At 36.5% G+C, this 124,749-nt stretch overlaps 15 protein-coding genes, 1 non-coding gene and 1 pseudogene across 20 annotated transcripts; 10 read left to right on the forward strand and 7 right to left on the reverse strand.

The window, feature by feature from the left end:
• The first annotated feature begins 779 nt into the window (after nt 1–779).
• Nucleotides 780–3,169, forward strand: LOC137735068 (glutathione S-transferase DHAR2-like). 2 transcript variants are annotated; one of them, XM_068474437.1, is made up of 7 exons: nt 780–937; nt 1,043–1,133; nt 1,296–1,439; nt 1,913–2,030; nt 2,146–2,286; nt 2,942–3,059; nt 3,112–3,169. In XM_068474437.1, exons 1-6 carry the CDS (start codon nt 880–882, stop codon nt 3,029–3,031), a joined length of 642 nt encoding a protein of 213 aa, XP_068330538.1. In that variant the 5' UTR covers nt 780–879; the 3' UTR covers nt 3,032–3,059; nt 3,112–3,169. The 2 variants fall into 2 exon arrangements, with proteins under 2 accessions (XP_068330538.1, XP_068330537.1); XM_068474436.1 differs by having other exon boundaries at nt 2,942–3,169.
• A 5,151-nt stretch (nt 3,170–8,320) lies between these two features.
• Nucleotides 8,321–9,912, reverse strand: LOC137735403 (uncharacterized). 2 transcript variants are annotated; one of them, XR_011068644.1, is made up of 4 exons: nt 9,658–9,912; nt 9,427–9,532; nt 8,529–8,834; nt 8,321–8,433 (listed from the first exon to the last, which is right to left on the reverse strand). XR_011068644.1 is itself a non-coding variant. In XM_068474829.1 (3 exons), the coding sequence occupies exons 1-3, from the start codon at nt 9,691–9,693 to the stop codon at nt 8,692–8,694; spliced, it is 285 nt and encodes a 94-aa protein (XP_068330930.1). In that variant the 5' UTR covers nt 9,694–9,912; the 3' UTR covers nt 8,475–8,691. The 2 variants fall into 2 exon arrangements, 1 of the variants encoding a protein (XP_068330930.1); XM_068474829.1 differs by lacking the exon at nt 8,321–8,433 and having other exon boundaries at nt 8,475–8,834.
• A 13,650-nt stretch (nt 9,913–23,562) lies between these two features.
• Nucleotides 23,563–23,714, reverse strand: LOC137735777 (U12 minor spliceosomal RNA). Its single transcript, XR_011068687.1, has one exon. It is a non-coding gene; the product is annotated as a U12 minor spliceosomal RNA (small nuclear RNA).
• Nucleotides 23,715–24,150: 436 nt separating this feature from the next.
• Nucleotides 24,151–32,192, reverse strand: LOC137733767 (probable sulfate transporter 4.2). 2 transcript variants are annotated; one of them, XM_068472949.1, is made up of 17 exons: nt 31,742–32,192; nt 30,706–30,754; nt 30,391–30,592; nt 29,872–30,040; nt 28,898–28,963; nt 28,710–28,817; nt 27,998–28,105; nt 27,834–27,899; nt 27,512–27,572; nt 27,306–27,433; nt 27,066–27,107; nt 26,616–26,732; nt 26,149–26,200; nt 25,415–25,553; nt 25,196–25,284; nt 24,779–24,855; nt 24,151–24,676 (listed from the first exon to the last, which is right to left on the reverse strand). In XM_068472949.1, the coding sequence occupies exons 1-17, from the start codon at nt 32,042–32,044 to the stop codon at nt 24,377–24,379; spliced, it is 2,076 nt and encodes a 691-aa protein (XP_068329050.1). In that variant the 5' UTR covers nt 32,045–32,192; the 3' UTR covers nt 24,151–24,376. The 2 variants fall into 2 exon arrangements, with proteins under 2 accessions (XP_068329050.1, XP_068329049.1); XM_068472948.1 differs by having other exon boundaries at nt 30,391–30,596; nt 31,742–31,881.
• Nucleotides 32,193–38,961: 6,769 nt separating this feature from the next.
• Nucleotides 38,962–42,811, reverse strand: LOC137733949 (metal tolerance protein 11-like). Its single transcript, XM_068473168.1, has 6 exons — nt 42,463–42,811; nt 41,643–41,752; nt 41,316–41,561; nt 40,176–40,256; nt 39,815–40,048; nt 38,962–39,522 (listed from the first exon to the last, which is right to left on the reverse strand). The coding sequence occupies exons 1-6, from the start codon at nt 42,626–42,628 to the stop codon at nt 39,175–39,177; spliced, it is 1,185 nt and encodes a 394-aa protein (XP_068329269.1). The 5' UTR covers nt 42,629–42,811; the 3' UTR covers nt 38,962–39,174.
• Nucleotides 42,812–50,420: 7,609 nt separating this feature from the next.
• On the forward strand, nt 50,421–56,679 carry LOC137733874 (beta-hexosaminidase 1-like). The gene is made up of 15 exons (XM_068473076.1): nt 50,421–50,986; nt 51,086–51,169; nt 51,623–51,658; nt 52,471–52,582; nt 52,687–52,757; nt 52,858–52,988; nt 53,165–53,181; nt 53,342–53,390; nt 53,970–54,070; nt 54,188–54,247; nt 54,806–54,839; nt 55,102–55,200; nt 55,569–55,628; nt 55,719–55,969; nt 56,096–56,679. The coding sequence occupies exons 1-15, from the start codon at nt 50,651–50,653 to the stop codon at nt 56,269–56,271; spliced, it is 1,617 nt and encodes a 538-aa protein (XP_068329177.1). The 5' UTR covers nt 50,421–50,650; the 3' UTR covers nt 56,272–56,679.
• Nucleotides 56,680–58,311: 1,632 nt separating this feature from the next.
• Nucleotides 58,312–63,283, forward strand: LOC137734604 (protein-tyrosine-phosphatase MKP1-like). 2 transcript variants are annotated; one of them, XM_068473843.1, is made up of 4 exons: nt 58,312–58,520; nt 58,810–61,456; nt 62,111–62,298; nt 63,004–63,283. In XM_068473843.1, exons 2-3 carry the CDS (start codon nt 58,973–58,975, stop codon nt 62,165–62,167), a joined length of 2,541 nt encoding a protein of 846 aa, XP_068329944.1. In that variant the 5' UTR covers nt 58,312–58,520; nt 58,810–58,972; the 3' UTR covers nt 62,168–62,298; nt 63,004–63,283. The 2 variants fall into 2 exon arrangements, with proteins under 2 accessions (XP_068329944.1, XP_068329945.1); XM_068473844.1 differs by lacking the exon at nt 58,312–58,520 and having other exon boundaries at nt 58,531–61,456.
• Nucleotides 63,284–70,921: 7,638 nt separating this feature from the next.
• Nucleotides 70,922–71,539, forward strand: LOC137734424 (uncharacterized). The gene has a single exon (XM_068473698.1). The coding sequence runs from the start codon at nt 70,922–70,924 to the stop codon at nt 71,537–71,539; it is 618 nt and encodes a 205-aa protein (XP_068329799.1).
• Nucleotides 71,540–80,198: 8,659 nt separating this feature from the next.
• LOC137735233 (uncharacterized) lies at nt 80,199–82,446 on the forward strand. Its single transcript, XM_068474641.1, has 3 exons — nt 80,199–80,281; nt 80,837–81,481; nt 82,059–82,446. The coding sequence occupies exons 2-3, from the start codon at nt 80,873–80,875 to the stop codon at nt 82,134–82,136; spliced, it is 687 nt and encodes a 228-aa protein (XP_068330742.1). The 5' UTR covers nt 80,199–80,281; nt 80,837–80,872; the 3' UTR covers nt 82,137–82,446.
• A 964-nt stretch (nt 82,447–83,410) lies between these two features.
• Nucleotides 83,411–85,245, forward strand: LOC137733181 (large ribosomal subunit protein uL23z-like). The gene is made up of 4 exons (XM_068472340.1): nt 83,411–83,509; nt 83,748–83,793; nt 84,407–84,767; nt 84,994–85,245. Exons 2-4 carry the CDS (start codon nt 83,778–83,780, stop codon nt 85,076–85,078), a joined length of 462 nt encoding a protein of 153 aa, XP_068328441.1. The 5' UTR covers nt 83,411–83,509; nt 83,748–83,777; the 3' UTR covers nt 85,079–85,245.
• Nucleotides 85,246–85,411: 166 nt separating this feature from the next.
• LOC137733180 (psbP-like protein 1, chloroplastic) lies at nt 85,412–87,609 on the reverse strand. Its single transcript, XM_068472339.1, has 7 exons — nt 87,470–87,609; nt 87,245–87,344; nt 86,865–86,945; nt 86,586–86,668; nt 86,290–86,484; nt 85,851–85,947; nt 85,412–85,737 (listed from the first exon to the last, which is right to left on the reverse strand). The coding sequence occupies exons 1-7, from the start codon at nt 87,530–87,532 to the stop codon at nt 85,628–85,630; spliced, it is 729 nt and encodes a 242-aa protein (XP_068328440.1). The 5' UTR covers nt 87,533–87,609; the 3' UTR covers nt 85,412–85,627.
• Nucleotides 87,610–93,873: 6,264 nt separating this feature from the next.
• On the forward strand, nt 93,874–101,959 carry LOC137733469 (ABC transporter B family member 20-like). Its single transcript, XM_068472619.1, has 11 exons — nt 93,874–94,607; nt 95,702–95,756; nt 95,861–96,036; nt 96,186–96,386; nt 96,626–96,885; nt 96,980–97,290; nt 97,413–97,633; nt 97,746–98,086; nt 98,264–99,051; nt 99,143–99,384; nt 100,254–101,959. Exons 1-11 carry the CDS (start codon nt 94,230–94,232, stop codon nt 101,481–101,483), a joined length of 4,203 nt encoding a protein of 1,400 aa, XP_068328720.1. The 5' UTR covers nt 93,874–94,229; the 3' UTR covers nt 101,484–101,959.
• Nucleotides 101,960–101,992: 33 nt separating this feature from the next.
• LOC137733470 (photosynthetic NDH subunit of lumenal location 1, chloroplastic-like) lies at nt 101,993–103,984 on the reverse strand. The gene is made up of 8 exons (XM_068472620.1): nt 103,875–103,984; nt 103,697–103,787; nt 103,132–103,215; nt 102,982–103,055; nt 102,774–102,896; nt 102,605–102,676; nt 102,414–102,510; nt 101,993–102,242 (listed from the first exon to the last, which is right to left on the reverse strand). The coding sequence occupies exons 1-8, from the start codon at nt 103,932–103,934 to the stop codon at nt 102,139–102,141; spliced, it is 705 nt and encodes a 234-aa protein (XP_068328721.1). The 5' UTR covers nt 103,935–103,984; the 3' UTR covers nt 101,993–102,138.
• A 4,414-nt stretch (nt 103,985–108,398) lies between these two features.
• LOC137735528 (receptor-like protein kinase THESEUS 1) lies at nt 108,399–111,260 on the forward strand. Its single transcript, XM_068474956.1, has one exon. It carries the CDS (start codon nt 108,707–108,709, stop codon nt 111,257–111,259), a length of 2,553 nt encoding a protein of 850 aa, XP_068331057.1. The 5' UTR covers nt 108,399–108,706; the 3' UTR covers nt 111,260.
• Nucleotides 111,261–112,990: 1,730 nt separating this feature from the next.
• LOC137734425 (uncharacterized mitochondrial protein AtMg00810-like) lies at nt 112,991–113,908 on the forward strand. The gene has a single exon (XM_068473699.1). The coding sequence runs from the start codon at nt 112,991–112,993 to the stop codon at nt 113,906–113,908; it is 918 nt and encodes a 305-aa protein (XP_068329800.1).
• Nucleotides 113,909–114,588: 680 nt separating this feature from the next.
• Nucleotides 114,589–117,605, forward strand: LOC137735764 (aquaporin TIP1-2-like; annotated as a pseudogene).
• A 560-nt stretch (nt 117,606–118,165) lies between these two features.
• On the reverse strand, nt 118,166–120,105 carry LOC137735714 (F-box protein At2g39490-like). The gene is made up of 3 exons (XM_068475157.1): nt 119,125–120,105; nt 118,740–118,898; nt 118,166–118,502 (listed from the first exon to the last, which is right to left on the reverse strand). Exons 1-3 carry the CDS (start codon nt 119,944–119,946, stop codon nt 118,296–118,298), a joined length of 1,188 nt encoding a protein of 395 aa, XP_068331258.1. The 5' UTR covers nt 119,947–120,105; the 3' UTR covers nt 118,166–118,295.
• Between the last annotated feature and the right edge of the window lie 4,644 nt (nt 120,106–124,749).

The following is a 124,749-nucleotide window of genomic DNA, read 5'->3' on the forward strand; positions in this document are numbered from 1 at the left end:
TAATTTAAAAAAAAAACAAACCCGAAAAACTCATGGATTTGAATTAGAGTAATAAAAAAAATTGAGATTGTTTTATATCGTATGCTAGAGGTAAATAGATGTGTAATAACAAAAGTCTAAAATACACTTGAATTTTACAGTTCTTTAACAGAAAAGAGTGAAATGAGATCAAAATAGTTGAAAATGTCTGAAACAAAACCAGTTTAAAAAGGTAAATTCAAACTAAATGATAATTTCATAGGGCATTTCAATTAATAAGCCAAATAGTTAAATGATGTTAATATATGAATATATTTTTTTTTCTAGAAACTACAGGTATTTTCTAAGGAAATTGTTATTAACACTTTAAAAATCTCATTCTACACTCCAAACTTTCTATATTAAGAAAGGAAAATACACTCGTGAGGAAGAATGTAGAATGAGATTTTTGAAGTACCAATAATACTTCCCTTTTCTAATCCCTTCTATTATTTCTGACAGATAATGTACCAATTTTGGAGGCAGATTCTTTGCCCTCATACTTTCCGTGTCCTCATGTTTTGTGTGGTCACGATTAAATCACATTAACATTTTATATTATTTTTTTATAAAGATAATAAGACAAAAAAAATATTAATATAAAATATTAATATGATTTAACCGTAATCACATAAACAAAAAAACACTGAGAGCACGAGAAGTGGGAGGGCGAATGTGCCTCCACCAATTTTAAATGCAAAGTGTATTAAAGCTCAGGCCAGCGTACACCGACGTACACGTTAATATATTAAATCAAAGCTCATCAAGTCTCACTCCATCACCGTTAAAGCCCCATTACGCCATTACCTTTCAGTTTCAACTTCTACTCTTTCTCACTCTCTCGTTCTCCTCTGCTCTCAGATGGCTCTCGAGGTCGCTGTCAAGGCCGCCTTCGGCGGCCCTCATCTTCTCGGCGACTGTACGTTCACATTTCACATTTCTCTCTATTTCCCTCGATTTCCTTTCTGGGGTTTGATCAAATTTTGCTAATTTGGTAAAATTTTCCATCTTTCGTTTCTGACAGGCCCTTTCAGCCAAAGGGTTCTTCTGACCTTGGAGGAGAAGAAAGTGCCCTACAAATTGCACTTAATCAATCTCAGCGACAAACCCCAGTGGTATTTTTCTTTGTTTAGAATTTTTGAGCCCGAAAATACATGCAGGCATAGATGGAAATGTGTGATTTTTGAATTTTCAATGGATTTTGATGTGTTTTATTTATTTATTTATTTTTTTGTGTTTGAGGAATCCGATTTGTGGGTTTTGTTGGTGATTTGTAGGTTTACGGAAGTGAATCCAGAGGGGAAGGTGCCTGTGGTGAAGTTTGATGACAAATGGGTGGCTGATTCTGATGTCATTGTTGGGATCATTGAGGAAAAATACCCTGAGCCTTCTCTCAAAACTCCTGCTGAATTTGCTTCTGTGTATGATCTCTCTCTCTCATACACACACACACACACATTGTTGTTTGGAGTCCGTTTGGGAAACTGTTTATGTAGGAACACTTTTGCTAGAAGTGCTTTTATTATGAACAAGTTGAGAAACACTTGGAAGTGCTTCCCGAAGTTCTCCATAACCCAGAAGCACTTTCAAGTTGTTTCTGCAAAACATTGTCAACAGCGCTTTTACTCCTTGAAACAGTCCCAAGCAGGCCTTTATTTGTTCTTTTGTTACTGTAGGCTCCTTGATCCTTTTGTCTTAATTTGATTTGATTAATGTTTATTGACCTGGTAAACATCAGAGCGCTAACCTCTGCTTTATGTTTGAATTTCTTTCAGTTGTCAAGCTAATAACTTTAATTGATATGTCCTGTTGGATTGATGCTTTGCTAAACTTGAATTTGTGAGGATGTCTTTATTGCCGAATATTTCGGGATCTTTTTGTTGTGAATTTGCAGGGGATCAAAGATATTCGGATCATTTGTGACATTTCTGAAGAGCAAGGATCCCAATGACGGATCAGAACAGGCTTTGCTTACTGAACTGAAGGCATTCGATGAGCATCTTAAGGCACATGTATGTCCGTTTACGACATAAAGAAGAAAGAGTTAGGTTTTCTTTTAAAAAGTTGTGTTCTTTGTATTTTCTTTGAAACATGTTGTAACTTGTAATATGTTTCGAATGAAACCAGGGTCCTTACATTGCTGGGGAGAAGGTCACTGCTGCGGATCTGAGCTTGGCACCAAAACTGTACCATCTCAAGGTGGCTCTCGGTCATTTCAAGAAGTGGACTGTTCCAGCAGACTTGACCCATTACCATAAGTACACTGAGGTATGAGATTTTTATGCATGATGCTGCATACTGGAGCTTTATATTTTGCGTCTTCCACTAAACAATTGTTCAGTGTATATGTTTTTAAGTAGGAGATAATTTTTGTTCTAGTAAGTTTTTAGAGTGCGCTGAACGGTTGAAGTTCTGAAGCTCCTTTTACTTCTGTTCGTTATCTGTTGTGATTCGTGATGCAACACATAAGATGTGGTTCTGCATAGTGAGTTTTGTGGACTATTCTGTGGATTTTAACCCCCGTGCGATTAGGAGATTGCAATTCTCCTCTCCCTTCAAAACACCCCTGTGTGTGTTGTTCCTCTCTCTCCCTTTCTCCCCCAAGTTTTGGGAATGTTGGTTGATTTCCATGTGCATGTGCTTGTGCACTTTGATGCATTGAATCATTTTCAATGCAATTCTTCAATGTGTAAGAACTAGAGCGTACATAAGATTTCGGGAATCCCAATTCATCACAAATCCTAAATCCAAACAGTGAGCGTTACCTTTGTTGAGACGGAAAAGTATCCAGTACCGCAAATAAGATTATCGACGTTACTTGCATTTAGGCTGTTACCAGAATAACGGACACACAAAATGTGTCTCGCTCGATGATCTTGTTCTTCACTGTTGATTTCTCTCATTAAAATTACTGTTTATGCAGCTGCTTTTTTCAAGGGAATCTTTCGCGAAGACCGCTCCTGCTGAAGAGAAGTATGTGATTGCAGGATGGGAGCCGAAGGTGAATCCATGAAATGGTCCTAGATTATGAGCTCATCTGTTGAAGCTTAGTTGTGTAGGGTTAAGACTTATGCATGTCAGACTTGGAACCTAAACTTGACTCGATCGGGTTATTCCCGTGTCTAATAAATGTGTTTATTTAAGTCGTCTATTATTATTAGTATTAAGGCTATTACTTAGGAATGAGGATCCCGAATCTTGTTCATTCATCGTACATCGTGCAATTATATATTATTTTAAATTTTTTATTTAAAATTAAACATAAATAGTATTTAACGAAAATTGGTCATACAATTAACAATGAACGGATACGAGTAAAGGATTCTCTGAATCTTTACAAAGAGAACCTGAATAGGTGCTCATTTATTACTTGGTAACATCTATGCAGAGTATGTTGACTAACTACTGTTTTTTCACCCTCGGTAATGATTTTTACATTTTCGTTCCTTCTACGCTCATTTCATTGCAGAACCACCTTCCCCGTGCTTCTCTGATGATCACTTTTGGAAAGAAGCATGCTTCTCTATATAATCACTTAAAACGTGATTTTAGGGGAGAAACAAATGTGAGTAGTGATTATGGTCATTTATTATTCTCTTCCAAACGAGCCCCTTATGGTAAAACAGAAGCTGTTATTTGGTGCAGTATTCAGTAGTGCAACAGTAATTCTCGAGATAAATGCCTATTAGGCACGTGCTTTTCGAGATAGAGAGGAGACCCATATTAAGGTCCCGTTTGGTAATTTTCTTTCGACCAGAACTGCTTCACTTTTAAGATAAGCCTTAAAAAAATGTTTGATAAAAATAAAATATTTCCATATTTTAAAAATGAGCTCCACACAACAGATCTCTTTTAAACATTAAAAATTGTTTTAATAAAAAGTGAAGTTGAGCATATAAAGAATATTTTTAATTTTTTTTTTTTTTGTTAAACGATAGATTATATTAGATTAGCTAATGACGGAATTTGAACTCATGCCGTCATGCAAGGGCTCAACATCTCTCCATCATTATGATAAACGGCCACTTGCATATTTTTCATTCTTATAATACACGTATTATTTTAAAAAAAAATGACTTTATTTATCTTTCTAGATACATTTTATCTTTGATAATGTTCTAAAAAATGTTAGTCGCTAGTCGGACGGCAGCAAAGGCAAACAATCCCAGGCACCCAAGAGAAAGCAAACAATTAGAGGCACGACCATATTTGCAGAGCAATTAGATTCCTTTCTATCAAACCCATTCTTCAAAAAGCATAGAAAAAATGGAGGTAAGTAAAATTTCAGTTCTCACATATCACATCCCTTTTCATACCACACCAATCTCTGATCTCTGAAAATGGTGGAGTGGAAACCTGGGAGAGGGAATGAAAGAAGAATTTGAGAGAATAGCTGGGTGGCTGTGGGAGGTGGTTGGGAAATAGATAAACACTACATCTCCTTTTACACAAAAACTCCTTAGACCACAATCAGAAAAATACTATACCAAAAAAATTACAAAAACCCACAAAATGAGGCGCTGCAATACCTATGCCAATGAAAAATACAGAAAATGCAGACTAAATGAACACAATTGAAATGCAGAATATGGGCAAAATAGATAATAAAAAAAATGCATAAGTAATTTAAAAACTGTACATAAAAATAAAACTTTACCTGCTGCTGCAAGGTATTCCTCCCATTTGTTGTGGAGGATATCAAAGTGCTTATTCCGTCAATCATTGAAGTTCCATTTACCCAATTCGTTGTCAAGCCAACGGGGCGGCTCATCGTCTTGCATGGTTAGGTCTACCTGTGAGTCAGTGTTGTGAGTGGTTAGGGTCTCCTCCTCGTATCCTACTGGATTGTTCTTTGCCCTGAGTGAACTTTTGTACTGACTTGTCAAATGAATACTACTACCGTTTCCTTAAAAAATAAAAATAAATAAATAAAAAAAGGTATTCCTCCCATTTGTAGATCCGATTAAGCTATTTTTCCAGAGCTTCAACCACGGACCCAATCATGAATCCCTAAATTTACCCAATCTTAACAACATGAAGAATTTAGTACAAATATTTAACCGAGCAGGAAACTTCGAAAGCAAAAAGAGTTACGAAAAAAAAGATTAAGTTTCATTGACTACCAAATGAAAAGGACAGAAGACCACTCATGTATGAGAAGTTCCTGAAGGAATAAGCAAGTAGATTGCAGAATGTAACCATGAACATAGTAGGCGAAGCACGAATGGGAAGAGGCCATGAGGTTTTCTTTAGTCAAAAAAAGGGAGAACCTGCAAAACAAAGTTGGATTCTCAAGAGTCATGAAATGGCTTTCTTCAAAAGTGCTTGATAGAATCCAATCAGTATGTATATAGATGCATAATTTATGTTTGTGCTGGAGTCTAGTAACTGTTGGCAGCGTCGTAGCATGAATTGAAAACAAAAATTTACTCAAACCATTCGAAGTAGCAGGAACAACCAATGTTCTTCCCTCCTTCTCTAATGCTGGATTTGTGAATTACTCAATGTGGATTTGTGAGTTCTCGGGAGTTTTATTTATCTTTTTCGTCAGTTTGCGGCAGTTTACTCTCGAGTCCTCCACAACCAGGTTTCCTTTTTGCACTTCAATTTCTATCTTTTTTACTTTCTATTTTATCTCAGTTTGTGGCAGTTTAGTTCGAGTCCCTTAACGATCAGGTTATTTTGGTCTAATTATTTTTGGAGAAGTCTTGAGACACTAAAATTGATTGCTGACCTTCTAATATTAGAGATGTCAACTCTTAAGTGAATATCACGTAATAAAATTTTGAAGGTAGATAAAAGTTTCAACTGATATATTAATTCTATGTTGATTGCGTAGAGATTGTGTGCTGCCAATTTTCACATATGAGAAAATTTTATGTCAAATTATTTTTTTTAATTTTTTGTTATGCGGGTCCTAATAATGCACCTATCATAAATCTTGAAAATTAGTTTTGATTTATTTGTTTTGAAGAGTGGGTTTTACAAATATTAATTGAATAAGAAAAAAGCATATAGGTTGGAGCAAATAAAATTTAACGTTGCCACGTAAGCCTTCAAATTTGTATTTGACATTTTTCTTTTGAAAGTTGTACTCAAGAAGTGACAATGAATTAGGGAAACTAAATTTATAAACTAAATGACATGGAAGTTAATAATTAGATTATTACTTAACCATTGATTAATGTGTTTATTTTCTATTAATGACACATGATTTGATTTGTAAATTTAATCTCCCTAACATTACATTTTTTCAACCTGTAAGTGTTTGCATTAACCAATGACTATGAAAGATTTATTCTTATTCTTCTAAAACCACATGGGGCAGTCGAGATTTTTTCACAAAAAACTAAGATGGTGAAAAAACAAAGAAACAAACAACGAAAAGAAAGAAAAGGAAGTTATGTGATTACGACGACACCCAATGTTGGAGTCCCCGCATTATTTGCTTCACTATTATAGAATGAGGATCCTCTTCGGATCTTCTTTTGTAAGGATTTTGGTGATCTTTAAATCACGTTCGTTCATCGTATATCGTGTAACTAGTTTTCAGTAGTTTATATTCAATTTTAAATAATAAAAAATTATAATAATTTATGACTGCACGACGTATGATGAACGAACGTGATTGGAGGAATGAGGATCCGGTTCATTATTATACACCCTCCCCCTAAACAATTAACATCAATAATAAAGTTTATCCAACTTCTTTTTGTGACACTTCAATTATTATTTAGTTTTTGTTCAGCATATGTATTTGGTGCTTGTGGTAATGCTAAGGATATCACATTGTATTATTTCTCTAATAAAGTGGTGTCTATCGATATACAAGTAGGTTATGCTTGAATTAGAGAGGTGGTACAATGTGATCTCTCCTCTTGCATTGTAAATTACATTAATTGGAAAATCATGGCACGTTTGATAATCATTTGATTTTTTCAGATTCAGTTTTTATTTTTAAGTTAGAAATAAAGAAAGAGTAGTGTTATTCACACACCAATTTTTACTTCTAACACATCCTTGTTAATTTTTGTGTATTGATCTTCTTTTATTCATTCAATTCAACGGTCAGAATTGAGAGAGGTGTGTGAAGAGTAAAAAATGAGTGTGTGGATAACACCACTCATAAAGAATACAAGAAAGAAATGAAGGATGAATAAGGACGAAAAAGATTGAAAGTAAAGATGCGGAAGAAATCCACATTAATTCCAGGTTCATTTTCTCCCTCCTTCCTTCTACCACACTTATTTTGAAAGGTGTAGGGACAATCAATCTGTAGTGACGGGAATCTAAGAATGAATGGGATCCCTATCAATATAAAAATGAGGAATATAAGAGTTATATCATTAAATCTCATATTGCAAGAAATCCAAGAATTTCTAGGGGCACTAGCACGAGTAAAAAAGGTTGAAAAATCTACTATTTGAAAGAGAGTAAAACGGCCCAGACAACTTTCAATTTCCTGAAAAAGTAGGAAATTGTATTGATGCTAAATAAATAATAATTTAAAACAAAACAAATTTTAAGACTCACTAATTATAAGTTTACAAATGTCATCAAATAATAAGTAAAAAGAGCTATAAATATAACGTTCACTAAATAATAAAAAGCAGTTCAACCTTAAACAGCCAAACAAGAAGGAAAAAAAAACTTCAAAAACTCTAACTTTAAAGCTTTACTTGATATATAGCATTATTATATAATAAAATTTAAAAAAAAAAGTTGTTATCGACACTTCAATTTTTTTATATTTAGAAAAGACAAATTTACAATTTTGAGGATTGCACAACGAGATTTGCCACCAACAATTATGAGGATTGCACAACAAGATCTACCACCAACCCCACACCCCCCCCCCCCCCCGCGGGCGGGGGCCAAAAAAAAAAACAATGTTGTTAAATGTCTTAGACCAACTCCAATGGTAGGCTAAAAGCCAAATTACCCCTCAAAATTTTCCCCCAAACCCACTCCAACCCAAGGGGAAAATTTGGGCTAAATGCTAAATGCTAAACCAAAGCCAAATTTCCCCCAAAATTTAGCCCAGAAATCGGAGTGGATTTCACCCAATATTTATCGAAATTTAAATTTTTTTAGATTAAAATGTTCATAAAATTAATTTATGATAGTCTACATATTTATTTAAAAAAAATTAATTTAACAAAAAAATAGCCGAAGTTCATTCTTTAATAATCCCGGGCTAAAATTTTAGGCTAGAACGGTTGGAGTAGAAAAGCTGTTTCTGGGCTAAAAGCTAAATTTTCCATGCTAAAACATTTGGCTTTTAGCCCAACCATTGGAGATGGTCTTAAGGAGCCATTTTATAAATTTCGCACAGGATCTCTGAAATCTCAGAGATGACCCTGCTTATTCCTCATTCTTGATTTATATGTTCTTCCATCTACATTTTCTCTATATCTGAGAAAAATAAAAATAAAAATAGTTATCAAAACGAGCCCTAATTAAACGTGGTTTTATTATTATTTATTTTCATACAGAGAATAATACCATACATAAATATATGTATCTGTGCATGGGGTCGGATAATAAGACGATCATTCGATCTTATTGGCCATTGTAGTTTGGCTGCACATATCTGAGGCTACCAACCAGAAAGCAGACGCCAAGGTGAGATCGCTTTCGATCGACAAATCGATGGCATGAGTGCGTAAATAACTAGTCGTCGGAATCTTTGGAATCCGATATCATCTTTTGGATCAATTGGCTTGTCTCTTCCTCTGACATTCGATCTCCTTTGTTCTGAGACTCTTCATACGCCTCGAAGAACTCCTTGTTCACTTTCTCCAGTTCATTCCAAACTGCACCACAATCATTCATATATCAATGAATATGATCTTCACTACTTTATGATCCGTACTATAACTAAGATTTACGTCAAACAATCTACCAACTAGGTTAAGATCGTATATTTAATCACTGCTAGCTATCTACATATATACAACTTACCGTTTGGGAGACTGTTGAAGATGCATGGTACCATACTCGAATTTGGCTCAATTTATTTTTGAACAAAAGATATAGAGGGTGAGAATTTCGATTAATAATCTCTGACATACTGGGGTTAATTAGTACACTCTTAACCACTAGAGTAATTGCAAGCCTCCGACGGATTAATCTTATTTTAAAGCTGCCCGTATAATATGTTTAAGCCAAAGTTGTGCAGATGCCTTAATGTCACAGTTTTACTAGAAGAATCATTAGCTTTTGTGTTTGTCAATTTCAGAACAATAATTTTGACTCACGGATGATGATCAGCCTACAAACATGCATCCCTTGGTTACTCGCAGCCTCAAGAACTTATGTGGTGCACAGGTTTGGTGTTCGTTTGCTTGCATGCATGTTATGACAGTATGACTATATTGCAGAGAGAGAGAGAGAGAGAGTTATAACCAGTAGAAGTGATGACAGGTTGGATGTTTGCGTGTTTAGAAAGAGCTTCCATGCACTCCTCTTTGGTCATGTGGTAGATCAAACACTTCTCTATCAGGTGCTGCACCTACAGTATTTCAAATTAGGGCACAACCATCATCTCCTATATCATAACCAATTAAGCAAAACATAACATGAACACATGTAGCTTTTATATATGTATATATTTATACTCGAAGTTGAATAAGTTACCATGCGTATGTATGATGCTGATGAAGAATCTCCCATGATCTCTATTTCTATGATCTCAATTAGGTCGAACTCTATCTGCAACTTAACCACACAAACAAGAGAGAGTATAATATGATTGGGACTGAGGGATTTGTTTATGTAAGATATATATACATACAAAGCTTAGTTAGCAGGCTAGAGATCGCAGGGAGCTGAGAGACTGAGAGTCATATGATTGGGAGAGAGATGCAAAAAACATTGTTATTAAGAAAAATAAAAAGGGCAAAGGGGCCAGACTACAAAGCCGTAGTGGGTTGGGGAATGGAGGCGTCCCACGTGGGAGATAGATTATAATTGGTGGAGAGAGGATTAGAGGAGATTTGTAAATGACCATTTCTTTGTCTTCTAACCCTCTGTCCTGCAGTATTTTGTCCCAAGTCGCATTTAGGCAGCCCCTCCTCCACGTGATCAATGGGTCCCAACCCTAGTCAAATCTCTTCCAAACAGACAAACCATAAGGCATATTAGCAACTTTTTAGCAAAGATCAGTGATGAAGATGGCAATCATCTCTATCGACCTTCATTGGCTTGGCTTTGGCACCCCTAAACTACAAAAGAAAATTTCTCAAATTCTTTCAAGAGATCATGTATATGCATGAGGGTAATTGGTTTGCCTTGTGAATGTGGTGGTTGTTGAAGAGCACCCTATCTAAAACCTAACGCAATAAAAATCTTTTTTGAAGTTTTTTTTGTGATAGAACTTCACACTTACTTGACTAGTAACTAATTCAGCTTAAGTCAACAATTTGTTGCTTGACACATTAATAATAAATCAATGGACTCTCTATCTCTGAGATTTTGACAATTGTATATGCGTCCAGCTCTCATGATGATTTTTCTCTGCTTGCTATGCTACAAACTTTGCCCATACCAAGACATGGCATCCGCTGATTGTTGGATATATAGCAGTAGCACCATTATAAAATTAATGATTTGGTATCTGAAACTCCCAACCTTTTAGTTTCATTTTAAATTGGTCTCAACTTATTAAAACATTCCAAATAAGTATTCAACCTATTAAAAATGTCACATTCGTTAAGTCTCAGTTAATTTTTTCATTAAATGTGGATGTGGCAACAATGGATTTCACTTATTTGCTTACTTGGACAGTAAAATAATAATAAACATAACTTCAAAATAGACATGAAGATGAAAAAAGAATTCACAAATAAAATGGAAAACAAAAATGAAGATTTGGAAATCTCCTAACAAATAATAAGGTTAAAAATTCAGATATAATTTCAAGAAGCTGATTTCCTCATTCCCCAATTTTCGGCTAGTAATGCTTCCAGTTCATTTTTGTGGGCGGTGAAGGTGGTGGCCACATCATGGCAGTCCATACCATTTCAGTAACCTCCAGAACCTTCTTCTCGATGTTGATAGCTTAAGTTGTAGGATGAAGTTTGTGGTTGTGCATTGGGTTTTGAGGTGATGGCCTAAAGGGGATGGTGGTACAGTACTTGGTGAAGGTCATACTTCCATGACCTTTTATTGATGTTGGAGACAAATTAAGCCCTAGTTAATTTAACAAAAAATGAATTGGGGCTTAACAATGTGACATTTTCAACAGGTGTTTGGAATGTTTAAAAAGGTTAAGATCAATTTAGAATGACACTAAAAAGTTAGAGAGTAACTTAGGTACTTAAATCCTAAAATCAACACAGTATGATTCCTGTATAATATCCCAAGAGCTGATATGCCTACCAAGCAATTGTTCTATGGAGATATCCATGAGTGCTTCAGTACAGGTTTTGCAGAGGCAGAGGCAATACTGAAAGAGTGGGGGCAAATAGAAGACGGCGACGAGAGGCAAAACTGGATTGTGTGCTTAATATCATGGACGGAGCCAATGAAAGGCTCACTTGGGGCAAATGCTCCAATCAAGTAATTCGTTTGTTTAATTGCAAACTACAATTATATAACATATACGGGTTATATTTGACGAAAATATATGTATCTAATATTCAACATATATTCATTATACTCATACTTTATATCAAATATTATACGAGCAATAGTGCTCTTGTTTTGTCATTCAAACCGAGAAAACCCTCTTCCACCTATCATGTACTTATATTTTTCTCATCACTTTGCCACTTTTCACTATTATATTGAAATTTTTGTAATATTGGAATTGTGATACATCATCATTGGAAACCATCCGTAACATCATATTGCGTATAACCATACTATAATAAGGTTGCTCCCACTAGAAAAAATTTATGGCTCCGTTCCTTCTTAATATGAAGGTCATTTGGGAACAATAGTGAGAAAAAATAATGTTTTCACTTTTTAATTTGTAATAGTGGGTGAAAATAAAAAAAAAAAAAAGTGGACGGATAAATAGAAAATGTAGGTGTGTCTAGTAGTTCCTCTAATTTAGTGAGTGGTATTTTAATTTCGGACGAAGGATTTACCTTGCAACCGCACTAGAAAGCTAAATGCAAATAATGATGAACATGCGGTGATCAGCTCACTGTCTTGTCTTGCTTAATCTACAGAGAAAGAGCACAAAATTTATGGGGGTCACCAAAACAGTTATAGAATCTTAACTTTCGGGGGCTGTTTTGTTTATCTAATTTGACGATGCACATCTTTTAGTTCACTATATCATTTTGTTTTTTTTGCAAATATATAAATAAAATCAGATGAGTCTATGACTATATATATATATATATATATATATATATTAAGAGAACGCTTCTTATCAACTGTTTATCTTTTTTTCTTTTCTTTTTTCTATTTTATCCTCACTTTTGATATACAATACTTACATAATTAGAGCAAAATAGTAATTTTGTATATTTTGAGAAAATGACAATCATATCCCTATTTTTCCTATTTTACCCTCACTTTTGATACACAATATTTACATAATGAGAACAAAATAGTAATTATGTAATATTAAGAGAAATTGTCTCATCATCATTTTTTTCATACTTTTTTAAAAATTTTAAAACCTAATCACACTTCTTAATAAAATAAAATAAAATGAAATTGTTCACACACACAAAGTGTGTGCTCATCGGCTAGTATATATGGATTTGGATCTTCTCCTGAGCCAATAGAGAGGATCCTCCTGACCAACCATTGTGGGCCGTTGGATTTGTATCTAACGGCTACAAATAGGGGAATCCCTTTAAAGTTATAATAATTATAGCCGTTAGATGAAAATTCAACGGCCCACAATAATTGGTCAGGAAGATCCTCTTCATTGGCTCAGCAGAAGATTCAAATCCAGTATATATATATTGCAGCTCCCATTGACACAATGTATGAATTTTTAATAGCCATGCGTATTTCTTTTGCATGTGTATCTATCTATTATCTATTATTATATTATATTATATTTATATATAAAGAGAGAAGAAAAGGTAAATAGTGTTTTGGTGTCATCAAGCTTCAACAAAAAATAATTGGACAAAAATGATCCCAAAACAAAAAAATTTAAAGGCTTTCCAAAATAATGCATCAAATAAGGCAGGGTATTATCATCTTTTTAATGGTATTTTTTTTTAAATAATTAATTTGCGTGTGTGTGTGTGTTTTTTTTGTTTTTTTTTATTATTTTTATAATTAGTACCTCACAATAAGCTAGCAATAATGTGATTCAATTCTCTATTTTTAAGCACGTTCAAAAAGTCTTAAGAGGTGTGTAATGCCGGTTCTCAAAAAGGTCATTCGCATGCGGATAATAATGTGATTAAATTAGTTGTCGAACGATTGTTTTTTTTTTTTTAACAAACAATATTATCTACACTTAGGGGGAGGGGGTGGGCTTAGCCTTACAATGGGCTAGCAATAATGTGATTCAATCAGTTATTTATTAAATATTATTTTCTCCATTTTTAAACACGTTCAAAACATCTTAAGATAAGTGTAATGCTTGTTATAAAAAGCTCTTTCGCACGCAGATAAAAATGTGATTAAATTAGTTGTCAAATGATTTTTTTTGTTTAACAAACGATATTATCTACACTAAGATGGAGGGGGTGGGCTTAGCCTCATAATGGTCTAGCAATAATGTAATTCAATCAATTGCTTATTAAATGCTAGTTATAAGAAATGTCTTCTGCACGTGGATAATAATGTGATTAAATTAGTTGTCAAATGATTTTTTTTTAAACAAACGATATTATCTACACCAAGGGGAAGGGGTGGGCTTAGCCTCACAATAGGCTAATAATAATGTGATTCAGTCAATTGTTTATTAAATATTATTTTCTCTATTCTTAATGTAAATTCTATAAAGAACGATTTTATTATGTGAATTCAGTTGCTTTAATTGGTTTATGAGGGGTTTCTTCTAGCATGTTCTAAGATTATTCATTTACTTCAAATATTTGACTTTTCTTTTATCAATTTACGTATACAAATACATTTAAAACTTGTAAGTTGCGCTTAGCACGTCGTGATTCAAAAAAATATCTTCTGCATAATCGCAAGTGCATGCATGAAAGCTAGTGTGTGTGTATATATACACATGTAAGAGCACCAATAATTGAAACAGTTAAGAGTATAATGTTGTAGACTGCGTATTGGGCCGCAGAAAGTTCCTCCTTCCTTGCTGATCGAGATATGAGACAAATATTCATCATATCTATGTGAGAATAGTACTGAACTCGAAATTTGGATGCTTCTAGGCAGTAAAAATTCATGATTCGAACTTCGAAGGGTTTTTCCTCTATTTTTATTTTTTTTATTTTTATAAAAACACATAAGAAAGCCTTCAATTTAGAATTCGGATCCTCGTCAGATCATTTTTGTGAGAATTCTGAAGATCAGTTAATCGTGTGGTTACAAATTATTTTAAAGAAAAACTAATGAAAAGGGTTTGAAAACTTTGAGTTTTAATGACAAAAACAAAATAAAGGGTATAATGAATAGTATTACGATGAACTTTTAAATGTAAAAATGTGGTTTTTCGTTAAAGTAAACAGTACCGTGAGCTTTTCGTTAAAATTCCCTTATTTTAAATATTTTTATTTAAAATTAAACATTAACCATACTTGATAAAAATTAATTGCATCATGTACGCTAAACGAATATTTAAGATTCGGAGTGAATCCTGTTGGCTCAATTTATTTATCGGCTGGGCCCTACCCGCTCTCAATTATCCGATAACTATTACCTTCAGCCTTATCACTGTATTCCCATTCAACGAATTGTGCATTGTGATCATAAACTTCTGGCTATGAACTATCCAGTATCTAGCACTAGACTCTAAGCCCTAGCTATATGATCAACGGATTTATCCTTATCTTCTTGCCATCGTACAATAAATCAGTAGCTAGCTACTAGATTGAATTTTGGCGTTTAAATGACGTTTAGTATAATAGGTTAAAAACCGTTTTTAAGTTTTTAGGATATTTTCGACCATAAATAGACATCGAAAACTTTTAAGTATATTCACAGTAGAAACCTGCCTAACGCTACCTAGCTTGTCTGGGCAATGATTAGGGGTTTGAAAATCAAGAAACGACGCCTAAACTTTCTTAGGCGTCTATCTATTTCACCTAAACTCGCTAGGTCGTGACTTCCATTTAAACAGAAAATCAATAATTTTCATTTTATTTTTTATTTTTGTTCAGTAAATTATAAGAATCTTGTTAAATACTTGGATGAACACTCATTATATGTTTGTTCTCCATATTTTCAATATATTATAATACTTTAATCTATATGTTATTTTATTTTCCAATGTATATATCTCAATATAATTATGTATTTTTTTTTAAATATGGGTAGACACTTATTTATACAATATATAATAAATTTACTTAAATCCAAGTCCGCCTAGAATGTGATTGTTGATGATTGGATTATTACTAAAGTGTTGATTAATGTGCTTATTTCATATTGGTGGCACGTCATTAGGTTTGCAAATTTTATACTCGTATTACTCTTTGTTGAAGATTAGACTTGAATTGGAATGAATTTCTAAAAAACGCAACCCGCATTGCTACTAGCTAGTAATTTTAAAAAAAAAAACTTAACAAACAAACAGAAATTCGTAAAAATTGGAAAGAATAAAAATGGACATATATAGCATTTCAAGATCTCTCATTAATTTTAAACAACAGAAACCTACTTCAAATTAAACTTCTAGATCATTTAACCAAATTTTACAAATTTATACTCTTATGAAAAGAAATTCATAAAAATTGGAAAGTAAAAAAACAAATAGCATTTTGAACCCAATACCTTTTGGTTAATTTTAAACAGCATAAATCACCATTTATGGTTAAACTTATTGATCATTTGACCAAATTTTATAAATTTACTTTATGACTAGAAATTTGTAAAAATTGAAAAGTAAATAAACACACATAGCATTTTGAACCTGGGATCTCCTTGTTAATTTTAATTAAAGAGCAAAAACCACCAGTTCTAGTTAAACTTCTTGGTCATTTAACCAAATTTTATAAATTTATATTGTCACATCCCGGCTTGGGCCCCCACCACATCCCGTGCTCGACTCTACCGTAGCACAATATTATCCGCTTTGGGCCTCAACCACGCCCTCATGGTTTTGTTTCTGGAAACTCACACAAGGCCTTTTGGGAGCTCACTCGCTTCAGGTTCCATCGGAACTCCAAAGTTAAGCAAGTTCGGACGAAAGCAATCTCATGATGGGTGACCCACTAGGGGATTTGACATATACTCCTGTGAAAACATATATGAATAGACCACCCTAATAATTTTGGTACCTCCAATTTTTTTGGCCCTGAATAGTCGCCAGCGCTCACTCGACAAAGGTCAGCCCTGCCCTTTTGTTTACAATACTAATCACGTGAGCCCAATTAGTAAGCCCATGTTATAGGTAACACTTGCATGACAACGACAAGACCAAAAATATGGATATAAAACTATGCATGCCAAAATCCGTTACAAATTTGCGAAAAAAATTGCATCCTACTTAATGGATTAGTTAGAGTATCTACAAGAGAAGTTCTAAATTTTTATTAAACTAGTAAGTAAACAGTGTTAAAAAAATATTTCAGTTTAACTTTTCATCTCCAACAACTCTCTTTATTTTAAAAAAAACTTTAAATATTCTATTATTAACATTTTAAACTCAACTCATTTTCTAATAAAACTTTTTCTCTTTTTATTTTCTCCTTGCCTTGTAAATTTAAAAGGTAACTATTCATCTTGTTATAATAGAGAATATTTTACAAAGTCTGTAGGAGTCTTGGAGATGTATTTTTTTTTTTTTTAATTTGACTCTTTAAAATAGAGTTTTTATTGTTTTATGGCATCTCTTGGAGATGCTCTTAAATAATTTAGGTGTCAGCTGTGATCTTGTAAGATCGGGCTACTTTTTACATGAACTGTGCCCTTTTGTATGTTTTTTTTTTATTTTAACGAAAACTAATTAAAAGTACTTAACGAATTTTGAGTTTTAAAGATAAGGATAAAATAAAGGATAAAACGAATAGTACTAGGATTGACTTTGTAGTACAAAATTGTGGTTTTTCGTTAAAGTAAACAGTACAGAAATTTTTTTGTTAAAGTTCTTTTTTTTTAGGCCGTTGGACTTGGAACAAAAATGCAGATTTAGGAGAATTTTTTACGAATCTTATAAAGTTACAAATGGAGAAAATTCAAAAGACTAGAACAAATTTCAGAGTCACACCTTTCACCCATCTCAAAGATTCAAAGAACCATATCTCCATGTGTATCTCCATCCGGGATTCATGTGTACGCATTTTAATGAGTAGGGACACACTAGTGGGAGTGGCAGTCTTAACTCATCTGAGCTTTTGATTTCTTCCTATCTACCCCTTTAACCGAGAATAACTTTAACATAGTAACTACAGTATTACTTTGAAGCTTGTGGTGTGGACAAATGTCGTATAAATTGTCATTGTTTTTAATTTGTTTGGCTTGTTCATGTTAATCATCGGTCGTAATTGATATAAATAAAGCAAATATAATAGGAAAATGACTTTTATACTCATGCTTCTTTTCTTTTTCTATACATTTCCATTTAGTTATGTCTGTTGATTTATTTTTTATTTATCAATTTAACGGCGTAAATAAATAAAGATGTGCATGAAGCGATAAGAGATGTGAAAATCACTTCTTCAAATGATATTGCGTGATCTACGTTGTGGTGTCGTCGTAATCATATATGTGCTATTCTTGATTTTGTGTCTGCCATTTCTTTTTGCTTCCCCTTTTAATAACAAGAAAAAAGGGACGTGCGAAATGAATGGGAACTGAAAAAATCTGGCTGATGCAGTGCACACGTAGTAGTTTGGACTCTGGGATTTGTTTATAACATTTTTTGTATAATCAAAACATTTCACTGAATCAAGAAGATATTATAGCAGACAAAATGGAAGAAAATAACCATACAAAAGAGTTCTTCAATCCAAGTTGAAAACTCAGAACAAATGAGAGTATATGTTGTATAATAGCATGACCTAGCCCATTTCCACCTAAATAATTAGTAACACAAATGTTCTCTTCACATATAACATATCCACCATCAATCGTGAATCGCCAAATCCCGCTTGACGGAACGTTTATCGTCACCAGAATGTTCGGAGGAATATTCCGGTATCATGTTTTTTATCAGTTGGCTCGTCTCTTGCTTAGACATTGTATCTAGTTTGTTTTGTGATTGTGCGTAATAAGCCTCGAAGAATTCCTTGTTCTCTTTCTCTAATTCATTCCATACTGCAGCAAAAAGAAATCGTTGAACTTGAATATTTATGGTGACTAATAATTGAGCAACGCACTTGCGTGCATGGTATTGGACAGAGGGGGGTGTGCAAAAGGTGCAGTGGCACAGGACCTCGAATTTTTTAGGGGCCCCAAAAAAATCTACCCTCCTATATATTACATATGTATAAATTTCTAATAAAAAAGTTTTAAACTGAACAGAAAAATCATCATCATATGATTTAATCTATATTACAATTGATTAAGTGAAGCTTATATTTAATATATTAATTTTCTACTTTTCTCTAGCAATAAAAACTTGTGTATTACTTTCTTCCACCAATATAATCGTATTTTCATCTCTCTTTCAGTTATGCTCTATTTTTTCATAGATGAACCCTAAATCATGATTTTATGTTGGAGATTAGAACATCTCCAATGGAGACGTCAAATTCAAAATATCAAATTTCAATTTGATGGCTGACTTGGCAATTTGACATATTGTTTATATTTTTTTTCACCCGATATGCCAAAATTTATTACTTCATTTATCTTTTCTTTTTAAAACAAAAATAATAAAAGTTGGGTTGTTGTTGGTTTAAAAATAATAAGAGTGAGATTCTAATTTCAATTAATTTTGAATATTGGTTGTTGGGCTTTGTATGAATATATTGTCCAAAAAAATATTTTTTTTTAAATAAGGAGGGCCTTTTTATTAAATTCGCACAAGGCCCCCAAAATGTCAGAGACGGCCCTGAGTGTAGAACAAGATTATACCTATTTGGAAGCCCAATGGTTGCCAGAGATGGTGGGAAAACAGCTTGAAAGGTGACTGGTCCACCGGAAAACTGGAAAACTCGCCGAAAACTGTGTAAATTTTAAACATTCATAACTTCTTCAATACTCAACGAAATCGAGTGATTCAAAAACAAAAATCATACTCTTGACAAGATGAAGAGAATAGTACTTTTCTCAACAGCTAAATCTTCGTGGTTTTGCCGGAAAATGGCTCGAAAGTGGCTGTCTTGGTCTCGAGTTAGCCACTTTCTAGTTGTTTTCCGGCCAAACCACGATGAATTATTCGTCAAGAAAGGTACTATTCTCTTCATCTCATTGAGAAGTATGATTTTCATTTTTGAATCACTCGATTTCGTTAAGTATTGAAGAAGTTATAAATGTTTAAATTTTACCCAGTTTCTGGCGAGTTTTCCAGTTTTTCCCCGGACCAGTCACCTTTCAGGCTATTTTTCGATCATATCCGGCAACCATTGGGCTTCCAAATAGGTATAGTTTTGTTCTACACTTTCCTATCTTCATTTTGATATATTATGGGTCGAATTTTGGTTAAGAAACGATTGAGTTACGAAGCTTTGAAAATTGCCCAAACTTTCGGCCAAGAACTCCAGGACACTCATCAGAGTTTTTAACGAAATGACCAAAATAATGAATGATAGACAATCTCAGGGATCATTTCTATTGATTTTCAATCTCATGGACCAAAGTAATGTGTTATGCAAATCTCAGGGACTATTTTAGCTAAAAAGTTTTAATTAAATAATTAAACAATATATATATATATATATATATTAAAATATAAAAATTTCAAGGGGCTACGGGAGAGAAGGATTTACAAAGGTAATTATCGAGTCAGATGCTCAGGAGCTTCGTATGACTAATCGAAGAATGGTTATTGGTGGGCAACTGGAAGGTATTTTGCACAAGCACAATATATGGCACCTTGCAAGTGGTATGGAACATGTAGAGTTTGTGTTTTCTCATCGAGAAATTAACCCAGTAGTACACGCTGTTGCAACTTTTATGCAATCTGTAGGAGAAAACTTTTATTTGGGATTGTACTGGTCCAATTTTCTTTTTAATGTTCTTATTGAGGATGTGAATTTATCAATTAAACTTGATTAATTAAAATCTATCGTTTGACAATAAAATATATAAGAATTTCAAGGTTCTATAAATATATTATCTCAGTTACCATGTGTATGTATGATGCAGAAGAATCTCCATCTCTCTCTCTCTCTCTCCTCTCTCTCTAATTACCTGTTTCAGTTATGTATGGAGAGTTGCTACATCAGGATGGAGAATATATAAACATTGATGTGCAAAACAAAACAAAAATACCGACGTGCCACAATTTTTCATCATCATATATATTCCTAATAATTAACAATGTCACGTCAGAAAATGAGCTAATAGGGTCTACTTTTCAGAAAGAAATTTTCTTCGGATTCTTTTTTCTAATCTATCAAATCAAAAAATTGATGTTGTTAAAAATTGATTCAACGATTAAAATTATTATAATTTTTAAAGTGAACCTCTATTTGTAATCATTGAATTAAATTTCAACGATTCGAATCTTCTAATTTGATAGATTAGAAGGAATAAATCCGGAAATGATCCCTTTCCGACTTTTCACACTTAATTTCCGTGTTAAATTGGGCAAAGGATCAGCGGACAGTAGTGGTATAGGGGGGATGAGTCCACGTGGGAGCGATGGAGATTGTTAAGACTCGAGAATTCTAGAGGGAAAGGGAGGTTAGAGTAATGTAAGAGATTTATACATGACCACATAATCATATTCCAAATTTGTACGACTTTTCTAAATATGGTTGGTTTCTTCTTTGCGTACATGATGAGAGGGAGGGACCATAGAACTGATAAATTTGTGTACGTAACAAGCTAGGGGCATCTTTGTCTGAAACCACCTTAGCTATACAACTAATAAAGTACCGCCCAAAGTATATCTCAAAATCAAGACATCTTCAATGTTCGTCTCATATTCTTTAAGAAAAATTTATAAAAGACAGTCAATGACGGAGCTAGAAATATTTTTATGAGTGGGCTAGCTAAAAAAATAACTCTAAAATCAAATGATGTTTTTTTTGCTACATACATATTATAGGTAAAAATTTAAGTTTTAACTTCGGTATTTGTATACTTAAAATTTGATTGGTATGAACTAAATAAGCTTCGCATTTGCATACCACAAAAATTACAATGAATCATCAAATTTACATATATTTAGATGCAAACACAAGAAGAAGATAAAAAACTTGACATCTCAATTACAATCACACAACTAGCACAAAGCAAAACAATGAAAATAGATGTAAAGGCAATCTTAAAAAAAAAAAAATTGATTGAAACTAATATAAAGCCTACTGAATCAAAGCAGAATAATCTTGAACAAAATGGTATCACAATTTTCGTGATAATTTTTATATTTCTAGTTGTGGTAAATACTCGATAGGCTAGTTTCATTAAAAAATAATTCTTCTTGCTGGTTTTTTTTTTTTTTTTTTTTTTTTTGGTCGTCGTCTATTTTAATAGACTATGCAGTAAAATACATAGACATATTACCACAAACTTTCCCCAGATTACAGCTCACCGTAACTTTTGATGTGGCTACGCCATTGAAGACAGTTCTTGTCACATGACATGCAACGCATGACTGAATAATCTGATTAAAAGTTGACATCGTATGTTTAAAATTAGTCTTGCTTAACTTGCGGGGAAGGAGTGACCAACCAACATCTTAGAATGTTGACTTATGGTTGGTTGATCTTTCTCAATTTAATGGTGTAGAAGACTCAAAGCATTCGGTAGCATTCAAAATATACGGAGCAGATGACTCAAAGCATTCAGTAGCATTCACAAGTATTGTGTTTGTACCATACTCGATCAATCTCGAAATTACCAAGCACTGGTCAATTTCATACATTCAAGGATCCACTGAGGGGCTCATGCTGAGGCACCATTGCCAAAGCACAAGAGTTTCCCTCCAACCGTGAGGCCAATCACAGCACTACACATGTCAAATGTCAGAATAAAGTTCATAGAGTCCCACATCGACCACGAACAAAAGCTAGAGACTCTCCTCAACTATAAAAGAAGACTATTCTCCTATAGTTAATTACTAATGTCATTATTGTACTTAAACTAGTCATTAGTACCCACTAATGATGATTATGCTTGAACCTATGTATTTGTGTAAACCTTCACTATTAACGAGAACTCCTCTACTCCGTGGACGTAGCCAAACTTAGGGTGAACCACGTACATCTTGTGTTTGCTTCCCTATCTCTATCTCTTTACATATTATCCTCACTAGTGACCGGAGTAACCGAGCGAAGGTCACAAACTTGACACTTTACGTTGTTCCAAAGTCTTCATTGATTTTGTGCATCAATGGTGTTTCTTCAGTACAGACTACAAACACATGCTATTTTCTGTCTTTCGATTCTTCTTTAATTATCAAAAAGACAGAGAAACAAAGGCGTACGAGAAAGTAAAGAAGTATGGTGAAATCATTTTTCACCGTTCAAAAGGGCAGGACCAAGGTACTAGTTTTAGCTAGGACCAAAAGAGAAGGACCATAATTCCTTTACTGCATGCTCTAATCACAGAGGGCGAAAGCTAGTTCACAAGGAGCATGCATGGCTATCAGTTTTCAACATTGCCAAGTACGTACGTAGTAGATTGCTCCAAGATTCACTCTTCTTGTCAAATGTGGACGCATTCTTCACTTGAGAGCTCACCTGCCCATCGATCAAGTCAGTTGCCTCTCTAAGTTTCGTCTCAAATAACAAATAATAACTCAGCAGACTTCTGATGACGAAACAAAATCACTCTGCAGTTTAGCAGGATGCATGATTGGATGTTCCATCTTTGATCTCTAACGGCACATGATTTTTCTGCCATCTGAATTTCCATCCACGTGAGTTTTATGTTTAAGTAGGGTTAGCTACCAGTATCACCGACTCCAATAACATGGCTGACAGAATCCCATGAACTTTAAGAGAAGCTACTCACTACTCAAGATGTGGGGTTGAAAGCTTTGGCTGTTGCAAGACATTTGGACCAAAAGGAAATAAAATATTAATGATTTGGATTTGATAAACATCTGGAAAGGCTTCGTGGGAAAGGATTTAAGAGCATACAAAGATTTAAAGCATATATACATACGAGAAATGCTCTCAAAAATGACTTTCCATGAACTCTACCCCTTAATGTTTGTCATAATGTTTATAATATAAACATGAGAACTGACATTAAACTATTGTTGAGGTGACTTTAGTAATTAAAACATTTGTTGAGGTGATTTTAGTAATTAAAACAATTTTTGGGAGATTCTAGTAATTATAATATTTATGCAGACTAGGTTTGGTGAGGGTAATAGGGAGGCCCGCACGAGTGAGTTCTGCAAAGTAACAGCGTCAACACTCGGCCAGCCTATAACCCCTCCATAAATTCATGCGCATGTCAATGCTTTGCGCGGCGAGCGGCTCTCACCGCTCGCTTTGTTTTCCTTACTCATTAGTTTAAGGCAAGTTTCCTAAGCGCCACCCACCCTATATTTATAGAGCCCCGCTTGGAACTAGTTTCTGTCGACGGCCGATGTGGGATAGATAGTTTAGAGAAGAAATGTCCCTGTAAGCTTCCAAAACTAATTTTAAAGTTTTAGAGATTGTGTTCTGGGCGGTTTGCCTTCTGGATTCTTCGGTTTGTGTTCCTCGCAATTTGCTTCTCACTAGTTAAACCCGTGTGTCTGCATCTCTCATCACATGACACAAGAATGTACACACACGAGTGACATGCATGATCAAGCGAACAAAATAGTGTTGTCGTAAGCCAATTCAAACTCCATGATTTATAGAACTGCTGAACCAAATTGATTCTTGCATTACGAAACACAAATCAGAAGAGCACGTACGGGTGAAGTTACATCGATGGATTGAAGAATTAACGCGTCCACAACATCGAACATGGTGTAGAAATTTGTTTCTCTACATTTATTCGAACTACATTACTTACAATTTTCGGTTTTTTTTCTTTTGACAAGGAAGCTCATGTGTTACATTTTACAACAACAAAAAGCCTAATTACGTGAAATAATCAAAGGCCCTGAACAGCTGAAAGAATGGGATAGATGTGATTGAATACAAAGCTGCCTAGCAAAAATTTAGGCCTCATATATTACATGCCATCAATATCAAGAAGATTTTCGCGACAAAAGCGGCTCCAACTGAGGATTAATCTGGGTGCCAGACTCCAGTTCGGATACCGATGAATCCTCTGCCCGTTGCCTAAGCAATCTCTGGAAGGAACTCAGTCTCTCTTCAGACGAAGGGTCTGCTGCTTTAGGTGTCTCCTTTAAGCTCTGGACGCGCTGAAGGCATACTTGAACTGCATCGTGCACTCTCACAAAGTACCACTCCTTACCAATCAGGTCTACTACACCTGCGCTTGATAAGGTCTTCAGAACTTCTCCATTCAGATTGGAAATGGCTATCTGTACCACACGCCGGTGGTTTTCAACATGATGTTAATAACAATCTCCAGATTTTTTAACAGTTTATATAATGACCAGAAAAAAACTCCAAACGACACTCACCTGGATATCACGTAACTTGTACTCCTGATGCAAGTCTTTCAAAGCTTGGACAGCACTGGAGTCTATATATGTTACAGCTGCAACGATGATAATGACACACTTTAGAAAATCACTGGAACCTTATTTAGATCAACGTTATGAACAACCTCAGCAGGCATGATATAAAAGAGAGAAGTCCATGTAAGTTTTTGAGTGCTATAAACAACGATGGATGACTTCCTGAAATATTTCCATATATGAATCACTGATTTAAATGATCTTAACCGACAACATACAAATAATTGAAGAGTATCAACTTAAGATTATGCTGGGAAATGTAACATCCATGTGAATCAATATCTAGTCATTAAATGCTTCTTCATAACCCATGAGAAGAACAAATTCTAAAGAAAAAAGCACAAGATTAGCAACACTTACGTGCCATCTCTATGATCACAAAATAAATTCTTTCAACTTCTGGTCCGCGACTGGTAGACCTGTCAACCTCAACTTCATATTCCCGTAACCTGACAGGCAATTAAATTTACTTGAAAATGACTTCTTAACTGGGGAAAACTAACTCAACTGTAGAGACTCCCTAGGTAAATAAACAGTTAAATTCATAGAATATCAAAATGGCACAACCTGATACTGTACCTGTCTTTTATGTAACTAATGTTTGCAAAATAAATAGGTGCGTCAATTCGTACAATCACAATTCCATTGTATGTATATGCTTCTGGATACTGTTGAATATTTCTATATACGGTGGTGCCTGGAAGACGCCCCAAGACAGCTGCAACATAAAGGAAATTATAAGCAACTTCTGTATTGGCTTTTAGCTTTTACTGAAGAAATGCATCTTCATTCCAAAATCCAAATAGAACTACAAACATAAGAATTTTTGCTTTTAGCTTTTACCAGCAAACCCCAAAAAAGTTACATGGAGAAAAAAAATCTTATTTTGCCAGTGCTAATGGAATGGCCAAGGGTTTCATTATCATTAGATGCAACTAGCAAGGAAAACTTGGCATCTTCTTTAGGCTCCAAGAGGCCAAAGAAAATCCAGACAATAACAATGTCATTTCCGTTGGGCAAGGAATAAAAAATTCAGACTTTTAACAGAGATGATGATGATATTCAGTAAGGTAATCAGAGATGACGATGATATTCAAAAAGGTAATCAGGGATGACGATGATATTCAAAAAGGCAATCAAAGATGACGATGATGATGAATACAATAGAAAAGAATAAGACAACAGCTGGGCTTCATAACTAGAATCATTGAAAGTTGAAATATGAACCAATTAATAAATAATTCAAGAACTATGAACAAGCTGCATCTACTTATGTGCACAGAATTTTTATCATAAATTGAAATTGCAGTTACCAATATGCGGGTTTGCTGATTCATGGATGACAAATGCAAGCGAAACACCAACCTGCAATCATGCAAGCACATTAAGCCTATATGATTTGACAAAGGAAACACAGAGAGAGAGAGAGAGAGAGAGAGAGAGAGAGAGAGAGATCTTCTAGAACTTTAATGATCTGTATGAATTTTGCATGGTAATCTATTGCCACATTGAGCTAAAAAGAACACGACAAAGCTATACATGTCAAGTTAACGCAAACTAAACTTGAAAACTTGTCTTGCATGGATGTATAAAATTAACTGTCTTCTGAAATTGAGCTACTGAGGCAACATTGGATTCTTATCATGAAAAAAGTTGTATTTAACACAATACATGATAGTTCTTATGCCCTAATTAGCCTTTCTTGCATAAAAACGCGGATTCCTTAGGGTATAAAGTTCGAACAAGGTCTCCCAAAACTAACATTGCTTCAAGTACTCACCCCAATAAGGACGCCAATCTCAATGCCAAGGAACAATGTTGTAGTGGCTGTAATGGTCCAAAGAAGAAAATCTTTCTTATCTACACCCCATAGAAATATAGCCTCATCATAGTCCACCTGAATTTCAATAGAAAAGAGTTGTTGTCTAAGTAATGGTAGTAATCAGTTCAATTATCACGAAATATCAGAGCACACAGCACAGTCACAGAGCAGAATCCAGAAATCCACTTCGTCCCCATATAGTACATGCACATGTCAATGATAGCTATAATGTCATTTTCTTTGATATCCACTAGCCAGAATGAAACTTTTCTTTTCCATGAATATGCATTAACTCAGATTTCAGGTAATACAGATACATATTTTAAGGATATGATCATTAGAACTTTGACTGCATAAAAGCTAATAGATATCTTCTACAGCAACCAAACGAATTATAGAATTACCCACCAGGCCTATCACAGCAGAAATCACAATAGCCGCCAGAGCACACTGAGTTAAGAGAAAATAAATCCCATAGTTAGAACATAGAAAGTATACACTCAAATGGAAAGATAGAATAAAGATCATAAATTTAAAAGGCACACAATTTGAAATAATAGCAAAAATACCACAAAAGCCACCAATCATGAGCTGCATAAGATTACATTCCTAAATGAAAAAGACAAATGCGATAACATGGAAGTAAACCTGAGGTATATATTCAAACAGTGGAGTCATGAATAGGAGAGCACAAGCCATTACGATTCCCATAACAAGTCCAGATAAGCCAGTTTTTGCTCCACTTTCATGATTCACAGCTGACCTAGAAAAGGAACCTGCACAAAGCCGAAGTAAGATAAAAAATATAAATATTTAAACACAAACCCTGCCTGCGGCTCATAGAGGAATCTCACCTGTTGTGGGGTATGCAGAAAAAAATGAACCAAAAATATTGGCCACACCAAGACCAAACAACTGTTTAGAAACAAAAAGAAGATTCATTAGTATAAGCGTTCTTGTCTGAGTAACAGTAGTCAGCAGTTCAGTTTTCTCACAAATATCAGCACACATCACCAAATCATGTGTCAACAAGCAATACTGATGTAGAAAAATAGACAAGCATGCAGTCAACATTTGAGCTTTAACCAAAAGTGCTTAAACCTATATTTTGTTTTTATACATGAGCAAGAGGTAAGGTTATGTGCTTGTGCACTTCCAAATTTTCCAAAAACATACCTCTTGATTCGAATCCAACTCGTACCCATTTTTTGCAGCTAATGCTTTTGCAATGCCCACAGATTCCTAGAGTTCAAAATATATTACCACAGAACTGATAGTTATAATCAATTAAAGGGAGAAAGCAAAGCTACAAGTAAGAGGTTCCATGGAGCTCCTCTTACCAAAATAGCTACACCAGTAATAAGAAGCGCAGTGGGAATCAAAGATGTAGCATATCCAAAAGCTTTAGGAATAGAAAAGCTTGGAAGACCCTGAGGTATATCTCCTACCTAAACAACAGCCAAGAACCTTTGTTAACAACTATGGTAAAAGGTAACAACTATGGTAAAGGGATGTAGAATCCTGCTATTACAAAAGAAACATTCCGATGATAACAGGAAAAAAAATAATTGTTTTTTGCCTTGACATTAATGACTATTCAATTTTAAAACCGGCACCAGATTAGATTGCAACTATTCAGGAAACTCTCATCTTCAGTATCGCCTGAATTCCAACTGGCAAGTCCACATGCTTACCTTAACCATCCCATTATTCAAGCAAATGGCATACGAAAACAGGTGCTTGTCATCCTGAATACATACTCTGAAAAACTCTACAGCAGCTATTTTAACAAAGCGAGTAATTATCTAGTTGAACTATTTTTTTCTAAATTTTTTGGATGAGATTCATGAGTTTTCAAAGCCTAGGATTTTAGTACAAGTGCATAACTGCCGATTTCTGGTTGATAGAATGAAGACAAAAACAGAACATGTGATCTAAAATTTCTTAGTAAAGCAAATTTAAACAGAACATCCAGAAACTAGTATTGCAATCCCTACATTGTTAGATTAAATAATTTCCAATCAAAATGAGTCTAATTTACATCACTCTCACCAAAGATATGGAAGATGGATTAAATATTTTCACAAAAATTGTGCCCGAAAGGACAGCTGTGAGGGGGCCTGCAGCTCTCAAGAATCGCAAGTACTTCCTTGTTTTTCCCTGAATGGTTAAATTAGAAAGTTAAAATCAAAACTATGCTAAGAAATATATCCGACTAAGTGAATACAATAAGCTCATACCAAGTGCTTCATGGTCAAAAGAATTGCAAGAATGACGGATCCCATTACAAAAGGGGGCCACGAAAACTACAAAACAAAAAACCTGCTGTAGTTAGCAAAGAATTGATAAGAAAAACAGAAAGCTAGTCACAGTTAACAGTAGATGAAGCAAATAAATGCATATCTGGTTCAAGTATTAGAAGAAGGATGGGGCACATATATGTAAATAAGGTTAAGTGAATTCTTAGGTATGGAATAATCAGTTATTAAAGGGCATAATGGAAGTTAAAAGCATGGTTGCTGTGCAGATTGTTACTGGCAAAGCAATGGTGCCAAAAAATCATCAAGCATAGTGTACAAAATAATCTATAAGGGATCCAACAGCATTTCTTCCAGTTTCCTACTTATTGGTTTCACTTTCATGTCCTAACATCTGACACTCCATTTTCAAAACCTAGAATATGGTCGATTTGCTCAGAGACTATACATCTGATGCTTGACTCTTGTATATCCAATGTAGAGGGCGCCTGGACTAGTCTCAGTTCAGGCATACCAAGGCATAAAACATTATAGCATGTGGTAATCTCTATACGAAAAACAGAAGTTGTCACCTAATTCCCACTAGAGAGAGAGAGAGAGAGTATCATGAATCACTTCACAAGGTAATCGTATCAGACTATTAGTACTTCAAATGACAGATGAAACATGATGCATGACATGCATTAGTTGCATAGCATTCTTATTGTTGATCATGGGGAGATACATCCGACAAGATGACAATATTTAATGTTCTGCTAAAGTGCAGAAGCAAAATTATATAATTTATCATATTCGCAAAAGATTATAGATCATTATTTAAGAAAAATAATATTGACAGCAACAGTTGGTTGTAAAAGATAAATTAACAAATAATTGTAATACTGCATGAGAAATTCAAACTCAAACCCAAATATGATATGAAGGTTATACCACTTGGGCATGCAAGCAAAGCATACCCCATCAGCTCCAGCTATAATACTCTTTATCAACGGCACAATCTTGCTACTTCGTTCTATATCATATCCCAAAAAGTATTTTGCTTGAGATAAGGCAATCACAATGGCTGAAGCAGTTGTAAAGCCAGAAATGACAGAGTGGCTGATGAAGCGGATAATCCATCCAAGCCTGGACGAGCAAAGAATCTAATGTAAATGAAATCAAAATACAACATCAAGGTAGCAACTAACAATATCGTATAGCTTATAAAACTTTTCACACTCCAAAGTCGTTTTTCTCGGGACAAAAAGGATCCCACCATAGACTATGAAATTCATTTTTGATAACTCTATGACTTGTACAAGGTAAAGCTAAATTGTAGTAGCATGACAGATAAAGCACCAACAACATGATCAACAAGTTTTCGGCTTTCACTTTTTTAGAGCTCAAAACACAAGGCATCTAATTTCTGATGGCATAAGTACATGTACATGCTGTATCCATGAGCATGCACTTAAAGAGGGGAAAAGCAGACGTACCTCAAGAGCCCCAAAATGCATTCCATGACCCCTACCATAAATGCCAGTAATATAGCCAGTTCTGTGTATAATGCATCAGATGAATCAACAATGCTAGTTAAGACATTAGAGACCAGGAGAGAAACCAATGCTACTGGACCAACGGCTAGCTGACGAGATGAGCCAAATATGGCATACACAAATAAAGGTATAAAACCAGAGTCTTCCTTGCAAAATCAAACAATCAGAATCAAAACATGCAGATAAATTAGTAGATAAATCAACAAGAGAGTTTTGTAGAGTGGTCACCCTATTCACTAGCAGTTTGGAACTTACAGAGTCCGTATATCGGTTCAAGTCCAGCCAATTTTGCATAAGACATTGCCTGGAATTCCACAACAAACGGTCAACAGAAGAAACATACCTCATTCAGTATGTGGATGAAATATTTAATCTCAAACCGGTCTCACTGCAATCACGAATTAGCAATATCTAAAACATGCCGCATTCAGTATAACATAACATAATTTTGATTTAAAATTTTAACAGATGCATCTAAGATTTACAACCGTACAACCAATATGTTCATAACACAATATGAACCAATATTATATCGTTTCTTTAAACGAAAAATTGCTCCTAAATTAATTAATTATAATGCCATAAAACAGTATCATATTTCTGTCTAATCACCATGTCTTTAATTGCCTAGCCGCCAAGAAAGTCAAATCATAATAACTACAAAATCACACGGCAAAGAATAGTAGTGGACAATTTGCACACGGGACCGATTTATTACAACTAATTGCTAAAGAGAATTACAAATCCGTCTAATCATAAATAGTGATTACATATACAGACGAAATGAAAAACAAGAATGTGATTGGAGAGAGCTTTCGTGTTTGGCTTCCCAGAAAATGAAGGAAAATTGTATGAATTTATGTCTTAGATCTCAAGATTTTCCATTTGTTTAGAAATCAGATTACGATAAAATAGCGGTGATGACAATTTCGAATTCAACCTGATTCCAGCTTAATTAGTTACTTTGTGTTTCAAAAAATCAGCGTTAAAATCGGTTTGTTTATCCTCTTAATAATTAATTAACGACAGAAGATTAGAAACCACAAAAAAATGAGCATTTTCTGTTTGGTTGCTGAGAAAATTAAATATTCAGGCGACGAACAGGCCTTGAATTATCAGCTTAAGAAACAGGAACTTCCATTTCGGTTTAAAACAAAAACAAAAAATTATAAAAGAATATAAAGGAACGAATTGGCCGAATTGAGGAGAGCAGCAAACGCTTCGAATTTTCTTTTCCTTTTCTTTCATTTTCTCGGCAACCAAACAGAGAACGAAAATTAAAAATTGTTACCTGAGGAACGAGCATGACGCCGACGGTGATGCCGGACATGAGATCGACCTGCAAATACTCGCGCCATTTGTAGGTCCGAATCCAGCGGGAGCAAGGCAAGAAGAGCGCCAGCCATTCGACCCAGGTCATGCTCTGGACCTTCGATTTCCATTTCGACAGCGCCGCCCACGGCGACGACGAGGAGCTCGACGAAGTCGTGTCGGGGTGCTGGAGCGGGATGATTCGAACGGGTCGGGCGGAGGTCGGCATGGAGGATCCGGCGGCGAAGTCCGTGTAGCTTGGAGATGCGTAGGTTATCTCCATGCGCACCACCGGCGCATGTGAGTTATTTATTCCGCGGTTTTGTGCATGCGCGGCGCTCGGTGGCCGAGAGAAAATGATGACGTGATGGGAATTAGTGGTCCACTTAGTGTGATTAACATGGTATTTAACAAAAACGGGAGATTTATTAATCGTTATTTTGTGGGGTTAAATGACTTTTATTTATACACGCGATCTTTACTTTCAATCGGCCGCCGCTTTAGAAAATACAAGTAATTAAAAAAAAATTAAAAACAGATGTAGTATTATTAAATTATAAATGTAATTGTGTAAATCATATTAATAATTGATTACCTATTAGGAATGACATGTATCTAGGAATATCTCTTATATTCCTATTAGGAATTGATTACCGATTAAGAGTTGTAATCCTAAAAAGATAAGGAATTAACCTTCCCTACTAATATATATAAAGGCACAATGGGGTGGGATAGAACACACCCACAATTACACATCTATCTCTTCTCTCTACTATTGCCGCACCTCTCTCTATGGCCTCCATAATTGTTTAGTAAATTATGCCTACAACACGTTATCGGCACGCTCTTGACGCTGCGCTAAAGATAGTATGTTCTTCAATTAGGGGAGTATTATGTTTTAATCATCCTTTTCATGATTAATTAATTATTTTATTGAATTGATATACATGTTATTGATTCAATTTAATTTTTCTGTGTTGGACGTGATACAACGCATTAGAGATGCAATTCCGACTTTCTGAAAATGATCTTTTACAAATCCAAAGGCTTTTGTCGTTTTCTGCCAATCAGGTACGCTTAAAATAAAGTAAGATATTTGAAACGACCATGAAGCATGAAAACATTCATCATGATGCATGAACCCCTACATTTATATTTACCTTCCGATATATATATATATATATTCCATATATTTATCAATATATATATATATGTTTCATGCGTTACGCAATTATATTTGCTATTTGGAATTGTGAGTCAAAGCATATAAAATAAATTATAAGCAATTCTAGGTTTTTTTAAAACCCTAGGATGTCGAAAAAAATCTGGGTTGATTAACCCTAGGGCCTGCAGCCCTCGGTCCAAACCCCTGAGTCCAACACGGCCTGACCTATTTGTTGGGCCCTTGCCTCACCTTGGCCTAAATGACGCAAGCCATTGGCTTGCTGGGCTTGACCCTCCCAGCTCACGTGTCACCAAGCCAGCCCAATAGGCTGGGCTTCTTTTGCCCCGGACCCAACCCACGGCCAGTTATTGTTAGGCCTGACCTATGCCCCCCTTTTTCGGCCTAAAGCCAGCAGCACTCCCTTACCTACGGCACGTGGCCTAAAGCCACCTAATGGGCTGCATACTGCAACCGACCCTACACAACACCCAGCCCAATTTTTTGGGCTATGGGTTTTTCGACCCAATGCTATTATTTAGCATTTTTAATAATTTTAACTTAAATGTTATTATTTTTGTTTCTACGATCGATCCCGAATGGTCTCGATCTATTGAATTAATTGAAAGTGACCAACAGTCTATTAATCTGACATGACATCCAAAATTATTGGCATGAAGCCTACTTTTGGACATTAATGATTCAATATTTTATTTCTCTTCCTTGAACAGTTAACTCACTTTCGTAGTCCCGAAGCGCTCACACTTGAGTTCCTAAAGCAACTCAAATCCACTACACTTAAATCAACATATTGCATTATGTGTTCTTGCATGAACCTCTCTTTTATGAACTAAATGTTCATAAACTAAATTGAACCTGTAGTTTCGAATTTAGTGCCTTTGAAACCTGAAGTTTTCTTAAAACAATATACCCATGAAAACTCAACATTTTTCATGAAAACTATGTCTTAGAACTCGAATATTCTAACTTTGATGCTTATGGATGATTCATTCCCATACCACCAATCACAATCTTGTTCCTTCCAATTAGTGGATTGTCGAACCGTCACAAGTTTGATTTTCCCTGATTTGGATGTTTCTAGTAAAAACCACTTCATGTTGGGTACAAGACGTGAATCTCTACTAGACGATCAAGAAGCTGAGAAAACATTAAAGCCAACAATGGAAAGGAAGAGCAGCCTCCGTCATGATTTTTATTCGAAGACTTATGCCCGAAACATTACAAATGGAAATACCTCCCGAACGAGGATTCCATGGCTCTTTGGCTCACTTATACGAACTGTCTAATCATGAAAAACACTGCCTGAAACCACACCATGATTACGTCCATGAATGAGTACGATTCTGAAGTTTATAAATCCGATCAAATTTTGACTGGAGAATACTTTTCTCGTCCTTCCATGTTTCTAACTCGCCTCTGAAGCAGTAATGTAGAAAGCAGAAGTTTACTAAATTCTCAGATATAATTACTACCACAAATGTGAGAGAAAGCTATAGACACAACTTCAGCCAGAGTCCACCGAACGATATAAACTCAGTTCGACTGGAGTCTACCGAATGATTTAACCTTGTTCGGTCAAAGCCTACCGAATGGTGATGCCCTGCTTCGGTAGAGACTTACCGAATAGACCCTTCCAGCTTCAACTGGAGCTTATCGAACCCAATTCGGTTATGTCTCTCTCATAATCTAATTTTTTAGTTTGTTTTCACAACATATGGTAGAATCAGGGCCTGCCAAGATGTGGCATTATGCACAAAGCATGATCCTTAGCACCTAAGACCTAAAACTTTAAGAATAAGGGATAATATTTTTAAACTTTAACCCTACAGAATCTACTTCTGTCTCGATGGAATAGATTAATGGTTATGCACATGTTCGTGCCCCTACCAATGATGTTGAGGAGTACCATTTTAGTAATCAATATATGAGATTAATTTGCTCCACCGAACACCGTTGAATGAACAGAATTTTGACATAGATGGCATTGTTGGCCGAATCCTCTTAATAAACCATTTACTTTGTAAACATTTTTTTCATGTTCTTGGATTCACATTTGACGATTGTTTTACTTATGGATAATCTTATTGATATTGTCCTCGAATATGAGTTAATTGAATCTTGTTTATTATGACCGAATTCAATTAAACACATGATTAGGTAGGAATGTGAGAAAGTTAGTTGTTTGGATGAATGTGATTCTACGCACACTAATTTTACACCTAAATCACATCTCTAACAATGACTTCAGATCTATACAACCCGATTCATAGCATTGGCATGTTTTTCGTTGTATGAATGGTACTGAATTACCATTTAAGGGACCTTAAATGCTCCATATCGTTGAGTTTTTATGGATAATCGAGAGAATAATGATCATCAATGAAATCACTGAAGAAAATAGAGTGAAATATCTTTGCACCACCTCCAATAATGAGCATGAAGCTTTGATTTGGGGTCAATGGGTTGTCTCCTAACTGGGGCACACGCCACATGTGGCCGGCCTGGAGTTGGGTGATTGAGTAGTACTTGTTTTGGCACGACCATTTGGGACACTTAGGTCGAACAATGATGCTATGGCGCATCTCTTTACCCGAAGTAAGGATCTTATGCCTACAAAACACACTTTGCCAAGCCTGCTTATTAGGGAAATTGATTTCTATATCATTCATCGCGAAGATACGAAACGACTTTCTTTTCACAGTGGATTCAAGGGAATATATGTGGACTAATCCAACCAAAATGCAGACCATATAAATACTATGTTGACAATTTTCGATAAAGTATCGAATGTCTTTTGGGTTTATAATTGAACATCGAATTCTCATGTTCACCCTAAATAGCCTTGCCTAGCGATCATAAAGCATAATTTAAATGATTGCCCAGATCTTGGTGAACGTTCTAAGTTTTCGATTTCTGCCGAGGCTATGCAATCTTGTATGCAGTTTTGTTGGTCCGCCTTGAGGCCCATTGCCACCTAACCATTTTGACGTTACAGTTGGTTACAGTTGGTCATATTAGGGAAATATGACCTTAGTTGCAAAATCTTCGAATCATTCCAAGATTCACTTTACTTCACTACGCCACAAGTGAGACATGGTTAGAAGTTCTTGTTGAGCATATTCGAAGTACTTGTTGTTTTCATCTATCGTTGAGTCTCAACAACGATCCATGAAGACTATGCCACATGTATCCACCTGACCAAGACATGATACATCAACGAAGTCAACGCCAAGACATATTGCATCCACATCTACATTAGCAAAGCATCAAGAGATTGAAATCATGCAAGCCGATCCCAGACAACCTTGCCAACCTCTACACGATGTCACTGCCGAAGTCAACCTTCCAGAAGCTTGTCCGAGAATTGGTATGCCTAACTATCATATGCAATGCTTGTAGTTCTCATTTGGAAGTTTTTTCAAACTCAGGGGGAGTATCCAGAATTATGTTTACTTGATCTTAATGTACTCTTTTTCCCTACGATTAGATGCATTTTTCCCACTCGATTTTTGCTACATAACTAGATTTTAACAAGGCACCCATCCTGAGTTTATCATTTATTTGTGAGCTCTTATACTTGTGTCCAAAAGACGTATAGTTTTGACTTAATGCAACTTCTTACATTTCTCCTTTGTCTATGAGTTTTTCTCCCACCTTTGGTTTTATCATAGCGAGGTTTTGTGAGTTTTACTTTTTATGCATTCTTCTGTTAATCTAAGACTCGCACTCGCTCATTGTGTCGACGACTTCATCAATTGTACTTGCTTCATCGCTGAAGACCTGATGCGCCATTTACTTGAGTATTTACACACTCAATAAGGATTGTTGTAATCCTATTAGATTAGGAATGTAATTGTATAAATCCTAGTGTATTTAGGAATATCTCTTATATTCTTATTAGGAGTTGATTACCTATTAAGAGTTGTAATCCTAAAAGGGTAAAGAATTAACCTTTCCTACTACTATGAATAAAGGCACAATGGTGTGAGATATAACACACCCATAATTACACATCTCTCTCCTCTTTACTATTGCTACACCCCTCTCTCTATGGCCTCCATAATTGTTCAGCAAAATTATACCTACAACAAGGGAAAATAAATCGTTGCGTTGATTTGACAAAAATTAAAGAAATGTTAATTTGATTGTGGACATCAGCTTCTAAATTTGAAGAGATTTTTTAAGTACTGGTATTTAAGCGGTATTCTATATATATATATATTTTTTTTTTTGGGTCAAACAATAGATTTTGTTAGATTAAATGTTAGATTAATCATTGATGAAGTTTGAACTCACACCGTCATTCGAGAGCTCAATTACTTTTCATTACTGTAGCAAAAGGGCATTTACATATATTTCCTCTGTTTATTTTAAGATTCGTGCACCACCCACTTATTCGTTTTTTTTTATTATTTACTTTTATTTACATTATTTTGTTGAATTCTTTTTATGTACTTGAAATATGTAATTTTACCAAAACGTCAAGTACTTGGTGACAAGTTTTTGCCGCCAGAATGGAAATTTCCAAGCAAGGTAAACGTATCAGAATAGGGGTGGAGATGGATCATGGAACGGAAAACGACAAAAACTATCTATCATACAGGCTTTAGGTTAAGTCTCACAAAGATTTGAGATCAAGTTCACCTTAATCATAACATTGGCAATTATAAGCTTACTTTTTAGTGAATAGTAAGAACAAATCGCGTATTATAAAGTGAATGAATACGAGAGATGAGAAGGATGTCAAAGAAACGACAAAACAATAAATTATTTGAAAACTTTAAAATTGTCATCTATTATTGAAATGCTTACAATTTCACGTGTTTTAATATAAGTAAATCATAAATAACGATCACATATATTATAATGATGTTATAGTACCACTCAATTGTTTCCGCTGTGGAAAGGTGGAGTGGAGGGGACGTACTAAGCTAGTGTTGTGATTATAATTACGAAGTTTCCTAATCAATGATGATGGAACATAGGGAGATTCAACCAATAATATATTTAAAAAATCACTAAAATAAAATTAAATAAAAATTTGAAAATATAGAAAAAATGGTAAGGGTGTGGGTTTTGGATGAATGTGGACGAGAGTACGTATAAGTTCAAGACCGCATGATTGAGGAGGAGGGGTAGGTGATTGAATCCACGTGACTCAGGTGTAGGCGTTGGGACAGCTCAGAGCTCACCATGTGAATGTATCGGACTCGCCTGATTTACCAGTTTTCAGATACTTCGGTTATGTGTTAATAATGGTCATGTAAAAAAAAAAATTATTAAGCGTTTTATATAGTAGTTTTTCCCTGGCAATTGCTTCACTAAAAAGTGCTTCTATGGAACCAGATTCTCTTTAGATCCAAATGAATTGAACTTAATGATCAAATGATCCAGACTATTAAAATTTGATCCAACAGCTATAATTATCATCATTTTTAGAGGATTTTCTATTTGTAACCGTTAGATTAAATTTCAAAAATCCGGATCATTTGATAAGTAGGTTCAATTCTTTTGGATCTGGAGGGGATCCGGTCCTGTGCTTCTATGCCCAAAAGCACAGGTAAGGAAGTAGAAATTCTCGTGTTTAGAATTTAGAGAGGGAAATTGTTGTGTTCGCTGAGAGGACTACGTCATCTATACGTTCAAACACAACCAAACAGAGCCCTTGTATATCAGACTTGGTTAAAGCAAGTTCGTGGTAAACTCATCCTATGTAAAGATTCGTTTTGAAGTGCTTTTAAAACAACCGAAAGCATTTTTAGTGAAAGTATTTTTGGGTTCGAAAATCACTGAAAGTGCATTTTAGAAAAACACAGTTCAGTATTTTTTTCCATAAAGTACTTCAAGTATTTTTTCAAGATTCACTTGCATATTGGTTTCAAAAGAACTTTCATCAAAAGCGTTTTCAATCATTTTAAAAGCACTTCTAAACACATCCTTAAGACCTCCAACACAAGAGTAAGGTCAAGTAGTGAGTTATCCTTTTGTAGGCGGTTGAAAAACATGCAAGTTTCTCAAGGAGTGGAAATATACAGTAACTTGAAATTGCTGGGTCTCACTTTAAGGTGCATGCGACCCCGGCCATACAAATGCTCAGTGTTACCAGAATCCCAACTTGTTCTTGACGCCTACCAAACATCTACACATTCTCAGTTTATTACTGCCTTCGATTCGGGATCGATTCTAGCATACAAAGTTGAACACAACAACACATAGAAATATCCTCACTTTTATGAGTGCGACTGTGCGTGCTCCGGCTTGTGGCTGAACTCGTAATCTAGATGAACAAAGGCGCGCTCGATTTCAGGCAGGAGCTCAAGCTTCTCCTGCAGCGTTTCCCCTATGTCATGAGCCTCTTGTAAGGGCATGTCTGCCGGCAGGACAATGTCAACCTCGACGAAGTAGTGTGAGCCAAAGGTGTAAGCCCGGACTGTATCGATATGGCGTATTGCCTCGTGATGGTTCCAGCAAAGGTATGTCAATTTTTGTAGATATTCGGGAGCAGCTGATCTTCCAACTAGCGAGTTCACATTTTCCAGCACAGTCAATGACCATGTGCGAATGGTGTACAAGGCCAGCTGCAACAATCCAAGGTCAAAACCCCATTAGCAAAATAATGGACATAGCATCAATTGAAATTTGACTTTAACACAAATCATAAGATAATCAACACCCAGGAGACGTCGGTTATTTGTGAACAAATGTTTGACAACCTCTCATCTAATATCTTGTTCGAACTGCTATGTACTTCATAAGATTTACCATCCCTCTACTAAATATGAAAGTTTCGACACTCTTAACATAAGAGTTCCCTATAGTTATTTGTGGTAAGGAAGGGTAGAAGAATGACGAGAGCAGGAAGCCACTTACAATGATGGCTCCAACGGGGTCCATCCAATCATCAAAATAATTAGCAAGGAGCACAGCAACGAGACCAATGATGTTAGTTATAACATCAAAGAAGTGATCCTGGGCATAAGCTTTAACAATTTCGTTCTTGAAACTGCGGCAGTAAAGCATCAGAAGGAATTTTACCAAAGTCACCGAGAGCATAATGCCCACGACCCATCGCTCTTGATTCTTGGTCAAGTTGAAGTCATCCTCCTAGTCAAACGTATAAATTTCAAAGTCAAGAGTGTTTATTTGAACAATCGATTGAAAAGATCATTTATTCAAGCTTCCAAGTGAACAAATATCTTAATCTGATTAATAACAGCTCATAATAACTTACATCAGAAACCAGTGTGCGCAATGACTCCAGGATGATCTGCAGTCCCAGGGTTGCCATGACAGAGGCAAAAACAAGGATTCCCTGCATTTTTTTTTCCAAGCTTCAGATTTGAGTATGATAGACATTTCACCAACTCCTCAAAAACAGATGAGAAAAATTATGACCTACAAGAATTCAAGCTAAGTATATCAACTGCTATATGTAGAACAAGTCTTTAAAGCAATGGCAAATAAACAAACCAAGCTATGGAAAAACAATCCATCTACCTAGAGAATCTGCTTGGCGTAAAGCTAAGGAAGAGTGCTTGTTGAGCCACACGACAAGTAGGTTTTTTGACAAACCACCCAACGAACTTAACAGGGATTAACCCGTGAGACTTCCTAGTTGGCACAAACACACACTTAGAATGTATGATCAACTTCTAAGTCCTAACACATGACAACAATTCATCACATACAATATCCAACGGCACTATAGACTGGCAGATAAAACGAAAATATTTCTACTTAAAAATATAGCCTAACTTACAGAAAACAAAGAAAGACAAAAGAAACCATCACAGGCTCTGATGGAAGAAAGCAAAGCGACCAAGATATGCCAATGAAAACTCCATATGGGAAACAAGGAAGACAATGGTCAAGCATATAGACAACGATATGAGGCAGCATGAATCAAGAAAGTATGGGAAATGGTTAGAACTTTGCTTAGATAGAATACATTAAACATGGATTAAGAAATACTGTCTAGCTATTTGAAAAAGTGGGAAAAAAAGCACTACCATGTACAGGTTATACAGATAACTTTGATCTTCACTCCCAAAAGAGAAGAGAAGATAGAAATTGTATCCAATCTCAACAATCGAGGGCGCCCAGTATGGGTGAACCCCGAACTCATTAATCGTTTAGACTGGAGAGCCACATGACTATTTAAGTTGCATGACTAAATTAGCAACCATGCTTTGGTGATTAAACCTATGATATTATATAACACTATAACAGTAATGTATATCCCCACAAAGAGCAGAAAGACAAAGAAAGGTCGTGGTGTATAGCTTTGAAGGCCGCATTAAACACAGAAAGCATCGTAATACAGTTTGAAACTATGGCTATAGCTACCATCAAGAATAGTACAGACACGTACCAACGGCTGCATTCTTTTCTTCCCAATAGGATACTGATATGGGCTAGGGGTTTGCATGGAGAATGCAGTAAACCACAAGATGAAGCCGGACAAAAGATCAAGCAATGAGTCCAATGTGGATGCAATGATGGCCAATGAACCACTTCTGACAGATGCATAAACTTTAGCCGCAAAAAGAACCATGTTTGCAATATTGGATATTCTGATGGCAAAAGTCTCGCTTTTTGCCAACTTTTCCTTCTCTTCCTGCAATAAAACTCGTTACATTTCAGTTTAAGTAATTCGAGTATATTGAGAAGAAGACAGAAAACATGATGCTATACCAACCTTTGACATTCCAGGAATAAAACCACGCTCCGCCAAGGCATCCATTTCAGTAAAGCCCTCGAGCATTTCTACCTGTTGTTGGTAATACTCCGCCACAGTATCCTCCGTCCCTAAGGCCATCAAGCAGAACAATTAAAATGGCACCTCATATGTTAATTGCATAATGTTTTTAACATAAAAATAACTACAAACAGTCTACGCATTTGCATATATCCCTTTGCCCCTTTCACCCTTCGCATGAACGGAAAACATGAAACCCCGTTCACCCTCCACAAAGATGATAAAATTATAAACTAAGACAGCAGCAAGTACTCAATACTCCCAACCACAATCCGAAAATGCTTTATTTACCCGAAGATCGACAACATACAAACAAACAGGTATAAATAAGTGAACTTACACTCTCAGTCAGTCTCAATGATCTAGCAATACCAAGGACAGCATACTGAAATTCAAGTAAACCCCATAAATTCTAAACTCCTCAACTCCTTCACTCCCCCCCCCCCCCTCCCCAAATGTTTATAATTCACCTCTCCTTCGAGCTTTTCGAATACGAATTTATGCATAGCAAATTGAACCCTCCATCTGGAATCATATATACATATACAGAAAAGCAAAGGCTAAACTCCCACCACAAAAATTAATACGAATTTTTTAATTAACCAAAAACAAAAAAGCTGAGCTACCAAAAAAGAAAAATTCTCGGAGAACAGAACACTCAACGCAATATTCCCATTTCAGACCATACAAAGTAAATAAAAAAAAATAAAAAAAAACACAAATCACAATCAAATATTCCGGAGAAGGTGCGGAAAATTACCTAAAACCCCAAGGCAGTCATGGATTCCGCGCGGAGGCTTCTTCTCCTTGTGCTCCGACGACACCTCGAAGCCGTCGAAGTTCAACCGCCACGACCGGTCGACAATGCTCGACCCCTGCAACAGCGAGCTCTCCTCGTCGTAGTCGGGCGTCACCGGCTCCACCATTATCCCGGTCACCGTGTGTTAGAGAGAGAAAGAGAGGGAGAGAGAGAAGGCTAGGTTAGAGAGAGAGTGTGGGAGGAGCAGAGGAGCATTCGAGGGGCAGGAACTGAAAAACTCGATGAGGATCCGAGGGGTTTTTGGGAAACGGAAATTTATATTATGGCCCTGTTGTGGACCTTGTGGTCTGCATACTCGGAGAGTTAGGCGCCAGGGAAGTATGTGAGTTGCGAAAACGGAAAGTTCTGATCGCCATCTGATGCCACGTGGACGGCGACGAGGGGTTATGTCAAAAGGTTGATGGGAATGGAAAGGCATCTTTCGGATCTCTTCCACCAAATCTTACAGATCAAGTGATTCGAATTTTTAAAATTTAATCTAATAGTTAAAATTATTAACTTTTAAACAATTTTTATTTGTAACCGTTGAATCAAATTTCAAGAATTCGAATCACTCGATATGTGGGTTAGATCTGACGACGATCTCCACCGAAAGTAATAGACGGTGTCCCTGTGTCAGGGCCAGAGATTCTGGTTTACGTTGAATTCGGGTCACAGTCAATGCGGGTCCCAATTCTGGATAGGATTCTGGATTTGGGTTATTGGTGCGACGGAGGCGTAGGTAGACCTGCGCTTGAGGATCGTCGGATGGCTATCAGGTAGCGATTAACCAATGATGGCGCACTTGATCAGAAACTGGCAGAGTTGAAGTATGCTGAGTCAGAGTTGGTAGGCTGTTCGGTTTCGTGAGAATTGGAATGAGAGAGGTCGCAACATGTGTGGATTCGTTGGCCCACTTGTTGATGCATATCTAAACCAACGTTAGCCGTACATTTCCACTGTGCGTGCGTGACAACCTTTCATTTTAAATTTTTTGGAAAAGTACTTTTAGAAAACACTTTAGGTGGTTTCTACAAAAAAAAAAAAACATTAGTTATGTATTTTTTGTAAAAATATCTTTAAGGTACTGTTTGCTATGTGGGACGGAACGGAATAGAGTGGACAAGGCGTTCCATCTCACATTTAGTGCGTCTAAAATGGGTGGAACGAGTTGTTCCACGGGACGAGTTTTGAGTGAATTTTCGTTCCAACTCACCACCCTGGAACGACTCGTTCCACATTCATGGAACACAAAATTATAACCTCTTCGTCTCCTTCTTCTTCCTCCTTGTTTCTATCCGAGGGCATCTTTGCTCCCGCTCTGTTCCGTTCCGTCCTGTCCTGTCCCGTCTCATCTCATTTCGTTCCGTCCCGTCCCGTCTACATACCAAACGATACCAGTGTTTTTTAGAATTCACTTGTATTTTTATTAAAAACTGATTCCAACATTTTCATCCAAAATGTTTTTACTCATTTTATAACGCTTCTGAATGAGCTCCAAAACTTAAAAATACACACACAGACACACATAGAAAAGAGAGAAGTTTGAGGGAAATGGCAAATGAGAGAGAGATAAAAAAATGTGAGTTTTTTTAATTTTTTATTTTTTCAATTAAAGATGTTATGATAGATTTGAAAAAAAAAATATTTGGTATGTGTAAAACTACATTATTATCCATATTTTATTTTGTGATAGAATATCAAATTGTTTTTCATTTTTTTTTTAGTCGACAAAAATAATTTTGTGAATAGGTAGCTTAGATTTTGATGAATGTTGACCTCACTTACATAGAACCATGCAATTGAATTTTATGTACGACTAGTCGCTTTGTAGTTTGTCAATTTTGCGTGACATCAAGCGCTGAATAATTGATAGTGAAAAGTTTGAATAATTTGTTCCTCAATAATTTTGTTACGAGAAATGTGTAGACCAAAAAGCACTTTACTTTTGTTAGCTGAGCTAAACACAAATATGCTCAGACATAAAGTTTTAGACTTTAACTTGTCTAGTAAAGTGGAGATTTGAGTGTCAAGATATTAAATTTTATGGTCACTAATTTATGATACAACTTAGAGAAAATGCAAATAACATGACATGTAAATTAGGAATACAACTAGACTTCAGTATTAAGAGAGAGAACCCTAGATAGCCATAGAGGGGGGTTTGCCAATGATAAGAAAGAGAATCGACTTAGAGAGGGTAGATGTAAGGTAATTGTTGTTAGAGTAAATGTAAAAATATAGAAAATAATCCAAATGATGACTTTGAGGTACGACTTGAATCATTTCCTTAAAGTTTTATTTGCCCCCACTCGAATGAGTTCGTTAAAGGGTTCTTGGCAAATCACTTACAGGATACAATAAAATATGAAATATTCGATTAGCAAAACCGAACTGTATTCCCTTAGAAATAACTAGAAAGAAATTGTATAAATGTGATGGAGAGAGAATAAAGAGCAAAGAAATTGTGTAGATAACAAAATTCTTAATTGTGTGTAAAACATTATGTCACAACAGGTATTTATAGAAATTAAAGCACTCATTCATTTTGGTTGAAGATATACAACTTTTATTAAGTGTGTTGACCCAAAAGACATGTCCAATTTCAGAAATTAATATTGACTGGTTGCATCCTTTTAATTTTACTCATACTGTTTGAGTATATTCTCATCTTTACCTAGCACAAGGCCTTTTGGGAGTTCACTGGCTTAGGGTTCCGTTGGAACTCCGAAGTTAAGCGAGTAGCGCGCGAGAGCAATCCCATGATGAGTGACCCACTGGGAAGTTCTTCTGTGAGTTCTTAGAAACAAAACCGTGAGGGTGTGTTGGGGCCCAAAGCGGACAATATCATGCTACGGTGGAGTTGGGCCGGGGAAGTGGTCCCGCCCGGGCGGGGATGTGACAATTTGGTATCAGAGGCTAACCCTGGTCCTGATGTGCTGACGAGGATGTCGGGCCCCTAAAGGGGGTGGATTGTGACATCTCACATCACCTAGGGGAGTGCTCCTTATATGTATATTCTCATCTCTACCTAGCACGAGACCTTTTGGGAGCTCACTGGCTTCGGGTTCCGTTGGAACTCCGAAGTTAAGCGAGTAGCGCGCGAGAGCAATCCCATGATGGGTAACCCACTGGGAAGTTCTCGTGTGAGTTCCTAGAAACAAAATCGTGAGGGTGTGCTAGGGGCCCAAAGCGGACAATATCGTGTTACGGTGGAGTTGGCCCGGGAAGTGATCCCGCCTGGGCCGGGATGTGACACCTAATTGGATCTAAGGCGAGCATGCGGTGCAAAGGTGAACATACACGTGAAATACGAGCCCTGACCCTGGGTGAGCACTAACACCAGGGTGCAACAATAATGAGCAGACTACATGCATAAATATAAACATGCCATAACCATTCAATAATCCTAGTCAACATAATAAACATACAAGTGCATCCCGTAGGATTATTTTGGCATTTCACAGCAATATAACATTTCTTATAATATATTTAATCATGGCATAACAGGCGTAATATCAATCTAAAAACAATAGTGGCATGATATGCATAAATCAATTCAAAGCATTTGTGGAAATTATAAGGTTTATATATATATATATATATATATATATATATATATATATATATATATATATATATATATATATATATATATATATATATATATATATATATACGAAAACAAAATGCACACTCACTGATACGTGGTCGGATCATAGCCTCCTAACCTCGCTTGACCTCATGCATCCTTAGGATAATTTTCACCTATATGTGAAATAACTAAACTAATAAATTAAATAGGACATATTAAAAAAGGCTAGGTAAATCTCCCATACTTCGCTCAAACGGAAGGTTTAATTATATGAAAATGATCTACACGAAGTCATAGATCCGTACGTGTCAAGCACTCGCCGGCTAGCCCAAGGCCACATGCGCCCTTACACGCAGGCCACACACCTGACAGAGACTAATGGACGTTAGGAATATTCCGTTAGAAGTGACGGAATATTTCGTTGAATAGTAACAATGTTACCTGACGTCGTTAGAATATTCTGTCAACTTTGACAGAATATTCTTCGTCTTCTCCGGTGAGCCTCACCGTCCGTCGCCGTCTAGTTCGCCAGAAACTGGGAAAAATTTCAAAGCTTTATATCTTCTTCATTTCTCAACCATTTTTTATGCACTTTATATGGAAATGAAGCCTATGAAGAGTAGAACAAGATTGTACCTTTCAAAAGTCCAAAAATGTATGGGAAATGGTTTGAAAAAGCCTCGAAAGGTTCGGCCTAAACTTCTACTCCTCGAACTCGCTTGTTTCGATGTCAACTCAATTCCAAACTTAGTCTAGAGACCCTAGGGAGTTGTGTAAAAGCTTCCCCACGTCCTAAAACCTTGTAACTCTGCCTGAAACTCATTGGAGGAAAACTTACTGAGTCAGACATTCTGAGTTAACTGTTCAAAACTGGATCATTTCACCATCGCCTGGTATGGCTGGGTTCATGGGTTCGAGAGGAGTACAATGGTGGAGTTTGTGAGCTCGATCTGAGAGATTTGGTGTTTGTTTAAGAAAGTTACAGAGAGAAGATAGGTTACGGGGTGAGAGAGAAAAGAGAGAGAGAATGTGTGTGTTCTTATTCGGGGAGAGGTGTGAGGAGTGGGTTCTCTGATTGGTGAGGGAATTGTGGAGAGATGTTGATTGGTGAAGAGTGACATAAGGGAAAAAGATTGGTTGTGAGGGTTTTAGGGCACACGAGACAATTTTTAAAAGAAGAAAATGATAAGGTTTTCAGATTTTGGTACAATAAGTCATACGCAAAAATCCGTCTCCTTATCAAAAACAGTGTTTCCAACACTAATAAATTAGCACACACGTATGCACAATTCTACCCGTTGTTAACATACTTTGAATAAGCGTAACTTTTTCGTTACAAATCCGCTTCAGATCTAATTCGCGCTTACGCGATCGTAACGACTAGCACTATTTAATTACGCTACTGGGAAAATAAAATAAGTGTTGAATACTACATCCACATCACATTGCCAACCAGGGCAGAAATGTCAATTTACACACTCGAGAAGAAATTACATAGAAAATTAGGGATGGGTCATCACATATATATATTATATTTATTATTGAAGTCTCTGGAAAGTGATCATCTCTGGATCTCTTCCACCAAAGCCTGCGGATCAAGTGATCTGGGCCCTTGAAATTTGATCCAACGACTAAAAACAGAGGGCATTTTTAAAAGTAATAATAATTTTAGCCGTTGAATCAAATTTCAAGAGCCCATATCACTTGATCCACGGGCTTTGGTGGAAGAGATCTGGAGAGGATTTCTTTCCGAAATCTCTAACAACTGCACACCAACTAATCATGTTTGTAGTTTGTACCAACTGATATAGGCGAGATTGGGATTGGTAGGAGCATTACCGGAGGTAGGCAGAGTGGTTGCAAGGATAACATTCAATCCGTCAACGAACTAAAATAAGTTATGGCCAACTAAGAAGGGTTTCATTTGACAAGTCCAAAGAAAATAGTTGGACTCTATGAGTTTAAGAAAGTGAGCAATATTGGACCCCAAGAAGATGAGCTATCAAAGGTAGAGGAAGAAGAGTCTTCAGATGAGCCAACAATAATGAGGAAGTTGTGGGGAAGACAACAAGAGGAAAGAAACTTGCTAGGGTTGGCAGTAGAGGGAAAAGAGCCGAAAGGGGAAAAAAATAGGGCTAGTATAATAACCTAAACGATCGATACCATATAAAAACTTTAAATCAATTATTAAAGGGAAGATTAATATAAAAAAAATTCTTAAAGGAAAGGAGAATATTAAAAATTTTTTTTTTTAAAGGAAATGAAACTCCAAATTCAAATCTCCTTTCCACACACAAATAGAGAAAATTAACAAAAAAATAAGGCTAGTAGCAGAGCGCAGGGGGCCGAGAGAGGAAAAAAATAGGGCCAGTATAATAACCTAAACGACTGATACCATATAAAAACTTTAAATCGATTCTTAAAGGGGAGATTAATAAAAAATAAAAAAAAGGGTAAATTACATAGTATCCCCTCAGATTTGAGATCTATTACAACCTCATATAACATCTTTAAAACATTTCAATTTCATACATTTACTTATCATTTTATTTCAATTTCATACATTCGTGAGAAAATCTGTTAAGTGATGACGTGGCAAATATAAGGTGCTGATAAGGCTGCCAACTTTGCATCAAGTAAATAAAAAATAATAATAAAGGATTAGTTATTTAAAAAACCATTTTTTAATAATTAAAAACTTTAAGAATGAAAAAGAGGATCTGGATTCTGGGGTAAAGGATTTTGGCCTTCTTCGTCCCCAATATCATCACCACAACCCGACGGAAAAAGAGGTCTTCGATGTCGTACTTGTCTGCTAACTACGCTTCCAATTACCACCACAACAACCTGAGATCTCACAACTCGCGTCGTAGCTTGGTCGATTACGTCACTCCGAGTTCGATCTCGACACGACTCAGCAGATCAAGAGGCTGATTTGGCAACAGGGCATCACCCATTTCAGCCTCAACGCCTCGATTTCGTTCGACGAGGTAGATGTGGACAACCCCCGTGCCTAGATGTTCCCGCGCTGAAGCTCTATGCAATTTGTGACTGACGAGGTCGCAACAGACTTGCCAAAGACAGTGATTGACGGCGAAAAGCCGTAGCGGTGCAAAAGGCTGCTGAAGCTGTCGTGGCGGCATCTTCTGCGATGAAAGAAGTCGATGAGGCGGGAGAAGATAAGGGAAATGATGCATAGTCGACAGAGACAGGTGCGGCATCGAGGACGGGAGAGCCGGTGAGGTTACCGTTGATGAAATTGTTGGAGACGGACTACCAGATGGGGATGGAGGCGGCGACGGAAGATTCTTGTTGCATACAAGCACAGAGCAGATGGGGATGGAATATAGGAGGACATGGGGTTATTGGGGATGGGTGAATGCGGCTGGGGATGGGGAAGACATGGGTTTTAGGGTTTTTTTTGTTTTTTTTTAATACTTTTTTTAATTAATTATTTTTAAATTCATAATTTTTTTTTTTTTGCCACATGTTATAAATGTGGCAGCCAACCACGTGACATAAATATGGCTGCTGCGTTAGCTCTTAACGGAACAATAGATGAAAAATTTAACAGAGATATTATTTTGAAATAAAATGGTACATGAGGTATGAAAGTGAAATGTTTTAAAGATATTGTATGAGGTTGTAATAAACCTCAAACATAAGGAAGTACTATGTAATTTACCCAAAAAAAAATAATAAGGAAAGGAGAATCCAAATTCGAATTCCTTTCCACACACAATTAGAGAAAATTAACAAAAAAATAGGGTTGGTAGCAGAGGGAAGAGGGCTGAGAGAGGATAAAAATAAAGCCAATATAATAACTTAAATGACTGATACCATATAAAAACTTTAAATCAATTCTTAAAGGGAGTCTTAACGAAACACTTATGTTACTGTTTATTTTTAACGTTAAGGATATTTTAACTCTAAAAAGTCATTCCTGATACTATTCACTCATAATACTTTTTTGTCATTTTGGTTAAAACTTAAAGTTTTATAGCCATTTTCGTTAATTTTCCTATCCTTTTAAAGGGAAGATTAATAAAGAAAATATTCTTAAAGGAAAAAAGAATATAAAAAAAAATATTCTTAAAGAAAATGAGAATCCAAATTCGAATCCCCTTTCCACGCACAATTAGAGAAAATTAACAAAAAATTATAGTGCTGCAAAATATAATAATCTCCCAAACTATTAACAGTAATTTAAAGTTACCCTCTGTATGCATTATTTGCAGCCACCAAAAGTGTAACCGCGGCAATAAGTTCGTTGATATTATGTCATAAATACAGCACTCACAGTGACAATAATTCCCTAACAAAACACTATCAGAGTCTATCATAGTATAAACAAAGAGGGAAGATAATTTAACCTCAAAGATTTCACCTTAATTAGATCATCATCCGAATTATCCTCACCACCAACTTTGGTTTTTTTCTCACAACATCATCAGATGGTCCAACTACTCCACTCTTCCGCTGCCAAAAACATCAAAGTTCTGATCCAACACTCAAAACCCTCAGTCCAATTCCTCTGAAAATTCCCCGAAAATCATGTCCTCCTTGTTCCTGATCCTGTTTATAATCTCCCATTCCCTCTGTGTTTTTGTTAATTCAGCCGGCGAAGTCAACGACTCTCTGACGTTGTTATGGCCGCTGCCGGCCGAGTTCACCTTCGGGAACAAGACCCTCTCCGTCGACCCGGCGCTCTCGCTGGTTGTTGGCGGGAACGGCGGCGGCTCCGGCATTCTGAAGTTGGGTTTTGATCGGTACAGAGAGATTGTATTCAAGAACAATCATGGGGTTTTAGCTTTGAATACACTGGGGGGAAGTAGACAGAGTTATGATATTAGTAAGCTGAGAATTGTGGTTGAATCGGCCGACGAAGATGTGAGTTGGGTTTTTGCTGAAATTTGTAATTTGTTTCTGTTTTTGGGGAAATGATTGTGGGTTTTGGTTTTTGATTGTGTGTTTTGTGTTTGTTTGTAGCTTCAACTTGGTGTGGATGAGAGCTATACTTTGTTTGTGGTGAACAATGATGGCAAATCGATTGTTGGTGAGGCGACGATCGAGGTAAATTGATGATTGGATGTTGCGGTTTTTCGATTATTTCGTGTTTGATGGCCATTTGAATCGGAAAAAGATGATAATTTGTTGAGCATTTGAAAGATTAAATGGTTAATGCTGCATTACCATGTCCCGAAAATCTTAAGCTTGAACGGGGACCAATGTATATAAAGCAGAACACATATTGCTGTCCCCGCTTGCATTGACTGCACTGCATGGAGTTAACAGACGACCAGGGTTTTGAACCGTGGAATTGGAACTCTTGTACCATGTTAGACCATTGTGTATTGCAGTTCTGTAGTATATCCTGTGGCTTTGACTAGTATAGGACGATAGGTTGCATTAAGATCATAATCAATTAATCATGACTTACATTTTAGATTAATTGAATACCAAAATAATGGTATGGTTGTGCTGTAGCTCCGCGGATGTTGATTTTTGTTCCCATTTTGGTTGCAGGCGAACACTGTGTATGGTGCTCTGCGGGCTTTGGAGGTATGTATGCTTTTTGCTAATTTCATTACGAATTAGGCATGTCCATGTACACGCTCAAGTACATAAACAAGTGTGTTTTCTTTCATTGTGAATTGGACATGTTCATGTACATAAATAAGAGTGTTGCCTTTCACTGTGAACTGGACTGCAACATGACTTCCAATAAGGAAAGCGAGGGAGTGGTAGTGAAAAGCTAATCCATTATCATCCAGTTAAAGGATAGAAGTAGAATCTGCACAGATGATAATCACATTTCCTCCCCATGCTCTCTTGCACTGTGGTGCACGAGGGGTCACTTAGCTGAACCTTTGTTGGGGTTGTAACTGCCAGTAAATGTTACTGGGGATACTGTTGATTGTCCTGCAATAAGAGTAAACAGATATGCATCCATTGCCATAACTTGTTCCTCTCACTGGTGTCTCCTTATGTCAGCTTAGCAATATCATTTCTTAGCTTCCATTCCTATAACATCGGAACTTTTTCTATGGTTAGATGGGTGTAATTACTGTACTTGAAGCCCTGAATAGCCGATGAGACCCACATGATAGGTGCTCAAGCTGTGCCATTTAGAAATGGTAGAATAATGTCATATGCTCCTCTGCTAAGTCTGGTGGTTGACAAAAAACTTGCTTGAATTGATACGATATATGATCTGTAGTGGTTGAGTTATAGAAAAACTAGAAGACATAGCTGGTCTGATAATTTGTATGCATGATAGGATGCTTAAAAATTCTCTCATTTTTTGTAAATAGGCATGGCTTTGTCTTGTTCGGTCTCTTCCTTATTCATTCTTCTCTTCTGCCATTGTCTAGACATTCAGCCAGTTGTGTACTTTTGATTATGGGAGTAAATCTGTACAAGTAAATAAGGCACCCTGGTACATAAAGGATAGTCCAAGGTTTGCATACCGAGGACTTTTGATTGGTAAGCCGCAATTTTTCATGTGAAAGAAGGATTTCTATGCAAAGTTCACGAATTAGTTTGTCCTATAATATTTCTGAGTGCCTATCCTGTTGACACTTTTCCAGATACATCAAGGCACTATTTACCAATTGAAGTGATTAAGCAAGTGATCCAGTCGATGTCGTATGCTAAACTTGTAAGATATGCTACTTGGAAGGATTTTTTACTTGTTTTACATCATCTGCTTCTCAAATTTTTTGTCATGTGATACTGATGTTGAGAATTACATTAAGTAGAATGTTCTTCATTGGCACGTCATAGATAGAGAGTCTTTTCCTTTAGAAGTACCTTCCTATCCAAAATTGTGGAATGGTGCGTACACAAAATGGGAGCGCTACACGGTTGAGGATGCAATTGAAATTGTCAAGTAAGGTTTCTTTACTGTAGATTATGCAATCCTCATTAACTTTTGAACTCTAAATGCTTTCAAGGAAAAAAAAAAGAAACCCTTTATCATGCTTATCTTATGTGCAGTTCTTGCTTTCTTATTGTTTCATATACTAATTTTGTGTTCTTTCCATATTTTGACGTGGTAATGTGAAGCTTTGCCAAAACAAGAGGTGCGCAGACAATCGTTGTTTCCTTACTGGGCCAGAAAACAAGCTTACATTCTTCATTATTCCATTTTGTTTATATAGCCTAGATGTGGGACATTATATTGCATAAGGGGTAAAAGGATTTTGCATATTTTACATGATCATTTTGGATGTTTTGTGGCAGGCATCAATGTTATGGCCGAAGTAGATGTCCCTGGTCATGCAGAGTCATGGTAAAAACCTTTCTTAATATCAACTGTTGTCCAGTAGCTTTTTTTTCTGATCTAGAATTAGATAGTTAATTAGCGTGGTCTCACCAAATGAAAGGACCTTACCTTACTTACCTATGATTTCTTCAGTAATTATTGCCTTACGGCTTTCTGTGAACTTTGGGAGAAGATGCTTCCCTTTCAATATTTTAGTCAATTTTTTTCTGTATAAAAGGGTAAACCTTTTCCTATGGAGGTCGATCTTGATTCTTGAATAACTCCTTCTGCTAAAGGTTAAAATGATTTTGAGAGAACGATAATGTGCGTACTTCATACCGCTATCTAGTTTCATCTTATGGAGAAAATTCTCTCATTTACTACTACTTGGTCTGGCTGATCTGAAGCTTTTTGTCTTTGGTAATTTATCTTTTTGCCTTTAGGCTTTACCACATGGTGTTCACTTTCTGGGAACTTAAAATTAGAATTAGCAAAAAGATTAGAACTTTCTACATTGCACTCTCCTTGAAGAATTATGCTTTTCAGTTATCTGTTGAAAACTACTTATTCTTGAAAGATCTACCTGTTCTTGATCCTCATGTGCAGGGGCACTGGGTATCCTGATCTTTGGCCTTCCCCTTCCTGCAGAGAGCCACTTGATGTTTCGAAGGACTTAAGTTTAGATGTGATTTCTGGAATTCTGACAGGTTAACCTCGTGATAACATCTCTGTGTGTGTGTGTGTGTGTGTGTGTGTGTAAGTACTTTGGAAAGTTTTGCCTTTATCTTGCATAAACCTATGAAAGTTTAATTTCTATTGTACAGATATGAGAAAGATTTTTCCCTTCGAGCTGTTCCACTTGGGCGGTGATGAAGTTAATACAAGTAAGTTAAAAGTGACATTTGTTCTAAGCTAAGTTTCTGCAATCATGTTGTTTACAAAGAACTAATATGAAGGGAACATATTGCTTTCTTCTTTTACAATCCATGAGTACAAGGGAATAAATAAGTTTAATTAAACAGAAACGAAACAATTATTGTTCATTATCCTTCCAAGAATTTGGAGTACAAAATGTTCATATCACCTACATTGAGATACTGTTACTTGTAAGTGGGCAGATGACGTTCTGCCTTTTGCAAAATATGATGGATATGTGAGAGAAGGGATTAATATTTCTAGGAACTCTAACGTAAACTTGTATGGCAATAAATTTTCAGTGTTAAGGCATTAGTGTTTTGGCTTTTAGAAACTACTTTGCTGTTACATTGGTTTCACCTTTAGGGCATTTGTTTTTGGGAAATGATTTCTGGCACACCTTTCTCCCCTTACTCACCCCTGTAATTATATGTCGTGTGCATAATCTCTCTCTCTCTCTCTCTCTCTCTCTCTCTCTCTCTCTCCCCATCCTTTTATACCATCTGATGTTATTTCAATATTGGCAGCTTGTTGGAACACCACCCAACATGTGAAGCAATGGTACGTACTTCGTTTGTCTTTATTCATCATCTTTCGGATCTTATAGGATTTGCATGTAACACTTGTACCTTTCAAACTATGATAACTTGAAATCACTACAAAATACTTTAACAACTTGACTTACAGTCACACAATCTTAAACTGGCTAAAGTTTCTATTGAGCATGTACTGATTTACTTACAACCATCATGCCAACCTCAGATGATTTGTTTAGCCATGATTGATTTGTGTTTGATATGTTTGTTGGACTTTATATCTGTAGGCTTGAAGAGCGGAACATGACTACTAAAGATGCATATCAGTATTTTGTTATTAAAGCACAAGAAATAGCAATTTCAAAGAATTGGACCCCGGTAAACTGGTATGTCCAAAATCATTTCATTGATTTGTTACCGTGGTTTGAAATTTGTTTTTTTTCTTTGCATTGACTTGCATGGAAAATTTGGGGGCAGTGTTTTTTTCTCACTCGTAAGTTTTTGCCAAAGGCAAATTTGAACCACATTATTGCTAGCCCATTGTGAGGCCTTAGCCTACCCCCTTCCTTTTTAGTATACATAATATCGTTAGTTCAAAAAAACAAAAAAAAAAAATTCTTGCTAGGATCTTCATCAGGTTAAAGTTATCAATCGTTGATTGTTAAATAAAGGGGTTAAAATCCAATGAGTGATCATTGTTCTTGTTTCTCAATACTGTAAGAATCATGTGACAGATGTAATTTTCTCTACGCAGGGAAGAAACCTTCAATACCTTCCCATCGAAGCTCAATCCCAAGACCGTAGTGCATAACTGGTGATTTTCTTCCCCATGCACATTTTCTGTGATGGCATCAAGCGAAGCACTAACCGTTTTAAGCACTTTCTAATTTTCTAAATCCAATAGGTTGGGCTCAGGGGTTTGTCCAAAGGCAGTTGCCAAAGGTTTCAGATGTATTTTCAGCAATCAGGGTGTTTGGTATCTTGACCATCTAGATGTCCCTTGGGATGTTACGTACAATGCTGATCCACTTGAAGGAATTACTGATATTTCTCAGCAAAAGCTTGTTATCGGAGGAGAAGTATGTATGTGGGGGGAGACAGCTGATACGTCAGATGTTCAGCAAACAATTTGGCCTCGAGCTGCAGCTGCTGCAGGTAAGTAGTGAAAGTTGTTACACCGTAGATTTCATTTGATGCCTATCTTACCATTTTTTTTAAATCTGATTTGAATCATTTGAAGACTGTCAAATTTGATTTAATGGCATTTCGTTTTCCTTGTAGAACGCTTGTGGAGCAGGAGGGAGGTAACATCTCATGGAAATAGTTATGCAACAGCACTATCTCGGCTACAATACTTTAGATGTCTCTTAAACAGACGTGGAGTTCAAGCTGCTCCAGTAACAAACTTCTTTGCTCGAAGTCCACCAACTTGGTCTGGATCATGCTACGATCAATAATACTTCCAATTGTTATGGGATAGTGCTATTCACACGCCAATTTTTACTTCCCCACACACTTGTTATTTGTTGGCCATTGATCTTCTTCAATTCATTCGATCTGACGGTCAAAAATTGAGAGGGACGTGTGAGAAGTAGAAATGAGTGTGTGGATAACACTACCCTTGTTATATTAAGTGATTTCACGAGTGGTAAGATTCCCTTCCAATGTTCTACTAATAAACGAACCGTTATAGAATGCAGTGTTTCTCTCGCTTGAACATGCATTGCCTATTTATTGCATGATAGCTATTGTTGTGGGTTTGATCAGCCAGATTTGAAGGTTTAGAATCACAAAATATGGTCATTGTATTTGGCAAAATATGTTGTCGTTGAGTATAAATTACTAATATGATTGAATTTCCTACCTCTTCCTGTCTAGCATTTCTGTGTTTTCGTGTGGTGACAGTCCGATCACGATGGCATTGGGTCGAATTCTGTCAGTCATATGATATCTGTGATGCATACCAAATTTTCATCACACGGGTTTCTGAAGGTCATATACCGAGCTTAAGAAATGTGTGAATTTTGGGGACTTTTTAGGTTCATGTCTTCATGATGTCGCTTTTGAATGTGAAAATTAGCAAAGCGTAGCAATCATCTGCATTTGGATCTCTCGTTTCCCACCTACAGAAAAACGTTCGTGAATCTACAGAAAAAGCCTAATATCCTCGCCACTAGGATATTGGATCACGTGCCAAAAAGTTTTAGGGCTTTTTGAATCTCTTGTTTCCCACTTGTAGAACAACGTTTGTGAACTTATGGCAATGTTTTCAATCATTACATTTGATGGTTGTGATTGATAAGATTATAATTGAGGTCGCCGATAATTTCTGAGAGCGAACGTGTTAGACACAATAATTGTTATTCAAAATAAGCCCAAGCCCAATTTATTATAAGTTCATAAAAAATAACAATCACATACGTGCAATTTAATTGGATTAATCTAGTTCAGGCCCGAGCCAACAAACATAGCTCTATCGACTACTCTCATTCCTCATGTCGTTTTTTATATTAAAAGAAAAAAAGTGGTCAACTATTCACAACAATTGTTAGGCACCCGAGTCCCACATAAATAAAACAACTTATAATAATGCATACACGCGTGAACGACTGATACTAACACAACTTTTTGAATAATCGTTTCTAAACAGATCATTTTGAAATGTGCAATTTCAATTTGGTGGGTAACAATGGCTTTCAAACTTCGACCCATACTTTGAATCGAACTTTTATGATATTACCAAATACCAATGAAATAATGAAAGTCGTTTCCATTCTAACTTGGAAGGCAAGGATTTGATTATCTGAATCTTACACTAGTCAGTTATATGTTGATAGTGCACTGGTCAAGATTCAAACACTACCAATTTTGGGAGTTTTGTTTTTGACTACCAATAACCAATTCTTTTGGACCAACCAATTACCAATTTTAGAATTTTAAATCTTCACCATAAAAATATAACCAAAACAAGAAGAAAAACACAAAATAAAATATGGAATCGTCATTGATTAATTAATAATTGTAACATGAAGATCTCATTATATATTGTACGTTGTGGGAGATGATCGTGATTCAGTTGGTTAAAAATACTCACCGTGCACTCGATTTTTAAATTCGACTTCCTCCTTGTATCATTTCATGCACTCAAACTCCCGAGTTCAATTTTCTCTTTCAATTGGTTAAGAATATTCACTTAGTACTCGGCTTTCGAATGCGATTTCCTCAAATTGTTTGCATCATTCCTCCACCTTGAGCTCCCGCATTCAAGTTTCTCCTTAAGTTGGTTAAGAATATTTTCATTGCATCCAAATTTCGAGTTCATTTCTCCCTTCACATACTATTTATGTTATTTATGCACCCGAGTTTCCGAGTTCAATTTTCCCCTCCCACACTAGTATCAACAAATATTGTATGGTGTTCTCAAAAACGGATATTATAATTTAGACGGGTAATGGGTGTACATTGGGTGGGTATAAAAAATGGGTCTGTCAGTCTCCCTGAAACAGTTAAATAAACAAAACAAGCAAGCAAATTGAAACCCACTGCCTTTTGCCCCTACTGTGAATCCTTCTTCTTCCCCCTTTTCCCTCCTGTGCTTTTGCCTCCCTCTCTCTCCTCCTCTCCTTCTCTAACTCTTCACTCCCAAGGCTTCTCACTCCTCCACGGCTCTGCTCTGCTGCTTCTCCTCTCTGACATCTCTCAATCCGTAAGTCTCAAATCCAATCTCTATCTCTTAAGTTTTGCATCACATAGAACCCTAGAAACTCAGAAATTGCATCGTTTTCTATTCGTTTTGATTCAATTTCTTCTTCCCGACGAAAAACTCAGGATTCTGCTTGGGATTGGGATTTCCATTCTACTTGACGAATTTTACCGGCGAAAATTCTCTGTATTTTTGGCGCCTTATTGATATGATTTACCGCTAATTATACGTGGAAATTTTGATTTGGTGGTGATTAATAAGATTAGTACGATTTTGTGTTCTTCTTCTTCAGAGTCTGTTTGTAGCTGATGCTTGATCTGATAGGGTTTGGATTCCTGGCATTCTTGTAAATCAAAACCCCACGCTATTCTTCGGAGCGTACTGAAGCTAAATGAAATTGAACTAGGAGGTTTTTCGGATTTCTGGGGTTTTTTCACTAAGAATTTCAATTGGGCATGGTGAGTAAGGAGGATGCCTCCGCTACTTCACGGCCACCGGCCCAGCTTTCGAGCTCTCGGAAGATGTTCTGGCGCTCAGCGTCGTGGTCTGCTTCACGGACCAACCCTGAGACTGAGGAAAGAGACATAGCAGATCCAAATGTCATTGTAGGAAACAGTGTCCAAAACCATCGTAGGTTTCCTGTACCCTTAACCCCTCGGTCCCAGCAGAATAGCAAGGTTAAGTCTGGTTTGCCCCCCTTGCAATTGCCCATCGCTCGGCGTAGCTTAGATGAGTGGCCCAAGGCAGGTTCAGACGATATTGGTGAGTGGCCACAACCTCCTACCCCGAGTGGCAGAAGTGGTGGGGAGAGGTTGAAGCTTGATTTGTCAACGATTCAGCGAAACCCTGAAAAGAATTGTGGACTTGTGAGGAGGGATAAGATTGCTTTCTTTGATAAAGAGTGTTCCAAAGTGGCTGAACACATTTATCTTGGCGGAGATGCTGTTGCAAGGGACAGGGACATACTTAAGCAGAATGGGATCACACATGTTCTGAATTGTGTGGGTTTTGTTTGTCCCGAGTATTTCAAGGCGGATTTTGTGTATAGAACTCTATGGTTGCAAGATAGTCCGACTGAAGATATTACAAGTATTCTATATGATGTTTTTGATTACTTTGAAGATGTGAGGGAACAAGGTGGAAGAGTTTTGGTTCATTGTTGTCAAGGTGTGTCTCGGTCCACATCATTGGTGATTGCGTATCATATGTGGAGGGAAGGACAGAGTTTTGATGATGCATTTCAATATGTGAAGGCAGCAAGAGGTATTGCTGATCCAAATATGGGTTTTGCTTGTCAGTTATTGCAGTGCCAAAAGAGGGTCCATGCTTTCCCTCTTAGCCCAAGTTCACTATTGCGGGTGTACAGAATTGCCCCCCATTCACCATATGATCCTTTGCATCTTGTTCCAAAAATGTTGAATGATCCTTCGCTGTCTGCCCTGGATTCTAGAGGTGCATTTATTGTTCATATACCTTCTGCCATATATGTTTGGATTGGTAAGAATTGTGAGGCCATCATGGAAAACGATGCAAGAGGGGCAGTTTGTCAGATCGTTCGGTATGAGAAAGTGCAAGGTCCAATAACAATAATCAAGGAAGGGGAAGAACCAGCTTATTTTTGGGATGCTTTTTCAAACATTTTACCTTTGATGGATAGGTCTGGCAATGAAGGGGAGGCTGGGGAGTCAATAGTTAAGATTCGCCCGGGTGAAAGGAAATCAGACATATATAATATTGATTTTGAAATTTTCCAGAAAGCTATTAGTGGTGGTATTGTACCTCCATTTGCATCCTCAGAGAACGAACTCGAAACCCATCTTCCTGCTAGAGAGAGCAGCTGGAGTGCCCTCAGGCGTAAGTTTGCCTCTGGCAATATGAAGGACTTTGTGTCAGCACCCAGGATATCCCTCTCCAGGGTCTATTCAGATTCTAGGATATTAGTTCATTCAGCTAAAAATTCGTCATCACCTTTATCAGCGTCCTCTTCATCTTCATCATCCTCTTCTTCTTCACCTCCATATCTTTCACCAGATTCCATCTCTTCTGAATCAAGCACTAATTCAAAGTACTTTTCAGAATCCTCTACGGATTCCCCATCTGCAGCTTCATGCTCTCTTCCAGTATCTTCAATGTTGTCAGATGATTCTGACATGTCTCTCCTCTCAGCTAAACCATCAGATCAGCCCATGTCTAACACTCTAGAAAATGTTGTTTCCAGTTGTAGTTCACAGCCCTATTCTAGATCAATCTCATTACCATCTAAAAAAATTTCTTCGTCGCTTGCAGAGCGCAGAGGTAGTTTGTCTCTTAAATTACCTGTAATGAGTGATGAGATGAGGCTGATGAGTACTACGTCAAAATTTCTTCCCAGTAAAGAAGATGGTGTTAGGATAAACAACAATACTTGTTCTGTAGGCCATGTAGATAATATTGACAATGCTGTAGAGTCGAAGGATGATGTTCAAAATGAAGGGGGAGATTCAACACATCAATGCAACAAATCCCCGCATTGGGGAGATAGCATTGGCTTATGCCAGAAGGAAGCTTCTTTCATTAAACATTCCACTAAGGCTTGGAACCCTTTGGGTGAAGGTACAGAATTCTCTGCCTCAAAGGAGATTGTGGAAAGTTGTCCAGCGCAATGCAATTTTATGCAACCTTTTGTGTGCCACTGGCCCAGTTTAGAGAAGATAGCAGCATTTGGTGTGAGAGAATTAGATTCTAAAGCTGCTTACACTATTTTCTCACCAAACACAGGCTTTGAAAAAAGTGAAGACAGGGTTTTGTACCTCTGGGTGGGGAAATTTTTCGACAATGATAAGTTTTCCATTCAATTAGATAGTGGCAGAGAGAGAACTGATGTAGAAAAGACTGACTGGGATCAAGTTGGTTTTCATGTTCTTATCCAAATGGGTCTGCCAAAGGATACAATCATTAAGGTATGAAATATAAATGTGTTTTACCTCTACTTTTATGTGATTTCATCTATTTTTTGGTGCTTGTGTCTTTAGGATTAATGTGGCTTCTTGTAAATTTGGTATGTTTGCTATAAGATTTCTGTTGCCATCTACTGTATGCATCCTTACTATTTTGTGTCTCAGGGGCTTTGACTTTTGATAGTGAGTTACATGACAACTGTTAGGTTTTTCTTTCTCTTTTAAATATGATTTTTCAGCATGGTTCAATTGCAGTTTCTTACATTTTGCATTAGGTCGTCTCTTTTTAGGTTTAAGTTAAGATCCTTTCTCTGCTGTAATCTGATTTTCAAACATGGTTTCATTCTTTCGCTTTTTATGCTTTAACATAATCTACGCTCAACCAAAAGATCTATGGTGCTCTTATTGTCTTTGACTTTCTTTTGATTATTAGCCTGATGTCATTAGTTCATTACTCAGCAGTGACCAATTATATTTCTTCGATAATCCGTTCATTTTTGGCTCATTTTGGGTCTAATGTCTTTATTCGATTTGCTTGTGTTCATTCATTCAAAGTATTATTTTCTGTTGGATTAAAGCCTGTGAATGCATGCACTTGTGAATTGTTGTGAAAACTATGATGTTTCTAACTGTGAACACTGATTGCTGTATGAACAGATTGTTAAAGAAAATGAAGAACCAGTGGAGTTTCTTGAATTATTGAGCCGGTTGTAGTGCCAGTGCAATTAAGGAGAGAATCTTTATAGTCCTCTTGCCCAATTCAATTTTCTGTTTCTCCAGCTGACTTAATTTGCAGTCCAACATTTTCCAGGCATCGGTATAACACCGGTGGCTAAAACATTAAGGTAATGAAGTAGTTGGTTACCATTATTCTCCTTCATATCTAAGACACGCTAGTCAACTATTTTTCCAGTACCCCAATTGGGATAGTAGCTTCGTCTAGAAGGCTTTGTGTCGCATGTCACTAGTGAACCAACCATGCACTAAATACAAGGGCACGCACGGTTAGGCCACTTCACTTGATTTTATTCCACCTGCATTTAGAAATGTTTGTGTATGCACATTTTCCGTTTGAAGTTGCTGAATCACTTACTAAATAGAATGAAACCCTATTTGCAATTATCTTGGGGCAGCTGCAGTAGTTGTCCCTCAAAGAGTCTATTAATGCCCATTTCTTGAAAAATCTCCCACGGGGAGTGAACTTTGATTGGATGCTAGCTTCTGCTACTGCTAGATCAAAACGGAAACAAAACTAAAGGAAGATTTTGCATGTTTGGCATAAACAAAACTAATAGAAAAAAAGTTGATAACCAACGGAGAAATCCAAACATATGAAAAAGGCTCCATTTCAAAGTACTTTGTGATATTTTCTTGATGCCATATTCCGTCGATCCAAGTGAAGGTGAAGTTTTTATAATATAAGAGTTGTGTGTAGCTGGGTCCGTAGGAATTCCAGATAAGGACTGTTGAATGTTGTTTTCGTTTACAAGTGTTTACTTTTCTGGTTTCTTTTTGTAATTCCGAATACTGACATGGAATGCTGTGTGCAGGACGCCGCTCTCTCTACACTTAACCGCCTTGTTGCTAATCTCGACTGGTTGTACAGTGACTTAACACCCGCCCGCCGCCCGGTAACTCATAATCAGATTTTTCTTGTATATTCACTACTACAAGGATCAAATCCTGAATGCCTTCAACGGCAAACTAGCAATTTAACGTTCCATTCGACATGCTCTCTCTCTCTCTCTCTCTCTCCAAAGAAAGAAATAGTTGTAAGTTGTAACCATTTGATTCTGCTTCAGTATATATTTTTCTGGAATAAAAGATAGAGCCAACTTAACTACTTGAACTCGTCATTCCTCGAACAAAATAGAGGTTCTGTGTTGCTAAACCTCACCTTCTAAAGCAGCTTAAGGACGCATACAAACACTTTGTGTTTGGAATAAGTAAAATTCTAAGCCGTTAGATTGAAAGAAGACTGAGACGATTGATTAATAATTTGTCTAGATATTATTATGATTTTAATAATCATGATGTTATCTGAGGAATTATTGAAAATTATTTCTAAAGTGCAAAGATAATTAAGGAGTCCAAAAGATTGAAATGTTATCGGATCAAAAGATCGAAGATAAGGCTCAGTTTGGATTTTATCCTAATGCATGTTTTTTGGGTTGGCAAATGGATATTAATTGGCAGAAAGATTAATGCATGCGTGGAGGAAGAGTTGAAATGAAGGAGGACTTCTCTCTTTGTTTATGATGTTCTGCTTGGGGTATACCACATCAGGAGAAGCCACAAGTGAAGAGTCGTGCATAGTAATAACTGGCGTCAGGATAGCATCAAATCCGTTTGGATTAGGTCACGGCATGATAATTCACTATTATTATGCATGGCACCTAGATTGGACCATTAGTTTGGATTGCCTCCAAATAATGGTAGGCGTTGATTGGGTTTAATGCAATTGCATGCATCATATCCACTGGAGCTGCATTATCATTTTTTTTTTTAAATCCAAATTGATGGGATTTCATGCATTATCATATCCCAAAAAAGTAGGAGTGCCTACATGAGGGATTATCTAATATTCTTAGGAATATTACTTCTGCACGCGAGATACTCATGGCAAGCAACAAGCAATGAAGCATACTGGCACTATAAATACAGATGCAATGGCAACGGCCACTCCATTCAACATACAATTGCCCTGCGCAAACATCTTGAGATTTTTTTTTTTTTTTCCGCCGACACATCTTCAGTTTGGATAAACAGTACTGTGAAGGCAACCGGCGAACATCTTTAGTTTGGATAAACAACATTGTTGTCGTAGAATCAGCCGACCGAGGAGCACCTTCAGTTTGGATAAACAGCACTGCGCTATGGCCGATGATCTACAGATCCAACCCCTAACCCATAACTTCCTTGTCAGCTTAATCACATCAATCCATGAAGTTATGGGTCAGATCTGTAGATCATTAGTGATGGATTATAATGGATGCTCAAATACCCTCCTTCAACCCCAGCAGTTGCTGTTATTACTTATGAAGCTAATTGGACATGGTACGTCCTGTCGTCCATGGGATCATTGCAGTCTCAGGCATGCATTTCCAACCTCCTCACCATTGTAATTTTTTTCTTCATATTGTTATACATGCATGTTGTATATGTAAAGTGGTTTTCTTTTCAATGGAATAATCTGATTCGAAGTCAGTTTCCGAATATCGTTTCTCAGCAACGACAAAGTACGGTTTTAAGGATCGACATAAATCGAATGTGGCTGGAGCAGCACATACTTGTTTACTTCTGGTGATGCTTCTCATTAAGCGAATAAAGGTGGCGAGACAGATTTTGTATGGAGCCCACATCTAGATTGTGGAGATGCCCAATGTTCAAGGCCAGGAATCCAAACATGGTATCAAACCATATTTTTTCAGCTTCTGCAAGGATCATCTTGTTAGCATTTTTGTCAACGAATAGTTTGATGTTGCACCCAAAAGGGTAAGCTTTGAGTCGAATGCAGCTGATGCTTGCTCCACAACTTGGGCTGAAACATCATGAACACAAAATTGAAACATAAACATGAAGGAAGCACGAAGATTGGCTATTGCATAATGAATATAAACATGAACACAGAGAAATCAAGCTGTTGCATTGTAATTTTGTTTCTACAAGCAGTAGTGGAGATCAGGACAAAATTCCGCAAAAGCACATAAAATACAAACTTAAACGCAAAAGTTACATCATTGTATTTTCTTGAGATTTTGATTGACAAAAAGAGTTCTATTAATAGATTATAATTTTTTTTTTACTTTTTAATTTCTTTATAGTTAAACACATTTTGTGTGGGCTCCATCTAGTGCAATATTACTAAAGGAGTTTTAACGAAACACTCCTAGAATTGTTCACTTTTAACATTAACGACATTTTTACTCTAAAAAGTCACGCATGATACTATTCACTTACAACACATATTTGTCATTTTGGTTAAAACTTAAAGTTTTCAAGCCATTTTCATTAGTTTTCCTTATTACTAAATCATATGATGAAACAAAAGTATATTATCAGAAGTCGCTTATGAGCTCTTATTACAAAAATTATGTGGAATAATTGGGAATTCTTGGCATTATCTCGTCTATGTTGCAGTCAATATTTGAAGTTTAGTTTTGGTGAGATATATCTTCTCATTAAACCTTGGTGAACCCTAGGTTACTTTGCTGGAGCTAAAAACCAAATCATAATCTAGCAATATCATAGTTGTGTTTGCACTCTATCCTCGTTTCTTAATTTCGTTAGGGATGAGTTTATGATGACTATTTTGGAGTGTGAACAAACTCCCCTAATTTATTATCGAAGAGACACAGCATTTGATCAACGAAGGGTTAACTGTCTAGATATTCTTGTAACTCAAATGTTGGACACATTAATGCTACGATAGGAGTTGGAATTGCTCAAGCATCCTTAATCCTTAATGAAGCAAAGCTTAGTTCTTCTCTCTTGTCCTCGCTTGTTTTTGAAAGAGGTCATGGCGTCCTCAACACCCTTCTTAAGGGTTCTAAAGTGTATGTGTGTTTGTCACAACATCCCGTCATTGCATTAAACCCGAAGGAACTCGAAGTTAAGAGGGCTTGGCTTCCCTAATGATTTTGTGTTTGGAGTGTCTACTGCAGCAGCACAGATAGAAGGATCAGCAAAATCAGCAGGAACAGGACCAAGTGCTTGGGACACGTTTGTTAACAATTCCATGTAAACCTTCTCCTAGCACATGCTACTGTCTCTAGGCTCTACAGAAACAAGTACCAGAAAACACAAGGTGGACAAATTGTAGTATGTCTTGTAGGACAATATGTCGAGCCCTTTTCGGACTCAGCAGAAGACAAAGCTGCATCAATGAGAAATTTGGACTTTGAACTTGTATGGTATGGAGCCATTAGTATATGGTATATGGAGTCGTTAACAAAAATTAAAAAAAAAAGCTTTCCAGTTTGCTTCCTTCTGAACTTCACACATCTATCATAAAACGGGGAGGTGAACAAGCAAAAGTCTAGTTTCTTTTGTTGAGAGTATCAAGTCCACGTCAGGGAGAAGAGGGACCTTGCATGTGCTTATAAGTAGTTGAGCTAGTTGATAGAGATTTTACCACGTGCAAAAGTAGGGATAAAAACACTTAAAAATACTTGCAAGAGAACATGGTAGTTGTAGTATAAACGGCTCAATCAAGATCGTTTTCCGCAGGGATTATTTAAAACAATTTATCAAAAACCCTAATCTTAGTTAACTATTTGAAAGTAAAGATTGAAAAAAATAGATTTTGAATGTAAAAGTAATAAAAACGAATTTTAATAAAAGTAATTTAGGGAAAGCAACTAATAACCAATTAGAAAAGAAACAAATCAAAGAGAAAAGGTTTTGAGAAACAAATTTGGAAAAACACTAGAGTTCCGCCATCCCCTTAACAATCCTATGTAGATGTACTAATTACTTATGAAACACTCATGCAACTTTGAAGGTTAGGTTTTCCTTATGAATATTCTACTTGTGGCATTCAAGTTAGAACATATATCAAACATGCAATCCGTTTGTGGCATTCAGATCAAATATAAACATGCATGACTCATTATGCTTTGTAAAAACCTTTTGAAAAACCATGCAACCCCTACGACATGGCATTCGCCCTAGGTGAAATTACAACTATCAATCACAAGAAGCAATACCCAATTCCTTGGTGGCATTCTGACTGAATTGCGTCTAATTACTTATCTAAACATGCTAATGGTTGTGAATCATTAAGACACAAAGACAGTTTCAAGCAATGATTAATAATTCAAAGTATGCATGCATAATATCATAAGCAATTAAATAAAAACTACATATTCATGCTAAAGCTCAAGGTTTCGCCTAACAAAAGAAAATTAGCTGCGCATACTCATAATTAAAATTAAAAGAATTATATTAAACTAGAAAAAGAATGAAAACACCTTGTAGAATAAAGTCTGAAAATCTCTAAAGCTTTAGCCAAATCCCTCTTCTCAAATCATGTGTCTGTAGAAAGAAACCCTAAGTTTTCCAAAAGGCTTATTTATACTCTAATTAAAATCCTCCTAATGAAAGGTCTTCAAATAAGACTAGGAAACTAAATAAATTGAAATAAAATAGGAAACATAATCCTAAATTGATTTGGTAAATTCGCCTAGAAATCTGTACAGCCACGTTCTGGATCCAAATCAGCTCCAAAACTGGCCCAACACAGCTGGATTTGAAGCTTGGACTATTCTGAACACTTCTCCAGAAGGCTACGAACCCATCTAAGGTCATCTTGGGCCCCAAAAACGCAATTCAAACCCAGAAATGTCACTTTCCAGCAACACACACTGCTCCTTTATTTAATCTTCAGAAAATAACCGTTTGGTAGAAAAATCCAAAATTTTGACACAAACAAGCCAAGAAACACACAAACGTCCTCCAATTTGAATCACTTCAAAATTCGTTCGTTTGATCATATTTTACTCTAGAGGAAGTTGAACGTCCTGTATTGAAAATATAAAGCAAAGTATCAAAATTCTACAAAAATAATTACCAAATTATACTAAGATTAGGGTAAAATATATTATATAATATTGACTCATCACTACTCCCTATATTGCAATTAGTTTTTGATGGAATCTCAATTTTCTAGTGTGATTTTGAGAATGAACGTCAAGCTTTGAAAACAAATAGTTCTGGTAACCCTGTGCCTTCTTGTCCATAATCGAGGTCCTTCAGTTCTGAATCTTCTGATCAAATCAAATGAGTCATTTATTAATTAACACTCCGCCATCGTAACCGTTTCGTTTTGAAAAAGCCGTGCATGCATCAGCTTGAAGTTGAAATGGTTTAATTCCAAAGCCTATAAATTGATGGGTCTGTCTGAGGCTTAGAAAGTATATCGCATGCCTTTATATATCCTCCTCTACCGTCCTTATATTGCATCAATGGCAACCACCAGTGTGGGTTTGAAGCTTTTGGTCGATACAAAGGGTCACAAGGTTCTGTTTGCTGAAGCGACGAAGAAAGTTGTAGATTTTCTTTTCACTCTCTTGTCTTTGCCTGTTGCCACTGTCATTAGGCTTCTCTCGAAGAATGACATGGTTGGTTGCTTGGGCCAACTTTGTGAGAGTGTTGAAAATCTTTGTGGTACATACTTGCAACCCAATTTTGATAATGACGCCCTTCTCAAACCCAATGGCACAGTTGCTGGTGCTAATATCTTTCATTTAACTGACCAGCAGCAATGACTGTAATCCAAAACAGTTCTACATTTGTACCGGTTGCAATCGCTGTATTTGTCATGTGTCTGAACAACATGTCCACAGTGCTCACATGGGGTTTTTTGTAATTATAGAGCCATTTCCACCCTGTGACTTATGTTGCTCCGCAAGCACGTACTAGTACTAATGCAGCAACAACGTTGTCCGGTGAGGGAGGGTATGTGAAGGGTGTTGTGACTTATATGATTTTAGACTATATTTGCAGATTATATGATGTAACGGTTAATAGTTGGATTTATTTTTTAAATTTTAAAAAGAAAATCAATATACCGCTATATTATGTGTTATACAAAATAAAATTCAATTGGACAGTGTCTCTAGCATCACCCATTTCTTTCTCTTCACTTTTTTTTAGTTTTTTTTTTTTTTCCTTCCTATCAACTACTTTTCTTTAGTCATGTCATATTTTATTCTTTTGTAAATGATTACATTCGGCGGCTACTATATGCTGATAAGTTTACATGCGCCTACCTCTTTTTTGTTGTATTTTTAGGGATTGAAGCTTTTGAAGGCATCGTGGGAGTCCAACACTGTTCTCACCAATGTGTTTCTTGGTAAAAAGAAGACATAAACATATGAGATTATTGTTGCTATAGCAAATTAGCAATGGTGTTTTTGTGAGGTTTCTTTACTTTGATTTAAACACCTTAAATAAAATGAGTGTCCTTAATTGGACTAGTTAAGCTAGAAGCGTGGGTTTACATTTAGGGTTGCACATGATTCTCCAACATATTATGTGACGATGCGAATCCAATTGTCCAGAACTGACCTAACATTTTTGTATAGTAAGAAAATTTTACGTAAATGTTTCGAATAATTTAGAGCAACTTCAATCACCCTAACAATTGTTTTAGTTAATCAAGTTACTCAAGTGTTTGGCACATTGAAAGCCAAAACTTTATTGAACTTCGATCTAACAACCTTGTCTTCAGGTTCTAGAAACCAAAGGTCGGTCGTGATCGCTCGAACACAAAAGTCAGCAGCACGACACCACTATCACATCTATCTTACTCGCCGACCGAGCTCGGTCGCGAGTTGGCACACCCGCATTCACTAGAAAAGACATAGTTAGCTCTTAAATACTTAGCCTTTAGGGTCAACAATAAATATTTAGTAGAACAATCAGTTTTTATTTGACTATGTGTATTAATTTTATGAAACTCAACCTCTGTGTATCAGTGATATGTTTCAATATAAATTGGTAGATTCAAATTTTTTTTAGTATATTTGAATTGGGTAAAATATTCTGGTTGGTTTCGGTATTAGTCATACGGATCCCATTTTTTCGGTATTTTTCGTCAGATGTTTTGATTTTATGAAGTAAATGTCGGGTTACCGAAGCAAAAATTTTTGGTGAGTATTGGTCGATCGTTTCGGTTTTTATAGTAGAAAATGACAGACCTAAATGGGGACTATGTAGCTATAGCAACACCACATCATAATAGCAATCTTCTGATGATGCCAAATATTGTTTTTGGAAACGTGATAACAAATACTCGTCAAATATACCACATATATAGATTGGGTTGCAAGTAAGTCTCACTAAAAGCTACTTTGGTTAAGTTTGCCAATCAACCAACCATGTCCTCGTTTGACAGGTCACAGAAGCCTAATCGCAGTTCCAACGGGTAAAGACAAAAGGTGATTAGAGTCCTTCGATAATTATTGGCTTATTCTTTGCTCGCTTCCGCGAACAAAACCTTGTGGCCCACTGGCCCTTTCTGTCGATCAGAAGCTTCAAACGCACTAGTAGGTTTGGAGTTTGACATACTGTATCAGTGAGTGGAGGAAGATGTTACTAGTTGCCAAAACTATACCGTGTTGGAGAGGTTGACACAGGTCCTCTATGTATTTGTGATAGTCATCAGATGATAATTAATTGGAGTTAATTAAAAGTTATCATGTCTGTTTTGGGAATAAGATCATACGTTAATTGTAAATGGGGACTTGCAGCGAGTGCTGAGATCGAGACGCACGCCAGCTAAAACCAACGCATGAACCTAATGAAACAGTGTTGTTAATTTCCCAAACCCTAGTTAATCGTAAATTACCCGTCTGTTCCGGTTCCCTTGATGTTTTTACATAACTTCCAAACGTTTACAATTCTCCTCTTCTTAGTATATATACCTTGTTAGAGTCTGTTGCCCTCCTCACTGCATATGTGAAAATGGCTAACTCCGATTCAACTGTTAGTTTGAAACTCCTAGTTGATTCAAAGCGTCACAAGGTTTTGTTTGCCGAAGCAGGCAAAGACTTTGTGGATTTTCTTTTCACTCTTCTATCTTTGCCTTTAGGGACTGTGATTAGGCTCCTAGCCAAGCATGGCATGGTTGGTAGCTTAGGGAAACTCTACGAGAGTGTTGAGACTCTGAGTGACGCATACATGCAACCCAATCTTGACAAGGACACTCTGCTGAAACCCAAGCCAGCGATTGGCGGTGCTGATGTCCTTCACTTGTTGGCCGGCGATGAAGCAACTAGAAAGGTCTACATGTGTCGCAACAATCACCGTTATGTAGCTGATGATTCTCAAGCCATTTGTCCCTCGTGCAAATCCGCTATGTCTACAGAAGTGCCTCATGTAGCCCCGCAGGTTACTTCTGGAAGTTCCTCCGGAGAGGGTGGTGGTTGTGTGAAAGGTCTTGTCACATACATGGTAATGGATAACTTGGAAGTGAAGCCCATGTCTACCATTTCAGGTATTACAGTGCTGAGCAAGTTCAATGTTAAGGAGGTTGGGGACCTTGAAGAGAAGGTGGTTCATCTTGGCATGCAAGAGGTTTGACACTTCCAACAAAAATTTCTATCAACTTTGTGATATCAATTTATTAAATAACAAATCTGGATATTTTTAGTATGCCAATAAAAAATGATCAATGTTGTGTTTCTTTTCGTAGGGTATAAGTCTGTTGAAGGCGTCTCTCCAGTCAAACTACGTTCTCACCAATGTTTTTCTGGGTAAGAAAGTGGCATGAAAATTTGGCTTTTCGCCGGAAGTATGAACTGAAGATTGCTTTTGAAGTTGATTTTGAGTTAATTTGTTTTCCTGCATTGTTACTTTGAATCTAGATATATGTAATTGCACTCATGGGTTAATTTGCATATCATCAACGATCTTTTTGGACTTTATCGCTACTGGTTTTTTACATCTTTGTTAATGAAGTTGGAATCTTCTAACTGAAATAGGGAAGGGGTCAAATATAAACAAGAAATCGGTTGTAAAAGCCCTCATCAACAACAAAACCAACAAAGAATTTGTTTCAGTTTATTTATTTATTTATTAGTACAACGATATATTTTACACTAAGGGGTCTTAGTGGGGAGTTTGACTAAGCCACACAATGAGCAATTTAATTTGGTATCGAATTCGTCATTCACGAGATTCGAACCTAAGATCTCTTACTCACAAGTGAAGAGGAATATTTATAGACTGTAGCACTGAAAGGTAGAATTTGTTTTAGTTTTGAAATCAAAGAAAGAAATATGTTAATACATTAATTGACAAGATAAACTATATTTCGAGTTTTGTTTATAGACTGTAGCACTGAATGGTAGAATTTGTTTTAGTTTTGAAATCAAAGAAAGAAATACGTTAATACGTTAATTGACAAGATAAACTAAATTTCGAGTTTTGTAATCATGCCTTTAATACAAATTAACCCTAGCTAGTTTTAGTTTTTACGTCTCTTAGTCATTGTTCTTGTGGGAAAGGGATCCTCTTTGGATCCCTTCCTCTTAAGTCACCAAACGTGTCATTTAAATTTGATCTAACGAAGTTATTTTAACTTTTAAAATGGATTTCTGTTTATAGTTGTTGGATCAAATTTCAATGGCAGAGATTTACTGATTTAGTGAATTATGAGGAAGGGATCCAGAGGAAATCCCTTTCCGTTCTTGTGCAGCAAGTAAACTGCATTCTTTTGTTCCCTTGATCACTCATTGCACATGCAAGGGTTTTTTTTTTTTTTTTTTTTTTTGTATTTTATAAATGTCACATATCACATTTTGTAGACAATATTTTTACCTCTTTTATGATAAAAGGCTTGTGATTAGTTGGCACAAAAGTAGTACTAAATGTAATCTCTTTTAGAATGGAAAGGGATCATCTTCAAATCATTTCCTTCTAATCCACCAAATTAGAAAATTTGTATCATTAAAAATTGATCAAACGGCTAAAGTTAATATAACTTTTAAAATGAGCTCATGTTTGTAGCAGTTGGATCAAATTTCAATTGCACGGATTTCTTGATTTGATGGATTAGGGAGAAGGGATATGGAGATCCCTGTCCCTTTGGAATTACAGGGGTGGATTGTTTGCCCTCCTGTGATATGTGATCACGGTTAAGCCATGTCAACATTTTATATTAATTTTTTTATAGAAATAATAAAACAAAAAGTAATAAGAATGTAAAATGTTGACGTGGCTTAACCGTGACCACACAAACAGGAGGGCATGAGGAGTATGAAAATGGGAGGGCAGACAATCCAACTCCTTCGAATTACACCCTCTGCCATGCCCAACAAATAAAGAATTTGGATTTCATCGGGATCCAAATTGTGAGGATCTTAGGGATCCTCACGTTTTAGTCATTTATTGTGCATCGTATGATCATAAATTATTTGATTTTTTAATTTAAAATTAAATAAAATTGTACCTGACGAAAACTGATCATACGATATACGATGAATGATTAGAATGTAGGAATGTTTAGGATCTCCACAACGTGGATCTGGAGAGGTTCCTCTTCCACAAATAAATAGCAAATCCTATCAAAAAAGAAACAAAAGTAAGGGAACAGGATCCTCTCTGAATTCACTTTGTGGGGATTCATTGTTCATCATATATTGTGCAGTTAGTTTTCTTCAGGTATTATTTGTGTTTAATTTTAAATAAAAAAAATTAAATGATTTCTAATGGCATGGTACACGATTGATTTAAGATATAATGATTCTTAAAATTCCCACAATTTGGATCTGGGTAGGATCCAAATCCAAAAATAAGGGTATGGGAAATTATTTACGGAACAATAATGAAAAGAACTTGAAAATTATAAGTTTTAATTAAAAAAACAAAAAAATGTTGTAAGTAAATAGTATAACGAATGATTTTTTAAAGTAAAAATATCATTTTCGTTAAAATTTTCTATTATTTAACATTAATTCATTTTTGACTGAACGTGTCCTAAGAAAATAATAAATGTCTACAGGATAGGTGTACTTTGTACCATCCGGTGCTTATACGCATATTTTTTAATAATTTATTAAATCTGATAAATAAAAATAAAGGAACGTGAGAGGATAATAGAAGTATTAAATCTGCTGTAATGATTTAATTGAACTAAAAAAAATTATATGTATTCGAAAAGGAGTTTGATTATATAGTTCCTGTTCCCGTATTATTCATTTTCATTTTGTCTTTAATTTAGGTTCTTTATTCAATATTTCTCCAAATTTATATGCATGAAAATACTAATATTTTTTCACTTGAATCTTTTAGATATTTCTTTTTTTATTCTATAATATTATTTTATGATGTGAACTATCTTTTTTTTATATCACGCTTTAAATCCACGTTCATAAAAGTTAACCAAATTAGAATTATTCGATTAACATTGTCAAAATCAAATGTGTTTTCTATTTATTGAAAATCACTATATGACTAAATAATTTTGGTACACTTTATTTTTTATAATAATATTTAATAAGTGATCTAAAAAGTAGACCATTTTGTTAAAAAAAAAAAAAGAGAGACGATTTTAATCATTTTGCAACATTATTTTTATTTTTAGTTCAAGTACAATATTCATCAAGTGAGAGGAAATAGGTACAGAAAAAAGAATAAAGTGTTAACAGTGGGTCTTAATAAAAATTTGGTCAAAAATTTTAAGAAAATGTTATTAAAATTTCAAAAATCTTGTTCTATATTCCTCATAAGTGTATTTTTCTTTTTAAATATAAATAATTTGAAATGTAAAATAAGAAATTTAAAGTGTGAATCAAAATTCGTAAATTTTAACCTTACATGGAATTTGAATGCAAAATAAAAAAAAACAATAGTATTCCGCACCAAATTGTTATATGAAAAAGAGAACTGAAAATCTATAAACGAGAAGGTTGGTTCCTGGTAACATTTATCAATGATCGTTTCGTGTCCAATGAGTAAACATATACGTAACGAAAACATCATTTCACTGCAAATTGAGGAGATCTTCCATCAGTCATACAGTCTCTACTTTTGACATCAGAGGCCGTGATCCACGAGTAGGTCTGTGTTCTCAGATCGTAGACTTTTGACTTAATTGGACTTAACAGCGGTGAAGTCTACCGCCATTTTCTGTGATTATCTCCTTCAGATTTCTTCTCCAGAAATAAAACATATAAAGTAAAATGATGACAGGATAAATCTGAATCCACTTTACTATTGAAATTTTTCATGTCATATTAATTGCATATTATAGAACAGGTTTAGGAATTAGGGGGCGTTTGTTACGCCGGACTATCTCGGACTGAATTAGTTTCAAGGATTAAGTTGGACTGGCTTAGACTAAACTAAACTGGACTAACTTAGTGAAGCGTTTGGTGCAGTATTGAACTAAGAAATTGGATAATAACAAATTCTAATATTATATTATTTAATATATAAATTATTAATATTTTATTATGATCTTATCTTTTTCTTCATATTTTCCTACCATTTCCGTCCCACTCTTTTCCTCTTCTCTCATCATCCCACCCTCTCCCTCTTTTTTTTCTCTTAGACCTCTCAATTCATGTCTTTTTCTCATTCCTGGTCAAACTCCTTATTGATTCCAGTCTTTATTTCTCTGTCTTCCCTCCCTCTCTAGCTATGCGTTGTTCGAATGGAACCTCACGGCTCCAATTTTCCCGACGAGTTGCAGGTTTCCCAATGTGTTTTCCAGCCAACCATCGTTAAATTGGATGAAGTTAGCACCGCCAAAAAATTCATCACCATCCCTAGATCAAGATCTTAGCTTTGAATGCTCGAATCTGTCATGGATTTGAAGAAGCCCAAACATGCCGAGACTTCTAGGCCATTTTTCGGCCACATTCGACCACATTTTTGACCTTGATTCAGGTAAAATCGTAATCTTGTCACTCTCAGCTTCAATTTGGTATATTTTATATGAAACTTGGTTGTGAAATGGATCTGAAAGAGAGTCTGAAAGTTAATGATTGATCTAGGTGACCGGAGATGACGAGGAGTCTGTCGGGAGTGGTCATTAAGCATGACGAGGACAAGAAAGAGAGGATAGTCTTAGCTAGTTCCATGGTTATTGGGGGGTCTCGCTAAGACCTCTTAGTGAAGGGTTTTGTCCATGCTAGTCCCCTTTAGTCTCATTAATGTTAGTCCTAGCATGGAACAAACACAGTATTGGACTAATAGCTAGTCCAGTTCAGTCCAGTCCAACTTAGTGAGGGCAAACAAACGTCCCCTTAGGGTTTTGGAAATCTTTTTCTTTCAAGTTATGAAAGGGAAAAATCCAGGACTTCAAACCTGACGAAGGTTAGGGTGAAGAAGATAAAGTCGAAGAGGACGACAAGATATGTTCCGAAGGTACGGATGTAAAAGAAGACGAAGAGGTAGGCAAGCTCTTTTGCGCCTAAGCTTATGGGACGTGAAGAGAAATCAAAATCTTAATTTACTACTTATGAATGTAAGGGGGTGTATTTAATTACGATTTTGAGATATTTTAATTTTTTTAATGAATTTAAGTATATTCAATAAGGATTTTAAATAATTCTTTAAAATATTTAATGTGTATTCAATCAGGATTTTAAAATAGTTTATTAAAATCTTTAGAAATCCGAGCGTATTTAATTAGAATTTTATAACATTTTAGATGTATGCAATTAGAATTTGATTTTAAAGAACTTGAAAATTGAGAAATTAGAGAGAATTCAAGAGATTTTGTAGGGTATTTTAAACATCGAACAAATATCACGTATCCCCATGAAATTTCCAAGAAATTTAATCAAAATTTTACATAAATCAATTAGATTCATTAAATTCTATAAAAATCTATGAATTTATATCTCTATTAAAATCTCTCATAAGCCCCAAATTGCATACACCCTCTAAATGTATTTCTTTCAAAAAAATTTAAATTTAAATTTAACTACACCTAATTTCTTTCAAATTAAAAAAAAAATATTTAAAAATTATAATTGACTACTTCTTAATTTTAAAATCTACTAAAATTTTATCAAATTCTAATAGAGACAGGTTGTTTGCTCTCCTGTTTGGGTATCTTTCTCATCATCTTCTATTTTATGCGGTCACAGTTAAGTCGGTTCAATATTTTTTTATTAATTTTTTTATATAGATAATAAGATAAAAAATAATAATAATATAAAATATTAACGTAACATAACTGTGATCGTACAAATAAAAGAAGATGAAAATGACATTCAAACACAAGGGCATACAATCTGCCTCCAATTCTAATTGGACTACAAATTCTCATCTGATGAACATCAATACAGTACTGCATCATTACAGTACAGTGATCGGTACCCACAAAGGGTTATTACTTTTTCATTTTTCTCCGTGATATTTTCTATCAATCACATCCCACCTTGGGCACAACAAAATAAGAAAACTTAAGCAAAACGAGGGTAATCAATCGTCATCGTACAACCCCTCGTCAATGGCAACTTCCAATTTCAGTGTGAGCATCCAGCTCTTCATCGACACAAACCGTAAGAAAGTTTTGTTCGCAGAAGCCGGCAAAGACTTTGTCGATCTTCTATTCGGCCTCCTCTCTCTGAGCGATGGCGCCGTCATTAAGTTGCTGTCCGGGCACGGCATGGTTCGGTGTCTAGATAAAATTTACGGCAGCCTCGAAAACTTGAGCCCGAAATACACTCTCCCGAATCTCGACAAGAATATCTTGCTACTGCACCCTTGTGTGGAGGAAGGGTATGTGAGGGACTTCACGTACATGGTCATGGATGATCTGGAAGTAAAGCCTTTGTCTACAGTTTCCATCCTTGACGTGCTGATCAAGTCCGGTGTAAAGGATGTTGGTAAGCTTGATGTGGTGGTGGTTCACCTTGGCCGGCAAGAGGTCTGGGTTTAGAATTAGGGTTTCCTCATTTTCTCCTTTTATATTTCTCTGAGCTTTATGAATTATTTGTTAATTAATGTTTTGGTTTTGTTTTTGTTGTGAATTAGGGTGTGGAATTGCTGAGAGGGTCGTTGTTATCGAACACAAATCTAACCGGTTTGTTCCTTGGTGAAGAGGTTTGACAGTCTCAAGTAGTTTTGGAAGTGAAGCGTCAATCTGAGAATCTGAGACTTGTGTGAATGTGATGTTTGTTTTTTGTATTGGTGGCATCTTGTTTTCCTTTCCATATGTGGTTGGATTTGCAGGTCCTACCGACTATCCTCCTTGTCAAATTAATGGGTAATGATGTATCAAGTAATTTGAGTTTCAGACTTAATTTTTTTTTTTTTTTTTTTGTCTGCGAAAAGTTTGAGACCTTTATTAGTTGCTCCTTTTTAATGTTCAAACTATGTCAAAAAGATTCTGAGATTAAGGTCTTGTAACAATCTTTGTTGAACCTGTAAAAGATCTCAATAGGTGTTCTTATTACGCTCTTCCTTTTTTAACTTTTTACGAATAAGTGCGAGGCCACTGCTATTTACTTTTTAGACAGCACTTATCGACAAGATGATTAGAAATTTTTAGGGTCTAGCTATAATACTTACAAATATGTGGTATAATTGTGTTTTTATGGTCATAATAGTTCTTGGATGTCGTTACAGTATTTGACTGTCAAATGTGATTGTACTAAGGCTAGTTTGGTATTACTGTGTTTTGAAAAAAAATTGTTTCTGCTGTGCTGTGAGAATAAGCAGCTGTGAAATAAAATAGTAGAGTGTTTGATAAATTTTTTTGTAAAAGTGCTTTTGAAAAAAAAAAGCAGTATTATAGTGTTTGGTAAACTTTTATGTAAAACAGATATGAAAAAATGCCGGTTTTTCAAAGCTAAGTTTTGCAGCTTCTTGTTTTTGGCTTTTTTCATCCAAAACTGTGAAAAAAAGCTAAAGTTGAATGTTTACCAAACATAAAAACAGCTCGTAGCTTTTTTTGATATCAGCTTTTTTTAGAATCATCTCAGTACTAAACCAGGCCTAAGTGTTGTAGTCAAACCTCATTGGATAAATGATACTATTGCAATAGTGTTAGAGGTTTCACTGTAAAATCAATTGAATATATGAGCTCAATTATTTACAACAACAAATTCTCTTTTCCATGTAAGACTTATACCCTCAATATATTTTCACATGGGATGAAATTTCAAGCTTAATATATGCAAGTGCGGCATTCACAAATTGAAGAAGCAACTTATACTATAAAAGAAATTGAGGTTACACTATAAAAATCAATAAGCAATAAGCAATATAAAAAGTAGTTTAACTATTTGTAAGCGTATTCCGTTCTTACCTAACCGGGATTCATATTTTCAACATATTTTCTCATGTGCAATGGATATTTTCTCATGTGCGATGGATGCTCAAATCTAACGGCAAACAATAAAAATTTAATGGTGTGTAACATGTGGTCGTTAGATTTTATACTTTCAATATGTCACTGTATGCCAAATACTCAATCACTCTTATAGTCTTAACATCTTTGGGAAGCATGGTGATCATCGTGACCAGTGTAAATGTCATGAACCAGAAAATTTAATTCACGAGGGTAATATTATTCACACATTTTTTTTTATTTTTTATATTTTTATTCATTAATTTTTTTTTCAATTAATTCGATTTGATGTTCAAAAATTAAAAAAATATGTGATAAATAAAAAATTGTGTGAATAGAACCTCCCATTCACATATTCTTGTTAGCGAAAACGACTAACACCTTGTTCTCCACTTTCGAAATGTAGCCGGAAGCCACGACAGGGCAAGATACAGGGTAGAGTAGGATCGTTGAGTGAAGGCTAGACTTTAGAGACAGAGAGATAAGGGTCAATGAGAGAGTGAGTGACTGAGTGCGTGACTGTTGTTGAGCAAGAATGAGGATTCTCGGGATCCTTTTTTAAAGATCTATAATCCTCAAATTATGTATCTTCATCGCAAATCGTGTGATCAGAAATTATTTTAAATATTTTTATTTAAAATTAAATATAAATAATATCTGATAAAAATTAGTCTCATAATGTACGATAAACGAACATAATTTAAAGATTTTCAGAATCCTTACAGAGAAAATCCGAATATGATCCTTATTGGTTGAGGAAGAACCCTAGAGAGGGTCGTTACTGCTGCGCGGCAGTAAAGAATAACGGTGGTTTTAAAAGTGGGCCTAGAGTTGAGCCCGCTTGTTTCTTTTTTGGTGAAAGAGCCCATCGAAGCAAAAGGGTAGTTACAAATACAGAGAGAACCGACTTGCAGAGCAATTATATTTTCATCAACATCTGCTCCACACCAAAAAAAAAAAAAAAAAAACCCTACTCCCCCCTTTCTCTGCCGCAAGCTTCCCTTCCTCTCTCGGTAAAAATCTATCTCCCTCTCTCTCTGAAGTTTTAGTTTAATACTTTATGCTTTTTTATTCTAACGCAACACATAATCGAGTGCAATGTCGTTCTAAGATTCATATAATTGACGAAAATGTTTTGTTGTTGTTGTACTTTATGCTTTGTTATTCAAAAAGCAGAAGAAGGAAATATTGACGAAGCTAGTTTCTTGAACTAAATGTTGATCTGCATTATTTATCATTTGATTAGGCTGCTTAGTTCAGAAGAAAAAGGTCACCGATTCCTTCAAACAAATAAGCATACGTGGCTATTCTCTGAAATTAGTTGTTTCCACGACTCGAACTCGGAGTCTTTTTTGTCACCAAGGAGCAACCTTTTCGGTTGCTCCAAGAGTTGAGTCCCTTTAGGTTTGTATAATCTGTACCAGCAAAAAAAATTTAAAAGAATTCCATTGTATTTCGGTTAATCTCTCATTAGTAAGAGTGTATGCCTAAAGGTGGCTCCTTTAACATTGGATTGTAGCAATAGCTCGGTTTATTTATGAATTTAAATATTTAGTTTATGCCTACAGGTCTTAATACTCTGAAATTCGATTTTAACTGCATCAATGGCAACCACCACTGTGAGCTTGAAGCTCTTGATTGATACAAAGGGCCACAGAGTTCTGTTTGCCGAAGCCGGCAAGGACTTTGTGGATTTCCTTTTCACCCTTCTGTCTCTGCCGGTTGGAACTGTCGTTAGGCTCCTCTCTAAGGACAACATGGTTGGTAGCTTAGGCCGACTTTACGACAGTGTCGAAAATCTTAATGACACATACATGCTTCCCAATCTCAACAAGGACACTCTGCTGAAACCCACGTCCCTCATTGGCTGCGCTAATGTCCCACATTTGCTTACAAGTGATAGATCAACGGTAAAAAAGGTGTACATGTGTGGGAGCTACCACCGGTACGTGGCTGATGACCCTAGGGCCGTTTGTCCACAGTGCAGATATACTATATCTATCGAGGTGCCTTATGTTGCTGCTCCAGCTACCGCTGAAGGATCGTCTGGTGGCGGAGCAGGTTTTGTGAAAGATATTGTGACATACATGATTATGGATAATTTGGAAGTGAAGCCGATGTCCACCATATCATGTATTGCTATGCTCAACAAGTTCAACGTTACGGAGGTTGGCGCGCTTGAAGAGAAGGTTGTTCATATGGGCATGGACGAGGTGTGATATCCTAAATTTCTCTCCCATTTTTGAATGTGAATTCTCTACGCATCTTGAATTCAACATTTTAGCGTATTATTTCTGTTTTCGTTGCCTTTCATATTGAGTGCATTGACATAAGCAGTCTGATTTTGTTCTTGAAAGGCATAGAAAACGGAATTTGTATCTCATAGGATTGGTTTTTATGTTGTTTTATGGGAAGAGTTTGATGAAACTATGCCTTTCCAAACATACGTATTAATAGAAAACGCTACTTTTCATCTTTTAATCAAGTAGTTTCTAAATCATTTCAAACTACGTTTAGAGAACTGCTTTACATTCTTGTTTCGATCTTTTAGCCTTTTCGTTTCTTTTCTGTTTTGGATTTGAATTGGGAGGCATGTCATAAGGTTAATGGATATCTTGATCTCAATCAAGTAATGCACTTTCTACTCTACACACCTGATCAACAACGATAACCATCATACGTTTTTCTGTAGGCTTGTAATCTGGCTAATGTGCCGCAGTTCTTGTGTTTTGTTTATCGAAAGTAGTGTTCTTTTCGCAAAATGATCATTTTCTTTTGAATAATTCTCAGGGGCTGAAGCTGCTGAAGGCATCATTGGAATCAAACAATGTTCTCTCCAATGTCTTCCTTTGTAAGAAAGAGGAGTAAACACGTCAACTTTGCGCTTGGTCCAGAGCGTATATGGCGTTTTGGAGCTTAAACGAAGTAGTAGTGACGAAATATCTAGCTAAACCATTTATATAATCAGTTGTAGATCGACTTAATCAACGTTACCGTGCTTTCTTTTCAAGGGGATGACCTGAGTTTAGCTAAAACCGCATTAGAAATTGCTGAAGTTGTGTGGCTATAACTCTCCCCTATTGCATATCTAGGCAGGTTCTTTGACTGATTTGGTACACCTTTTCTTCTGTTGGATGAATCGTTTCTTCTTGTTTGTTACCTTCATACAAATATGCTGCTGAAACTTAGAAACGTGCTAACTTCCAAATTTTGTTCGAGTTAGAAGATAAAACGTGAATTAATTAAGGGTTAAGTTCCTTTGTGGCTGCTTCGTGTTCTACCTTTAACTCGAACAAAATTTAGAGTTGGCATCCATTCTTCATTCAATATATGAAATGATCCTAGACGCCAAACGATGCCCTGGTATTGATTGAATTCTTCACAAAGAAGTTTCTTGTAAAATAATATGTTTCTATTCTAAAAGCAACTTAATATTTGTAATACATAATATGAAACTTATTACCCTTGGGAGCGAGGGCAAATATATATTGGGACCAAAGCGGTCTCAGAACAGCTCGGAAATCGAGAAACACGCATGTTAAGGTCTTCTGGAGGCTCTCTAAAAGTTTGGTGTGGGTCCCATTTGTGCCACGTGGTGCTTAATATAATGTCAATTTCCATCTAAGAAACTTAGACTTTTAACCTTCGGACCTCAAAGTTTGAATCTTAAATCCGCCACTGTCTCAGAGTATGAACAAATCTCACATTAGATCCTTAACCAATGATGTTGTGTATCACTGCCGTTAATTTTGTATATAAACTATCAAAACATTCACCTCTTACATGTTAGAAACTTAGAGAAGTCACGTAAGATCTATAACGTTACTGGTTGTGTTTTTTTTTTTTTTTTTTTTTTTTTTGGAAACTCCATAACGTCATTAGTTTTGACAAAATTTATTGACAGATTTGACGATGAAGAGCAAATACGCAGAAGATTGATCAAAAGGGAAAAGTAGATTATTATGACTTCAAGGGGCAAAGTAGAATTTTAAAATAGTTTCAGGGCGCTACCATAATAACGAAGCCTTATCACAACAAAAACCCTAAATACCAATTTGTATAAAATGGGCCCAATCGAGGCCCAATAACTCTATTTAAAGTAAGGACCCCAAACCCAAAAGCCCAATAACGAAAGAAGGGCACTCGGAGTAAATAAAATAAAGTAGCTATATAAAGGGTTGAGATTCGTCTTCTCCGCTAGAAAACCCTACACCTCGGCCGCAGCTGCTCTTCGTCTACAGGTACTTCTTCCAAGCTCCCCCTCCTCTTACCGCTGTCTGTTAACCCTAGGGAAATTTTCTAACCAGATACCTCCATTGACGAAGCTTAAACGAGTTAGAGTTGCACTTAAGACTCTGGATTTAGCCTAATTTTTTGTTAATTAGTTTTGTAGATTTTTTCTCGTTTGTTGTGAGTCTGTGGTTTTTGTGCGTTTTGGTTAATTTTGTACTTATTGTCTGTTTACGAAATGGTGGTCAGGTAGGATTGTTTCCCGCAGAGCTTGGAGCAATGGCCCCTGCTAAAGGTACTTCCTTTCTCATACAACAGATATACATATATATTGTTAACTAGCCAGAAAGGGAAAAGGAATTAATGGGTTTAATTGATGTAGTCGATTAAATTATGTAAAATGGTTTTTGGGAAAAATGAATTAATTGGTTCTAATGGCTGTATTTGATTACGTTGTGAAAATTTGTTTATTTGATTCCGTGAACCCTTATCTTGTGCCTTGTATATGTCGTCTCGTTTGACTTTGGTAGACAATCTACTTGTAGGTGTATGTCTTTTCCAATTTGTGTTTAAAACGGGCAATTTCGCAAGTCAGTGGCATAATTGAATGCCATTTTGTGTTGTTATCTTCAATGTATGAGGTGAAATTTTGTTTTGTTTTGAGCTTCTATTATTCAAGTATTGCGTAACTTTTCTTTTGAGTGTTATTACTTGTTTGTGAAACTTGCGGAATAGGATTTGTTCGCCTCTTAATTAAGCTATTGGTTGCTGCCAAGAATGCCAGAACGGAATTGTTACCATGTTTTTTCGTTAAATTGTAGTTCCAGTCCACGAACATCTAAGTTATAGGCGTACAATTTCACATGATTTGTTATGCATCCTTAATTGTAATATGTTTCTGCATGCAGTTGATGGCAAGAAGAGTGATCCCAAGGCCAAGGCCTTGAAGACTGCCAAGGCTGTGAAATCAGGCCCTGCTTTCAAGAAGAAGGCCAAGAAGATCAGGACATCGGTCACATTCCACAGGCCAAGGACATTGAAGCAGGAAAGGAACCCCAAGTATCCCCGCATCAGTGCAACACCAAGAAACAAGTTGGACCACTATCAAATTCTCAAGTATCCATTGACCACCGAGTCTGCAATGAAAAAGATTGAGGACAACAACACACTCGTCTTCATTGTTGACATCCGAGCTGATAAGAAGAAGATCAAGGATGCAGTGAAGAAGATGTACGACATTCAGACCAAGAAAGTGAACACCTTGATCAGGTATATGTTATGGATGTATACACGTTTTACAGCGTCGAGGTTTCATTCTGACGTGCCGGTCAATGTTTTTGTATGCATATCTGTTTCATCGATGTTTTTTGTTTGCATACCTGTGTTATAGTAAGTTCATAAACAAATTTTCCTTCTGGAACCAAGAAGTTCACTTTTTGCAGCTTAATTGAGGATTTCGCCAAGCTTAATCTAACATATGACCTGTGTTGTGCAGGCCTGATGGAACGAAGAAGGCTTACGTCAGGTTGACACCGGACTACGATGCCTTGGATGTTGCCAACAAGATCGGAATCATTTAAGTTAATGTTGTATCGTCTTTTATCCGGTTTCAATAGATTCCCTTGTTGTTATGACAGTTTTGTTACTAGTTGCACTGTATCAGTACTCCTGCATTAGTTTGGTTTTCTTTAATTTGTATTGGGAGCTATATTTGCTTTTTATGGCAATGCGATGCGTTTAAAACTTAGTGCAATGTGCCAATGGTGTAATCCAGTCTTCTACAATATGGTTATTTGCTTTCGTGTTAATGCAACCGAAGTTGAGGTCTTATTTTGTGATCGATAGTGGGAGAGAGATTCAAACTCGGAATTTGTTCTGGGAAGACAGGTCGCGTTCGATAACGTGGGGACATTAACAAATCTTTTCATATATGAATGATTATATTTTTTCACAAGAAGAGCAAGGATTCTCCCCTTCTCCTACCCTCTCAAAATGCAAAATTAAAAGAAAAATTGGAAGGGAAAAAGAGAAGAAAGCAAAAGAAAACTGTTGAATGAGCAGATACACAAGTATTGACTAGAGTTTGGCCTCGTATCAGTATTGACGTGAGCCGTTCCTCTATCGAATTGTTAATCGTAGACTTTGAAAAGCTTGAAGGAATCGACGATGGTGTGTAACTTGTCTTTCATCTTATCCCACCTCCTCTCGTTAGCCCCTGTCGTCAACGTGTAGAAGTTGCCTGCATTGCGATGCAAGTCATAACCAGAAACACAAAATACTTATACCTGCTACCTAGCTATGAAGTAGAATAAGAAGCATTATATAGAAAGGTTGCATTTCACAGTTCTGTACCATTGCCGATAGCTACTGTGCTGAGAGCGTGGCGAGTAAAGTTTGGAGCCTTAGCAATGAACTCAAACGTGTAATATGTTTTCCCATCGATGTCGTGCTGCACCATAGAAACAAAAGCAACAAGTCAACATAAAGCACATATCACAGCAGATTCAGTTCCATCTAAGAAGGTAGCTAGTGCATCTGCGTCGCTGTTTTATGCAACACCGATTGATGAATCCAGCAGCTTTATCAAACAGAATGCCATACGATACTACTGAATGCCTAGGTAGGACGTTTGAATCGTTGATTTGCAGTTTTGTCGTAATTTTACGTATGTATTATCAGTAAACTTCATTGTTTTAAGTAGCTGAGTCTCCCTCTTACTGAAAGCACGGAGAAGTTGAACTGAATGCCTTATGCCAATGTTTGACGCACTAAAAAACAACATGCAACAAACCTCGACTGCCTCAATCAGCTTTGTTTTCTGGGTAGGAGGAGCCAGAACCTTCTTGATCAAAGTTTCAGCCACCTGTTGTGGGGACCCGAATTCTTTGATGTCTTGCTTGACGGTTGGGAACAGAGTCACACTTGCAGTCTCTAGCGGCTCAATGACATCCTTGAATACCTTGTCTTGACCTTCAATGGTTACTTCCTGTCCGCACCTCGGGCGAAAAACCCATCAAAAAAATTGGCCACAATAACAAAGGATCAAGCACATAAGCCCGAGGCTGATGAAACACAAAAACCTCTCACCTGCCATCCAAAAGGGTAGACAAATTCGTATCCGTCTTTCTTGTCCGTGACAGGCAGAAATCCCTTGATATTTTCTGCAGCAACTGAGCCATATCAAAAGTGTTCTTTTAGGATATCGGTCAATATTAATCAAAGTAAAGCAACTCACTTCACATTACGCACATCGTTGCTACTTAAAACACTGTCTCCGATTCAATGTGACATCTAGAAAACTTAGTACTACAACGCTAAACTTAATAGGTAGAGTGCAGAACAATCGAAACCGTTATAATTCCTTACATGATACAGAATGTTGGTTAGTTAGAAGAGCCCAAGAAGCAATTGTTCCTGCTGCTAGCACTTGGCGTCTCCCGGATCTATCTGCCAAAGATAAACACCAACTAGATAGAAACCCAAAAGTGAAAATTGATGAGTCTAGCCAATTGTCATATTCTAGAGGCGGTCTAGCGGCTCACTACTGAATTAACATTGCTAACATTCATTACTTTTTGTATTTCATTTTGTTAAGTTTTCGACGCGGGATTTTAACATTCTCCAGCACCAATATCATTAATCAACCAGAAATTGATGAGTGATTACAAATTTACAAGAGGGCAGCAAAAACTAACAATGCAGGTTGATTTCTACAAAGAGAGTAAAATTAGAAAGCAAGAAAGGACCTTGAGAAGGAAAGAATGTAGAAGTTGCTGAAGCCTGCTCTGCTCTTACCAAAAAGGAATTGCTTTTTCTACAGCAATGGTATGTGTTTTGCTTGTGTAACTGATTGCCACCCAGGTGAAAAAAGAGAGTAAATTTAAACACAGGCATTGAATTTTGGAGAGTTACAGCAGAAAAAGGAGGGAGAGAGAGAGAGAGAGAGAGAGAGAGAGAGAGAGAGAGAGAACCTTGGTGAAGGAGTTGAGGACAGGGGTCCTGTGGAGGGAGGGTGAGTTCTGCAGGGTCGCCATTGTTAGTGGTTTTTGGTGTTTGTGAACAAAAGTGGACTCAGTGTGTGTTTGTGTGGATTCTTGTGGCGATGACCTTATCTATTTCCTTCTTTGTTTAGACGACTTATCCGTTGGGCTTGTTATAGGAGACACTTATATTGGTTGTTGTTCGTTATGCCTTTTCTTGCCACGTCAAAAAGAAAAAAAACCCTTAGTAGTAAAAAAAACTTAAAGTTAGATCGTTTGATCTCGTGACTAGTTAAGCATTCTCACAAGTGGAATTTCTGTATAATTGGTAATTATACCTATATGAAGCTGGAAGAACTCAAATATAACGAGCCTGCTTCTTTGTGAAAATGGTTTGATCAATTATGTAGTGCGTCTTATCTACTCAAATTTTATTTATTTATTAGGTAAATTACACTTTACCACATCAGGTTTAAGGTCTATTACAATCTCATACAATATATTTCAAAACATTTCACTTTCATACATCACATACTATTTTATTTCAATATAATACATCTGTTACATTTTTCATCCATTGATCCATTAAGAGCTGACGTGGCAGCCACATTTGTGCCATGTGGCTGCCAAATGTGTGCCATATGACAAATTTTTTTTATCCATTTAAAATATTATAATAATTTACCCTATTTAAATTTAAACAAAAAAAAAACCAAACAAACCCAGAAACCCATCTTCTCCCTCCCATCCCGACCCCGCCCCTCACCTTCACCGAGCCCAAACCCCTCCATCTCTGAAGCTCTTCACTGCCACCATGTCTAACCCTCTCCTCCTCACACTCCTCCTCCACCTATTCACTGCAACCGGGGCCCACTCTAACCACCCTTCCTTCTCTCTCCCCAGAGACCCACTATCTTCACCACTTGTTCGGGCCTAATCGGGACTCCCAAACCCGTCACATAACCCTTCACATCAAATATGAAACAAACCCACCAACCCATACACCAAATAAGAAAGAATCACAAAAAAAAGAAAGAAAAAATTGCAAGTAAATGCAAAATAACGAGAGAGAGCGATGTCGGAGATAGCGAAGGAGAGGGAGGTAAAGGGTTGAGTGGCGGCGGGGGGAGGGGGCTGAGGGAAGGGAAGGAGTTGGAAGCGGGGCTCTATAAATGGTTCGGACATAAGGATTTGGGTTCCCGTTCAACATCATCTTCAGCGGTGGGTCTCAGCTAGGGAAGGGGAGATGAAGAGAGTAGAGGAGGGAGAAGGTGGGTCGGGAAGGTGAAGATGGAGGAGTGGTCTGGGGGCTGCGATGGTGATGGGGAAGGGCTGCCGTGGTGATGGGAGGAGAGGGAGGTGGGGGAAGGTTTTTAGGTTTGTTTGCAGGGGTGGGGGTTGCACGGAGGTGGTAAAGTGTAATTTACCCTTATTTATTTGAGTGGAAAAACTTAAGTAGGGCAATTAACTTTACTGTCTCTCACACACACAACCCTCTTGTATTTTGGTTCATTGGGCCCTATAAGTCTTACCTTTAGCAACATAACTGGTTGTTGGATAGTTGAATAAGCATGATTACAAGACGCTCTTACCAGTAGTTGTTTTTTTGCCAAAGATAGATAAGATAAAAAAATAATTTTGATATCAGTCAAAATATAATATATCATTCGTGTGTTAGCTCAAGTGAAGATGGAGATTAGAAAAATGAGTTCAAGATTAGAACAATAAAATGGTCCAAAATTCCTTCCAAGCGAGAAAAAAACAAGAAATTATCATGCTTATAAAGGATGAAACCAATATACAGAGTTACACTACATTAAATGTAGAGTCGCATATAGCAGTCGTACATTAGAATTCAACTTAAAAAAGCCCTAATTAAGTCTAAATATTTTCTTCTTCCTTTTCTTGTTAAAAATATTGTGTTAAGCGAGTATGAGCTAATCTCATTTTAGTTAATCCATTAATAACACGTTACAAACTGAGGGTTATGTTATGTGGGTTGTGATAAGTGAATTATGACTAGATAGACAATCACGTGGTTTCTTGTGTAAGAAACAATTATCATTGCTCTCTTCTTTCATAAATCAATAAATCATGTCCATTTTTTTCCTTTATCTTCAACAAAAGGTTTCCCTTTTTAATGTCACACGATCGCAATAGATTGCGATAACATTCGCGTTCTGATCAGTTTAAAAATGATTTCTTGATTAATCAATATCATATATAAACTTATGAGGATAATTTAAAGATGTCATTTGGCATTACGGTTTATTAATATATTTTTTTACTTGTAAGTGTAATGTATTATGTTTGACTCTTGTGAACGACGAGTTTGTAACCAAATTATTAGCTTGTCCTTGTTCCATAAACCGATTGTTGATTGATCTGATCGAACCTCAAACCGTCAAACACGCGAGAGGAATGCATGGTTTGTATTGTCTTGCACCTAGTTTCTCACTAGATATTTAGGTGCTTCAATTAGTTTGAAAATTTTATACAAACTTGTCGTTGTCGTGGGTATTGGTTACTTGTACTTTTATTAGACATTAGAGAAGCTAGATGTGATGTGAGATGTGATGTGAGGTTAGATTAATTTATAGTAAAATAGTCTTTGTATAAAATTTTCTTAGGATTCAGTAAACACAAAAACTATTATTTCATCATAATTTGCGCAATTTAATACTAAGCTGACCTAATTGAATTCTTTGTGAAAAGTTAGTTTGATTTGGTAAACCTACTTACACTAATTTAATTGAGTGCTACACGAAAAGAGTTGCAATACAAGAATAGTTTGGATGAACTACTCGAAACCACAAGAACATGAAAAAAAAAATATACTTAATCACGGTAGTACCGACAATTGTTAATATTGATAAAAAAAAAAAACACTTTAATACACAAAGTATATACCCTTGTTAAATAACTGTTTATTTCATGTACAATAAACAGTAGTGCGCATGAGAAAGACAGGAAGAGAAGGACCATGAAGTGAGGGAAGGGCCGTGAGATGATGGGGTGTGAGGATGAACGAGAAGAGGAAGGAGGAAGGTTGAAGGAACAAGGAAATGATTTATAATTTGGAACAAGGAGAGAGAAGGAAATGATTTATAAGAGGAAGGAGAGAGATCCTGCCATCGGCTCCAAATTGGAACAAGGAAATGATTGCTATAAAATTTGTAGATTTATAATTTTATATGGAGAAAGAGAGAGAGGAGCTAGTAATAATTTATAGAGAACTTTAATGAAAAACTCATTGTACTGTTCATTTTAACGAAAAATCACATTTTTACACTAAAAAGTCAATCATAGTACTATTCATTTTACCTTTTATTTTGTCATTTTCATTAAAACTCAAAATTTTCAAGTTATTTTTATTAGTTTTTCTCAATTTATATCATTGCATTGTTAACTACACTCTAAACAAGAATCTATACAATTTAGGAGTTGAAAGATTACTTATCAATTTATGCTTTGAAAAAATATTAAAGTTATCAGTTGCGTACATTTTAAGTTAACGGGACAAGAGCTAGTTTACCATTATTTATGTGTTCAAATCAAATTAAACACGCTGAAAATCACTTAAATTAGCGGGACAAATTAAAAAAATTTGGAAATTAAGAACATGAAAGATCAATTGCTAAAACAATGTAACATTTAACTTGTCCATGAACATATTTCCTCCAACCATTTTTTCTCTTTGACACAAAAGAAAGAAAGAACGGAAATTAAAATCAATAAAAATAAGGGAGCATAACAGCTTGGCAACATAGCTACAAATGGATTAACAAATGGTATCAACTGGGAAAGCAAATGAAAAAAACAATCGACAAAAAACAGATGAGATGGACTGTCACAAAAGCATAAAGCTCATCCCTTTCCAATTTTTCTCAATCATGTGTTTTTTCTCTGTCCGGCTCTTCACACGCCCACTGAATTATAAGATATATCGCATCCACTGCTATCGTGGCTAGGACCATCTCTTAAATTTCGGTGGCATGTACCAAATTTATAATAAGGTTTTACCTTAATTTAAAAAAAAAATATATATATATATATATATATATAATATATCCATGTTAGAAAGTAATAACTTAAATCAAAACAAATTTTAGGTCTGGTGATATTCATTTTCATTTATAAGTGAGTCTTAGGTTCAATTCTCGAATTTCTCGTCAAAAATGAATTTGAACCCCATTATTGATAGTTGATTGACTTAGCACATTCTCCCACCCCTTAGTAATGGTTTGGTATTGAGGTGTTTTTTAAAAAAGTGGGTATAAAAAAAAGCTGAGAGCTTTTTTGTGTTTGGTAAACTTTTAATTTCAGTTTTTTTTCACAGTTTTAGATAAAAAATGCCAAAAAACATAACTAGCAAAAATTAGCTTTGAAAAACCAGCTTTTTTTGCTTTCATAGCTTCTGCGCAAACCTAATTTGCAAGAGGCGCTGAGTCCTTTAATGAAACTTTCAAATACCCAACATGGCCTTAAACAATTAAATAAAGTGCACACAATGCCAACTGGAAGATTTCGCCGACTTCAATTGGGAGATTGTCCTCGTCGACTTCACCAGAACGTCGTTCACTCCCAGGTTAAAAAATCACCATTATTGACCTTGTATTCCATACCTTACGGCATCATTTCTATCTTTATCCTTTCACCCATCTCTCCTTCGTCCTCTCTCATTCCCACGTCGAAAAAATCATGTCGAGAAACACCACCATCTTTTCCGATGATAACTAGACTCATATTCAGATTCAATTTTGGCATTGCGGACCAGATTTTCCAGATTGCACTGCTTACAGGAGATTGATCTTCGTATTTTTGCAAATTAGGAGAGCCCAGATTGCCCAGACGAAGAAAATGAGGAAGAAAAATGCAGTGAGACAGGTGAGAAAGATTAAGGAACAACCCATCAAAGATGACATAGTCACGGCGTTGGCCCCTTTAGCTTCCATGGAGATGAAAATAAAAAAGAAGAAGATGGAGCAGAAAAAAATAATTGAGAAAATTGGGGTAGTGGGGAAGCTTCTAGAGAGATTTTTTTGGTTTTTGGAGATGTCTAGTCAATGCAAATGGAGAAAATAAAGGAGGAAGACTCTAGAGCGAGTATTAATAAATAAAATTATTATTCTTTATTTTTTGTCAAATATAAATAAAATTATTCTTATTTACATTTAATATCATTCTCATTCTTGTCATTTGACATAGTCACATCATCTTTATATAAAAGTTTATCAAAAGTACTTTTATATAAAAAAAAATTATTAAACACTAAACTGCTTTATTTTACAGCTGTTTATTCTCACATCACAACATAATCAGTTTTTTAAAAAAAACACAGCAATACCAAACTAGCCCTTAATGTAGTCAGTTTAGAAAAAAAAGAGATACAAACATAACCATGACTTAATAATCAAAAGAAGTTCAATCTTAAATAACCCAAAAAAAAAAAAAAAAAAAAATCTAAAAACTTTAACTTTAAAGTTTCACTTGAATATATAGCATTATTATATAACAAAATAGGAAAAAAAAATCGTTTTTAGTGTGTTATTTAGCATTCTAATTTCTAAATATCTCATTTTGCACTCCAAATTTTTATATTGAAAAAGGAAAAAAATTTACTTGTACAGAGTGCACAGTAAAATTTTAAAATGCTAATAGAAGTACTTTTTTTCTAAATAAAAAATATATTACGTTATTACAAAATTTTTTTGAAGACCCCTTCAAATTTGGCACTTGTACGATTGTACCTTTCGCTTCCTCCAAATTTCTCTGAACCTAGCGCTACATTCTAATTACATGTGAAAGAAAATTTACTTTTCAATGTGAATCCAATGCATTATTAGATGACGAGTAATGCTAGAGAGACTCAGTTTGAAAATTAAATTTTGGAAATCAAACGATAAGAAAATTGATGATTGGTTTATTACTTAACCGTTGATAGACGTGCTTATTTTTATTGATCACACATCATTTAGTTTGTAATTTTAATTTTCAAATTTAATTTCTTTAGCATTACTCTTAGACGAGAACACAACGTAACAATGAAAATGTTCCATTAACTATGTCCCATTAAACTGCAAATATAACCCCCAAAAACCTTTTAAAAATATTTCAAATCCAATTAAATAGTATCGAAAACCAACCATATCACCGAACCAACGCGTGTCGGCCTCCCGCATCCCAACTCCAAGGACTCTACCGTAACTTCCACCACCGTCACAGCCGTTCACACATTTACCAACACAATCACTCCGCTCCAATATTACAAAAATACCCCCGAGTGTCATCGGCGTTCGACCGTTAACCCTAAAAATTACTGAAATACAAGAATTCATTTGCTGCATTTTCCGTTTTATTTTGAATATTAATTTAATTTAATTTGGGGTTTTATTTTTGCGAGTTTGGGAGTCAATATCTCCTTCCTTGTTTGTCTTTCTCCGCCTTGTTTGACCGAGTCGCCAACCCATCGCCGACTCGTTGAAGAATCGTCCCCTTCCTTCTTCGTCTTCTTCCTCCCTCTCTTCCCCTCTCTGCTTTTCCAAAAAGCGGAAGCAGAATTGCAGAAGCAGAAGCAATCGAGAATCGCAGAGAAGCCAAAAGCGTCGAGATTTTTCCTCTAAATTTAGCGGATCTGTGCTAAATTTAGGGGGAGAGAGAAAAAATAGGTGAAATTAGGTTTAGGGTTTTTGGGAGGGAGGAGAGAGGGTAGGAGGAGCGAGGGAGCCGTAAATTCGCCGGCTCCGCCAAGATGATGATATCTCGGGGGCTGTTCGGGTGGTCCCCGCCCCACGTACAGCCCTTGACACCGGTCTCAGAGGTGTCGGAGCCGCCCGAGTCGCCGTCGCCGTACATGGAGCAGAGTATCGACGCGTCGGCACAGCCGATGGAGCAGGAGGAGGAGATGGATGAGCAGGAGGAGATGGAGCCGCCGCCAGCTGCCGTGCCCTTCTCAAAGCTGTTCACCTGCGCGGACCGGCTCGATTGGGTTCTGATGACTGTTGGGTCGATCGCCGCGGCGGCTCACGGGACGGCTCTGGTGGTGTACTTGCACTACTTCGCTAAGATTATTCATGTACTATCGATCGGCCATAACCCAAAAGACGAGCAGTTCCAAAAGTTTATGGATGTGAGTTATATCGGTTTCTCAGAACCCCATCTTTTTTGTTTTCCGTTTAGTTGATGAAGTAAAAGAACTGAACTTGTGTTATTGGGTTACCTTTCTGATAAATTAAGCTGAAAATTGATGGTTTAAGTGTGAGGTATAGTATTCGAATTTATTTTTTCGGGGGCAGAAGGGGCATTCAGTTCAATTTAGTAGGTAAAGTTTTGTTTTTTGGTAGCTTAAGCTGGAAATAGGCATGCTTCAAGTTTAGGATCAGTAATTGTTTGAGCATCAGGGATCACAATTTCATACTAAATTGCTACTTGTTAGGGAGTTTGATGGTATTGTGTTTTTACAAGTTCCCTTACTAACACCAACACAACGTAAGAAAAATTGTGACCGAGAATTTCTGTTTTCTGCTTATTTTCCTAATGGAACTTAGAGTCTGCAATGTATAGATTTAATTCTTTAACTAGCTCCTAACTAAATGAAACAACTTTGTGTATAAATCATGATTGTAGATAATGAAAGTTCTGCTTAGATATCTATCCTTCGTTATGATAATGAAACATGTTTATTTAGTAGTTCAGCGGAAGTAATCTCAAAGGATGTGAGATCACATTTGAGGGGCATAGGTTCATCCGTTCCTTGTTTCATCCATTACTTGTTTTACTGACAGATGTTCATGAGCAAGAGAGTTATTATAGACTGCATTATTAAGAATAGATTGATACTGGAAAAAAGTATGTACTTGGTTTGTTTCTAATGTTTTTTCATTATATAAAATGTATTTTTTATACAAGAGATGTGGAAGGGGGGAGTCGAACTTGGGTCCTTGGGTGCAGGGGTGAATGTTGTTAAACAATTGAGTAGCCCCTTGTGAAAAGGATAAAATTTGAAATAAAATAATCTATTTTGCATAAAGAATAGGTTGAGGCTTAAGATTTTTGTTTTTCTGTTTTTTCTCCTTGTGTCTAGAACCGAATGCCTTTTTTTTTGTTGCTGACACATTTTTGTTTTCAGCATTATACTATCTTTTTAATCAGTATCTATAACTGAAGATGGAAATTGAACATATGAGAATTTATTCAATGACTGGTTTATTTGTCTGCCTGCAGCTCTCTTTGTCCATCATGTATATTGCCGTTGGTGTTTTTGCTGCTGGTTGGATTGGTAATGTTGGTTTTTCATTAGCAGAACTAGTCTTTACCACATTCTGTTCTTCCAGTAGACAATGCTTTGCATACATGTTTACTAACTTGTTCTATATGTAATAGAGGTCTCATGCTGGATTCTGACGGGAGAACGGCAGACTGCTGTCATCAGGTCAAAATATGTTCAAGTATTACTTAACCAGGATATGAGTTTTTTTGATACCTATGGGAACAACGGGGACATTGTGAGCCAAGTATTGAGTGATGTGTTGCTCATTCAGTCTGCCCTTAGTGAAAAAGTATGTCTAAAGCAAATATATTGCCTCATTCGCACCCACCCTTCAAACACACACAACTTATTTTCCTTTGACAAATAAAAGTATCCTTCCTAATTTTATTCTTTGGTGTACATGTCTTGTCTAATCTTTCCATTTTCTCTGTAATGCAGGTTGGAAATTATATTCATAACATGGCTACATTTTTCAGTGGTCTCATTATTGGATTCATCAACTGTTGGCAGATTGCGGCTATAACTTTAGCCACTGGTCCTTTTATTGTGGCTGCTGGAGGAATATCAAATATATTTCTTCATAGGCTTGCTGAAAATATTCAAGATGCATATGCTGAAGCAGCTAGCATAGCTGAACAGGTTTGTTATCGTTTTATGCTAATGATTAAATTACCTTACACACTATAGTACTGGATATAATTCTTTCTTTACAATGTCATAATATTGTATATTTGTGGCAAATAATCACACAAGCTGTTTTTTTTAAATATTTTTATTTTATCAGCACTGCTGAGTCTTGATTTATGACAGTTGTCATTTGGGTGAACTGGTTTGTACCATTGGTCTTTTAAATGTCCTTACTTCTCTACCTTATGCAGGCAGTCTCTTACATTAGGACGTTATATGCATTTACGAATGAAACATTGGCCAAGTATTCGTATGCTACATCACTGCAAGCAACTCTCAGATATGGTATATTGATAAGTCTTGTGCAAGGACTTGGTCTTGGATTCACTTATGGCCTTGCCATTTGTTCTTGTGCCTTGCAACTGTGGGTTGGAAGGTTCCTGGTTACTAGACAAAAAGCTCATGGTGGTGAAATTATAACAGCCCTTTTTGCTGTAATATTAAGTGGCCTGTAAGCATCTAGTTATTTTACTTTTAATATCATTTTTTGGGATCATGCATGCCATTTATTCTATTCACTTATGTGTTAATTCTAACTCTTACAGTGGGCTGAATCAAGCGGCAACAAACTTCTACTCATTTGATCAAGGTCGAATTGCTGCGTATAGACTTTTTGAGATGATAAGTCGATCATCCTCTACTGTTAATCACGAGGGAAGTTCCCTAGCGACTGTACAAGGAAATATTGAGTTTCGAAATGTATATTTCAGTTATCTATCTCGTCCTGAGATCCCTATATTGAGTGGTTTTTACCTCACCGTACCTGCTAAGAAAGCTGTGGCACTCGTTGGCAGAAATGGTTCAGGAAAGAGCAGTATTATCCCCCTCATGGAGCGGTTTTATGATCCAACATTAGGTATGAGTCATATTTCACTCCAATTGAGTGGTGTTAGCCATCTCATATAAGGTTCCACTGAAGCCCATAGCAAGAATTTCTGCTTGGCAGATTCTGATATTTTTTTCCATTTTGTGTTGCAGGAGAAGTTCTTTTGGATGGAGAAAATATCAAAAACCTGAGACTGGAGTGGCTTAGAAGTCAGATAGGGCTAGTCACGCAGGAACCCGCTTTGCTGAGTTTAAGTATAAGAGATAATATTGCATATGGGCGGGATGCTACAATGGATCAAATTGAAGAAGCTGCTAAAATAGCTCATGCACATACATTTATTACCTCACTTGAGGGAGGATACGATACACAGGTGAATGTTGGAAGGAAAAATTATACTCAGAAATATCTATTTTTTTGGTTGTTAATATCTTTCTCTGCTGTCTTGTTTCTGAAGATCCTTCGTTTTGTTCTATGTATTTCAGGTGGGAAGAGCAGGCTTAGCATTGACGGAAGAGCAAAAAATAAAACTTTCAATTGCCAGAGCAGTACTTCTGAACCCCTCAATTCTTTTGCTTGATGAGGTCACCGGTGGACTAGATTTTGAAGCTGAAAGAGCTGTTCAAGAAGCTCTAGATCTTCTTATGTTGGGGCGTTCAACTATAATTATAGCTCGGCGGCTTAGTCTTATAAGGAATGCTGATTACATAGCTGTGATGGAGGAAGGTCAACTAGTTGAAATGGGTACCCATGATGAGTTATTAACCCTGGATGGCCTCTATGCGGAGCTTCTCAAAAATGAAGAAGCTGCAAAACTTCCTAGGAGGTATGGTACAAGAGCAGTTGTTCTTTCTTTAACTTAGTTGAGGATTGTTCATGATTATCATGGCAATATCCATACAAGGGTGTATGTAGCTACACAATAGTCTCTATATTGATTCATTGAAATAGAATTTCATTTTTCTTCTTAACAAGTTTCATCTTTATGGTTTTGTTCATGCAGGATGCCAATGAGGAACTACAAGGAAACTGCAACTTTCCAAATTGAAAAGGACTCTTCGGCAAGTAATAGCTTCCAAGAACCATCATCTCCGAAAATGATGAAATCACCCTCCCTTCAGAGAACTACTGGCATGTTCCAGATGGGTGATAACACTTTTAACTCACAGGAGTCACCAAAAGCTAAGAGCCCACCAGCAGAGAAAGTGTTGGAAAATGGTCAGGCCGTGGATTCAACAGATAAGGAACCATCAATAAAAAGGCAGGATAGTTTTGAAAGGAGACTACCAGAGTTACCCAAGATTGATGTCCAGTCTGCTAATTTCCAAACATCAAATGGTTCGGACCCTGAGTCCCCTGTGTCACCCCTTTTGACATCTGATCCAAAAAATGAGCGTTCCCATTCACAATCCTTTAGCCGCCCTCATAGTCATTCAGATGACTTTCCCATGAAAGCTAATGAAGCAAAAAGTACAAATTATAAGAAGGCACCATCATTTTGGAGGCTTGCACAACTTAGTTTTGCTGAGTGGCTGTATGCTGTGTTAGGAAGCATTGGTGCTGCTATTTTTGGTTCCTTCAATCCTCTTCTTGCTTATGTAATCGCACTGATAGTAACAGCGTACTATAGAGTTGATGAAGGTCGTCACCTGACAGAGGAAGTAGACAAATGGTGCTTGATCATTGCTTGTATGGGTATAGTGACAGTTGTTGCCAATTTCTTGCAGCATTTCTACTTTGGTATTATGGGTGAGAAAATGACCGAACGGGTTCGTAGAATGATGTTTTCAGGTGCATGACTCTTCTAATATTTTTCTAGTTTTCTTGAGATTGAATTGAACTGTGCCAGCACTTTATCTTACATTTTGCAATCTTGTGACAGCAATGCTGCGAAATGAAGCGGGATGGTTTGATGAAGAGGAAAACAGTGCTGATACCTTATCCATGCGCTTGGCCAATGATGCTACATTTGTACGAGCTGCTTTCAGCAATCGGCTGTCAATATTTATACAGGATAGTGCTGCTGTTATTGTGGCTCTTCTTATTGGGATGCTGCTACAATGGCGATTAGCACTTGTGGCTTTGGCAACCCTACCAGTTCTCACTCTTTCTGCCATTGCACAGGTTTTCATCATGTCTTGCTTTATAATGTGTAACTGTTTCTACTAGAGCCAGAGTTGTGATGCAATTTTCTTTAATTTATTAATTAATTTGTGGATGACATTTAGAGTTAGAAATATAGTTTTCTGTCTCTTATAATAGAGTTTTGTTCTCTGGTTGATCATGTTTTCCTGCTGGTTCCCCAGACATGAATGTCACCCATGTGTTCGTGTGCACAAATTGATATATGGAAATCAATTCAAACTTTTCCCTTATAAATTTCAGTTACGAATTTTCAGTGCTTACCATTACTGCCTCAGTCAAGGGAATTGACTCAAAGGAACTCCTGTTAGAAGGTTTCATTACGGATAGTGTACCATCTACATTTGGTGGTTTTGAAAGTTAAACTTTAACCACCGTCAGGGCATCTTTTAAAAACTTATATTAAGTGGTGATATGTTGGCTTCTCTTTTATGAAAATGACCTTGTTTGCTGAAGTAGAGTTACAAATCTAGGTATTTATGGTTCGTGCTTGTTAGATAATGTTGTCTGATTGGGTTCTTGGACTTGTGTCCTGCTATATCTGCTCCTATATATTATTTCATTTGTCCAAATTATTTACGATCTTTGATCTATGATACCAGTCTTCATTGTGTGCATGTGGTCCAGTGTCCTAGTGGATAGGGTGTTGAGTTTCTACCCATGCGTCTCGGGTTCGAAACTCCCCCTCCCCTTAATTATTGTAATAGTTTCGAACTCTCCCCCTCCCCCTAATAATAGTAAATTTGAAAACAAAATACCCATCTTCATTGTTCTTTTGATTTAAATTTAATGAACTGCTATTGGGTCTTTTACCCACAAAAACCTTATATCATTCAATTTGAATATTGCAGAAATTATGGCTTGCTGGTTTTTCAAGGGGTATTCAGGAGATGCACAGGAAGGCATCTTTGGTTCTCGAGGATGCGGTTAGAAACATTTACACTGTTGTAGCATTCTGTGCTGGTAACAAGGTAATGGAGCTCTACAGGTTGCAGCTAAAGAAAATATTCAAGCAGAGTTTCTTTCATGGAATGGCCATTGGATTTGCATTTGGCTTTTCGCAGTTCCTTCTTTTCGCCTGCAATGCCCTTCTCCTCTGGTACACTGCACGCATGGTGAAAAATGAGCATATGGAATTACCTACTGCTATCAAGGAGTATATGGTTTTCTCTTTTGCTACATTTGCACTTGTAGAGCCTTTTGGGTTGGCTCCTTACATCCTGAAACGCCGAAAATCCCTCATTTCAGTTTTTGAAATCATAGATCGAGTGCCGAAGATTGAGCCAGATGAAAACTCAGCGATGAAGCCACCTAATGTTTATGGAAGCCTTGAGTTGAAAAATGTTGACTTCTGTTATCCAACTCGCCCAGAACTGTTGGTACTGAGCAATTTCAGTCTCAAAGTAAATGGGGGGCAAACTGTAGCTGTGGTGGGAGTTTCAGGGTCAGGAAAGAGCACTATAATTTCTTTGATTGAGAGATTTTATGATCCAGTTGCTGGTCAAGTCTTACTGGATGGTCGAGATCTGAAAGTTTATAATTTGAGATGGTTGAGGAACCACCTAGGTCTTGTTCAGCAGGAGCCCATTATATTCTCAACAACCATTCGGGAAAATATTATATATGCAAGGCACAATGCTAGTGAGGCCGAGATGAAAGAGGCAGCCAGAATAGCAAATGCTCACCATTTCATCAGCAGCTTGCCTCATGGTTATGATACGCATGTGGGGATGAGAGGTGTTGACTTGACCCCGGGACAGAAACAGCGGATTGCAATAGCACGTGTCGTGCTAAAGAATGCCCCCATCTTATTATTGGATGAAGCAAGCTCGTCCATTGAATCCGAATCAAGTCGAGTGGTTCAGGAGGCTCTTGATACATTAATCATGGGGAACAAAACAACTATTTTGATAGCCCATAGAGCTGCAATGATGAGGCATGTTGATAACATTGTAGTTCTCAACGGAGGGAGAATTGTGGAAGAAGGGTCCCATGATAATTTAATGTCAAAGAATGGTCTCTATGTCCGTTTGATGCAACCGCAGTATGGCAAGGGTTTGCGTCAGCATAGACTCGTCTAGGAATGGGGCCCTTGATTGTTGAGAATGCACGTTTGGTTCACCTGTATGGTTCTCATTCTCTCATTTTGGATTGCTGGAGATATATGCACCCCTTGATGGCGTCATCGTAGAATATGCGTTGGTGGGATTCCAGCATCGGCAGGGGAGAATGAGAACGAGACTTGGGGGGTTGTAACGAATGTTTATAGCGGAATGAGGCAAGGAATGCAGAGGCGGATTCGTAGTCATATTGTTCAGATCTAGGCTTTTAGGAGTAGGGTTTTTTGTTGGTGTTTGGATTTTCTTTTAGGAGGCGAAAGCGTCGTTAGGGTTGGTGTTTGTGCCGAGTCTACAATGGTATATTGATTGTTTGGTATCAAATCAAGGTCTCTACTGAGGTGTGGGGGGTTTTTCCCTTAAATTTTAGTTAATTTACTCGACTCTCACTCTTTGTTGTAACTTTGTGAATATATAGATAATTCAATGCTATTCATTTTTCCCTGCTTGTTTCCACAATTTGTAAATATGTGCCGAAAATTTTATATTATCGGAAAGGATAGTGCTTCGGACACTCCCGTTTTCTTCTTCTGCACTCCTGCACTTCAGGTGTTAGTCTATCCTCCTTGATTGCAAATAGACAGCGAAGAATGTAGCAATGTATCCGTGAAATTGCACTTCAGATGTCGAGCATTCTGAAGGAGTCTGCTACCACTTTAAGCTGGTTGCGGTATCTTTTCCATCGTCTTTCGTTTGCTCCGACAATTAGGGTGTAATATCTCCCTGTGGAAAGAAAAAAGGGGGATGTTTTACCATCCGACACTTTTAAAATGTTAAGCTGTCAGACTATTAATGACTGAATTCAAACCATTAACTAGGTAGGTATTCATTTGAATGTGAATGCGTGGTTTATATTGATAGTCTAACAACATCGTTGAGACGGTAGATACTGACCGTTTCCAATGGCAATAGTTGCGAATGAAGTGGTAGCGAAGTTCGGAGATTCAAGTCCATACTCAACGGTGTAATAATTTTTCCCATCTATGTTTTTCTGCATTCAATAGATAGTCAGTCATCAAGTGTTAAGGAGTTGGATGGTGCAAGAGTTCTTGTATCTAAAAAGCATATATGCACAGACTAAAAACCTCCTCGACGCCAAATATAGTTGCATACTGGTTTGGTGCAGCAAGTTTATGCCTCACCAGATCGGTCACAACCTGCTCAGAACGAAAAATTTGCAGGGGTTACGTGATAAGAGAAATAGATACATAATTCTGTACAACTGGTGATCCAACATATCTCCTCACTTTTTACCTGTTCCATTGGACCCAAATCATGGATGTCTGTTTTATTTGTGGGTAAAAATCTCACTCTAACATTATGCAGCTGCATGTATCTGTCCTTGAATGCAGAGTCATGTGCCCTAAACTCAAAGTCCTAAGATATGGAGGAATACAGAAATCATTTCAACTGAAAAAAGATTTTCATTTCTTTTCTGTATGAGAAAATTTAGGGTTCTTACCCTCCAATCGTTGGGGTAGGAATAAGAATACCCATCTACTTTGTCAATGAAAGCTCGGAACTTTTCCGGTATTTCTTGCACATTCAAGAAATTTAGTTAAAGAAAATATATAATTCAATGGATATTAGTTCATATAAGTTTATATGATACCTTGAGCAAAGATGGAATTTGCATGAAGTAGACTTGTGGTTAGTGCTCCAACCCCCAACAGAAGAGACCTCCTCTTGCAATGGCCTACATTTTTCATCAAAGGATAAGACATTGTTAAGGTTCGAGATTATAACAAGCATAATAGTGAAAAATCAAATAGACATTCACGGGCCAACACGAACACAATTAATTTTTTTTAAGGAGTCGCTAGGGTCCACCTTTTATCAACACAACCCGTTAAACCTTAACCTAAAAACTTCTGTATATGTTAGTGCCATGATAATGCGTGATTTTGTCAGATCTAAATCAAAATAGAAAAATGAAAAGAAAATATCAAATCCGAAAAAGCTCAATGTAGCAAAAATTCCACAGAAAAAATACACATAAATCATGAGAAAATTATCCAAAGAAGCTTTTTATTTTATTTTATTTTTATCTGCGAATCAAAAGTAGTGAAAGAAATCAATGTGTGTGCCTCTATCAATAATATGCAATAGAAATTTATACCTGCATTAGTAACTGAGTACTGAGAGTTTGAAGAGAAAACTGAGATGGGTAATCTTACTTTCATCAATGCAGGCTGACTCTCCTGAGCACGTGATGTATTTGCACGAAAAATGAGCGGTGATAGCTCGTGGCAACTCAGTGCAGTGAAACTGGTGCAAAATCAAGTACATGTATAAGTTAGTAATGAACTTCCTTGTTTTTAATTTCAATAAAATATCTCTCGTCAAAGTTTCTACCTTGTCGGGTATGGCAGTAGAGACCCAGCAGCTCAATGAGAGTGATGATGAGATTACCATGCTTGAATATTTGTCAGAACTCAGAACTGGCTTTTGGTAATAGGCACTGAGATTACAAGCAAAGAGTGGATGGTGGAGATTCAAAGCGTGGAGTTTGGCTTCTTGATTGGGGTTGAGTGGGCCGGAGAGCTCTTTCACGTGAGAGGCACGTGACTGAAAAGGGATAAGAAATTTTCTCAAATTCAATTTAGCCAGCACCATACACCATTTTTCTTTCGAGTACACTATTTTATCTTCTCTTACTTTCAGTTTGATTTATGTATATATCAAAAGCAGCTTTTAAAAAAAGTTGCGGTCCTAATTGTGTTTGGTGAATGAAAAAGAAAAATGTTTTTCTTTTTTAAAATCATGAGTTTAAAATAATAGAAAGCAGAAGCATCTTTACATATGCTTCTTAAATAAGTTTTTTTTTTCATTGGAAGTTGACGAACTATATCAATTAATGAAATTTTGATATTGACAATTCTACCCCTATCTTTTTTTTTTGCTAAAAGTATTATTAGCACGACAATTTACTAAACACTTACCTCATTCTGATAGCACAACATAAATAATTTTGATAAAAAGCACGAACGCCAAACTAGCCCTAAAAATGGCTTCGAAAATCAGCTCTTCTTTTCAAATTTGCCCTCATTAATCTTTATTTTATTTTATTACAAAAATAAAAATGGGCCAGGAAGCCCAGCCCAATTGGCCATGGGTGCCTAGGTTACTAGCCCATGATACGAATCTTTACTAATTCTAATGGGAACTCTGATGCAACTTGCAAGTTACAAGTACAAACGAGGATAAAAGAGGAAACCTGCTCCTCGTGGGAAAAAGAAACCCTAATACTAATAGATTAATAGGAATAGGATTGTCCCTTGCGAGCCAAGAAACTGCAAGCTATATATACTAGGACTTGCTAATATTCATATTGCACTATCCTAACTGAGTCGAGCACTCTTGAAGTTTTAGTATCAGCTGCAGCAAGTTAATATGGAGTTGGTCAGCGGAGGAAATTCCCACCGGAGGCGGCCACCGGCAAGAAGAATCGATGAATCGTCGACAGAGTGGACGCTGGAGCACCACAAGCTATTCGTTGATGCTGCGGTCGGGCTGGGATTGAACGATTTCAAAAACGATGCAACACCGGCGGCAACAAGAATTCTGATCGTGGAGCTCATGAGCAAGAACAACACCCGGGACACGAAGAAGATACGTTTTTTGCGCCCGGTTCTCATCCACCACATGAGAGAATTTCAGCGCGTGCAGAAAAAGATCGATGATTCGCTGTCGGCAGACCAAATGATGAGAGCCTTTGAAGGCCTTAACGTTAACAGTGATGGTAATAATAACGGGGGCAGGATGAAGGAGTATTTTTCTCCATGGACGTTGGAGCTTCACAAAAAGCTGGTGGAGGCAGTGATCCAATTGGGTGGGCTTGGGAAGGCAATTAGGCCGGGCGGCCCATACGGTATTCTGAGACTGATGGATGAGGAGCGCCGCCGGGGCCTCACAGAGCAGATGGTAAAGAGGCGTCTTTGGAAGTTGATGGATTTGCAGAAGAAGACTCGTCGAGCCACAGCCACGCTGGATAGGACTCATGCCGTGTCTAACATGGTGGAGATTAGTAGAGATCTTGTCCGCCGGCATTATGCAACTAAAGGCTGTCTTCTTCATTAAGCGTCCAATCATGTAACGAAAGAGATATGTTGATTAATAAGTGTAATATTTGAATAAATAGATATTTGATATGAATATTTTCACTATGAAACTCTCTTTTGCGGTGACCAGTTACCCTTCAAGAACTCGGTCTTTGTAGTCTTTCATGAATTTTGGTTACAGAAAATTCCTATAAAAAAAAATGGTTACACAAGATAATATAAACAAAATAGAGTTTCTAAACTACCAAAAAACATGATCAACTTTTAACTTTTATATTTCATACATTAGAAATAATGTTTCTTGAGCCTGTTGGGTAAGCAGCAAAAGAATTTTAGAAAATAAAAGCAGAAACAAAAGAATCCAGTTGGAGTTGGTCAGCACAACTTAAAGAAAGGAAGATCAAAGTTCTGGAAGAGGTTTAAAAGATTTCAAGAAAGCCACATCATATTTTAGAATTTTGAAACTGCAGCTGCGTTTCTGTGATTCCTTCAACAAAACCCCAAACTTCTCTTTTTTCTTTTCCAAGCAGCATACATACCTGTTCTGCAATCTCTTTCCATACACACTGACCAAAATCGAAAATTTGAAATTGAGGCAAAACGCAGTGATTAAAAGGTCCGAAATGCATTTTACTCTGTTAATTTTATTTTCTGGATTTGGATTATTTTTATGTTTCAACCCATCCATTCAGCTTTGTATTTTTGCTTCTTTTGTCCCTCAAGATAGTTTTTTCATTGATTGTGGGGGAAACAAGATAGTAAGTTTTATTGATACTCTAACCAAGTGAGCGACAAACTCGTATTTTGCCAAGCGTTTCTTTCACCAACAACTTAAGAAGTTTTAAACATAAATTTCAATTTGTTAACTCAAAGAAAAATTTAAGAGACCCCTACCTTAATTTTTCTGTTCTTAAAACATGTCCTTTACCTCTAGGTTTTCTCAAAAAATTACATGCGCATTGCAGGTGACTTCGTTTTAAGAGAATTGATCGTTTTTCCTATCTTAATAACACATTGTGCATGCCTCACTTAAAACAAATCAACATTCGTGTACAAATTCACGTGGTTTCTTTCATTTCATTCTTTTTTTTTGTAATTATTTTTTATACAAGTGCTCTTAGGGGAGCGAGAATTTAGTTCTAGATCTCGAGTATAGGGTGATACTCTTAACCAACTGAGAGTCAAACCCTTATAATTTGTCAGACAATTTCTTTCACCAACAAAATAAGAAGAAGAGGTTAATTTCTTCTTCTTCTTTCTATCATGATATTTTTGGTGTTTGGAATCATTTTAATTACTAGAAGGAATAGGATTCCTTTTATGAAAATAATTACAAGCCAATTTGGACAAGGAATGCCCTATCCCCAAACCGGGTTGGGGTCCGTCAACGACTCAACATCCAAGTTAAAATACGATTACTGTTTATTCTTTTCTTAAAGGATTTCCTTTTGCACAAAGATTAGGATTTTATTTCCTATTGTAAATAAATTAAGAATGTGTTTTCCTTGCCTTCCCAGGGTTGTATCACTATAAATATCGGGTTATAAAAGTTCGTCTACATGATCTTTTAGTAAATTTCAAAGTGATTTAGTCTAAATTCCATGATACTTCGAAATCCTTGTCCAAACAAACCATAAGAACATTTTATAGTAAAATGTAGATTTGAGTTGGGACTTGAGAACTTAAAGCTCGTTTGGAAGTATTTTTAAAATGGAGGTTTAACAAAACACTTCCGGTACTGTTCATTTTTAACGAAAAACCACATTTATACATTTCCCTGATACTATTCACTATATTTTTAAAAAAGACTTTTCATTAAAAGGAAAGTTTTTTTGGACTTTTTGTTAATTTTTTTTAAAAAATGGCTAAAAGCGTTTTTAATGAAAATATTTTTGAAACCAATATATAGTAAAAACGCAAGTGAGTCCTAAAAAAACACTTGAAGTGTTTTTGGGACCCAAAAACATGTGCTTTAAAAATGCTTTCAGTTATTTTAAAAGAACTACCAAACTTAGTTAGAACATATTATTAATGTCATTTACAGAAAGATAGTCCATTTTCCAAATTTATACACAACATTATAATTTAAGTTTGGACTTAAACCTAGAATTTGAGACGGGTGGGTGAAACGTTTGAGTCGAAAAGAAGAGTTTAAATATCCTAATCCTATTCTAACTAATATCGAGACCTTTTGTGATAAAATCTCAGACGGATTGTATATGTGGTAATTAACAAGTTGAGAATAATATTGGTATTGTTGGAAGTGAACCTTTGACCCGTCTCTCTAATAATTCTACAAAAGTTGTGTCAAAATATCATCAAGGAACACAAGATTTATTAGTTAATCTAGAAAGAATGGATAAGAGAGAAGACTGCTAAAACCAAATATTTAAAGGTGGGCATGTGATGAACAGTAATCACTTGAATAATGCCATGCTTCTGTCAAGCGCCAGCTTTTTACCAGCTCAATCCAAACTAATTTAATAAAGTTGAAAAACTGAAATCACTTACAGTAATCATATTTTATTACTGTAATCTCCTTAATATATTGTTTCTTAACCTCTCTGGAAGCAGCAAAGCCCTTGAAAATAACGTAGAAGCAACGAAGACAGTTAAGGCTCGGAGCTGGTCAAACACAACAGAGAATCTACTGACTGAGTCAGTTAAAAAAGATAAAAAGAACAGAGAATCTTGTGGATGCAGCCTTAAAATTTGGGAAGATCTCAAGTTCTGGAAGAGGTTTAGATGGTTTCAAGAAAAGCCTGCATCACACTTTCGATTTATGAAACTTAGAACTTGAATCTGGGAATTATTTGTATTTTTTTATTATATTTTTTATTATATTTTTTATTTAGACAGTCACTTGCTGCACCTTGGAAACCGCAGCTTTTCCATGATTCCTTCAACAAACCTCAAACTCCCACTTTTTTCTTTTCCAGGCATCATACATTTGATCTTATTGATTTTTTCACAAGTGGATTGAAAAACAGGTACGCTTTTCTTTCGTTTAAACATATCTTGTTTTGCTGTAGACGTAGGTTAAGCTAGTTAGTCAGGATAGTGTGCGAGTCCACTCAGACGCGAGTTTACAACATCGTCTTATATTTCTCATTTTTGTATAAGACAATGGGTTGTCCAAATGGGATTTTCTTGATTTGCATTTTTCTTTGTGTTTCATCCATCCCATCCATTTTTGTGAATGCTTCTTTTGTTCGTCAAGATAGTTTTTTCATTGATTGTGGGGGAAGCAAGGCATTGAGGGTTGAGGATGGCAGGATTTTTGAGCCTGATTCTGGAAACCCAAATTTGATTTTATCTTCCCAAAGCCACATTGCAGTTTCAGATCTTGAATCCAATCCGTCAAACCATTCAATATCTCTCTACAATTCTGCCCAAGTTTTTAAAGAGACTTCATTTTATACCATTCACACCAAGCAGATTGGCCGCTATTGGCTCAGATTGCATTTTTATCCTTTCGAAAATCCGAAATTCAATTTGAAATCTGCAGTGTTTTCGGTTATGGTCAATGGGATTACACTGCTTCATGGGTTTTCTTTCGCAAAAGGAGGCAAAATCTCTCAACTTGTGAAGGAATATGTGTTTGAAGTGAGTGGAAAGGGTTCTGGAAAATCGTTGGTGCTGAGATTGTCACCTTGGAATAACTCAGTTGCATTCATCAATGGAATAGAAGTTGTTTCGGTGCCGAATGGACAGTTTTCTAGCTCCCAAGTAATGTCTGTTCCTTTGGGAAAACCTCTAGTTGATGTTCCTAAAGATGCCGCTCTTGAGACATCATATCGGATAAACATGGGAGGCCAGCACATAAGTAGCCCCAAGAATGACACAATGTGGAGGACATGGGAGCCTGATCATGCTTTTCTTCTCAACGCTGCAGCGGCACGAACCATCAGAGCTGATCCCGGATCCATCAACTACCCTGATGGAGTTTCACTCGACATTGCACCCAATTGGGTTTATGCCACAGCTCAAGAAATGGCAGATGCAAAGGTCAGCAATCAGAAGTTCAACATATCATGGGCATTCGAAGTCGAAAAGGGCTTCAGTTATCTGATCAGATTGCATTTTTGCGACATTGTGAGTGTGGCTCTCAACCGTTTAATCTTCAATGTGTATATCAACAACCAATCTGCTTTAGACTCTTTTGATATCTCAAGCCGGACAAAGAAATTATCATCAGCTTATTTCGTAGATTTTGTGACGAATGTATCCATGCACGAAAATCGGATTTTGGTTCAAGTAGGCCCTCCTATGCTGAGGGATCTCCCTTCAAATGCAATTTTGAATGGATTGGAGATTATGAAAATGAGCGATCACAGAGACAGCCTTGATGGGAACCTTCCGGCGAATAACAATGCAGGTTTGAAATCTGGGGCTGGCAAGAAAAAGTGGATGCTGCTGGCAATTTGTGCTTCTTCATCAGGATTTGTAATTTTGGTGCTCATATCAGCTGCTTTCTTTCTGTACTGGCGGCAAATCCATCAGAGGAAGCTAAGGCCTCAGTGCTCTGCCTGGTTGTCTTTTCCTAGCCATGCGGGGAATTCCGATTCAAAAGTTTCCGTTGGCAGTTATGATTATTCCACAGCACATTCACCTGGTTTACGCCGGATTCTAGCATTCACGGAGATTCGCGAAGCAACAAGGAATTTTGACAAGAGCTTGGTCTTGGGAGTGGGGGGATTCGGCATGGTTTACAAGGGAGTGCTAGAAAATGGGAACGTGGTTGCTGTAAAGCGTGGAAACCCGCGTTCCAAACAAGGCCTTACAGAATTCAGGACAGAAATCGACATGCTGTCAAAGCTCAGGCACAGGCATTTGGTTTCTCTGATAGGCTACTGCGAAGAGCTCAACGAAATGATCCTTGTTTACGAGTACATGGCCAAAGGTCCTCTTCGAAAGCACTTGTATGGTTCGAATCTTCCTCCGCTTACTTGGAAACAAAGGCTTGAAATCTGCATTGGAGCAGCAAAGGGCCTGCATTACCTTCACAATGGGGCAGCAGAGAGCATAATTCACCGCGACGTTAAGACAACAAACATACTTCTTGATGAAACCCTCACTGCGAAAGTGGCTGATTTTGGATTGTCAAAGTTAGGCCCTACTTTGGATCAAACACATGTGAGCACTGCAGTGAAGGGGAGCTTTGGATATCTTGATCCAGATTACTATCGCCGGCAGCAGCTAACGGAGAAGTCAGATGTGTACTCTTTCGGAGTAGTTTTATTAGAAGTCTTGTGTGCTAGGCCTCCTATAAACCCTGCCCTCCCCAGAGAGCAAGTTAACATAGCAGAATGGGCAATGAGTTGGCAAAAGAAGGGAAGATTAGAGAAAATTATAGACCCCCGTCTTCGAGGACATTTGAATCTTGAATCGTTGCGAAAGTTCGGAGAAACAGCTGAGAAGTGTTTGGCTGAATATGGAGTTGATAGGCCAACAATGGGGGATGTTATGTGGAATTTGGAGTATGCTCTTCAACTACAAGAGGCTTCTACACAGAGCTTTTCTTCCGAAAACAGTGCGAACTACATTCCGGATATGCCAGAATGGCTTCAAGAAATTCGAAATGGCAATGGTGGTGGTGGTGAGGGAATTAGCGATCAAGAATCTGATGCAACTTCAAGTGCAGTATTTTCAGAGTTAATGGATCCAAGGGGGAGATAGTTATGGAAAGTGTAGCCTCTCATTGATTACATACATACTTAATTATAGCAACATATTGTTTCTCCTTTTTTAATTTCATGACTTGTATTATGGTTTCAAGATCAAAGTGCAAAGGAAATATGGAGATCTGGCATAACATGACGAGTGTAGATCTTCAAAGTATTGATGTTTTTTCTGTCTATGAACTTGGTCACACTCCCAATTCAATTAATATTGGGCCAGCATAGGTCCAATGTCTTTTTAAAACGTGAAATTCTTCAGTAAAATACGAAAATTGTTACATGATACTACTAGTTCACTTACATGTAAAACTTTGATACTAGTGTATTTATTAACACAATTCATTAAATTATGATCTGTAATTGCTATGTATCCACATATTATAACAACATGAAATTTTACACACTAGTGCTTTTTTTTAATTTTTTATTTTTTAAAATTTTATTTTTTTTAATTTTTTTTTGTTAATTCTCAAACAACAAATACATTAGAAAATGTAAGGTGTTAATGCGAGTCCTTTCTTATATAAAAAAAAAAAACATAATTTAAGGTGTCAATTTTAACTGGAGTAATAGTTTTGGAAATCAATAAGATTTTCTTGATTCGCTAAGCTTATTACCGCTAACCGGATATACAGGTTCTACATCCGATGTTTCAGGTGTTTATAGGGAAATCCATGCAAGTTATTAAGCAGAAGAACACTGCAAAAGATCAAAGATGCATGAGATCATCTTGTAGCTGTAGGGGTCATATTTGAAAATGATGATATCATAATTCTGGTGCTGAAAGGACTTCCTGCAGAATTCAACACTTTCCGCTGTGTCATAAGGGGCAGAGAAAATGGTATTTCTCTCAAAGATTTCAGGTCACTATAAAGGGTTTATTTGTCTCGACATGGTCACTCAAAGAACTTACATATCTAGGCATGTCTTGTTTAATAAAACTACTTTTCCATATGAAGCATTATTCCCTTCTTTATCAGTGTCAACATCTGAAAATTCACATGAGCATTCTCTAAATCCTACACCGGCATCCATATCATTACAAAATCAAGTTGTGTCCCCTGCATCTTATACTCCTTCTTCATCATCTACAACCACAGATTCTTTGAATTTGCATTCATCTAGTGCTTCAGATTCTTTGACTGCATCCAGAGCCTTAGAATCCTTGGATACACTTGCATCTAATGCCTTAGAGTTTCCTTCCCCTACATAGATCTTACATGTTAATTTTGACTCTTCTACACAGTATCCCATTCTTGTGGATCTTGATTTTCAACAAGAGAACCTGCAAGTTCTATTAAACATGCCTATGAATATTCACCCTATGCAAATAAGGTTCAAAAATGGTATATTCAAACGCAAGGCTCTTTCTGCCTCTCTAAGCTCCTCTCAGGCATCCATCACAAAACCAAAATCCTTCAAGGCAGCTTCCAATGTATTAGAATGACAATAGGCTGTGAAAGAAGAAATTAGTGATTTGCATACACAACAGACTTGGTCTCTGGTTTCGTTGCCACCTGACAAGAACCTCGTTGGCTGCAAATGGGTATATAGGATTAAAAAGGATGCCAATGGTTGTATTGCCCGATATAAGGCACATCTTGTTGCAAAAGGATATAGCTAGGAAGAATGAATTGACTACGGCGAGACTTTCAGTCATGTGGTGAAGCCTACTACCATAAGATTGATCCTTGCATTAGCTGCACATTTCAATTGGCCTTTCAGACAAATGGATGTCAAAGATGCCTTTTTACATGGCATTCTCCAAGAGGAAGTGTATATGGCACAACCTTCAGGATTTCAAAGTACAGCTCATCCTCCTCATTATGTTTGTAAGTTACAAAAGTCTCTATACGATCTTAAACAGGCCCCTAGAGCCTGGAATGATAGATTTACAAGTTTTTTACCTGGCTTAGGATTCAAAGCTTCCCAAGCTAATCCCTCCTTGTTTGTTCAACATTCATCCAAAGGCACTGTAGTCTTACTCTTATATGTTGATGATGTGATACTTACTGGTAGTTCTGAGTTAGTCTCAGGTGTGATTACAGGTCTTACAGACAAATTTGATATGAAAAACTTGGGGCAACTAAATTATTTCTTGGGGTTACAAATTAGTTATACAACAGGAGGGCTGTTTGTCTCACAAACAAAGTACATTACAGAGTTGGTTGCAAAAGTTGACTTTCAAGATTGTAAATCATGTGCTACACCTTGTTTACCATATCATCGATTACTTAAGAATGATGGCAAACCATTTCATAATCCTGAGCAGTACATAGGCATTGTTGGTGCCCTTCAGTATCTTACCTTTACAAGACCCGATATAGCATTCTCAGTGAATCAAGCCTGTCAGTTTATGCACAATCCTATGGAGTCTCATGTTATTGCAGTTAAACAGATCATACGATATCTCAAAGGAACCTCAAACTTTGGTATTCAGTTTCGGCCAGGACCAATCCATTTACAGTTCTATAGTGATGCAGATTGGGTCGGGGATCCCAATGATCACAGGTCTACTTCAGGTTTTGTTATATTTCTTGGTTCCAATCCGATTTCTTGGTCATCCAAGAAGCAACACACAGTTTCCAAGTCTTCCACAGAGGCTGAGTATAGAGCCTTAGCCATTACAATTGCAGAGTTGGCTTAGATTCGACAGTTGTTTTGTGATTTACATGTTCCTATTCAAAGTCTTCCACTGATCTATTGTGAAAACATCTCAGCAATTGCCCTTTCAACGAATCCCCTTTTTTCATGCCAAGTCTAAACACATTGAGATCGACTATCATTTTGTAAAGGAACAGGTCATTCGAGGAGATCTTCTAGTTTAACATGTCTCTTTTGCTGAACAATTAGCTGACATACTTACAAAAGGGTTGTCCGCTCCTTTGTTTCAACACCACTGTGCCAATCTCATGCTCAGTTCCCTTGAGCATCTGATTGAGGAGGGATATAAGGATCCAAGTGAAGAAGAAAACAACTATCTAAGTGAAGAGAAGATCAAGGGTCAAACTAAATGACACTTGTCAATAGATTAAAGAGATAAGCTGTTAGAAGTAGTTAAAAGTTGTTAGAATTATAGTTGAGATAAGGAGGTGGAAGATTAGCAGCTAAGGAAAGTGAGAATATATAACTGAAATTGTAATCATAACAAGCTTAACAAGATATCAATACATTTCTCTCTCTCTTTCGATCTCTCTCTCTTCTTCCTCTACATTCTGTGCAATTCCCAAGAACATATTCATTGAAGCTTTCTTAATGTTTACAAGGGTTTCGAAGCTCTTGAGCAATTTAGAAGAGAACAAAAAAGAAAGCCATCCATTTACTAAAATGCCGATCAATAGAATTGCAATTGGAACGCCAAGATAGGCAAAGTCACCTTGATGCAATTCGGGCTGCGTTTGCTGAGTTTTTCTCCATGCTTATTTTTGTTTTTGTTGGTGAAGGCTCTGGCATGGCTTTTAGTAAGTCCCCAATTTAACGATTTCTATGTAGATATTTTTCGAGTTCGGCTCACTTGGATTGACATATTATACATTGTTGATTTTTTTTTTTTTTTTTTTTTGAAAAGATATGATAGTTTGTTTCATTTCATCCATGTGGTAAAACCCAAGTGTTGCATAAGAGTTCTCAATGCCTTAGACTACATTCTTCTACAAGCAAATCAATAATAACAATTGGAGGGGAGGTATCCATTCACAACTTTGGCTCAAAGTTAGCCCAATTCGTGCAAGTCGGTGGGCTATAGAGTTTGCTTTGCGGCTAGTATGGGTCATAGTAACTTCAGTGATTGAAAGGAGCAACATCTTGATGTCTTCCACAATTTGACCAACTGATGACAAATTGAGGGAAGAATCACGTAGCGCCTCCACAATTTGAAGTGAATCAGTCTCAAGAACTAATTTTTGAATACCCCTATGCACTGCCCAAATCAAACTCTCTCTGAAGGCCATAGCATCTGCTTGAATATGAGAGAAAACATCCTCAAAATTTCCACATTTCGCAACCATGAAAAAACCCTGATCTTCCCTAATAATAGCCTTAAATCCTACCATCTTTTTATCGTCACTCCAGGAACCGTCAATGTTTATCCTGAGGTGCCTTATAGGTAGAGTGAGCCAACGATCTATGGTATGAACTCTTGGACGACATGGGGCTGAAGTGCCACTATTGAATTGTTCTCGAGACACAAACATTAGGAGGATCACACTTCCCTTGCCACAACTTCGTATTTCTCGCTCCCCACAATGTCCAACAAATCATGAGGACCATAGCGAAGCTAGATCCTAGGATTAGCCCAACCATTTCATCCAGCCAAGATAAGAAAGATGAATGGTATCTATCTCATTGGAACCCCCACGGTGGGAGACATCCATGTACACCTTGCATATGGACATTTTACCATTAGGTGGATGGTCGATTCCCTTAGTGAGTTACACAGTACACATCCATGTACACCTTGCATATGGACATTTTACCATTAGGTGGATGGTCGATTCCCTTAGTGAGTTACACAGTACACATTCCAAGTCACCCCCCAAATGGCATTTTGTCAAATTGACCAGAGTAAGGACTAGCTTATTTGCCAGTTTCCACACACAAACTTTGACCTTTGGTGGGACTTTTGCATTCCACAATTTCGACCATAGAGAACGTGAATTGGAGTTGGATGATGAGGCCCCATCATTTGTAGGTTGCATCTGAAAAACCGTTTTCTTCACTTCTTCTTCAGATATACTCATATCCAGACATCTGTTCATTTCTGTGGTTATCCTTCACTTTACAGCCTTGATAATCTTAAAGTCCTCCAAATTCCCTATAGAAGCAAAGATGTTCTGGAAGTAATTGATTATGGTCTTTTCTATCCTTGCCTCATTACAAAACCAATCCCCGTTTGCGTTTTTTATCTTCTTAATCGAGTTTTTTGCATTTTTGTGTTTTGCCATTTGATGGAAGAACCACGTATTGCAGTCTCCAGCCTTGATCCATAGGGCCCGCGACCTTTGTCTCCAATACTTTTCCTTCTGCCCAAGTAATTGGTCCATTCTCTGTAATAAAGATTCACGTTCAACTATTGCCTCTTCTGTCAGTGGCTGGCCCAAGATGAATACATTTTGTTGCCATTCAATAGTCGTCTATATTTGTTAGTCTCTTCTTGTTGTGGTAATATATGATAGAGGTTAACATGATATATATGCTTTGTTCATTTCTTAAAAATTTACGTTTATAGTTTCCATAGTTGCCTCGTCTACTTTCGCTAACCTCTTTTTGTGAGTGTGTAATATGTGACGGGAAAACTCTAGCTTGATATACATTGTTTAATTAAGATTTCCGAGTGGTGTTATTGATATCTTTTTCTAATTCAATTGAATAATGAGGGGAAGTTTAAATAATGAGGTGTGCTATCCACACACCATTTTTTACTTCTCACACACCGCTTGTTAATTTATGTCTTTTGATCTTCTTTAATTCATCCGATCTGATGGCCGAAAATTAGAAGGGTGTGTGAGAAGTAAAAAAGGGTGTGTAGATATCACACCCCTAAATAATTTTGGCAGACAAGCTTACTAGCAATGCTTCAACCAACACTGTCGGGGCTCATAGCTACCTCATTAGCCCATGCATTTGCACCTTTTGTGGCGGTCTCAGTGGGTGCAAATATTTCTGGGGGTCACGTAAAACCAGCTGTCACATTTGGTGCATTCATTGGTGGAAACATAACACCCTTGAGGGGTAATTTGTAGTGGATTGCACAATTGTTGGGATCAGTTGTTGCTTGCTTGCTGTTCAAGTTTGCCACTGGTGGATGGGTAAGTTCTAAGGAGCTTATTGGTCAATACTTAATAGTTAATTGATTTTACGAGATGTGTTAGCAACTATCGTCCAGGCACGCGCAGATAACTCTAGATAACTGTCAATCATTGATGCAATATGAGATTTACATGCTTCAACGGTTGCTGGTGAACGACTGTTGCATTTCTTTTGATTGTACGCATATCCGACTTGATATTTTTGTTGATGAATTACCCGACTGCCTGTTTGAGATTGTGATGACCTTCGGCTTGGTTTACACAGTGTATGCCACATCAGTGGATCCAACGAAGGGGAAGGTAGGGATATTAGCAGCAATTGCAATTGTTGGTGCCAACATTTAGGTTGGGGTGCGTTTGATGGTGCATCCATGAACCCAGCAGTGTCGTTTGGGCCTACCATGGTTAGTTAGCCATGGACTCACCACTAGGTCTATTGGGCTGGCCCCCTAATTGCTACTGCCATCGCAGCTCTTGTCTATAACAACATCTTCATCTTGTAATGGGACCCATGAACAGGGTCCCAATGACTTTTAAAAACTAGTCCATGCTAGCTTGATTAAGATGGATGCAATTGTTCAACTAAAGGCCTCTTGGGGCATAAATAGAATTTCATGTAATTTTGGGGGGGCTTAAATCAAATTTCATGTATTTTTTGTTGTAGGGTTTGTTATTTTTCATTTTATGTTGTAAGTGGGAGTAGTGCTAGTTAGTTGTTGTGGTCAAATCGTTTTATATAGTGGAATTACCTTGTTTGCTTTGTGATCTTCTTGTTCAGGTTCATTTGCTATCATTTTTAGAAGAGGAGGAGGGGGGAATTAGGGTCTGGCTGATTGAAGCAAATCATGTGAAAAAGAGAAAAAAAAAAGTGTCAAATCTAGAAACTTTCATATGTAGAGGGCTACAAACTTCAAATATATGTATGAATACATTTCTTTTTCTTTTTTTTTTCTAGACAGTATTCTAAATTATTCCAATAAACATAAACGGATTAAAACTTAGTGTAAAAAGCAGACATGCTATTTTAACTAACTACTGTTTTGGACAAGACGATATCCTTAGTAACTATAATATATAGAGAGAATTCAAACTTCGTGTTATAGCACATACACATTGCACTGACAAATTGATTCTATCCCTATTTACTATACGCACATGCTTTTAAATTATTTATACGTACATAGAGTCGATCACATAACTAACAAGAAAGCATCATGTATAAGCGTATTATACTCTTTTCTCAGTCTTGATGCTGCTAATTATCAGTGGCTCCACTGTAACTAGATCTCTTATATGCTCTGCCAAAGTGGTTTCATCATCTTCAGTGGTAAACCCCACCAACTTTATCACTTTCAGATGGGCCAATTTTGTTTGGCCATTGACTTTCTTCCACGGTGGAGCTGTCCATGCCATGCAGTAGCTTTTAGGATCATTCTGCATTATACGGTCAAACACGAGATTCAAAAAAAGAGGAGCCATATTTGAAATTTTGGAACTCAGATAGTGACTGAAATTGCAATATAAAAATCCTTTCAACAACATTACTTCACTTTATTATACAAGTTGGGCTTTATCTTCAAATGAAAAAAACAAAAGGGCATTGATAAGACATACGTTTTTATTTGACCACGTACAAAATTACTTGTAAAGTTTTGAGTGAAAGAAACTTACAGTTACATAGAGTTGCTCCAAAGCTGGACATAATTTAATGAAGGATATTAGACGATCGATGCTGAATCTTTCTTCCCAGTTATCAATCCACCATAGCTCTTTCAGCTTGTAGAATATGAAGTTTGCTTGTAGAGGCAAAAGGGATGGCCAGATCAGTGTCTGCAAAAACATTTTCAAACTTTAAAAACAGATGTGCATCATTATTGTTGAAACATCGATAAAAAAACATTTTGGTAAATTTTTTTTAGAACAACGTTTCCACCATATTATCGTTGATATATCATGCAGTCATTATTTAAAAATTAGTTATGATTATTTTGTGTGCTTAATATAGCTTAATAGTTCGCAGCCATGACTAGAAAATGCAAAAATTACTAAAACGCACCTGGAAAGTCCATTTGCATAGAGTGAGAACTTGAGCATTTTTAATGGTTAACAACATAGGATCAAAGTCGCTACTTTTGAATCCGCCGTAGCCAGGGCCTTGCCTGAAATCAAGCATGGCGTCTGCCAAGTTAAAATGATGTTCCGTCCAAATATGAGGGAGAAAACCGCGGTATCGAAAAGATCGAAGTTTGGAAGTTTTGAGGTGGAGAGACTTGAGATTCTGGCAGTCAAAGATGGTCAAGCTAAGTAGCCTTGGACTGGACTCGATATGCAAAGATTGTAACTCCTCACATTCAATGATCTTCAAGTTTTCGAGAAATTCGAAACACGGAATCATAGAAGAAACTGCTTCATTTCCAAAAGAGCTCACTGATTTTAGGTAAAGAAATTTGACAAAGAAAGTAGAGGGAGAAGGCTGGTGAGAAACTAGGGTTTGGTCCCTTTGGTGATTCAGCTTCAAGTGCCAGCCAAAATGCCTTGGAGTTTCCCGATTCTCTGTCGAAAACTCCAGACGGAGTTTATTGTTGGGTGAAACTGTAGCCAAAAGGAGATCACCAAGTTTGCCGAAGTGCAGTTGCAGCTTTCTGGGATGCCCTAAGGGATCATGCTGGTTAAAGTGAGAGACAAATTCAAAAACTGCATCAGCTGCATCATCATCTGTAGTGATCTGCTTCGCTAAAGTTGTATTCCATAGGCTTCTCCACATACTTGAGATTAAACTGGTTTCTAATGCAGATTCTGAAGGGAGAAAAGAAATAATTCTGCAAATGATTTCATTTGGTAATTTGCCAAACAAATCATCTGCTATTTCCTTCTCCATACCTCTAGCTATTCGACTAAGTTTACTACAAGCCTAGAAAAGATGACAACAAGATCGCTTTATAGTATTGATGCCATGAAGGGTAGGTTCTTCGCTTCACCATATTTTGCCCACTTGAATGGGAAAAGTGTCCTCAACTTAGTTAGGACCACTTAAATGGTTTTGACTATACCTATTTATCAGATAGAATGCTACTAAATATTCATTGGGTACCAAGAATTTAAAAGCATATATAGATTCTGATTTTAATTAGCAATATGTATACATTAGTTGGTAAGCTCATAATTAAATATTATGGGGCATTCCCAGTCATGGCGCAGCCATCTACGTAGATCAGAGCCATTTAAAAAGTCATTCCTACATTAGCACCTTAATATATAATTATATATAATAGAAAGCTTTTTAATTTAATTTGCCAATTATCTCTACAACAGTACGAATTTGACGCACATCAGGATATACTATTTTTTTCAAAGTGAGACCCAAGGCACATTTTGTTAGCCTTAACTTGCCGACTCTTACATGTTAGATATAGTTTCTTGCATTAAAATAAAACAAAAAACCTTATTGAATGTAATGTTCTTGAATTGGTTTTCTAAAGCTTAAAAAACGAGGATTAAAATAACCATATTCGGAATTTCACACTCAATTGGAGTATAAGATTTATGGACCTCGTTAATGATATAGACATGTCCGGCACAACTAACGGTTCGATTGAGGTTTTGTAAGAGTTCATCCATTTGTTTGAGGTTTTAGTAATACTCGATTGAGCAAAGCAACCTACACAGCATCCCATCAAACAAGATAGCTATGTGTACACCTAACAGTTTGTATACTTCGTACTAGGTAACTAACTAACTGTCAAATTACATATAAAAGCATCCCATAAAAGACAGTTTTGTTTAGATAGTCTGTTTAAGATTTCAGGACAGTATGTTACCTTGCCGTTGTTAAGAACGATTTGTTATGGTTTCGAGCACCCGGAGAAATTTCATCATAAAATTGTAGAATTATAATTTTGAGTAGAAATGTGAAGAAAGTTGGACCTGATAAGTTCTAAAAAGTCTATTTTGCCACACACATGTTTATTGACAAATTTTTTTTAAATTTAGTTTGTTATCATTCTTCATTGAAATCTGTTTCTTTTAGGAACCTCAACGGTACAATAAGACGTTATTGTTGTTGAGAAACTAAAATTCGAAGAAGACAAAACCTGACCTTACAAAAGAGCGCCATCAATAATGTATGTAGAACCCAATAAAAATTTGAAGCAAACTATATGACTTCGATTGCCGAAATTGAAACCACGACTGCTTGAAGAGAAAGAATCGCAAAACTAAAATAGCTCTATGATTGCTTACAGTATCATTTGAATGCCAACAGTGAGAGTGAGACATTAATTAATATATCCTTACAATAATATTGTCTAAAATTTCAATATCAATATATATAAACCGCCACGAAACCTATGACCCAAGTTTGTACTAAACTACGTGATCACAAAGAAGATCCCTTACCTGCATTAGCCGTCGTATGAGTGTTGATCTTAATAAACAATAACCCACGCGTTACGCATGTATTTTCTTTTGCCCAAAACCACAAGAAAATGTTACTGACGTCATAGAAAGTTTTTCTAGAACTTTTTCTAGATTTGTCAAAAGATACAAATAAGAGCAGTGATAGGAAGTTTTCAGAGAATAATGGCACCCTAAAATGATTGTCGTTGAAACATGTAGAAAGATGAATAGGTCCATTTATTTATATATTTATTTTATTTTATTAATTAATATTTATTTATTAAAAGATATACTTATATATGTTCCTCAACAAAGAAACTAAAGAAAGAAAAAGTACAAAATAATTATATTAGAGTGCTAATAACAATCGTTCCTTGATTTTGAGTTGACTCTAATTGATACGGAGTTCCAATAGACAAAGCAACTCGTGAATTCAGGCCGATGGAAGCATACAAGTAGATTCCTTCACTTCTTTTATAACATGTGAGATACCCTATTGAATATCGAGCACTTGAAAAAATTTCTTTAACATTTGGGGGGATGGTGCATTCCTGATCCTTGCACTGTCGTTTGGGCCTTCTGTTGGTCCATTGGTCATGAGCTCACCATTTGGTTTATTGGCCCGCTTCCCAACAATGATTAGTACATGGTTGATTAAGATTTAGTGGGGAAATATGGGATGCAATTGTTCAACTGAGGTCTCTTGGGGTTTCAAACTTATATGAAATGACATATATTGTCTTGACCGATTAATCTAACTCATATTTATTGCATGCGCATGTTTTAAAATCATTTGAAAAAGACACCAAGTTAGATCAATTAAAATTAAGTGGGTTTCTAATGAAGATTCTGAAGAGAGAAAAGAAATTATTTTGCAAATGATCTCATTTGGTAATTTTCCAAACAAATCATCTACTTTTTCTATCACCATATTTAAATTTGACTAGTTTTAGCAGAAACCAAAAATGACTAGAACTTGTACTACAATCGTACTTGTTAATTCTTGCACCTAAAAGAGTTTTATATTCCTTGATGTCTAGGTTGTTGCTCCCGCGGGGGCGGGGGGTGGGGGTTGGGGGTTGGAGACCTTCTTTATCGTTTTCAGTCCAATTATTAGAAAAATTGCATTCAAATATTAGGACCAGATCCATGATATTGATCACCATAGTTATACGTCAAACAGAATACTAAAAATTTATTTGTAAGGATAAGGAAGACTTGAAAATATAGATAGATTTGGGTTTTAACAATAAGTTTAGTTGGAAAAATCATAACCTTCAATATTAAGGTTTTTTTTTTTAAATGGTTTTCAAAAACTTAACATCATACACTCTCAACACGTACTCTAACAGATGACAATGCTTAACCCTAATACATGGTGTTGGGTGATTTGAGAGCGCACACATTTATAATATCTTTTAATACTATGTTAGAATGCGAACTTCCAACTCAAAATCAATTAACAGGAGGCTTTTTAGCCAAAATGATCTCTGAGATTTGCATAACACGTCACTTTGGTTCATGAGATTGAAAATTAATAGAAATGATCCTTGAGATTGTCCACCATCCATTATTTTGATCATTCCGTTAAAAACTCCGTTAAGTATCCTGGAGCTCTTGGCTGAAAGTTTGGGCAATTGTCTATCATCCAATATTAAAGAAGTTATGAACGTTTAAAGTTTACCCAGTTTTCGGCGAGTTTTCTAGTTTTCCTTCGGACCAGTCACCTTTCAGACTATTTTTTGGCCATTTCTGGCAACCATTGGGCTTCCAAATAGGTATAATCTTGTTCTACACTTTCCTATCTTCATTTTGATATATTATGGGTCGAATTTGGTTTAAAAAAAAAAACAATTGAATTACGAAGGTTTGAAAATTAACCAAACTTCCGGCCAAGAGCTCCGGGACATTTAACAGAATTTTTAACGGAATGACCAAAATAATGGATGGTGGACAATCTCAGGGACCATTTCTATTGATTTTCAATTTCATGGACCAAAGTGATGTGTTATGCAAATCTCATGGACTCTTTTGGCTAAAAAGCCTTACCAATAATAAGTTGAGAGTTGACCATCTAAACTTATCTGGAAGGCTTTTTACTTTCCAGATTTCTTAACAGTTAGCAATATATTTAGCAGTTTTAAACATGAAGTAAATCTCCGTATTTGAAATCTCACACCTGACCTGATTGGAGTCTACGGTTTACAACTATATTATCTTTACAATTAATTATGCCAAAAAAGTTGAACAAGCTAACCTGCTGATGCAGTTGAGTGATTGACTCCACACAAACTATGTTACCTTAATTATCAAATCTCTTCCTTGAATTCAGTTTTATAAATATAAATTTCCCATAAATTCAAGCGAAATCATGACCTAAATTTGGTTAACACATTACTTGAAGAAATTAAACAAATAAAAGAAAAACATAGCTGCAACGAAAATGTTCCCATTAACTATACGTACGCATGTGCATGTGTGTTGATCAATCAACAAATAACCAAAACGTTAAGCATGCATTTTCAATGAGTATAAAAGAAAAAAAATTTCTATTTAAAAACCATATTTTATCTAAGTTCACTACACCACTTATAAATTATTTTAACTTTTAATTGCGTGAAAAGACGAAAGAAGACACACCCCATAAACCCTAATCGTTCATCTTCTTCCCCCAACATAGAACACGATCATTCAACTAGGATAATTGTTGGATCTATGGCTATAGATAATTCAAGTGACATTTGGGCTTTATACCATGAACTTAAGCTTTCGTGGGATCACAAAATCTTCAATCATATTCATTCATCATACATCGTGTGGTCAGTTTTTGTCAGGTACTGTAATTTTAAATAAAAAAAAATTACAAAGATTTTTGACCGCATAATATACGATGAACGGATGTAATTGGAAGATCCTCAGGATCCTCACAAAGAGGATTCGGTGAGGATCCTCCTAGATAAATAAAGAGAGTAGGAAATTTCTTTGGAGTAAAAATTTCAAACTTTCGCCAGTTAATACTACGGTAGTATGGTCTAATGGTATTCCTCTTTATTGGTAAGTAAGAGGTATTAGGTTCGATTCTAGCCAAAAGCGAATTTGAACCATAATATTGCTAGCCCATTGTGAGGCTTAACCCACCCCCCTTCCATTAGTGTAGATAATATTGATTATTCATAAATAAAAAATTCAAACTTTTCTCCAGTTGCCTGGAAGGATGTTTGTATGCCTAAATATTAAGGGGTTCAGGGATTAGAAAAGCTGAGCACTTTAGTTTGGCTTTCTTCAC

Source organism: Pyrus communis, chromosome 5 (genome assembly GCF_963583255.1).
Source record: "Pyrus communis chromosome 5, drPyrComm1.1, whole genome shotgun sequence".
Lineage (NCBI taxonomy): Eukaryota > Viridiplantae > Streptophyta > Magnoliopsida > Rosales > Rosaceae > Pyrus > Pyrus communis.

Coding starts and splice junctions, on each gene's coding strand:
- LOC137735714 (XM_068475157.1), bottom strand. CDS start 119,946: ATGGAGAAGGAAATAGCAGATGATTTGTTTGGCAAATTACCAAATGAA. Junction 118,899..119,124: donor TATGCAAATGGACTTTCCAG/GTGCGTTTTAGT, acceptor ATGTTTTTGCAG/ACACTGATCTGGCCATCCCT. Junction 118,503..118,739: donor TGGAGCAACTCTATGTAACT/GTAAGTTTCTTT, acceptor CGTATAATGCAG/AATGATCCTAAAAGCTACTG.
- LOC137734425 (XM_068473699.1), top strand. CDS start 112,991: ATGGATGTCAAAGATGCCTTTTTACATGGCATTCTCCAAGAGGAAGTG.
- LOC137733767 (XM_068472949.1), bottom strand. CDS start 32,044: ATGGAGATAACCTACGCATCTCCAAGCTACACGGACTTCGCCGCCGGA. Junction 30,755..31,741: donor GCGTCATGCTCGTTCCTCAG/GTAACAATTTTT, acceptor GTGGAATTCCAG/GCAATGTCTTATGCAAAATT. Junction 28,964..29,871: donor TTATAGCTGGAGCTGATGGG/GTATGCTTTGCT, acceptor TTTGTTTTGTAG/TTTTCGTGGCCCCCTTTTGT.
- LOC137734604 (XM_068473843.1), top strand. CDS start 58,973: ATGGTGAGTAAGGAGGATGCCTCCGCTACTTCACGGCCACCGGCCCAG. Junction 61,457..62,110: donor CAAAGGATACAATCATTAAG/GTATGAAATATA, acceptor CTGTATGAACAG/ATTGTTAAAGAAAATGAAGA.
- LOC137733469 (XM_068472619.1), top strand. CDS start 94,230: ATGATGATATCTCGGGGGCTGTTCGGGTGGTCCCCGCCCCACGTACAG. Junction 96,037..96,185: donor AGTCTGCCCTTAGTGAAAAA/GTATGTCTAAAG, acceptor TCTGTAATGCAG/GTTGGAAATTATATTCATAA. Junction 98,087..98,263: donor GCTGCAAAACTTCCTAGGAG/GTATGGTACAAG, acceptor TTGTTCATGCAG/GATGCCAATGAGGAACTACA.
- LOC137733470 (XM_068472620.1), bottom strand. CDS start 103,934: ATGGTAATCTCATCATCACTCTCATTGAGCTGCTGGGTCTCTACTGCC. Junction 102,511..102,604: donor CTATATTTGGCGTCGAGGAG/GTTTTTAGTCTG, acceptor TATTGAATGCAG/AAAAACATAGATGGGAAAAA. Junction 102,243..102,413: donor AACTATTGCCATTGGAAACG/GTCAGTATCTAC, acceptor TTCTTTCCACAG/GGAGATATTACACCCTAATT.
- LOC137735233 (XM_068474641.1), top strand. CDS start 80,873: ATGGCAACCACCACTGTGAGCTTGAAGCTCTTGATTGATACAAAGGGC. Junction 81,482..82,058: donor TTCATATGGGCATGGACGAG/GTGTGATATCCT, acceptor AATAATTCTCAG/GGGCTGAAGCTGCTGAAGGC.
- LOC137733949 (XM_068473168.1), bottom strand. CDS start 42,628: ATGGTGGAGCCGGTGACGCCCGACTACGACGAGGAGAGCTCGCTGTTG. Junction 41,753..42,462: donor TGACTGCCTTGGGGTTTTAG/GTAATTTTCCGC, acceptor TGATGGCCTTAG/GGACGGAGGATACTGTGGCG. Junction 41,562..41,642: donor TTATTCCTGGAATGTCAAAG/GTTGGTATAGCA, acceptor GTTTTATTGCAG/GAAGAGAAGGAAAAGTTGGC.
- LOC137735068 (XM_068474436.1), top strand. CDS start 880: ATGGCTCTCGAGGTCGCTGTCAAGGCCGCCTTCGGCGGCCCTCATCTT. Junction 1,440..1,912: donor CCTGCTGAATTTGCTTCTGT/GTATGATCTCTC, acceptor GTGAATTTGCAG/GGGATCAAAGATATTCGGAT. Junction 2,287..2,941: donor ATTACCATAAGTACACTGAG/GTATGAGATTTT, acceptor CTGTTTATGCAG/CTGCTTTTTTCAAGGGAATC.
- LOC137735528 (XM_068474956.1), top strand. CDS start 108,707: ATGGGTTGTCCAAATGGGATTTTCTTGATTTGCATTTTTCTTTGTGTT.
- LOC137733874 (XM_068473076.1), top strand. CDS start 50,651: ATGTCCTCCTTGTTCCTGATCCTGTTTATAATCTCCCATTCCCTCTGT. Junction 50,987..51,085: donor TTGAATCGGCCGACGAAGAT/GTGAGTTGGGTT, acceptor GTTTGTTTGTAG/CTTCAACTTGGTGTGGATGA. Junction 54,840..55,101: donor ACCCAACATGTGAAGCAATG/GTACGTACTTCG, acceptor TTATATCTGTAG/GCTTGAAGAGCGGAACATGA.
- LOC137733181 (XM_068472340.1), top strand. Junction 84,768..84,993: donor AAAGTGAACACCTTGATCAG/GTATATGTTATG, acceptor TGTGTTGTGCAG/GCCTGATGGAACGAAGAAGG.
- LOC137734424 (XM_068473698.1), top strand. CDS start 70,922: ATGGCTAACTCCGATTCAACTGTTAGTTTGAAACTCCTAGTTGATTCA.
- LOC137735403 (XM_068474829.1), bottom strand. CDS start 9,693: ATGGGAGATTCTTCATCAGCATCATACATACGCATG. Junction 9,533..9,657: donor CAGCATCATACATACGCATG/GTAACTTATTCA, acceptor GAAATACTGTAG/GTGCAGCACCTGATAGAGAA. Junction 8,835..9,426: donor ACCTGTCATCACTTCTACTG/GTTATAACTCTC, acceptor ATTGTGGTGCAG/TTTGGAATGAACTGGAGAAA.
- LOC137733180 (XM_068472339.1), bottom strand. CDS start 87,532: ATGGCGACCCTGCAGAACTCACCCTCCCTCCACAGGACCCCTGTCCTC. Junction 86,946..87,244: donor TACATTCTTTCCTTCTCAAG/GTCCTTTCTTGC, acceptor TATCTTTGGCAG/ATAGATCCGGGAGACGCCAA. Junction 86,669..86,864: donor TAACCAACATTCTGTATCAT/GTAAGGAATTAT, acceptor GATATGGCTCAG/TTGCTGCAGAAAATATCAAG.